Genomic DNA, 144,179 nt, shown 5'->3' with positions numbered 1-144,179 from the left:
TATTACAAGCATCACCCTTCTACCACAGATGCCCAGAGAGCATCCACTCCCCACAACACCATCGACTGCAGCATAGTTTGTTTGAAAAAGAATCAAAATAGTGCAAAGATATTTCTAAAAGATGCTCTACTAGATGGGATTTCTTCACCTGTCTTCTCCTGTTATCATTTTACACAATTGAAAATAACATTCATTTTTTAAAATTAAATTTGCTGTTTCAGTGTTGAACAATTGATCATCTAAAATATTCTCAGTGAAGCTCCTGAACGTGTAAGTATAGTGTGCGGAATGTGGAATAGCAGAGAATGTTGTGATCTTCAGCTGGGTGTTTGACTCCCTTTAGTGGACAATCACAAGTTTAGCACAGAAATTCTGAAAATATCCATAAAATCCTCAGTTTTATTGTTTTTTTTAATACAATTACCTGACAAGAGTGGATACGTTCGCCTTGCGCTGTTATTTAATTCCGTCTCATAGGTTTTGTTGATAAATCCTACTTCTGATTTACTGACAGGCCTTTAGAGATAACCAAGATAGTGAGCAAGTGTGATTATGCTGTCTCCTGGTACCTATGAGAGGGGAAGCAAGGGGGGCAGGGAGGGGGCAGAAGAGGGAAAATGAAGACCATTATAATAACCAACAGCATTCTCTGAATTAAATCCGCAGCAGCTACAAATTAAAAATGTTTTTTGTTATTGCCTCCTACTGCCATCTGTTGTGGAGATAAAGACGTTAGAATTGCCGTTCAAGCTTCTGTAATGTAGAATGGAGTTTCTAAACAGGCCTGTTTTTACAACACTATTAAACGGTATCACAATCTATAGAGAACTAACTCTCACTGTGACACTCAAAATTAGTTGATTGGCAGTAGTGTAGTGAACAGTCAGAAAAGACACCAACAGGAGGGGGTAGGGGCATGTATAAAAACACACAAAAGAGGAGTAGAGCAGGCAACAGGAGCATGGGGGTGGGTAGGCACATTTGGATCAACACAGGGTGAGGAGATGTTTTTATTTGGGTGAAGAAGCATATGATGGGATAATAACAAGGAACATATGATTGGGCTGTATGGTGGGATGTTAGGGAGAGAACTGGACAAGAGAGAAACTCCCATAGATAACAAAAAAGTAAAATGTAGTTTTCTAAAAGTGAACAGTGGAAGGATACAAGTCAGCCAAACAAAGATTGGTAAAGAGGATGTGATGTACAGGGTGGCAAATACAAGATGGGCCAACAAGGACAAGGAAAGCCATCCAGTAAGACAGAGGCAACCCAGAGAGGCAATAAAGTCAACCAACAGTAAGCAATGGGAGGACTTTAAGCCCCTATAAATTCTTGGTAAGCCCACAATATTTCTTTAGCAACCAGACAGCTTGTGCTGTCTGGTAGGCTGAACCTAATAGTGAAGGGGAGTGAGCAATGCGTGCCTTTTGGCTGAGCCAATATGCAATTTAAGCTTATTTTAAATGATATTTCAATTTTAAACGCATAAAAGGATTTTGTTGAACAATCGTCTCCTGCATAGCACCAAATAGTTCCAATAATTAAATTACATTCTAAAAGCAAGTGGTTACAAAGATAAATATGATATTTGCAAACTCACCTAATTTAAGGTAGAGGGCCTCATATCTTCAGTTCATTAGTTTCATCCTCTTATGTCAAAAATCCCAAAACACCTAATCTTTCAAAATGATGGACATGACAATGACAATTTTACTAAACAAAAAATATATCTAAAATAGAATCAATGGTCATTATTCTTATGTTTGCTGTTTAATTAACTCTTTAACTCTTTGATGCTGTAGATTGTGTTACAATGTTTCCATTACCTATGGTCAGAGCCACTGATATTATGCAATTCTGCGACTGCTGCTTTTTCCCGCAAAATTATGGTTTGTTGCATTTGCCACATAATCCATCATCTGAAGAATATCTGCAGGTTTTCTAGAAAAACTGATTTCTAGCTGAAATGGATCAATAGTTACTAAAAATGTGGTGAAATGGGTTTGTGCACAGTAGGAGACCCTTTGCAGAGGTAAGCTGGTCATCTTTCAGTAGCTTCTTTCTGTATTTGGTTATTTAACTGTGTAGGAATGCAGATTAATAGTTGCTGGGGGTAGTCACATTCAGCTAGTAATATTACCACAATCACTAATAGGTCCAGTCAAGTCTCAATGAATGAGACAGGTATGTGTTAAGCATTTTATATCTCCAAAACAGTAAATAAGTAAAAGACACAACACAAAAAAAATCTAACACCAATTTATACGAGTAGAGAGTATGACAAAAATCCAACGCTGGGAACCGAAGGTATGAATTTTTAAATAATAAATTAAAAATTGTTCATTCTATTCACTCTCGGCTATCTGGTTGTGCTGGACTGGGAGAAAGCCAAAGTTTTAGTGTCACCACAATGGAGCACGGGTCTGATAGGATGAGTGCTAGGTCCTGGTCAGAAGTTTACCTTCTCACTTTTGTTCGATTTTTTTCTTACGTCGGCAGGCTTCTCGGCAGGTAATCGGGCTTCTCGGATCCAAAATTTGAGTCAACGATGAGAAGTCTTTGTTCTTGATGGCGAGGAGCTCTGGAGTTTTCAGCGGGACAAACCAGAGTGATCAGGCAGATTCATGAGTCGATGATGGTGCCTTGATTCTCAATCTCAACATTGATCCGGTCTCCCGGAGCTTTTCAGTAAAACTTTGTATAAAGTTTCCAAAAATTCATATTTTAGTCCTTGCTGGTTCCTCTGGGGAGAGAAGTCTCAAATAGCTCCAGCTAGTACTCCATCTCCCACAATGCACCTGCACAGTCGAGGAAAAATCCTGTTGCAACTGTTCAGCTGAAGTTATTCTCTCTTTGGCCTTGCAGGCGACTTCTTCCACTTCTGTAGTACCTCTTGCTGATCAGGGAGGCCACTCCTTTCCCTTTGAGTCCAGCACAGGTCTTTCTTTGTGAAGCCTTGCATGTGCATCAGGAGCAGTCCGTTTGAGTGCAAACTTTCTGTGGTGCAGTCCAAGGGTCAAGCAGGGCAGTCCTTCTTTGGTTGTTCTAGGTAGTGTTCTGATTGTAGCGCCGTTCCCAGCCTAGATACTTGCCAATAACAATGCCACACGTGGAGCTTGGCATTGCATGTCTTTATTCATCTGCGTGTAACTGCAAATTCAACATTCTAAACCTTCCTTTAGTTTACTTAGCTCTAACACTTATGTCTCAGTTCTACGGAGCCCATCAGGAGCCAAAAGTGTTCCATCATTGCTTACTCCCACTACACTACATCTCTTCCTCTGTTAAATAAAAAATTACATGTTTTTGGTTTTTGGAAATATACATACAATCATAGCTCTTCGATGAGTCTTCACAGCGCTCTGATCACACGTCCTGATTGTGTCTTCAGAAACTGGGGACATTCTGTAAAAGTGTCTGTGGTCTGTATCGGTGATATAGGAAAAGCAGTCAGTTGGTTTTCATTTGTCCTTTTAGACCCAGTTTCTATATTGACATCAGTGCCGGACAAGCGATAGCTACATGTCAAAAATTGCAAGGAATCTCATGCAATGGACATCCCAGGACGTTGGGCAGTCACCATGTGTGCTTTGCTGGTCACAATAATAAATGCCTCAGCATTGAAGGGAGCATCAGATTTTTGTTGTCTTTCATTTTCGTTTTCTCCTGAAAGTAAAATCTTTTGCAAGTCAGCGCTTATCTGCATAGGCCTTCTTTTTTCTTTCACGAGCCAAGTCTTTTATGTGGGTTCCTTCTTTAGTACTTGATCTTCTGTTGGTCCACTGAGGTACCTTGGTCATCATGGCTCTCTCAAACATCAAGGTTCTATGGCTTTCATATGTGGTCAAGTGAGAGGTCGAACAGTAAGCTCAAAGAGTAGAATTCAAGACAGTTTTAATGCCAAGCTTTTCTAGTACAGTACGCTAAACTTCTTTCCTACTCATGAATGTTCGACAAGGCAATTGGCCTGTGTGCAAAAGAGTTGTGCTCTTCTGCTGCTTCACTTTAGGATGACTGAGAAAGGCTCGGTAATCTTGATCATTAAAAAGTGGGTTGTTGTCAGATGTTTACATCGTAGGAAAAACCCATGTCACAAAGATGCTGTCTAATCTCTCAATGATCCTTTCTTGATTTATAGAGGAGAGACCATCTATCGGTGGAAAATTGGAGTGTTCATTGACAATCACCATCAGGTGATGTCCATTGTCAAGAGGATTAAAGAAGTCAACGGAAATACTTTCCCATACATGCTTTGGCAACTCTGATATGTTTAAGGTGTGTGGAGTGGTTTTCAATGAAAGGCAGCTGCATAGATGTCAGGTCATCAATTCTCTTTCAACTCTCTCATTGTGATGAGAGAGCTTGTTTTGGTGCAATGTTTCCACCATGACTTTCATGGGGAACTTCAACTATCCATTGTCACAGCCTCTCTGGAATAACAATTCTCGAACCACTCAGTATAATGCCTTCTTGAGCAATGGACAGTTCATCTTTCACATTCTTAAACTTCTAGTATTCACTGTCACAAGTAAAAGGTTGAGTGTACTGTCTCCAAGACTGATGGGTATTAATGTCATTCAACTTTAACATGTCACTAGCTTGACTCGTGGCAGTGACAATTTGTTACAACTAAATGGCAGCTGGTGTGCTTGATTTCACAATGAAATATATGTAGGCTTCCGTCATCTTGGAAGGGGTACCATGAAAGTTTAGAAGCACTCTTGAGAAGTAGTCAGCAGGGTTTTGATATTTCCATGGATTTTGCATGATTAGTTAGTTGCATTTTTGTAATTGTAAACCCCAACGTTAAATACAAGGAGGCATCTTGGCCTTTGGATGTCCAAAGATGTTTAACAATGCTTGATGATCCATTACAAGGGTAAAAGGATTTCCATAAAAGAATATGTGGTAATGTTTACAAGCCCACATCACTGCTAAACTTTCTTTCTCAAGTTGTCAATAAGCGCATTCAGTTTGTGAAAAACTTCTGCTAGCACATGCCTCAATATATCTTCGTGTAACGCCCTGAACGTCTCAGGATCGTTTAACAGACACGACAATGAGGACGCAACCACTTGTGAAGGGTTAGTTCTTTTAATGAAGGCAAATAAAATACAAAGAACAAACAAAAGTTATAGTCACTGGAATCCTCCAGGCTAAGTACGTTACCAGCCCACAGCACGGATGGTCCTAACCGTCCTCTGCATATACGCCGATCCCGGCGTATGCCAACAGAGGGCAGAAATGAAATGGCCGACAATGCCAATCGGTAGGCTGTGAGGGGCACGAAGAGTGTTGGGGAGAATCGAGGAGTCAGGGAAACACCCAGCCGGGGTCTCTACCTGAAGGGAGCAGCCGCTCAACCTCTTCCTCAGACTGCACCGGGACGCGGAGTCACCTCCTGGTGATGCGTCACCGATACCCCAATCACAAGCAAGAAGACTGAACCGAGAGCAGCCGCTCGATCGATCCTGTGGACTTCCGAGTCTGTAACGCGGCAAACACCTCCTGGTGTGCGTTACAGCTGGCAGTCCCTGTGTCTCTGGTCGGGCTGGGAGTTACGACTCCAACCAGCAAAAGCGCCACTGCGCTTGGACTCAGCCGAGTCAAAAAGCGAAGCTCAATGGTTGACCGGTAGAGCTTCCGGGTCCTTCACAGGTGACGATGGGGCAAGACACGGCCCAGGGAGTAACGACTCGACCTACCTCCGTTCTTGCCTTACTGGAGCACCACTCCGGAACACTGCTCTTCACGAAGCAGGTACGTTGGTGTAAACACAATATCCGACAGCCTTGTACCTCCCGGTTCCTCCCTTTATAGGGCGTGTTTTCCTTGAGTTATGTAACAGCTCTCCTGTTTACATAAGGGCGTGTTTCCCTTGAGTTATGTAACAGCTCTCCTGTTTACATAAGGGCGTGTTTCCCTTGAGTTATGTAACAGCTCTCCTGTTTACATAAGGGCGTGTTTCCCTTGAGTTATGTAACAGCTCTCCTGTTTACATAAGGGCGTGTTTCCCTTGTATGACAGGAATTCTTGACAGTACATCCTCCCTCTCAGCGGCTCCCCACGGGTCCTGCGCTGGCAGGAAAACGCCGATGGAACAAGGAGACCAAGCGCGGAGCATGAACCCCTTCAGCCGGTTCCCATGAATGCTCCTCCGGGCCATAGCCTTTCCACGCAACCAGGTACCACAGCTTCCCCCTGCGCCATTTGGACGCCCGTATGCCCGACACTTCATACTCCACCTCCGACTCCACGCATACCGGCCTAGGTGTCCCAGACGGCTTGGAGGGTGCTGGTTTGAGCAATGATACATGAAAGACAGGGTGTATCCGCAATGACTGGGGCAAGCACACCTTCACGTTCACGGGACCCATACACTTGGTAATTCGATAGGGGCCCATGTACTTGGGATGGAACACACTGTTCTTTCGAAACCTCATGTTTCTTGTGGATATCCAGACGTAGTCTCCAGTGCGGTACAGTGGCCCAGGCCTTCTCTTCCTATCTGCCGCAGCCTTGTATCTTCTCTTGGCCTCTATTAGGACAGCCCTTGAGCGCATCAACGTGTCTTTTATGTGTGCCACCCTGTCCGCTGTGGCGGGAATCCTGTCCTCTCTGAACGGATGTAGAAATGGCAAGAACCTGGGATGTTGGCCATAGTTGCTATAGAACGGAGATGACTGTGTGGAGCTGTGAGTGGCGTTGTTATAGGCTATCTCTGCAACCCATAGCAAGTCGACCCATTCTTCCCTGCCCTGGTCCACAAAACATCGCAGATACTGTTTGAGCGTTTGGTTCAGGCGCTCGGTTTGGCCGTCCGTTTGAGGGTGGTAGCTGGTGGACAGGGCGGTCTTAACATGCAGCGCAGTGCACCAAGTCTTCCAGAATTGCGCAGTAAACTGCGACCCCCGGTCCGACACGATCACCCCAGGTAATCCATGCAGTCGTACCACATTCTTTAGGAGTAGTGACGCCAATTCCCCGGCCGTAGGGACTCTCTTGCAGGGGATGAAGTGCCCCATTTTCGTCAAGTAATCCACCACCACCAGTATTGCCGTCATCCCCTGGTCTACCGGTAGGCCCACCACGAAGTCCAGTGATATGCTATCCCATGGTCTATCCGGGGTCGGAAGTGGATGTAAGAGCCCTTGGGTTCGGCCATGGTCGGCCTTCATGGTAGCACACGTAGGACACTCCTGTCCCCACCTCCTGACATCCACTCTCATGGTTGGCCACCAGAAATGCCGTCCCATGCTAGCCACCGTTTTTTCAAAGCCCAAATGACCTGCGCATGGAGAGTCATGGCACCAGATGAATGCTTGTTTCCTTAGCCTAGGCGTGGGTATCAATAGGCACCTGCCCTTCAGGGGTATCCCGTCCTTCAGCTGCCATTCTCTGTGACTGAGGAGCCACCTCCGCCATGCGAATGACCTGATCCCTCTCTTTATTCCCCTCAGGAAAGTATCCGGTTGGATAACCCCCAATACCATCCTCGGGGAAATGATGGAACGCTCGGTTGCAGGCAATGGTTCCTTAACTGCAGATTGACGGGACAGGACGTCCGCCTTCCGGTTTTCCGTCCCCGGCCGATATGTGATGCGGAAGTTGAACCCCGCAAAGAAGATCATCCACCGCAGCTGCCTGGGAGAAAGGTGTCTAGTGGCCGTCATGAACTGTAGGTTCCGATGGTCCGTGTACACCGATACCACATGTCTTGCCCCCATCAACCAATGCCTCCATTCGGTGAAGGCGTCCTTGGTTGCGAGAAGCTCCTTCTCCGCAATATGGTAGTTGCGTTCGGCGTCGTTGAGTTTGCGGGACATGTACGCAACGGGATGAAGCACCCCTGTGTCGTGGTTGCGTTGGGACAAGATAGCCCCCAGCGCCACATCCGACGCGTCCGCTTCCACCACGTAGGGGAGATCCGGATCGGGGTGAGCCAACACCGGCGCCTTACCAAAGGCGCTTTTCAGGGCCTCAAAGGCTTTGTTCGCTTCAGGGGACCAGACAAACTCCTTGGACTTCCTCAGTAGCTGTGTGATTGGGGCCACCACTCCTGAAAATCCATCTATAAACCGCCTGTAAAAGTTGGCGAAGCCAATGAAACTTTGGACGTCCTTCACGCTTTGGGGCACCGGCCATTCTTTCACCGCCTTGATCTTTCGTTCTGCCATCTCCTGTCCCTCTGGACTCAGCATCACTCCGAGGAATTCCACGGATGTGACGTGGAAGTCACACTTGCTGAGTTTACAAAACAGCATGTTTTCCCTCAGCTTTTGGAGCACAGCTTTGACGTGGTGTACGTGCTCCTCCACACTGGACGAATAGATGAGGATGTCGTCGATATATACGACCACGTAGATATCCAACTCCTCTCTGAATACCTCATTCAAAAAGTACTGAAAGGCTGCCGGGGCGTTGCACAGACCGAACGGCATGACGAGGTACTCAAAAAGGCCGAACCTGGTCTTAAAGGCGGTCTTCCACTCGTCTCCGTCCCTCATGCGCACCAGATGGTATGCCCCTTTCAAATCCAACTTGGTGTAGATACGAGCTTTCTTGACCTGTTCCAGAAGTACACTGATGAGAGGCAAGGGGTACCGATTTTTTATGGTTATCGCATTCAATGCCCTAAAGTCCACACAGGCTCTCAGCTCCCCATTAGCCTTCGGGATGAAGAAGAGTGGCGAGGCGGCCGGAGACTTGGACGGGCGGATGAATCCTAGCTTGAGGAGTTTATCCAGGTACCCCCGGAGATGCACGTTTTCAGGCTCCGTCAGGGCATACAGCCTGCCGCTGGGAACGCTGGCCCCTGGCACCAGGTCGATCTGGCAGTCAAACTGTCTATGTGGTGGTAGCACTTCCGCCTTCACCTCATCAAATACATCCTCAAAACTGTGATAAGCCTGGGGGAGAGCCACATCTTTTTCTGCCGCTGTAGCCACCGTCTGACTCCCGCTCTCATCTGCGTCAAGGGATTCCGTTCTTATTCCACAATGCAGGATGCAATACGGTGACGTCATTTCGATGCGATGTGTTGGCCAATCCACAAAGGGGTTGTGTTTCTGTAGCCACGGCAATCCCAATATGACGCCATATTGGGGCGCTCGGATGATGTTAAAATCGATTTGTTCCAAATGGTTCCTCCCATATCTCATCGGAAGGACCCCCGTGTGCTGTCCGATGGGCCCCGTCACCAATCGCCTTCCGTCTACCGCATAGACGTCTTCGGGTACTGCTTTGGGAAGAAGCACTAGCCCTAGCCTGCATGCCTCGTTGTGGTCCATAAACATGCCAGTGGCCCCTGAATCCACCATGGCCACAACGGGTATCCACTGGTCATGCACTCCCACGTGCACCGTGATAAACAGGTGTCGTTGTCCCTTAGTGACCGAGTTGGAAAGTGAAGGGATGGATGAGTGACTCCGAGATGCCCCTTCTCTGGTCTTGGAGTCCTCTAGTTTTCCGCCGGTATGTCCACCACGGCTGTTACTGACCGGTTGGCCCGATAACGTGACGTCTTCGGTTTGGCAGGGCATTCACGTACGTAGTGGCCTTTTTTGCCACAATATAGGCACAATCCTTGTTTACGGCGTGACTCTTTCTCCGTGGCTGTGAGGCTCGCTCGTATTGCGCTGATGTCCATGGGTTCTCCCTTGGATGCGGTGGAAGTTTCAGGACTTCCCACCGTCACATAGGATGGAAGGGATTTTCCTTTTCTTTCACTTAGCCTATGTTCCAGCCGTAATACCAGGTTGATAAGGCCCTCACATGTCTTGGGTTGAGGGTCAATATGAGCCACGGCGTCCTTGAGCTCATCGCACAGCCCTTGATGGAAGAGCGCCGTCTGTTTAGCAACAGGCCACTTGGTTTCCGCAACCAGCCTTCGGAACGCGTTGAGATACTGCACCAGGTCGTTGGATACCTGTCTCAACTCAAGCATTTCACGGTCCGCCGTGTACGAGTCAGCCCTTCTGTCGAATACCTTCAGGAATTCCTCGTGAAAAGCACCCCAATCACATAAGAGGGGGTCGTCCCTGCTCACCAGAGGTACGGCCCATTGTGCCGCGTTTCCAGCCAAATAGGATATAAGGAAAGCCACACGAGCCTGACTCGTGGGGAACGCCTTTGGTTTGCACGATAAATGTAGCGCCACTTGTGTGAGGAATACCTGCACTGTGTTAGGATCCCCACTGTACCTCTCTGGTGTTGCCAAGGGGATGGCTACCGGCATTTCCACTACTACCGCAGGGGTCTGGTTCGTGAGGGAGGTGCTGGGCGTGAGCGGGTCCAATTGGATAGCATCCAGTCTGGCTTTTACATCGGCTGTTTCTTGCCTAGAGGCAGCCACTTCAACTTGCATGGCCGCTAAAGCCGCCAGCACATCATCAAGTGTTGCCATGTCTGTTATCGACCGGGAGACAGTTAGTGTTATTAAGGTCGGATATTTTGTAACGCCCTGAACGTCTCAGGATCGTTTAACAGACACGACAATGAGGACGCAACCACTTGTGAAGGGTTAGTTCTTTTAATGAAGGCAAATAAAATACAAAGAACAAACAAAAGTTATAGTCACTGGAATCCTCCAGGCTAAGTACGTTACCAGCCCACAGCACGGATGGTCCTAACCGTCCTCTGCATATACGCCGATCCCGGCGTATGCCAACAGAGGGCAGAAATGAAATGGCCGACAATGCCAATCGGTAGGCTGTGAGGGGCACGAAGAGTGTTGGGGAGAATCGAGGAGTCAGGGAAACACCCAGCCGGGGTCTCTACCTGAAGGGAGCAGCCGCTCAACCTCTTCCTCAGACTGCACCGGGACGCGGAGTCACCTCCTGGTGATGCGTCACCGATACCCCAATCACAAGCAAGAAGACTGAACCGAGAGCAGCCGCTCGATCGATCCTGTGGACTTCCGAGTCTGTAACGCGGCAAACACCTCCTGGTGTGCGTTACAGCTGGCAGTCCCTGTGTCTCTGGTCGGGCTGGGAGTTACGACTCCAACCAGCAAAAGCGCCACTGCGCTTGGACTCAGCCGAGTCAAAAAGCGAAGCTCAATGGTTGACCGGTAGAGCTTCCGGGTCCTTCACAGGTGACGATGGGGCAAGACACGGCCCAGGGAGTAACGACTCGACCTACCTCCGTTCTTGCCTTACTGGAGCACCACTCCGGAACACTGCTCTTCACGAAGCAGGTACGTTGGTGTAAACACAATATCCGACAGCCTTGTACCTCCCGGTTCCTCCCTTTATAGGGCGTGTTTTCCTTGAGTTATGTAACAGCTCTCCTGTTTACATAAGGGCGTGTTTCCCTTGAGTTATGTAACAGCTCTCCTGTTTACATAAGGGCGTGTTTCCCTTGAGTTATGTAACAGCTCTCCTGTTTACATAAGGGCGTGTTTCCCTTGAGTTATGTAACAGCTCTCCTGTTTACATAAGGGCGTGTTTCCCTTGTATGACAGGAATTCTTGACACTTCGTTCATTTGGGTGTCCGCTGTGCGGTGAAAGGATTGTGCATTTCCTGGCTGGTTTAGCATTAACAACAGCCTTTGAATGACTCTTTGGCTCAAACTATGCCATTTCAGTAGCATTCTCGATAGCATGTTTGATTGTCTACAAGCTTTTCTTGCATTAATGTGACAAGTCGCACAACAGAGTACTTACAGTGGCAAGTCTTTATGTATCTAGAAAAGTAACTGGCCGCGCCAGGGAATGAACATAACATGGAAACATGTTGCGGGGGGACTGGCAGCTGGAAGCACATGCACTTTAGCAGGATCTGGTGTCATAACCCCATCAGAAATGATACGTCCAAAGAATCTTAGCTTTGTCTTATGAAACTCACATTTCTCAGCATTCAAAGGTAAACCTGCATCAGAAAGTAAACTGTACACTTGTGTGAGAGCTTTATCATGTTCCTTATGTGTAGCTCTGAAAACCAATGTGTCATCACTATAATTGAAATCATTTCTGACAGGCTGTATGATACGTCCAATGACATATTGAAAAAGCTCTGAAGCTGAGGACACAGCGAAACTTAGTATTATATATAAGAACAGACCAGTGTGTGTAGAAAATGCTGTAATGTATCTTCAATTCTCCTCGAGTTCCAACTGATGATGTATTTTATTCAAATCAAGACGAGAGAAGACATTTCCACAATTCAATTGTGTTATTATATTGGCAATGTACAGACCTGGATGTCATTCTCTTTCAATTTCCTTGTTTGCTTCACGTATGTGAACACAGATGCGTACAGCTGTTTCACTGTCATTTTTTAATTACTACTACTATGGGAAAAATCCATGGCGTTGGACCTGTGAAATGCTCAATTTTATCATGTTTGAGTAATGATTCAAGTTCTTTTTCAACAACATCCCGTAAATGAAATGCAAATTGTCTGTGTCTTTGATCAACAGGACGGACGTGCTCATTAATGCGTGTTTGTACTTTTACAGTCTTCAGTTTTCCTAACCCATGAAACAACGAAGAGAATTGAATTACTATTTTGTGATGAGAATTCAGGTTATAGTTCACTGAGATCAATCCCATATCAACAGCTATGCTACAGCTGTGTAAACAGGCACTTGACACCGTACCTTGAAGTACATGATAAGGTCTTTGTACTTTTGTTTTCTTGTCTTTCATCATTACTACAAATGAACCTTGATTTTTTAATGGTGTCAATGCAGCCCATGTATACACTTTAGCTTTCAACAGACTAAGTTGTGTCAATGGAGACAGTTAATTGTATTTGTCCTCAGACATAAAGTTTATCGATGTATCATTGTCAATAATAAAAGGTATTGTACATCTGTTTAAGTGTAATCTTCGGGCAACGTTTGAATGACTTTTGTGCTTTTTCATGTCTTCTTGTCTTTGATTTGCATTTTTCTTCACATGGTGCTAGTCCAACATGAGCACGTTTTTCTGATGTAAACATCAGCGTTGCACAACCATCTTTTTCACTTTCTGCAAGGATCTCAGTCCTTTGAGATTTATTATCCCTCAGGGTCCAGATGATGCAATAAGGGGTCCACCTCTTAACATCCCCAACTCCAACTAAAAGTTACAGAGTATTAGGGCAATCAAGTGAGGGAAGGGTAGGATGGGAACAGCAAGTAGGAGAACCTATAAAACAAAGAGCAATAAACATGAAATAGCAGCACATGCAACACTACACTTATATGATCTCGCTAGTTTGCCTACCTGAACAGCAGACTCAGCTTTCACACCTCCACCCGCCAGCTCCGCTCCGGCAGCCTATCACTCGCCACCGTCCCCCGCATCCAACGAACAACCTCCGGTGGCAGATCCTTCTCCTACCTCGCCGCCAAGACCTGGAACACCCTACCTCCCCAGCTACGGCAGACCAAAGACTTACTCGCCTTCAGAAGACTCCTCAAGACCTGGCTTTTCGAGAAGTAGCGCAACACTCCCCCCTCTCAGCGCCTTGAGACCCTCACGGGTAAGTAGTGCGCTCTAAAATATCTTGATTGATTGATGGGTAGATAATTCTATAAGGCACAAGAAACAGCAGGTTAAACCACATCTCCTTATAATCTGACAACACCAGCACCCTCCATTAATAGGAACCTACATACATATCGGTTCTCTAAATTATACCTGGGAAATTAATGATATTTTTCAACAGAGAGACATGGAACCCATATCCAAAGTCATAATCTGAAGGTGTCCTATCAACCTGCAAGAATAACCCCGCAAGTCTCATAGGAGAGGTCAATGCGACACTGCATGAACTGAAGTCAAAAGTAAACAATATTAGAGCTGTTCTCTCCAAAGTCAAAAGAAAAAGTACATCTAGGCCATTCTAATTCTACCTCTTTGGAAGTCTGAAAGGAAACACGAAGAGCAGTTAACCTCACCGAAGTCCGGACTGTGGAAGCAAAATCACACTCTACAAATGCCGGGTGTTTGGTCGGCTTCTCTGTGTTCCGCGGGAATCTGGATCTCCTCTGCGGAAACGCCCCAAGCACACCAGGAAAGACAAACTTGCTTCGTACTCAGCTGAGCACAGCGAAGACTTGCCACGAATCAGCGAGTCGGGGCGATGTCTCCCAGGTTCAAATACACAAAGCAAATATACGGAGCTCCCTCCATTCAAACACTCTCTGAGCTGAGAGACAAATGCTCAAAATCCAAAATTCCACATGCTAATGAGCGCGTGTCGCGTCACCATATAGACGCTGGTTCCACCTCATCAGGCTTTCTGGGAACCGTAGTTTTAACATTCAGGTAGGCGCTAACCAGCGCGACTTCTGACACTTTCACTTGCTAGTGATACTGAAGAACTTTTTGATGATGATTTAGCTGATGATCAACTTCCTTTGGAGTTGATTTGCTTAAACTGGTGTTGTCACTTGGCCTTGTGGGCATGTGTCGAATGAAAATCTGGAATGTTTGGGTGGCAATTTTGTCTTTCCGCCATAATGCACTTACTTTTTGCTTCACTGTGCAAACTGTTACAAAATTGCTCCCATTCCCATAGCCTTTGCAAATCTGAACAACAGGCATTTAGCTTCATTTGGAAGCGAAAATTCCAACCTGAAGCACAACTTCTCTTTCCCTGGTGATATCACTCTGTGTCCTTCAGACTTGTGCTTTTGCCTGCATTTTGTGTGCATGACTGACTGACTCAGGGCACTTCCGGCCTCCTTGTCAATAGCTTGTTGATCAGCACGTTCTTCAGCTCTGACAGTCATGAGAACTTGCTCCAGACTAAGAGTTTCTCTCAGTATTCCTCCTCTGAATGAATCTGACAGGCATTCGTCAATAACTCTGAAAAGTGTAGCTTTTTAATAATTAAATTAATTGAACTAACAGTGTTTGATGAGCGCATCTGTTTCACAACAAATTTGTCAATGGATTCACCAACTTAGGGGCCTATTACGATAGCGGGCGGACACCGTGTCGGGTCACGGGACCGACCGCCCATGTCGCGGCGGTCCCGCCATGTACATTAGGATGCGCCCGGCACACTGTCAGGCGCATACTGCATTTCTAACATTGCGGCGGATGGTGCTGTCAGCAGCACCCGCCGCAATGCCAGAAATGCATGTCATGCATTTGCATGCACGACATTACAGGCACCACGCTGTGCTTGCCACCTTGTGCATGCAAATGCAGGGGGATACCAGAAGTACCCCTCATGTGCACCCCCCACCCCCCCAAACACCCTGGGGGCCCTCAACGGGCCCCCAGAGGCAAAGACCGCATACCTTTCCATGGCGGCGTTGCCACCATTGAAAGGCTGATCTCCGCCAATATCCTAATATGGATTGCGGTGTCTTGCAGACACCGCCACCATATTAAACATGTTTTCCGCCCGGTCGACTCGTCAACTGGTGGAAAAGCGGCAGGCGGTCTTTCCGTTCGCCGCAGACCCCCCAGCCATCCTAATATGGAGGGGGGTCTTTGAAGTGTGGATGGCTGGCAGGTCACCCCCGCCGGGCCAGCGGTGACTACTGCCGGCCCGGTGGGGGCGAACCACCCGCCATCCTAATGGGCCCCTAATTGTTGTTTTTGCCTGAAAACGTATCTTTCGTGATGTGCATTTGGCATTGGATTGAACTTTTCTTAATGACTTCTATCACACCTTCACCAGCAAGATTCTTAAGGTATTTGACAATCTTTTTGTTATATGTTTCTCCTAGTGCATCAACAAAATCATCAAATGCCTCAATCCAAGCAGTCCATATATCAGCAATATTTTGCTTTTTGGCAGTATCGAATGGTGGTGGTGGTTTCAGTAGGGCAGTGGAATTGTAACCATTTTTGAGATTGGCTTACACTGAGAGTGGACTTCTCTCTGACACTGTCTGCTGTTCACTAGGACCCACTTCATCCGTGCCATCTCTAAGGCCCTGTGCTGTACTGGCCTCTGGGTCATCTTGAACAGTCCGTGAAACCTTGACCTCCCTCTTTGTCTCCATTGGAGTCCTTCACTTTTCGGGAGACCTTTGGAGTTGTACTGAGACGCCAATCAGCAGCTTTGGTAACGTGCTGCATCGTACATGGATGATTCTGCTAGCACTTCCTCCTAGCCCACCTCACTTAACTCTGTGGTATGATGACTGTCAAATAATGCATACCGTGCATAAACATGTAGAAAACATCGGGCCACTGAGTGCCCATTTATTAGAACAAGACTAGGAGAACCTAGGAATGACCTTGTTAAACAAATTTCCAATAATCCCTGCACGCCAATTGACCCATGGCGCCAGAAATGAACCATGGTACAATATACAGCTGCGCGACCTGAAAAGGAAAATTGCAAAGGAGGTAAGAACCAAGGCCGTAGCCGCAGGAATGGGAATAGCTACGGACAACAGTAAGATCACAGAAATGTGAAAGGAATATAAGGCAGGGAGGCAAAAAAGGTCCATATTGAAAGTCTTTGGGAGGAATTGCTCTGGGCAAGTAAATTGCCAAATAGCAGTGAATTTTGGGGGATAATAAATAACCTAACAAAAGGAATAGGAACGCACCAAAATGCGGGAATAGGCGAGTCAGCATGGACACAACACATCGAAAAATTGTATAATGACACACAAAATAGTACACACACGCAGGCAAAAACAGGCTTGAATATACCAGAGGATGCAAAGCAAAATGGAATTTCGAATAGCCCCCCAAAACAGAGTAAATACAAATTGGAAGGGGACCTACTGAAACTCAATACCAACAACTTAAATACCCTAATAACAACTAAACAACTAAAAGCAGTGATAAAAACAAATGAAAACTGAAGGTGCAGCAGGGCCAAACGGTCTCCCAAATACACTTTTTAAGCAAGAACATGAATTTTGGGCCAATTACCTCACGCCAATTTTTAACCATCTATATCGCGAAAATAAGACGCCAAATTCCTGGAGAGGGAACCTATTTCATCCAATTTATAAAAACGGAAGTAGTACCAAACCTGGAAATTACAGGCTCATCGCCTTGACTGACGTTGAGGCAAAACTTTTCGCATCATGTATTTTACAACAACTACAGGTGTGGACAGTGGAAATGAGTATAATCCCGAAATACATGAACAGGTTTTAGGCATGGAATGGGCACCATCATGAACTTGGCAGCAACGGACTATTTGCATGTTATATCAACCTAAAATCAGCCTTCGACAGAGTGCAGGAGATTGCCTTTGGGTGAAATTGAAAGCATGGGAATTACCACAAAAAGTAATTGACATCATAATAGCCCTATATAGCGAAATCTGGGCTAGGGTGAAGCTTGGAGAAGGCAGCAGAATATCTTCTAAGATAAACACAAACAACGTACTGAAACAGAGCTGCGTCCTATCACCGAGTTTATTTAATCTATAGCTCGCCGATCTAAACAACCACCTGTTAAAAGTAAATGACCACCCTCCCACATTGGCAAATGAGCCAATTCAGTTCCTGGAATACGCGGATGATATAGTGGTTGTGAGTCAAACCCCAATTGGGTTACAAAGAGTTATCAATAACTTGATAGATTACTTCGATCGGCTAGGGTTGCAATTAAATAAGAAGAAAACAAAGGTGGTGCGTCTAGCAGGCTCCAGGCCAGGTAAATATAAATGGCACTCAAAGGGCGAACAAATAGAGGAAAGGAGCTCATATAAATACCTGGGCATCAAATTGGGCCGATGCATGTCCTTTGTGGATCAGAAAACAGATATAAAAGCAAAAGCCAATTCATTAATTTTTGCCTACAATCAGCTGCAAAAGAAACTGCGCTGCCCTTCCTATAGTCACCTCCCGAAAGTAATGGCAGCACAACTACTTCCAACACTGGCATATGGCGTCGAAATATGGCACGGTCATGAAATTGATATTCTAAATGAGCTGCAGACAAAAGTATACAAAGCAGTTCTTAATCGACCCAAAGCCAGCACAGATACGCTTGGGAATTCGGCCGTCAGAACCAGGATTACCAAAGAAAAGCTACCTTCACGAAATTGTGTTGGAAATTTCGATCCTCTGAATCTGGATCGTTGAACAACTTATGCTGGGCAGAAATAAAGGCCCAGTTCGATCAGAAATCACCAAATACATGGGGTGAATACTTGAGTGCAGCCCTGGCAGCATTAGACATTCAGGAGGTTTGGGACGGTAAGATGAAAAGATCAGCATTCAATAGAGTGTGTAACGCCACTGCAAGGAAACTGTCTTTTTCTGAAGAGAAAACAAGATTGATTAAACGTCGACATGCCTGGTTGGTAATAAATTCATATACAAAGCCCGAACCGCAAACTTATTTAGCAGCACATTTTTGACTTACATTAAAAAAAGAGGTTTATGCTGTACAGACTAGGAGATCATAACTCAAAGGACTTGTTACCAACCTAGAAAGGCAAACATCAAGACGAAAACTGTCAATTATGTGGATACCACACAGAATCAATATGCCATCTGATGTGCGTCTGCCCCACTGTAAAAGACGAAAGAAGGAAGCTCCTAAATGAATTAAACATCCGCACCTGCGGGCAGGCTGTAACTTGCTGGATGGGGGGCTCATCAAACATTTTAATTTGCCACAGGGTAAAGTTCTTCACATGGATCGACAACCTTCTCCTAAAAGCGGACATGAAATAAATAAACAAGGTCGAAAACAGGACTGAAAACTTTATAAAAATTGTAAAAACTTCAATAATGAATTACACTCCTGGAAATATCATTCTTTTAATTTTGACAGTTTTTAAATTATTTAATGTGTGCTTTATGGTTTTGAAATACCAAATAAAGGCCTTTTTTGACTGACTGTCTTTAATCAGTTCTGGGAAGCAGATGACCATTTCATTTATCTGAATTCCTTTGCTTGTGGGTGTCTCTTTGTACAGTCTGATACCTGGTTGATATCTGCCTCACAGCGCTACTGATCACAGCTTTATCTTGCAATATGCCGTTGCTGTTTGCTGCTCTTTCAAAACCTGGTTGTATCTGTCATTAACGCATCACTCTGTATGATGTAAAACTTTAGGGTGCGTAATTGCCATGGTACCTCTCTTTACCGCCTTAGCAGCAGGTTCTTGGACAACAATGTGTATACTTCTCAGTGAAGCTTTCATTATCTTCAAATACTTCACACTGGCTGGAGTTGTACTTTGACCCCACATACACAAAACGTTGATTCTGAACTTTGACTAAGGCACACGTGGCATGCAGGAGCAGTTATCCGGGCCACGGCAAACTCTCTGGGAGAGCACTGTCTATCTTCAGGTTACTTATTCCCTCTCTCGTCGCCAGTTATAGAGTCCTCTCCTTGCCCGGGTACTTCCCAATGACTATGCCACACATGGAGCTTGGTATTACACATCTTTATTTGTCTGTGTGTAACTGCAACCTCAACATTCTAAACCCGTATTCACTTGGCTACACTTTAACATTTACGTCACAATGATGTGGAGTCCATCGGGAATCAAAAGGGTTCCGTAATTGCTAAATCACACAATACTACCCTGAGGAGCTCCTACAGCTCCCCCATATTTATCCATCATTCTGAACTGGCAAGAGGGAGGGACACCCCAGACAAAAGAGGTAAAGTAACCATCCTCTGCTATGATCCATTTCTTGTCATGTGTGGCATAGTTGTGGCACAACATGCACTGTTCTCACAAAAATAAAAATGGAGAAAATCTCTCCTTTGTGTGTGTGTCTCTGTGTTACCCGACCCAATAGGTGGCTAACAACTCACTACACTCCCCTTCCAGCCCCTCTCCTATTCTAACTAGTGGATCTCCCATCTGGCTGGGGCTCATGGAAGTTGGGACTGGCCTGGGTTTTATGAAGTCTGCTCTCCTGCCTTTGAAGTCCAGCTGATCTCCCAGCCCGTTTGTTCTCCCTGGCATCTCCAGGAGACAAATCCCCAGGCCTCTTCACACCTACTCAGGAAGCACCTTGGCTCAGGCTACATGTCGCCACAGAGAATGGCAAGTGTTCTAATCATTCAATGTGTAATAGCGTGTATGCAGCATTTTTCATGGACATAAATCTCTGTTTATCACCCAACCTGGCCATACCCAGCCCTAAATGTAGCCCAAGCCCTGATGTTTTGTTAGAACTCACCTTATCCAATTACTAATTTATACATAGCCTAGGTATAAAATATCTGTTGTACATTTAATGAATTTGGTGAATAGGGTGTTGTGTGGGACTCAGTCTAGACTCTGGCTAAGACTCAGGAGGGAGTAGAATAAGAGCAGGACCATTGGAATGTATGACATGTCATTAGCTGCCCCAAAACATGTTGCCCTCCAGGTTTGCTTCTTTAATGTTGCAGGATATGTGTATGTGTGTGTGTGTGTGTGTGTGTGTGTTTGTGTGTGTGTATATATATATATATTCACTGAAAAAAACACGACTTTCAGGGACGTTATAGTTAGTTAGAAATGTACTAGTACAAAACCAGAAAAATTCGGCCGTTATAGTTAGTTCAGCTAACTATAGCTCACGCCCCTGCAATGCACTGCTGATGACGTCACATATTACATCATTCATTACATGGTCAGTGACATCACTGATGAAATCACTGATTATATCTCAAATGACATCACTGATGACATCACTGATGACATCATCCAGTGACTGTGTGTTTCTGAAACGTTTAAGTATGCCATGACGGGTTTCGATCCCTCCTGGATCTTGATCACATGACAGCGCTCACGGACATTTTTTGTCTTTTTAAAGTGACAGTGCATATTATCTATTTCCGATATCCCCGTTTTTTGTCATGAACATAGAAGACATACTTAATACAATTTTTTCTCACATCATATTGCTTCATTCAAAATTAGTCATTAACATTTGTTATTATGATCATAGCATATTGTTTGCACAATTTATATCAATAAATTTGTCTCATTTAGGCACAAATAAATAAACATATAAAAATGAATGTTTTAAATATCTCAATAAATACGCTATAAATATTGTATAAATATTAAAATATTAGAATATTGGACCAATAAGAGAATAAATATATTTATAAATAAGATATATATCTGAAATTTTTATGTAAGCAAGAGAAATGGTTTTGGCTGTCTTCATTTATTCTCCCCAGTGTGTAACTTAATGTGCAAAGTGTAGTGCTTGTAAATTGTGCTTATCAATTAAAATCAGCAGTTTGCTATGTGAATTCACACTAATTAAAAAACCGTATTATTTCTGGTTGGGGTTAGGCGGCAGCCTGATACGAAATTATCCAATGATGTTTTTTTAAATGTTTTTTTTAATCTATTATACCTATGTATTTAGCTCAGCTGGCCCAAGTGGCCTTATTCTCATCAAATATCCAACTTTTTTATGTATGTACGTATATATATATATATATTCACTTAAAAAACCATAGGTTTCACACATGTTATAGTTAGCTGGACATTTCACTCGTAAAAAACCATTGAAATTCCCCCGTTATAGTTAGTTCAGATAACTATAACTTGCGCGCCCGCAATCCACTGCTGATGACGTCATATATTACATCACTCATGACATGGTCAGTGGCATCACTCATGACATCACTGATGACATCATCCTTGTGATAGAGTGGCGGTCGTGCGAGTTATAGTTATCTGAACTAACTATAATGGGGGAATTTCAATGGTTTTTTACGAGTGAAATGACCAGCTAACTATAACATGTGTGAAACCTATGGTTTTTTAAGTGAATTTGCAAGGTTTTTTAAATGCTAATTCCTAACTATAACGTGTGTGAAACCTATGGTTTTTTAAGTGAATTTGTAAGGTTTTTTAAATGCTAAGTTATGTATGTATTATTATATTTTTTGTATATTTATTTTACAATAAACTACCTATGTATATAGTTATAGATTGACTGTATCCTGTAATATGGAATGGCTTGTTTCAAATATATATATATATGTTTTTTAAGGTTTTTCACCGTGCGCGCACGGTGCGCGCACCCCGCGATTTAAAAAAAAAAAAAAAAAAAAATGTTTTTTTCATCCTTCTTGTTCCTTCAGGGACCCCCTGACCGAGGCTAGGGGGTCAGGAACTCTCTACCCTGCCCCCTTTTCACGTTCTCCACCTTTCTTTTTCACTATCACACAACCAAAACACAGAAAATGGCGGCCGACACTTCCTGATTTCGACCGATTCGAACGTTGACTGACATGTAACCACCAATCAGAATTATGTTCATGCATGTTAGGGTGCGCGCACGGTGCGCGCACGGTGCTTGCCTATAGATATTTATGTGCTTTTAACTGCAATTTTCTCAGGAACTACTGAACAGATTGACACCATATATGCAAAAGGCACATGCCTGACCTAAGGACTACCTCTCTGCCAAATTTCAAGTAATTCTGTTCGGGCTGTACCTTCGACTAAAGGTCCTATGGGAAAATGCATGGGGAAAACGCGTTTTGGGACCCCCCTTTTTTCTCAGCCCCAGCTTGACGAATCACCCCCGAGACTTTCAGGGTAGGAGCTGAGCGGAGCGCCCCATTAGTTTTGAAAATTTCGCGAGGATTCGTCAACCGGCGCCAATGTTATTCAAAATAGAATTTTCAGATTTCCTATGGAAACATGGACCTAACTATAACTATCTACTGGCGACCTGCCAGTAGATAATATATATATATATATTTTTAAGCAAAGCGGGATTGGTGGAGTATTTGTCAAGCGGTCGGCGCTTGATTACTGGCACGCCTCTTGGTCTGGTGCTCCGCGAATGCCGACAACTTTCTGGTTTGAGCGTAAGAAGATACGCATCGCGGCGCCCCCCCAGCAGCAGCACTAGTGTTGGTACACTGGGGAAAGAGCGGCAGATTTTCTGCTGACATGAAGATCTGAGAGGCCAAATCACCATCTTCGTGACGCAAAGAGGGAGAATGCAGCCTGACAGCTGACGAGGTCAGAGCATCATCGTATGCTGGGTACGCAGTCACTGAACTATGTCCCCGGATTCAGTATGCACTTCTCCCACTAGCAACATGATTTGGTCCACATCATACTACACACAAGGATTTTCGATATGCCGTGAGTCAAAGGATACAAAATACAACAGACGGAGTGAATAATACCTTGAACCCGCAGTCCTCTTTCTTTGACCACGAACATCCTCCAATAGGAGTCAATGTGATTAACTTTAAAATCCCTGTTGGCGTTTCCCTGTCACACATAGCTGGCATTGAGGAAGGCAACCAAGCCGAAACGCGTCTGCCAGGTGTCACAGCAGTGGCGAACTTTTTAATCAAGCATGATGTGCCAAGATGATGAAAATAAAGCCTCCCAGAATCATACCTGAGCATGTGTCAGCCCGTTTTTAAGCAAAGCGGGATTGGTGGAATATATATATATATATATATATATATATTTATATATATATATTATCTACTGGCGGTCGCCAGTAGATAGTTATAGTTACAACCTAGTTTCCATAGGAAATCTCAAAATTCTATATCCCACACAATAAAAATATCGTCAATGTATCTCAAAAACAATTTAACGTTTTCATTCATGCATTTTTTGTGTGTGACGTTGAGAACCAGCTCCTCCCACCATCCCATATGCAAACAAGCATAGCTTGGCGAGAAGCTGGTCCCCATCGCCACGCCTCGCATTTGTTGATAAACAGTTTTATCAAATAAAAAGATATTGTTATTTAAACAAAATTGAGTCAAATCGCTTAACATGTTGCAATGTGCAGTCAATTTCATGTTTCCTTTTCCCAGAAAATGTTCTAGTGCTCTAATACCATCACGATGTTTGATACTGGTATATAATGATACTACATCGAGAGACATTAGGTGGTAATCTTTCTTCCATTCAAAATTCTGTATTTTTACCAGCAAATCACTTGTGTCTCTAATATATGTAGGTAGAGCTTTAACTAGATCTTGTAGGAAGAAATCGATGTATTTGCTTGCATTTTCCAGGAGGCTATTCTGTGCAGATATAATTGGACGTCCCGGAGGATTAACATTGTCTTTATGGATTTTTGATATAAAATATATGTTGGGAGTAGTTGGATTTTCCTTTCTCATGAATTTGTATTCTTCTGAGGTTATAATTCCCGCACTTTTCCAGGCCAGTAATTTTCCGTAAAAATCATCTTTGATGATTTTTACTGCCCACATATTGCTGATCTTGTAGCATGTTCTATCATTAAGTTGAAGTGCTGCTTCTGCCATATATTTTTTCCTGTCCCACAACACAATGTTGCCTCCCTTGTCTGCATTTCTCACAATAATGTCTTTGTTGTTTTGTATCTTAGCGATTAGTTGTTTGTATCTTCGATCCTTAGGATTCCATTTTTGTTTTATATTTTGGATTTTGTAATTGAGATCCTTTATTTCATTGACTACTTGTTCGTTGAAAATGTCTATACTGTCTCTGGGCATAATTGGATTGAAAGTGGATTTATTTTTGAATGGTGTGGATTTTCTGGTTGGGTTGCATTCTGCTGTTGGTGTATATATATATGCCAAGATGTATTGAAGAATGAGTGGATTTATAAGTGTCTAAATATAATTTAGTAGGTGTGTGACTGTATGTATAAGCGAGTGATTACATGTGTGTTAGTGAATGCATGGGTTAGTGACTATACTGTGTAAATGTCTGTATCAGTTTGTCAGTTGGTTTGTAAGCGGTTGCATTGGTTGGTGAGTAGCTACATGAGTGTCTATATGGGTTATTGATTGGTTGTCTGAATATCTGTCAGGGTGCCTGAGTGTCTGTGTGGGTGGGTGAGGGATGTGTGACTGTGCATAGATGTGTGAGTGGGTCATTCACTGGGTGTATGGGTTCAAGAGTGTGTCTGTGAGGGACTGGATGGGTGGGTGAGTGTGTGTTTGGCTGTGTTGGTGAGTGAATGGATGTCTCAGTAGTACATATGTGAGTATCTACATATGTGAAAGGCAGTTTATATGAGTTTTGAAGTATATAAATGACTATATGTACGAGTGAGTGATTGTGATAGTGGCTGAATGGATGAGTGTCTGCTTGTATCAGTGATTGTTTAGGAGAGTAAGTATGTGTTAACGTATGCATGAATAAGTGAGGTGGTGTTTGTATAACTATAGGTGAGTAAATGGTAGTCTGGTTGATTCTTTGCATGACTGACTATGTGTATGAGTAACTCTATGGGTGAGTGGCAGTGTGGGAGTGTCTGTATATGTGTATGAGTGCATATGATAGTGCTGTATTGATAAGTGACTGCATGTATGAGTGACTGTATGAGTCAATAAGTGGATGTGTGTGTAGACCTAGGAATCAGTGAGTGGGTATGTAGTAACTGGTATTGGTGGGTCTATGGTTTCGAAAATGGTAGTTTGTATTTTAGAGTGGGTGTATTAGGGTGTGAGGAGTTGCATCAGATTATCACGTGGATGATGTCATCAGTGATGTCATTTGAGATGCCATCAGTGATGTCACTGACGATGTCATGAATGATGTAATATGTGACGTCATCAGCAGTGCATTGCGGGGGCGCGAGTTATAGTTAGCTGAACTAACTATAATGGCTGAATTTCACTAGGTTTTGTACATGTGAAATGTCGAACTAACTATAACGTCCCTGAAACCTGTTGTTTTTTCAGTGAATTTTAAAGGTTTTTTAAATGCTAATTTCCAACTATGCCTACAGAGGTAGGACATGTGCAGAAAGAGGAAGAAAGGTGCAGAAAGAAGCAAGAGAAATGCAGAAAGAGGCAACAGAAGTCGAGAAACACAAAGAAAGGTGCAGAAAGAAGTAAGAGATATGCAGAAAGAACCAACAGAGGTGCAGAAAGAGGCCTTGTTGCAAAGCCATCCTGTGCCCCCAACTTTTTGCAGACTGGTAATGGTGGTAACTGACTCTGACTAACCAGGTCCGGAGCCAGTGCTATGCTAAAAGACACTTAGAATACAGTGAAAACACCTACATACACTAGGGTACACTGTTGGTTGGGGTACCCCTGTGTTTGGCATGACATCCCCTGTAAGGCCCTAGTATATAATATGGCAGGGGGATTGAAACTACCTCTAAGTCAGAGAAGCAGAAAGATGCTTTTTTAAGTAGTAGTCATGTTTGCAGAGTGGTGGAGAAAGGGTGCTGGTCCTCCGACCAGCGCTCATGAATTCCACTGCGTAGAACTTACAGGAAGTACCAGGAGGGCTTCTTGGCCCCTAAAGTCCTCCAGGAGAAAATTGGACTTCATCCCAATCCCGTAGTCTGCCAGGAGGTGCGTTTGCAAAGTGGTCGAGAAAAAGTGACATGGCCTCTGAAGACGGCTGGAGGTAACAAGAGGGGTAGTTGGCTCCCAAGGACATCCCTGGGGGCCAACTACCCCTCCTATTACCTCCAGTAGGTCCTACACAGCAGGATTGCTAAGTTATTAAAACAGGCTACACCCCCTTTGCCCACCACTGTGCAAACGCGCTACCTGGTGCGCTCTTGGATGGGGACTGAAGTCCCCGTCACTGCTGGGGGTCCTTTAGGGGCCAACTAGCCTACGTCTTACCTCCAGTAAGCCCCACACAGTGGGATTGCTGAGAGGTGGACACAGGCCATGCCCCCTTTCTCCACTACTCTGCAGGCACACCTCCTGGTGCACTGCTGCTTGGAGGATGAAGTCCACTTGTGTCCTGAGGTCCTCAGGACACAAGAGGACCTCATCGCCCCACCAGCAGTGCACCAGAAGCTGCTTTTGCAGAGTGGTGTAAAAAAGGGGGGTGGCCTCAGACACCTCTTTGCAACGCAGCTTTGTGGCACTTACTGGAGGTACCTGGTGGGCTAATTGGCCCCCACGGACCCTCAGGATTGAAGGGAACTTAATTTCCCAATTTACAACGCGCCAGGGGTTGAATTTGCACACTTGGTATATCAGGCCCCGCCCCTCCCTGCACCACGGTGCAAACGCGCCCCTGGCGCGTTGTAAATTGAGGGATTAAGTCCTCTTGAATCCTGTGGGTCCCTGGGGGCCAACTAGCCCACCAGGTACCTCCAGTAAGCGCCACAGAGCTGTAAAAGGGGGCATGGCCTCGGACCACCTCTCCGCAACGCAGCTCTGTGACCCATACTGGAGGTACCTGGTGGGCTAGTTGGCCGCCAGGGACCCTCAGTATTCCCTCGAATCTCCCCGAAACTTTCAAGACAGGAGCTGACCAGACCGCCCCACCAGTTTTGAAAATTTTGCGAAGATTCATCAAACGGCGCCAAAGATATTGGCAAAAGAAAAAGCGCTTTTTGAATAGAAACGAGGTCCAAACTATAACTACCTACTGGTGACTGCCTTATAAATTGTGCAGCATAACTGTAATGCACCTTATATTTCAATGACAATATATATTTATATTTTGTAGTTCAGATATTTTTTAAACAACAAATTAACTGTGTGGTGACTTTCAGCCCATTAATTATTTTTAATGTTCCTCCATTTTAGAATAAAATCTATTTTTGAATATGCCAGCTGTCATTGATTAATTCATAGCACATATTGCACTATATCATCTATGTATGGGGAAAAGAGAGCAATATTACTTTCTGACTGTATAAAAAAGTGTTTCAGTTAAGCCCAACAAATCATGTTCTTTTCTTCTTTTCTTGGATCTAACTGGAGGACATGACCCAAAGCTGTGCCTCCAGACGATGGAGGTCAATGAATATTTCTGCATGGTGGTCATGGAGGAGGTAGAGAAGAAGGTCACTGCCTCTGCCTTGGGTCACCTGCTGTAGGGATGTAGGCCATTCCATCGCCACCATTGCAGGAAACTGAGGTCCCAAGCCACTCCCCAACCGCAGATGCCATCCTCTAGTAACTAATCAAAAGTAAAGGATGAAGGCAAGGCGACCTGGTGACTGGAGTAACCCAGTGGGGCATTTTAGGGAGGCTGGTTGCCATTAAGTTCATTTTTTAGGGAGGGGTAGGCTGTCCCAGGCAGAGAGGATGGGAAGGACAGTTGGGGTGGGTTTTTATGGAGAGGACATGAGCGTGTTGCAGGAGGTGAGGGTGGGAGTTTTCAAAATTTTGCTAAAAAAAAGCAAGCTCTTTTCCTTCAATATGTGCCTCTTTATTTTATTTACATTTACTACTAGGCTTGACTGGTTAGTGTAGCACCACTGCTAATTAAATAGGAAGCATCACCAACGTACTGATGACAAAGTTTGAGCCATGCATCTGGCCCATCATAAAGCAATTAACTTAAATGTGTTATTTCTTTATTTGCTGTCTTTGCTCTCTCCCTACCTGATCTCCCTTGCATCATTAGGCATCTTACTTACCTTATCACCTCCAGTCTTCTCCTCTGCAATCAGTGGTGAGAAACTGACCATGCATGCTCCCCTTTTAACATCTTGATCAGGCTGAGCGGCACCCATCCTTCCAATAGTAATAGTTATATACTTACTGCTCTTGCCCTAAACTTTGTAACTGTTGAACGCTAATGGCATCAGTCAAAATCCTGTTATTCAGTGTATAAAACATAAATCATACAGAGACAATAAAAATACTTCAAAACCAACAATGCAATACATTAAAAGAAACCAAAATACATGACATATAACATTAGGCATAAAAAAACTGATCCAAATATTCATATTAGAACTAAGAGCAATTTATTTTTAACCGCCATTTGACAGCCTCTCTAGGGAAGCCAGAGAAAGAAAAACAGATGTCCTCTGTAGATAGTAATTTTATAAACAGTAAAGTGGGTCTTGATAGGGCAAATGTAAACTTCATAACAGTGGAGCAATTAATCTGGACCATAAAGGATAATACAGTTTGTAGTCCAAACAATAAAAAGCATTGACTGTTGTTCAATCTGTTTTATTTTCAAACGATGCAGGAGCAATAGTATTCTTCAAAAGAAGCTGAATTCAATGATGACATAAGATGATGCAGTCAAAACAATTGATCCCAATGTATTTTGGGGACTACAAAAGCCCTTAGGGGAATCTGTAAACAACAATGCCAAAAATAGTCGTATGTATGAGTTATAAATAAATAAAACAACTGAGTAACAGTTAATGCTTTTTATTGTTAGGACTATGAAGTGTGTTCATTTATTCATTTTCATGTTTATGGTTGCAAGTTGTGATCAACTGTGACAAATATGTCCCACATTTTGTTGTTTACATTGTTCACACTTTTACAGTGATTTGTGGTTGTGCACCCAGCGTCTAGGACACTTATCCTAGTTCTCTTTTCCATTGCCGTTGCCATTTTCCTGCCTTACCATTTAGAACCCGCAGCCTGTCTCTGGGTCGCATGACTCGATGCAGTTGACAGTTGGGCTTTGTGTATTTCTCCTAGACAGCCACACACAATGGAGAGCCTATGTGTGCCTGGGTGGAACATCACTGGCAGGATGAGAGGGAGGAGCTAGGCACGGCCCTGCTTACACTTGAATAGGCTGCATTCTGCCTCCACACAAAGGACTGTATACCATGTGTAGTTAGTCTGGAGCCCTGGTAAAGCAGGCAGGGAACATGTGAACATCAAAGAGAAGCCTCTAGAAGTTTAGCCCCCACTTCAAAGGCAGAACTGGGCTTACATATTGGACGCAGACACCAACTCTTCAGTATACTGCTGGACCTGTGGATACTCTGCCAGGAAGAACGACTGCTGTGCTGCTAAAAGAACTGCCACTCTGCTGTGCTGAAGGACTGATGCCCTGCTGTGCTGACCTGATGGCTTCTTGCCCGGGTGAGAAGGTCTGGGCATGCATCTCTTGAACCCAGAACCCCAGAGTCCTATGTCTCAATCCTCAAATATAGTGTTTGCCCATCTTAATGAGAGGGTGACAGAATTGTGATCACTAACGCCTTGCTCTTAAACCCAAAAAATCTTGTATAAGTGGCACAAGGGAGGAGGAAATAAAAATGAGATAGACTCAATAAAAGTGGGGAGATGATCTAAAGGATAACCTTCAGAACTTCTGAACGTGAAATACATAATAAATTCATTCAAAAAATGAGATGAGAAACTCTTCTATCATGGAGTGCTCCATATGGAAAACACCCAACTGATCCACCTTCCTCTAGACCATAAGGATGCTAGTGAGGTCTACCAACACAGAGCCAACACACAGCTATCCCTCCTTCCTGTTCTTAGAACTTATTATCATAGCAAAGTCAATGTAGGAAATTTGGTAACTGGCTGGATGGTGTGAAATAGCAATCACAATTCTAATCAGGGAGAGACGCAAGCAACCCACAAGTTAACTTGTTCTCAACCCTCTGGTAGCTTGACCAAAAAGCAGTCAGGATTAACATGGATGCAATCTGTAAATTATGTATGCAGCACTGCAAACAGTAATAGAGTGAAAACACAACATGAGGAAAATCCCCCACCAATTTAGAAAAATAGAGTAAACTTTAATACATTATTTGAGACCAAAATGACACAAATCCAATCAGTAGAACCAGTGATATATAAGTTTAAAGACTTAAATGAAAATAGTGCCTAAGAGCACAAAATGTGGTTATTTGATCACACCAGACTGGGACAAAGTCACAAGTTCAGGCAGACTGCGATGGAGTTGGGTCCACTAAACAAAGTACCTACAATCCTGCTTGCAGAGTGTTGCGAGATGTTGCGTCAAGGATGCGCCATGCAGGGTGGTCCCAATGAGCTGCAGGTAGTAATGTGAGGTTCTGCCCTGAGGATGTGTCATGCACCGATGGTTCTGATGAAGTTGTCAATGAGGCTTGCAATGTGAGGTCCTACACCGTCGTTAAGGATGATGTTGATAAAGGTCTGCGATGCGAAGTACTGCATTGGGACTGGGTCACACAGCAGCAGATCCGATGCAGAGCTGCGAAGAGATGCATCGTGCTGCATCAGTTCTGCCCAAGAGACCAATTCTGGGCTGGCAGAGAACCTTAAGTCCCCTTCCAAGGGTCCAGGACTGGGTTGGCACCACTTGGCAGGGTAGACTCACAGGTGCAAGGTAATTGGAGCCATTTATATCCCCAAGGCTCTTATCAGGATGTCAGCTAACTAGCCTTTGGAGGCATTCTGTTAGCGCTTGGTTCTAGATGCCGGTCCAGTCCTTTTCACTCAGGCAGCTGGGCCTGAATGAAGAGTTGGGTCTGAGAGTCCAATATTTATACCTGGTTCCCTCTTTGAAGTAGGAGAAGAATCTGGAGGTTTCCACCTCAGAGGTGCTTGGAATTTCCTGCGTACCTGCCCTGGCCCCAACTGTTAGGGGGACACAAAATGCTAGTGTGAAACCCTCAGTGAGTGTGCTGAGGCATAGACTTTGTGATGTGTAAGTGTGGTAGGTGACAACTCCGCCCTCCTATTAAGTCAGAGAGTCCTACAAAACCTATTCTCCCTCTGTCTCACAGCCTTGGAGCAATAATTATAGACCAACTGCCAGATATACCTAGTCATGTGACCCAGGATACAGGCTACATGCACCATGCACCAAATGGTTGGTACAAGAAAATGCCAGCTTTCTAAAAGTAAAGCAAAATAATGGTCAACACAAACAACCCTTGTGCGCTTGGATAATAAACTAAGGAGATGAAGTTGCCAACAAGGGAGTCATTCAAAAATTATTATTTTAAATTACTATGTCTTAAACGTAGTGACAAATAATGTAATCGAATGGGATATCTCAAATAAATTCAAACTTTTTTTTTTATAAAAGCAAAACACTTTCAGTGAGCGGGTGTATCAAAAAAGAGTAACTAGTTTTATATTCCAAAAACTTAAAATGGGGGTACAGAAATAACAACAGTCATATCAACAAACATACGACAACAGAGAACATACATTTTGTATATACAAAAAAATCCTGGTTCTCAATGTATAAAATCCATCTTCATTAAATCAAGCCATTGAGTGTCCAATGCATAGGATTCAGAACTCAAATCAAATCAATTGACAGTAGCTAAAAACATAGAGGAACGAATTAGGCATCGAAGTTTCGGTCTCCATTGTATCCAATCAGTGAGGCCATCTTCAGGACAAAAGAGAGTAGTATGTAAATTCTTAACCCCTCTAAAACAATAATAACATTAAACATATTTCTTAATCTCTAATTTTAATACTCAGTTCATCAAACACCCAAGGAAAGTGAAAATAATATTTTATCAATAGACATAGAAGAGTAGAGAATTAAAAAAAATAGAGGTTAGAGAGAATTATATTCTTCTATTAGCTGTGTAAACTTATAGACTTGTGAAATGACATACAGCACTAAGTCCCAAACCTTAAGAGCTTTGTGAATAACTTACTGGTTGAATAATTTAGAAGAAAATTCTAATTCTCAGAATTAGCATCTTCGGTTAGTTCATAGGGTTGAGCCTTTATCAAATAGACTGTGAATACATATCATATATCAGAAGTCTCATTCTTTAGAAAAGAGTGTGACATTTACATAACTTGTAGTACTTACAATAGACATAAATCAATCGCCCTCTCGATGTAGAGAGGAAGAATAAGCACCATAAGAAAAATATATCCAACAACATTTTATTACAAGAATCTGTAAGAAGATGCAAATTGATAAAAGATATATTTAATGTTCATACATTTCTGAAAAAGCACAAAAAAATAATCGTGCGTTGATTATAGGTTATTAAAATCGCTAAGATTTGATCACTGATCTGGAACATCCGCTAATGGGGGAGTCAATATATAGCCTTGGAAAAGTACATCTTTCGTGTGTGCTTCTATTAAAAATAAAAACAACCATAATCAAGACAGTGACAACACAACATGGTCTGTGAAGGTTTATAAAATATGGTCATGACATTAGCGTTAGTCATGAAGATAACAACGTTATTCCATCTAGCCGGGTATGTACTAAAAGCCCATGCTATCTCTCGCAGACAAAGATAGTGAGAGCCTAAGAGATAGATGTAACAGCGACAGCTGTTGTCTGCCCACTTTAAACAAGGCATGACATTAACATGTCTCTCAGAGCTGTCCATTTGATCTGTAAGCGTTTGTGCCCTGGTTAAAAATTGTCAAGACGGGGAAATAGCATTTCAGCCCAATGTGTGATACAGAGACATGGTATTAAACCAACTAAGATAATGCCTTTATCAAATTCATTAAGATTTGAAAATGGATGTCTATTTCAAATGACGGAGCATCCTAGTCAGGCCTGATAGTCGAAAGAACAAAATATTGTATATAATTCAATCTGTAAAAGTATTCTCACAGTAAATTAGAAAAAACAAAGAGAAGATCTTCTCATTTAAAGATCATCTCATGTAGTAACCGAGATAACAACAAGAGTTGTAAAACAAACTCACTTGTTTTAGAAATGCTGCGGCATCCATTGTACAGTCATAGTGAGAGTTCTAAGCAAATTAGAAAGCCACTGCGGTCTCAGCTTCTGGTGTATTTTAATAATACGCAAATGAGAAAATTTGTCACTCATTTTGGACCGGAATGCGATTCTTTGATACTACATGAATGAAGAACAAAAAGAACTAAGTTTAGTGAGTTAACTGACTATTACAGAGCAAGTTTTATTGTAAATCAAATGAGGTGTTTGTTAAGCGTGACTACTCACCCGTAAGGGTCTTAAGGCGCTGGGGGTGTGGGGGGGGAGTTCGCAGGTTCCAGTCCATCAAGGAGGGGGTCTGTTGAAGAGCCAGGTTTTGAGGTTTCTTGCGAAGCTGGGGAGCGATGTTATCTGTCTGAGGTGGAGCGGAAGGTCGTTCCAGGCTCTGGCCGCGCGGAATGAGAAGGAGCGGCCTCCCGATCTGGTCTTTCTGGTGCGGGGGACCACGGCATAGGAGAGCTGGGCTGATCGTAGGGTCCTTTGGGGTGCGTGGAATTTGAGTCGGCTATTCCAGTATGCTGGTCTGGTGTCGTGGAGGGCCTTGTGAGCGTGGGTTAGCATCTTGAAGGTGACTCTAGCTTCGATGGGGAGCCAGTGGAGTGTGCGCAGGTGATGGGTGATGTGGCAGTGTCTTGGCAGGTTGAGGACCAGTCTTGCCGCGGTGTTTTGGATGTTCTGTAGCTTGCGGGTGAGGTTTTTGTGTATTCCAGCATAGAGTGTGTTGCCGTAGTCGAGCCTGCTGGTGACCAGGGCGTGAGTGACGGTCTTTCTGTGTTCGAGGGGGATCCATTTGAAGGTCTTACGTAGGAGGTGGAGGGTGTGGAAGCAGGAGGACGAGACAGAGTTGATCTGGGGTCCATTTTGCGCTCTGAGTCCAGGATGTTACCCAGGTTGCATGCGTGTCCGTGGGGGTGGGCGGGCTTCCGAGGGCGGGGAGCCACCAGGTGTTGTTCTAGGCATCTGGGTTTGGGCCCATGATGAGTACTTGTAAAGGTATGTGGTCCATATTGTCTAAATGAGAAGATGAATATACATGACCAGTGGGTTGTATAATGGGGCAATGTGTCCACGATACATCTAGAAACTGTGTCAGCCATGTTGGATAAGGTTATGTTTATTTAATCCTGTTAAGTAAAGAACAGGACATTATGGGCCATATGTTGGAAGCTAAATACCGGTCGGTAACGGCCGAAATTCGGTAAATATCCCGTTACCGACCGGTATTTAGCTAGTTGAGATGTAGGGGGCATCATTTCAGTATTCGGTAATTTACCGAATCGGTAATATTACCGAATCGGTAAAAATACCGAATCCTGAAATGATATGTAGGAAACACTCTAATGAGTGATGAGTAGGAATTAGAATTCGTTATTTACCACCAAATACAGGTTGGTGATAAATAACGAATATCTTGCAAAACGCAATATTTTGCAGATGTAAGAGTGCCATGTGGCAGACATACATGCCCTTAGGGCATGTATGTGCGCCACATGTGCACACATGCAAGAATCAGGGGTGCAACAGGGTGTCAATGTGACACCCTGCCACCCTTGTATTTGCTCCCCCCATTACCGAATCGGTATTTACCGAATCAGTAATGGTGACTGGCTTCCCATTGATTCCTATGGGCCTTCAGGCCCATAGGAATCAATGGGAAGGTATGCCCCATTACCGAATCGGTAAATACCGATTCATATTTACTGAATTTTTCCGATTCTGTAAAATTTACCGAATCATTACCTACATCACATTTACCGATTCATAAATACCGAATCGGTAAAATTCGGTATTTATGAATCGGTAAATATGATGCTACCTACATATGGCCCTTGATGAGTTATGTAGTTTATACAAAAAGATGTCAATATCTGGATGTATGATGAGAATTATTTATCTAAAAAAACAAAAGTTCTTAACTAATGAGCTGCTTTGCCTAATAATGTGTCTTTGTCACATCAGTGGTGACTAATATTGAACGGTGGTCATTTTTTGATTTATTACTGAAAAAATGTTGTAATTGAATTTCAAAAGTCAAAACATCTATAGACCCGTCGTGATGTCAAGGAAAATTAATACTAGCGAGGGCCATAGAGTCAAGTGTATATAAATGAGACTGAACATATAATGGAAGCTAGGGGGCCCGTTTGTCGCACAAACCACGTGTGCTCTCTTGGTTTTACAATGCACTAATCAGGTGTTGTCCAAATCAACAATGGTTCGCCACCAATTTGAACCTTAAATTATATAATATTTTTTAACACACAATTGAGAGGCAACTTTAAGACAAAATAATATATAACAGCCAAATGCTATTTATATTCGTGAAAGGATGAGTCGAGAGGTGTTGTCCTTGATTAGTGTTGTTCTTTATTCAAATTTCATTATGTTGGTAAGTGATAAAGACTTCGCTCAGCAAACGCGTTTCGCCTAGTTACAAGCTTTTTCAGGGCATTTAAACAAAATGCAGAAAGGACCAATCTCTTTCATAACCACTCCCAAATGAGTTGTCCATTGCAAAGGCTTAGTCCTTATTTATTGGTTCTTTGTGGCAAATAGTAGCTTTACACAGTTGTTTTATTTTGGTATTTTCCAATTTCTTTCATTATTTAGTAGGTCTTTTAACCTCTCACCATGTTCGATCAGGAGGAATCGATGTATGCAGTTCTGGCGTCTTACTGGTAAGATTCAAACATACACGTCCAACTTTCCCATTAATAAGGGCTTTAAATATTACAATTCTTCAGACAACAAACTCGACATTCCTACCTGCTCCCAATCGAAAGTTATCACTTTTACATGTAATTAATTTACCAATGTTATCCTTTGAGAAAGGCCGGCCTTGCAGTAGTGAAAAATGAATTTAAGAGTTTTCCCTACCACGGTATAAAAAGGAAGGTTTAGGTCTGGCCAAAGGTTTATTTTGCACAGTCAAAATGTCAGTTTAGAACTGCACACAAAGGTTGCACTGGCAGGTCTGAGAAACTATTAGAGGGCTACTTAAGTGGGTGGCACAATCAATGCTGTGAAACCACAAGTAGCATTTAATTTACAGGCCCTGTTCACCTGTAGTGCTACTTTAGAAGGGACTTACAAGTAAATTAAATGTTCCAATTGAGTGTAAGCCAATGTTAACATGTTTTAGGGGGAGCACAAGCTCTTTAGCACTGGTTAGCAGTGGTAAAGGGCACAGAGTCCTGAGGGCTGCAAAAACAAAGTCAACCAAATGAAGAATTGAATGCAAAAATTTGGGGGAAACCACACTAAGCATGCAGGTTCAACAGCCCTTAAAACATATTTCCTTGTCTGAGTAGAAATATTGATGTTTCCTACCTCTCTAAAACTGCCCAAAACCTTGAAGCATGGATTTGCAAATGGCCTTCTTAATGGTGCTGATGGGCGGACTACTGCTATCAGGGAAGAGTGAACAAGAAAAACAAGTTCTCCTTTCTCTGAATGATGCTGGTGAGCCAGCCAATGGATTCTCATTCTGCAGCACGGGCAACTAGATGAAAAGAAAACACTAAGAGGCTCATTTACAATATTTTAATGCACTGCAGTTCAACAAGCCTTTCTGCTGCGCTGCCATGCTTCAAAATAATGGGACAAGAATGCACTGTATCTACAAGATATGGCACATTCCTGTTCCTCTCCTCTGTGCCGGCGCGCAAACAGCAGCCATGCGCCAGCGCAGACAGCCTTGGATCATTTTAAAAGGGTGCCTGCACTGTGGGGATGATTCTTTTGTTGAGGTAAGGTACAACTTCCTGCACAAAAACAGTCCTTAAAGGCATTTTCCTCTTTTTTTGTGCTGCAGAATGGAGTACACATGGAAAGAGGAAAAAACGAAGAGAAATAAAAGTATTTCTGCTCGTTGCACCTCCTCTGGGGAGGCATAGGATTCTGTCACACTCCCAGGTTTACAAAATGTTGTAAATCTGGGAATGTGTCAAGTTCCATGGATGTTGCATGGGAACACCCACACCACAACCAATGCAACTCGGGAAACATCCATTACAATGCAGGCACTACAACAAAAAGCCTTTACCACGCAGCCAATACAAAGCAAGGTCCTTTACAACACATGCTATTACAACGCATGCCATCACAACACATATGCCTCATTGACCAGCACATTCCTTAAGGTAGGCACCCGGTGGTGTTAGAATAGAAATTTACGTTGTAATAGTACATGCGTTGTAATAGCATGAGTTGTAATGTCATACATTTATGGAATGGCCCTTTAACGCAGAGTTATGTATAAAAAGGGAAACATATTTACATGGCAAAAAAAAGTGAGGCAGGGTGACTTTAGATGGCCTTGTAAATATGGGGAAGCCCATTGTGCTGCTGTTGCGTTATCAAAAGTAACTTAACGGCAGTGCAATGGGCTTGTAAATAAGCCCCTCAGTGTGTGGAAAATCCAAGACAAAGACCATAGTGATAAAATAACAACTAGCAAAATAGTGTAGATTCAGTTACTAAAGTCAGGATAATGAAGTGCTCAGGAAGAAAGTGACTCAGGAAAATTTTACTTGTGAAGAATCCATGAGGTACAGAGTTTGGTAAAAACGATGGGGTAGATTTACAAGTCCCTTGCGCCACTTTTGCGTAATTTTTAACATGGGAAAAATGACGCAAAAGTGGCGCAAGGGGCTTGTAAATCTGCCCCTAAGTGCCCACTACCTATTCTCTGACAATCATTTTTGCAATGTATTCTCTGCACTATGATTTCCCTTCTTGCCTGTGTTAGGACATACGAGGGAAAGCGTGGGCACATTTGCAATTTTTGATAACCTCCTCCTTCAGTAAAAATCTGTGAAGCTTTAACCAAATCTGCCTCACCAAGTGTGAGATGCTTTGGTGGAAATTAGCAGCACAACAGACCCCCCCCCAACTAGGGAAAACCGGAATTACATCTGCAATATAAGACGAGTCTCCTCCATGTCATTGTTAGGTTCCCATTACCAGCGGCCTCTTGATTCACTCAGGGCGAGTAATTCCTCATTTCCTACCGTGCAGTGAATCTATAATAGAACTCCTTTTAATTGCATCTTTCAATGTAACCTACTGAAAATGCTGAAGTGTCATACATTTTTATTCGCCTTTTACCTGCATTGTGGCTCTCTTCTTTTGTTACATTATATCCGTTTAGCATCTAGGTAACACGGAATGTGGCAGCGGAGGAATAGTTGATTTTTAGGTCGAGGACTACCGGTCTGCCGAAGGCAGAACCGGAAGTCGAGATTTAATGTTTCCTAGAGTGGCTCCTTAGCCCGCCTCTCTTTTTGCCTCTCCTCCATTGGCTGGCTTCCTAAACGGAGGCCCGCCATTGGAGGAGAGAGCCGTCCCTCCAAATAGGCTCCGTCTTTTTCAGATTCGGGGGCGTGTTCCTTGCTGTTCTTTCCACTTTTTAGCCACGCCCTTTTAGAACAGCAGGAACACGCCCCCGAATCCGAAAAAGTTTCGGAGCTTCCATCCGCCATTTTTTTGCTGTCCTCCGGCCGTGAGGATCTTCTTGCTGTTGTGCGTATAGGTAAGGCATTTTGACTGTTTGTTCGTCCTTGCTCTTTTTTTTTCCATTCGCCTTTAGCAAAGTCAGCCGTGTGTTCTCCACTCGCCCCTCCCTTCACTTTCCGCCTCCGGCCATTCATTACCAGTCCTTCAGTGTCCAAGCGCGCACTCCTCGCCCTGCCTCCATTCACCTCTTTTTCTTTCCGACTCTAGTCTCACCCCAGGACGCTTCCTTCTCGCCGTTCCCTTTCATGCCTTTACCTTCTTTCCTTTCATGTCTTTACTTTCTTCATGCCCCTCTAGTTTTCTTTCCTTCTTTACCCCTCCTTTCACGCTGTCGTCGTCTCCCGATCTTTCCATCTCTCCTTCGTTCTCTTCCTTCAGCTCCCCCTCGCCCGCTCACTAGTGTTTCTCGCCGCTTTCCGTTTTCCGGTCTGAGGACTCCAATTCTATGGGAAGGTGAGGGTCCGCCGATAGAAGCAGGCAATGAGGGTTTGAGAACAGCGAAGAGCCTCCGAGGGCCTGAAATCGCCGATCCCAGGGGAGAGTCTGAGGTTCCAACCGGGAAAATGCACGCGTCCCTCAGTGGGCGGAATTTAGGATCAGCCAATTTCAACCATTGTCTGATAATGTAATCATATTAAAGCAACACAGATTACAACTCTGTGACAGAGGCAGCGCCATGAAAGGTGCAGCACCTGGGCAGGTGGCGAAGCGCTGCTCGGCGCGGGGAACGGGACAAGTAATGAACCCTCTTCACACTCACCTGGGGGGAGGGGAGGTCTGCCTACCTATACTCGGAGCTCTTAGTGGGTTGAAAAAACGGGGGGGATGGTGAGTCTCAAAGGGGGGTAACCTATGTGATAAAGTGCGCAGTTTAAACATGTAAGCTAAAAATCTCAGCTGCCTGACAAGAATTTCGCTGCCTCTTTTTGTGTAACTCTTTATTGCTTAATTACTTACAATCATTACAAACAAGCGTCGACGTTGCAGCATGAAAAGCATTGAGATAAATTTGCATATAACATATTAAAACCGGACATTTAAAACCTAAAGTGAGTCAGCCTGCCTGCTCACCTATGGTGTTGCTAAGCGCGCTAGGGCTATGTGCGCTATATGCAAGAGACAGTTGGCCATACTGTACCGTACCGCTCCTCGAAGGGAGAGGCTTTCTAAAGTGCCACATGCCGGTCGTTAAATATTTAATAAACGTTACGTGGATGTATGATATGCAATATTTTAAACAGATCAGTAAAAACCACAGAGAATGCCGCCCTAGTCACGTATGATTTAATAAGCGTGCGGTGCGTGCTAAGAGTAGAATGCACTGGTACGCGAAATAGGGCCATATGTCACAGTGCCTCTTTCTGTAATTGCATCCAGATGTATAATAGAACAGGCGTGCACTTGAACCGGCCTGCACATATTAAAACAAGCCCAGACTGTTGGCTTTATCAATGGTTGTTAGCTGCAGAAGATGACTGAGCAACAACAATGACTTTGTGGTAACTTATTGTGAACGTGCTTCAGTTCTGTATTTATGAAACTGTGAAATAACTATACCACGTGATTAGAAACGTTATATCAAATTCTTTGTAATATACTTGTATTTATTGACGCTTGAAAAAATGTCTCGCAGCTGATAATACTTGGCGGCAGCTGCCCGTGCAGCAGTTTTATCACTGCAGACCTGCTACATTTAGAGTCTGAGCTCTGCCCTTCACCCCTCCTGCCCGGCGGCGGAGCCCCACTGACCGCACTTTCAGGCAACGACCAGGTGATGAATCATGAATGTATCTTATGATCAGCTCAGCTACTTCGAGGCTGTATGCACCACAAAGGAGTCCCTCCAAAGGTAGTGGCCAGAAGTGAACATCTTTTTTTCACGTCCACGGTGAGGGGGTCACAACATCACTCTATGCTTGTATATCACTACCTTGCAACATCCCTCTCCCTCACTACCTCACTCTCACTACCTCACTCTCTCACTACCTCACTACCTCACTCTTTCACTACCTCACTCTCTATCTACCTCACTCTCTATCTCACTACCTCACTCTCTATCTACCTCACTCTCTCTCACTACCTCACTCTCTTTCAATACCTCACTCTTTCTCTATCTCACTACCTCACTCTCTCTCTGCTAATTCAATAGGTATCACATATGCAAAAAAAAAAGCTAATGACAATGCCATTTATTTAGCGATACAAAAATGATAAAAAAATAATGAGCAATACCAATAGCTCTACCTATAATATTGCCGAGACCATTGCATTGTAAATGCTTGTTATTTCTATGCAGAGTATTGTGATCAAACAACCATGCCCGTTTAATTTTTCATAAAACTCAAAGTCATAGAGACAGATTTAAATCCATTCAACATTGGCTAATTGTTCAGAAATCCGCTACCTGCAACCCAATACTTTGCATGCTAATGATCAGAGATTGCAGATTTGTGCGCACTGTGTACCTGCTGCAATGTTATCCGTTAAAAAGATTTTATGGTGCCAGTAAATAAAAAGCCTAGAACGACACACACTTCAGTGCTTCATAAAACTTTTATCGATATAGCAGTATATGTCGTTCTGGACTTTTGATTTGCTAAATAAAATTTAATTGCACAGCTGCGTCATCTCTGCGCTCAGCTCCACTATTCTGAGACTAAAGCTGATAACGCTTGTGTACTACCTTGTAGGGCCCTCAGAGCCAATGTGTCGATTGTGGAGCTGAGGAACCAGGTTCGAGTCTAGGCGTCAGCTCAACATCCTAGGATTCTGGGCAAATCACGTAATCTCTGTGTGCCTACCAAAAAAAAAACATAGGGGCATATTCTCAAGAACGTGTGATAACTACCGCAAAATTAGCTTAACGCAACTCTCCACATCGCAGTCTATCGTGGAAAAATAACGCTGTGTTAACGTGGTATTCCCAAAACGGCGGTACCATGCGATAGTCTCACGATAATGCGTCAAATGACCGAGTTAAAATAAACACGATGCCGCAAAAACGCAAAACACGAATGCGAAAATAGTAGCGATGATGCCAATTGTGATACAAAAATCTGCAAAAACCAGCCACAGGCCTGCAATTCCCATGCGTCATCCGGGAAAATGAACTATAAAAGTAGAAAAAAACATACAAACAAAAGCCAACCAACAGCGAAGCACAATGGAGATAGCCGGAGCAAGTACATAGGACAACCAGAACCCCACAAGCCCCCCGGAGGACCAGCCTGCAACCTCGGGGTCAGGGAAGGGCAAGGACAAGAAGAGTAGGAAGAAGTGGTTCAGTCCGCAGGAAAACAGGATCCTGATAACGAAGGTAATAGAACACCATCAACTACTGTACGTCACCTCCACTGTGTCACTGGCAACTAAAAATGGAATATAGCAGACAATCGTGGACAAGGTGAATGCAGTCAGAGTGCTGAAGAGGACAATGGAAGAGGTCAAGAGGCGCTGGAATGATGTGAAGCGCAAAACCAAGCAGAAACTCGCAAACAACCGGAAGGCAGCAATGCAGGCTGGAGGTGGGAGTCCAGCGCCACAGGATGAGCTGGATGAGACGGAGGAAATGGTGTCCACAGTCATCAGTGGGGAGACGGTTGCAGGAGTTATGGGCCCAGACACTGCTCAACATGACCGGACACAACAGCAACAGGGTGAGTAACGACCAGGGACTGGGGGGACGGGGGGAGATGGGCACAATGTCACACATGCACAATTAAGCATAGTACATCTGCGGACAAACCACGCCCCAGACCCCCAACTCCCACCAAGAGACTAATGCACCCAAATATGCAACATCTCAGCACTGTAGAAGCACAGAAGTCAGAGGCACACTGCATGTAAGGTATAAGGTGTAGCTAAATCAGAACTGCAGGGGCGACTTCCCCAAAATGCGGCACACACACATTACATTACATGCTGAGCAGCGCATCAACATTGACAACGATGTGGTACAAACCGCAACACGTCCACAACAGAACACAGGACACAACTGGTGCCGCTTGTGTGTAGAAACTGGCCAGTCACATTTGGCAGTGCAGGGAAATGTGAGTTGACAATGTACAAGTACAAACACACATCTGTGATGTTGTCAGAATGTCCACTGTCCCGCATCAAATAGGCAGCTACCCCCAAACAGTCACAATGTACACTGTCATGCAGTCTGAATGTAAACATGTACAATGGGTCAACATATATGTGAACACAATGCTAAACTGCCCTTCACATTGCAGGGTAAATCCAACACCTCCTGCAGGGCAGGCCGAACCTCTCTTCTCTGATGACGAATTGGACCACCACACATTTGACTCTGACGCCCTCCAACAGCTCGTGGATAGCCTCCGCAGCCCACTTCCAGAAGCAGGGCAGCCCATCTGCTATGAGGAAAACCCACCCCCTGCACATAACACACAGCAGGCAGCACCCACCACCATGGCTGCCTCCCAGGACCCCCCGACAAACACATGGCCTTCCAATGTCATGTGTTGGGGTGCCAGGAGAAGCTGGCTGGTGGTTCAACCGCATGGCAGCCAAACTAGTCCTGACTCTGAGACAAGAATGACTGTCTAGTCTCCGCTGGAGAAACTGGTTTGTGCTGCTCGTTACTGCCAGGACTGCCTGGATTCCTACCCCAGCCTTTTGATCTTCCATCACGCCTCGCGCCCCCCGCTGCGCGGGCGCCGCTCGAGGGACCGGGACTTCGCTGTTCACTGCCTGGGTCATTGTGGATGCCCTGTTGATGCCCTGACTCTACGCTCCACGCTGTTGGCCCCCCTGTGCTGTGCTGTGCTCTGCTGTGGTGAGGGGACGTTGCTGGATGCTTGTTTCACGGTGAGCGACCGGCGTAACCGGGACTGCGAGGACCAGGGTGCTGTGCGGGAAGCTGATCATCCGCACCTGGTCCTCTTCCCGACTCCTCCCCCAACACCTTCATCAGGCGGTGCAGCCCTTGCATTACGGGCTCCGCTGGAGAAACTGGTTTGTGCTGCTCGTTACTGCCAGGACTGCCTGGATTCCTACCCCAGCCTTTTGATCTTCCATCGCGCCTCGCGGCCCCCGCTGCGCGGGCGCCGCTCGAGGGACCGGGACTTCGCTGTTCACTGCCTGGGTCATTGTGGATGCCCTGTTGATGCCCTGACTCTACGCTCCACGCTGTTGGCCCCCCTGTGCTGTGCTGTGCTCTGCTGTGGTGAGGGGACGTTGCTGGATGCTTGTTTCACGGTGAGCGACCGGCGTAACCGGGACTGCGAGGACCAGGGTGCTGTGCGGGAAGCTGATCATCCGCACCTGGTCCTCTTCCCGACTCCTCCCCCAACACCGTTTCCTTTCCCTTTATAAACATAATTTTGCCCTCACGCGCTAGCGGGACGCGCGCGGGTCTTAGCACGGGGCTAAGACCGGGCAAAGAGCGGGCCGTTTGAGGCCGTTCGAGACTGGAGACACTGGGCTGGGCCACCCCCCCTGCAACTCGGCCTTCTTAGTGAGAGAGATATATATATCAGAACTTGCAGAAAGAATGCCTAGGGCTAAGGGTACCGCTACCAATACTACTCTGGCTGGAACTCTGGACAATTTCATTGTTAGGACAGCCAACATTTTAGAACGTGAAATTGACTTAACAGAGCGTCGTCTCTCGTTGGACTCGCTTACTGCCAAACGTTCTTCTCTAGGGACTATTGCCACAGTTGTTTCACCTGCGCCTTATAATACTATTTCCGGCACAAATAATGGTACGATTAGCGAGGGGGGTAGTATTGACTTAACTATGGACCCTAGCTTGGAAAGGATAAGGGCTAATACTGCTAGAAATACCAACAGATCTGACATCTCGTCTGATGCTGTGAATGTCCAATCTGACGGTGTTTCGACTCGAGCTCAATCACATGCCATCTCCGATGTCACCTCCCCCCTTCCTGCTTCAACCCTAGGGGCCAAACCAAAACAAAAGGCTGCCCCGCGTGGTAAAAAGGGGAATAAATCTATACCGAACAAATCCAAAAACGATAAACTCCCGTCTAATCTTTCTCTGGGGACTAACGAACAAACTCTGTCTGAAGTAACCCCAAACAAATCCACGCAAATAGATGAGGGTTTTCTCTCAAAAATAAGGGAAATTTTTGATAACTCTACCCGACCGTTTTTAGATAGGCTCATCAAGATAGAAGAGCGCCTTAAAAAAATAGAACAAACTGCTCTAACAAATCTTGAAATTAATCAACTAATGAAGATAGATTTACATAGAGAGCATAACAAATCCCCCGCACCAGCTAATATTGCAAGTAACTCTACAGAGAAAACCTCTCCTCTCCTGACTATTCCTCACTTGGCTCTGCCATTAGATACATCCCGGAGAACCGGTGAGGTTATTGCTTGCACTGAAAAATCTACCAGCATTAGTGCCACTAAAGATCAACTTATAGCAGAAATACCTCAGCAGAAATCCCCAGATGCTAATATAATAGTTACTAACGACACGGTACAGAATAATAATGCGAAAGCTAGTAGAAGGGTTTTGCCCAATGAAAACGTACATAACCTACCCATTCTAGATCTTCCACCAGAATCCGACCCATATGTTATTGTATTGACGGGTGTACCTTGTATTGGAGCTAATGTTACTGAGTCATATCACGAGCTAAAGAACAAAACAATGCATTGGCTCAATAACAACCGACCACTCCCTCCTGGCACCCACGCAAAGATTCTGTTTGTGCGGAGAGTTAGTTGGGTGGGCAGAAGAAATAAAGATACAACAGGGGACTGTATTGTGATCAATTTTAGCAACCCTCATGCGGTTAAACATATCCAACAGACACGATCCTCCTTACATTTTACCAGCATTACCCCTTTTCCAATTGCTTATTTCTATCCTCCCCAAGCTAATAACAACTGGTGGGTTCAGGTTGGGCGAGGTAAAGCTAACGGCAACTCTGAAAGAGGCGGGATGGCTATAACCGACCAGGACTGGTTGGAGTCTTTTTCATGCGCAAATAGGTACAGTTGCCTAGATGCGGTTGATTGACTGCCCCCAAATGACCCCCCAGCCTCAGAACTTGTAGGGAAGGCTGTAAATAAGGATGAGTTAAAATCATTTGATCCACAGACAGCACAATTGATAGTCCCCCCTCGGGTTAATCCTGATACTACTTTTAGCAACTTTATGACGGTAGAGACTCCGTATTATCCCTTAAGTCCAAACAGTGGTCCGGTTGTCAATGTTGTTTCTTGTGAAATTTCTATTCCTCCTTCCTTGCAAGAGGCTGACACATGCTCTGACCTCACCCTTTTGTCCTGGAATATTGCAGGTCTGTCCTCCAGACTAGGAGACACAAATTGTATCACTTTTTTGAAAACGTTTTCGTTCATTTGCCTCCAGGAATGTTGGACGGTTGATCCCATTCATATGATGGGCTACCGAACTTATCACACCCCTGCAATACCCACCACTAGAGGGAGAAACAAAGGGGGTCTATGCACTTATGTTTCCAACTGTGTAAAAGACATAAAAATCTCCTTTGCACCAGTCTCTGCTTTTTACCAAATTTTGCACATCACGCTTGGGGGAAAGTTACATATAGATCTGATAAATTTTTATAACAACATACCGAAAGATCTGTGGGCCTCAACACTTAAGGAACTAACTGAATCCTTAAAAAACTTGGACGACAAGGATTCCTCTGATACCTGTGTTATTTGGACTGGCGATTTTAATCACACGTTATGTCCACTCAGTGATCAAAACATATGTGACCTGGGGGAAAGGGAGGGCGTTCCTTCTGCACATTTTTCCCACACCCCTTTAGGAAAAAATCTAAACAACATACTCTTCTCCTTGGATTTGGGTTTTGCTAACGAACTTTGTTCTCCATCAGTCCCATTCAGCCCCACTTTTATAGGCAGAGGATGTAACTCCATCATTGATTTCCTGCTTATATCTAAACGCTATTCTGACTATATTTGCTCGTTTGAATTACACGAGGTAGCAATGAGTGATCATCTACCCCTCAGTTTGTCCCTGGCCATTCCGAAGGCTAAAAGCAACACCGATTCCACGGTTCAGAATCTATACAACCATAGATTGCCGCTTGCCAGGAGGAATGGTTATACCTTAAAATGGGACATAGTAGAACCAGCGGCCTTTCTCTGTACTTTAATCCGCTCCAGGGTAGATGAATTCAATACTTGTCTAATTGAGAGCGCCGATCCTTCAAAAGTGACCGATGCTTTCCTTAGTATCTCTGCGGAAATTGGGAATCTACTTACAAAACCTCTTCATCATGGGGCTAACAAAACCAAGAGGTGGTTTGACAGAGAGTTTAGTAGGACTCACGCCTACTTATTGACCCAACTAAAGAGAGACCCCAGAGTAATGGTGGATGTCAGATCGGCCAGATCCGCTTATCAAAAGGCAGTTAAAAAAAGGAAGAAACAAATTAAACAGGATGCGTGGCTTACCCTCCGAGAAGCCTGTCAATCTAAAAACAATACTGCCTTTTGGAAAGCAGTGAACGCTCCTTTTTTTACTAATAATGAAACAGACTCTATTGAAATAGCAATCACTGAAGAGACTTGGGTGACTTACTTTCGGGAACTCTATCAAGAAGACCCCACGGTAGTCACAGAAGGGGGGAAAAATTTAAGATTACAGGATAGATTGCACTTTCCAATTAACGTTGCCTTCTCTATTGACGAAGTTCTGATAGCCATTGATAAGAGCCCAGCGGGAAAGGCTCCGGGCCCGGACGGAATACCCGTGGATATATATAAGGCAAACAATAAGTTATGGGCTCCTCTTTTAACCAATGTTCTTAACAGCTTTACTAAAGTGGGTTTCCCACGGACTTGGCAGGAAGCCATCGTGGTCCCCATTTTTAAGAAAGGAGATCGTAACACACCGAAGTGTTATAGACCGATCTCCTTACTTGATTCTCTCATGAAGATCGCGGGGAGAGTCATACTTAATAAACTGCAAACATGGGCCGACGAAAAAGGTATTCTCTCCCAGTTCCAATATGGTTTTAGGGAAGGTTTGGGAACTATTGAGCAAGGATTGAATCTAGCTCTGCTAGTAGCCAAATATGTTGAGGCAAAAAACGAAAATATATTCCTCACATTTGTGGACTTAAGCTCGGCTTTTGACTGCATCAACCACAACAAACTCTGGCTAACCATGCAGGACATGGGTGTGGACCCAAACCTTCTAATTTTTATCAGAGAATTATATCGAGATGCGGGTGCTAGGGTCCGTTTCGGAGATAAGGGGGAGTGCTCTTCCAAATTCCTTATAGGAAAGGGCGTGAGACAAGGCTGCATTTTAGCTCCTTTTTTGTTTAACCTATATATTAACTAAGTCGCATCTCACCTCCTGGAAGATAAGCAGGACTATCCAAAAATCGGCAACTCCCACATCCCCATTCTTTTATATGCAGACGATGCTGTAATTATGGCCCGGACTCAAATCGGCCTACAAAGATCGATTAGCAAATTCTCAGAGTACATGGGCAATAGGGGTTTAATGATCAATATCAGCAAAACTTTTACTATGTGCTGCACAAAAAAGAAGAACCTTCGCTGCAATTCTTTTTTATCCGACACAAAACTTGCGATTGTCAATACCTTCTCCTATCTGGGTATTAATTTTGATAAAAAGGGCACTTGGCTAGCAGCAAGGGAATCAAGAAAATTAGCCTTCTCACGAGCTATAGGAGCGGTCAAACATTTCTCTAATAAGGTAGGGGGTCGTCCTGTATCAGTGCTGTTGGACATTTATAGAGCCAAATGTGTATCCACCGCACTGTATGGTGCAGGAATTTGGGGTATAGGAAACGCCTCGACCATCCAGATCTGTCAAAATGTTTTTCTTCGTTTTTTACTGGCAGTACCTGTGTCCACTTGCTCTTACGTTTGTCATCAAGAGCTGGGCGTACCTTATATCTCTGACCTCATTAACCTAGAGCCCATTCTGTTGTGGCACAAAGTTTGGTCGGCCACCGAGACGGGCTTGAACAGGGATATAATCAAGGACTGTCTTGGCTTAGATGGGTCTCCAAAAATCTCCTGGTTTAAATATCTAAAAAGTTTCTTTGTTGAGATGGGCCATCCGGAATTCTTTGATTCCCCAGACACCATGGCAGAACTGTCAAGAAAAAAACTTAAGAAATTATGCCTGGTCTATCTGTCAGAGAAACGCTGGTTGGTAGAGAAATGTAAGAGCTCCGTTATGGCTAACCATTTACTTATTCAGAAGCAAGGCATACAGCCATACTTGAATCTTGTCCCTAGCTGCTATTCTCGAATGCTTTTAACCCGATTTAGGGTTGATGCCTTTTTTAGATTAGTGACTTTTCCTGTGATGAATTGTTGGTCTAAGGAACTTACTCCCTGTCCCTGTGACGAGGTTTCCGTTCAATCGTCTCTGCATTGTATCCTTTTTTGCAAATATTACTCAGAACCTAGGAAAAGGTTGCTCCGACCCGTTTTAAAAAAACTAGGGCTGAGGCAATGTAGAGTGGCTTTGGTTAAACTGCAATTGCTGGATGATGAATTCCTCATTTTCTCTGTTTCAACATTTCTTAAAACCATTATAAGATTAAGATCTCCATGAATTAGGATATGTTTTTAATTGTTATTAATTTGTACTGTTTCTTGTAAAAAATGAACTATTTTATATGTATGCTTTTATGGTTTTTCTTTTAAAAATCGAATAAAGCTGTTTTGACTGACTGACTGACTGTCTAGTCAGAGTAGCTCCAGCGATCTCGCCCAGGAGTTGGGACACATGCGGAGGATCATGGAGAACATGGAGCGGATGCAGGCAGAAAGAGCGTCTGCCACGGCTGCACACCAGCGAGAGGTAGCTGGGTCCCTCAATGTCATAAAGACCCTCCTCGTGGCATTGCCACCACAAGGCCTGGTGCTGATGCATGCTGCTGCTGAGGAAATATGAATTTTGTGATCAGTTATGTCCCCTATCGTAGACCCCAACGGCTCCATGTACATGCTATACGTACATGTATGTTCCCTCCTGCTCCAGTTTTGAAGACGCAAATATATGTGCGTCCACCGTCAACATGTCCTTTTTCAGATCCACCATGAATGGGTCAGATATTCCTTTTTAAGTATGAAAGGCCACCGACTTTATGTGGTTCACTTTCCACATTTTACAGATTCAGGCGAGTAGGCCCGAATTCTGTCACCAAGCCTTTTCCTGCCTTCTGCCTCTGAAAGCTCCAGTCTGAGCCTGCATCTGTGACCATGAACTTTGTCTTACTCCCTGCGCGGCTAACGGTGCCTGATCCAGCCCGTAGCCTGCCAAAAAACTGTATTTCACCTTCAAGATTATCTCCTCCGCCCCTCATCCGATGCATTCCTGTCTAGCAGTTTAGGTAAACATTCCTCCAGCTACCGTGCAAAGGGGCCAGGCCTCGCTGTCCTCATGCAAGTAATTCATAGCCCTGTTACCATGGAATATTCCTACCCCCTCGCATCTAGTGTAGACACTTAGACGCTTGTACACGCACTAACAGTCAGTATAGTCAGTATAGAATAAGATTCTATCCTAAGAGACCTCTCTTTTTGGATAACACAGTTCTTTAAACATAGGATATTAGATATGATTTGGGATTAGGTTGACATAACCCCAGACTTTTGTCTCCACATGTAGAGCTAAATGTCAAGTCCTTTTCTCCCTCTAGTTGCACGTCAATCACACGTCATGCGGCGCGCGCGCATCTCTGCCAAGTATTTTTGCTGACATTGCGAAATTCTTTCATGGAACCACCCATTTGTGACATCATACCTAATGACGTTCTTTAGTTACGCCTAGTTACACCCATTTTAGTTACGCATGTATGTCTTTATCTCTGTTATCAACTGTTACGCCTCCTGCATCTGTTTCACTGTAATGCCTCTTCTATAAAAATGATTACCTGTCAATAATGTATTGTCCTTCACTTCCTGAACCTTCGTGGTGATGGAATATGGAGCCCACAATTCGAATTGTTATTGGAATAAAGCCCGTTCCGAATCTCTAATACCACGGATTCTGCCTCTTATTTTACTGAGCTATTCTTATTAATTTTCCGCATCAAATTAAGTACCGGTAATTAAATTATTTACCACATATATGGCGCCCGAACAGGGACACTTTCTCATCTCACACGCCGGAGGTGCGTTGCAGGCCCGGTCTCCTGCCACAGCTGGACGGACAACAACGCGTACCCACAGGATTTCCTGTATCTCCCTCCTGCCGAGCGGGGGTAACTGAGGCTGCGATCAACACCCAGACGAGGCGGTGAGAAGTGCGAAGTATACCGACCAGAGCCTAGCTGAGAGAGCAAGATCCGAGGTATACAGAGGCCCACCAGGTTCCGAAGTTTCGAGTCGAGTCCAGTCCGGTCCAAGTCCAGTTCAGTTCAGTTCCGAGGCCTTCCGTTCCGAGCTACCCGGTGAGTACCATTGCCGGGGAGGCGTTCTGACGTGCACATAGGTTGTGCCGGTCAAGACGGGTTTGGGTACACAAATCCGGTCTGCACTGTCTCAGCAGTGTATCTGTACTGTTTAGCAGTATATCTAGTATGTCTAGTATATAATTCAGAATTACCTAGTTAGTGCCGAGTATTATGCTTAGTGACTAGTTCCCTAAATGGCCATCATTGTTGTTCATTAAATGTTAAATGTTAAATGTTTTAAATACGTTCTGCATATTGTGGTGTGAATGACTGTTCATTATTGTGTTTTGTTGTATTAAACGTGTTCAAAATTAGGTATCAGATCAGTTCTCAATATGCCGCTCTTTTCGAAATTAAGACAGATCAAAACTAGAAAAGGGGTACTCGAAGAAGCTGTTCCCATTCCTCCTAGGGACACTCCAGGGTACTTCATGTATCATAAACATGGCCTAGACGCCATATTATTTCTTGATTTATGGGTAGACTACACCAAGGAATTACCAGAAAGTCAGAGGTGGCCCGCAGCTGGGACCTGGGATGCAGATTGCATCATGAAAGTAGAGGAAGAATTATGGAAAAAGAAAGCTAGACAATCACAGAAAGATGCCATTGAATTATGGCGTAAAGAATCATATAGACGTACAGAAAAAGCACTCAGACAGGAAGAGAAAAGTAAGGAGAATTCAAATAAAGTCCGAGAAAATCTATTAATTGAAGAAGGTACCCGAGTAAAATCAGAACAAGTAGACAGACAAAGAAATGCCCTTATGAATGGTATGTATCCTCTTTTGGCCGAAGGGTTACCTAAGGCTACTCCGGAGATACCAAAAGACTTGCCACCTCCATTGTTTCCGATAAAAGCACATCCCAAAGGGCATCCCAGAACCGCAGAAGATGTTTTCCTTTCCTCTTATTTAGACGACGCAGCTCCCGAGTATGCTAATACTGCACCACATAGACCGCCTGCCGAGGGGGTTCAACGCCAAGACCCTCCGTCTGTACCTCCGCAACAACAAACTCCGACACAAGTTCCGGCAAGCACATCTGTTTCTACAGCTGTACCCACACCTATGGTTGCTATATCACGTTCAACGAATCCTTTCACATCCAGCACCCCAGGCGGTGCTACAGGAGGTACAACTAACATTTTTTCCACGCCACCCAGAGTAAATAAACTTTCCTTTCAAGAATTAGCCCACCAACGTACGCCCAAACTAGTAACTCCCGACATGCTTAAGGAACTTCTAGTAGATTGTAGATATGACCCTGTGCCCGGCAAAGAGGACGAAATGCTGCTGGCATCATTACGTATCCGACGAGCTGCAATATATTTAGGGAGGCTACCAGGAATGATTACACATTTAGAAAATATATATCACTTTGTCCAGTCAGGGCGAGATTCTGAGAGTATTAATAGAGCCATGGAGTACCAGAAAGTGGAGATACAGGGGGAACTGTTACGTTTCCTCATAAATTGTGTGATCAGAAATCGAGACCGACCAGGGGTAAATCCGGAAGAAATGCGAATTCTTACCACATGGAGTCGGAATATATCAGAGGGGAGACATGATAAACTATTAAGTATAGTAGCTATGTGCCGAAAGATCCGCAAAGAAGTAGAACGAATACACGAAGAAAGATTAGCGGTAGACCAGCCTGAACAAAACGAGGAGGAGGAAGAATTAGAACTGCCCACAGGACAGTTAGAAACCATGGCCTATGTAGGTAGAGGAAGATCTTGTAATAATACTAGATGCTTTACTGATCCGATACGTCCGATACGTCCAGATAATAACAGAAATTTCCAAACCCCTATAATAAATATAAGGTCCCCCGAACATTCGTTCCAAGCCGCTGACAAATTACTCCGAGAACGAAGGGGTTATCATATACTCGATTCTATGGACGAACAAGAATTAGCCAGGTCAGCCGTTCACTGGGTTGACAGTCCCGGAAAATATAGTGATGATACACTAGCGCACACGTTTTTGAACCTCACCCCAGATGAACAGCGTTTAGCTGGTATCTACATGATTCAACAACTCCTTATATTATATAAAAGCCAACACTCCGATCCTGGTCCCTTACCTGATATATTGACTGAATTACTCACGAATAAATGGAGAGGTTCAGGTACTGAGTTAATTAGAGAAATACTAGAATCCAGAAAGCAGTACATTCTTTTTGTATGTCCCGAACATGTCTCACTGCCCATCAAGGAAAGAACGACGTATTATATGGATAGACAGAATCCCTTACGCGAAGTGCACCCGATAAAAGGTGATGACAATCAGTTTAAACGTGTGTTTGTATACACACCCATATCTAAAATGGAACTATTAGAAATGAAGAAAGTGGTACCCAGTCATGACAAAGACCCAGCGGGTTTCCACCGTGAAATTAAAGACATGTTGCTCATGGGAGAGTATACCTATCCCGACATTATGAAAATATTAAAGGTATTAATGCCTGCGGGCATTTACGAAAAACTCAAAGAAAAGGATTGGGAGGTGGGAGACCAAAAGATAGATTGGACAGCATTAGAAAACGAAGAAACAGCTCGAGGTCCAGGTTTAGGGCTTGGGGAAAAGACCAAAATACTACCAGGTTTATTAGTACAGGTACTGCCACGTTTATTAACTACGAAAAAGGAAGACTGGGGTGCAATCTCAGCCTGTAAACAAAAGCAAGATGAAGACACTAGTGATTTCTATGCCCGATTCGAAAAATGTTTTGGTATAAATAGTGGAATAAAAGCAAGTAGCGAATCGTATCCACATCTGTTTGTGACAAAATTAGTTGAAAATTCCTTGCTCCAAGTTAAGAATAGAGTATTGAAATTCGAGAGTACCTGGCAAGGTAACACTCCGTCACAAATGTTACAAATGCTACAGTACCATCACAATAGAATTAGAGAGGAACAAGAACATGAACAAAGACGTATGAAAGACACGAAAATGAAAATGCTAGTTTCCCAGACAGTTCCAGCTGACGGTCATAAAAAGGGTATGACACAGTCCAGTGTTTCAGCAGGTTCTGTAAAAGGGACATGCAACTATTGTAAACAGCCAGGTCATTATGTACACGATTGTCCAGTTTTTAAACATAATATCGCCATAGGTAATACAAAAGAAAGACCACGACCACTTAGACAGGACCAGAACGAACAAGGAGCCCCGCAGCATGCACAGTCCATGCCAGCTCCGCAACAGTCTATGCCAGCTCCACCACCGCAGCCTCTTGCTGCCACACAAACAACGACACGACAGATGTACCAGACCGCACAGTATGACTATCCTGATTATCAACGATACTCATGAAACAGCCTAGAGAGGGAAGTTGGCTTACCCCTTATCGAGGTCCCTGTAGATCAAGAAGGACCTTATGTACACAGTGAACTATTAGGCCAAGATAGAAAATTTTTGCTTGATACAGGGGCAAGCCGAACAACCATAAAACGTAGTGAAGTTCCAGGGGCACCCCTCTCAGGCTCACAGAATATTTCCCTTGGTTTTTCAGGAAAACCTATCATTAACGAAGTATCACAGCCTCTTCCACTTACGATTGGTCCCTTGACACGAACTACAGATTTATTGCTTACTAAATCATGTCCAGAAAACCTGTTAGGTATAAAAACATTGAAAGCTCTAGGAGCTATAATATGTTGTTCTCCGGAAGGAGTAAGATTGGTTTTACGCGATTTCAAAGGGCACTATGTGTCCCGAGACATGGATCACCGACTGCAGACTTTACCCACACATTTATGGGCACAAGGCCCTACAGATGTTTGTTGCATGAACATTACACCATATCGAGTCACACTAAAGACAGGAGTGGTACTACCACGAATGCGACAATACAAGTTACCCCCAGATGCTGTAGTGGCTTTACTGCAAATCATTGACGAGCTTATTACCCAAGGAGTGGTTGTGGAAACCGACTCCAATGTATGTAATTCCCCGATAATTCCGATTCTTAAACGAACTGATCCAAAAGCCCCGCCAGTATATCGATTGGTTATTGATCTGCGCGAATTAAATAAATGTATTGTACCACAATACCCCGTAGTCCCAGACATTTCTTCATTACTGACAGCCATTGATTCCGAAGCAACATTCTTTACTGTAATTGATCTCAAGAATGCCTTTTTCAGCGTCCCAATAGATCCGGAAAGCCAATACTTGTTCGGATTTAGTTTAAATGGACGAAGCTTTAAATTCACACGCGCACCTCAAGGATTCACAGAAAGCCCCAGCATCTATAGCCAAGCACTGAAACGAGAACTTGACAGTATCCACATGCCAGTGAACACTGCCCTGCTTCAATATGTCGATGATCTGCTGATCACCGCTAGAAGCGAACATGAATGTGAAAAAGCATCACTGACGGTTTTAAAATTTTTGGCCGAAAAGGGGCACAAGGTGTCCCCTTCTAAGCTGCAATTCTGTGTCCAGCGAGTTGTTTACCTTGGGCACTCGCTGTCCAAGGAGGGAAGGCAGCTTACACCCGATCGCATCCAGTTAATTGCTAACATGCCAATACCCAAGACACAAAAGGAGGTACGGGCTTTTATAGGCCTCACTTCATATTGTAGGCAGTGGATCCCTCAGTATGCATTTCTAGCAAAACCACTCATTCAGTTGACAACACAGGAGGCAGCCACATCGACTGTCCTCCCTTGGACTCAGGAACATACACAAGCTTTTGAAAGCCTAAAGAAAGCTTTATGTCAAGCACCTGTTTTAGCAACACCATGTTACAATAAACATTTTACGCTCTTTGTTACAGAACGCGAAGGTACTGCCTTGTCAGTACTCACACAGGAACAAGCAGGATCACACAAACCATGTGCTTATTTTTCTAGTACATTAGATCCCGTAGCTCAGGCTCTGCCTACGTGCCTGAAATCAGTGGCAGCAACAGCTTTAGCAATCAGACAAAGCGATGCCATAGTGTTAGGACATCCATTGACAGTACAAGTACCACACGCAGTAGAGGTTCTTGTGAACCGAACGCAAACACAACACATGACTGTAGCAAGACTCACCGGTTACGAATTAACATTGTTTCAGCCACACATAGAAATCAGACGTTGTAGTACATTGAATCCTGCCACACTTTTGCCAGTAAATGGAACAGACCCACTAGCACATGATTGTATTGAAGTTATTACTATCACGACGAAACCCAGACAAGACTTGACAGACGTCCCATTGTCAGATCCAGACCTGACGTTGTATGTAGATGGTTCATGTATGAGAACAAGTACAGGAGAGCTAGTGGCCGCGTATGCAGTCACAACAGACACTGAAGTCATTGAAACATATTGCATAAATACCTTGTCAGCTCAAGCAGCAGAGCTCATCGCTCTGACACAAGCCTGTATTCAAGCCACAAATAAGAAAGTCAACATATACACTGATTCACGTTATGCATTCGGAGTTGTACATGACTTCGGCGTGCTGTGGCGAGAGAGAGGTTATTTAACTTCTCACGGTGCCCACATTCAGCACGGACCCCTCATTCATGCCTTATTAGATGCAATACATCTACCCACTGCAATATCAATTATGAAATGTAAAGCTCATACGAAAGTTACTGATATCATTTCCCAAGGCAATGATCTAGCTGACAGAACAGCTAAACAGACTGCTCAAACTCACACATCTGACATGACAAAGACAATAGTTCCGACACCAACACATTGCATGACGGTTAAGGATCCCGCTCTTGACGTAATTGACATACAGACACATGCTACACCAGATGAAATAAAGAAATGGACTGAATTAGGAGGGATCCAAACGGATCAAGGATGGATGATGAAGGAAAAATCTGTATGGTTCCTTCCTGACTCTATGGTTCAAGTTATCATTAATACAATACATAGTCCAGCGCACCTAGGGGAAAAAGCTATGCTAGACAGCATTCAACACATTTGGTTCAACAAACATTTACGAGCAGCAGCTAAACAAAAAGTTCGTACCTGTATGATCTGTTGTCAGTTTAACCCAGGTAAAAGCATTCCCGTAGAACAGGGTGGATTTCAGCCTCCTGATCACCCTTTTGAAGTCCTCCAGATGGATTATATCCAGATGGAACGATGTCGAGGATTCAAATATGTTCTTGTAGTTGTCTGTGCTCTTTCCCGTTGGACAGAAGCATACCCGGTTTCAGATTACACTGCCCCGACTACTGCCAAACAGTTGGTTCGAGAATTCTTCCCACGGTACGGTTTACCACGTGTTGTCTACTCAGATAACGGCCAGCCGTTCTCATCCGAACTAATGAAACACGTTTCACTTTTGTTAGGCTATCAATGGAAATTTCACTGTGTCCGACACCCCGAGGCAGCAGGTCTCGTGGAACGACATAATCAAACTCTGAAAATTAGATTGTCCAAAATATGTAGGGAGAAAGGTGTCGATTGGGTAGTAGCCTTACCAGTTGCACTCTTTTACATGAGAATGGTAGCGCACTCTCGAACAGGGCTATCCCCTTATGAGGTGATCTTTGGCAGACCACCAAATATGTGGGGGACGCCTATACCACGCAAAATAACTGATGTTGACTGTAATATGCTGACAGATTACCTGGCTTCCTTGATGTCTGCACTACAATCTTGTCGTTCACAGGTAGCTGCAGCCTTTCCCGACAACACCGAGGTGAAACCCCATGACGTAGTTCCCGGGGACCTGGTGTTAGTGCGGAATTTTGATCGGAAGACTCAGCTGGATCCTTAGTGGAAATCGCCTCAACTTGTACTACTCACCACGAGGACAGCCGTGAAGATCGAAGGTCGCAAAGGATGGTTACATTCAAGTCATATCAAGAAATTTCATGGACTACCGTCTAATGTAAACGTTACACCTCGCGTGTCTTCACCGATTGACTCAAAGCTTCCTTTGGTTGAACAAAGCGATAAGGAACTATACAAACTAAAATTACGGTCTAATAAGTCAGACAATTTGATTGTTTAAGTCCTCTCCAAGGTGAATCGGTCGAATTTGTCTCTGACATGTATCCCCTAGACCTGAATAGAGAAAGAAACCGAAAGATGCAGTTGAAAAAGCATGCGTACTGTAAATCACTGCGTAGTCATTGCACAGTGACGTTATTAATTTTGTTTTTCTTAAGTCTTTTAATAATCGCTGCAAGTATATTGTTGCACATATATTATCCTATTTCTAAACATGTTTACAATGTTACTGCTGAACATTCTTTTAGTGAATTACCCCCGCATGAGTTGTCCTATAGATTTGCGCTGCGCAATAACACTTTTATTAGTATGTTACATCATTCCCATCAGACTAGCAATGCTACAAATTGTTGGATATGTGGCCGACTCCCTCCTTATCAGAACTATAAGGGAATTCTGCCTCTCTTTCCATATCCGTTCACACACAATGGCTCCTGTGGAGCATGGTTTAGTTTGATTAATTCCCTAGATTCGAATTCCGCAGTTTATCAAGACAACTGGGTATGGGGAAACCTGAACTTAGTTTTGCTTAAAGTCTGCTACCCTAACAAGGAGGGACTTCCCAAAAGAACAGGAACTGATCTAGAAAATGAAGTATACGGATTAGGTAATTTCACGCTTAATCTCATGATCCTGAATGTTGAATCCGAAGCTGCACCAATTTTGCCCGCTATGTCAGTATTTCCAGTTAAAGGTGAATTGTGTGTAAGAAAGAATGGTTCCATACATATGGGCCATAGTAGATGCACCACTGTAATAGAATTCAGTGATCAAGGCAAGTCTACATTTAGAGCTTCTCGCCATTCCTACTTCGTATGTGGTCAGACTGCATATATACGTTTGCCTCTAGATTGGGATGGTACCTGTTACATCGGATTCCATTTGCCACCTGTTTTCCTAGCTCCTCCTGATTATCACAGAAATACTCATTTAGTACACAATAGAGAACGGAGAGATCTCCCAATCGTCGATTACACTGAAACAGCATGGGAAAAATACACAGATTTCAATAAAGGTTTCTTTCCTTATATAGGTACAGTCACTAATAGTAAGCTGATACGTAGATTAACCAGAACCCTTGAAGCAGTAGTGAACGAAACTATTTCCGCCTTAGGCAATTTAACAGAAGAGCAGTCTGCTATGCGGATTGTTGTGCTTCAAAATCGTCTTGTCCTTGACGTCATCCTGGCCGATAGGGGCGGAGCTTGTAGGGTCATCGGATCAAGTTGTTGCATTTTCATACCAGAAAATTCGCCGTCAGTATACAAAGCCATAACTCGCCTTCATAAGATTGTAAGCCAGATACACCAGAATCCAGGCACCTGGACTTGGTCCGGTTGGTTCTGGGGCGTGTTGTCGGCCTGGGGATGGAGAATGCTCTCCTTCCTAGGTATTGGCTTTCTCATACTATTCAGTTGCTGCTTATGTCTACAATGTGGGCCAGCGATTTGTGGTCTGTGTGCCACCTCGTGTATCCCACATCCAAGTTTTCGTTCGAGATCCCGGAAGAAGAAAGAAGAACAAATGATGTTATATGAACAGATCGATGGATTGATGAAGATCGATATCTCCTAAGGGCCCGAAGGGGACAAGGAGGGAATGAGGAAATATGAATTTTGTGATCAGTTATGTCCCCTATCGTAGACCCCAACGGCTCCATGTACATGCTATACGTACATGTATGTTCCCTCCTGCTCCAGTTTTGAAGACGCAAATATATGTGCGTCCACCGTCAACATGTCCTCTTTCAGATCCACCATGAATGGGTCAGATATTCCTTTTTAAGTATGAAAGGCCACCGACTTTATGTGGTTCACTTTCCACATTTTACAGATTCAGGCGAGTAGGCCCGAATTCTGTCACCAAGCCTTTTCCTGCCTTCTGCCTCTGAAAGCTCCAGTCTGAGCCTGCATCTGTGACCATGAACTTTGTCTTACTCCCTGCGCGGCTAACGGTGCCTGATCCAGCCCGTAGCCTGCCAAAAAACTGTATTTCACCTTCAAGATTATCTCCTCCGCCCCTCATCCGATGCATTCCTGTCTAGCAGTTTAGGTAAACATTCCTCCAGCTACCGTGCAAAGGGGCCAGGCCTCGCTGTCCTCATGCAAGTAATTCATAGCCCTGTTACCATGGAATATTCCTACCCCCTCGCATCTAGTGTAGACACTTAGACGCTTGTACACGCACTAACAGTCAGTATAGTCAGTATAGAATAAGATTCTATCCTAAGAGACCTCTCTTTTTGGATAACACAGTTCTTTAAACATAGGATATTAGATATGATTTGGGATTAGGTTGACATAACCCCAGACTTTTGTCTCCACATGTAGAGCTAAATGTCAAGTCCTTTTCTCCCTCTAGTTGCACGTCAATCACACGTCATGCGGCGCGCGCGCATCTCTGCCAAGTATTTTTGCTGACATTGCGAAATTCTTTCATGGAACCACCCATTTGTGACATCATACCTAATGACGTTCTTTAGTTACGCCTAGTTACACCCATTTTAGTTACGCATGTATGTCTTTATCTCTGTTATCAACTGTTACGCCTCCTGCATCTGTTTCACTGTAATGCCTCTTCTATAAAAATGATTACCTGTCAATAATGTATTGTCCTTCACTTCCTGAACCTTCGTGGTGATGGAATATGGAGCCCACAATTCGAATTGTTATTGGAATAAAGCCCGTTCCGAATCTCTAATACCACGGATTCTGCCTCTTATTTTACTGAGCTATTCTTATTAATTTTCCGCATCAAATTAAGTACCGGTAATTAAATTATTTACCACACTGCTACCACTCCATCCACATCTCCGGCCCCTGATGTGTCAGTGCCACACAGTGCGGCAGACATTCCACCTCCGGCCCCTGAGGTGTCACTGACACACAGTGTTTGAGAGAGAACATCACCACCCACATGTGAGGCACATGCAACAGCAGAGGACGAAGATGCGGATGAATCTGCCTTTGTGGTCAGAAGGACACAGTAGCATTCATCTCCGCCACATGGCCTGTTTCTGCTTGGTTCTGCCCTCTGCATCATCACCTTCCACTGTCCCCCGATGTACTCTGCGACACTCACCTTGGACCTCGACATGGACTGCCATATTCTGTTTGGTCACCAATGACACAGCTATCAGACTGCGGACTGAACTCCTCCTCTTCTGATGTACTTCTCATTCCCTGAAGGACTCTGGCTGGCCCTCCATGGGCCAACAATATAAAGTGGGGTTTGCATGGCCCTGTACTGCTCCAGCTTCAACACACCACTGAATGTGCAATAAACATTCATATTCACACAGATGTGTCATGTCTATGATCTTTCAAATATGGAAGTATGGATGAATGTAGGGTCAGTTATTCCACCTTACGTCCATGTTGCTCATGTTGTGGGACTTGAGTCACAGGGTGACACATTGCCAATTGCGGTCTGGGTGGCGCTGACACTACAACGGAGACACACACATTAGTTACTTCCTTGTCCAGCCCAGGACGGAACCACACCCAGAGCACCGGGGTCATTGTTCACACCCTTACGCTGGCCTGGCATATGCCAGGTCAGCCCACTCCGCTTACGCTCACAGGGGGAGACAACAACGCTACATGTCCTATGTCTTCCCTGTAGGGATCTGCTGCTCACAGGTCTAGTTGTCAGCATGCCACAGCCACTCCCTCATGGCTGGTTTACACCCACACCACACCCACCCAGCACAGTAGTCACAAGACATGTGACCCTGCCAATAAAAAGGCCCTGGCGCACGTGCTGGATGCCATTACCACTCTCTAACTGGATGTGTCTGTGTGGTTATCATTTATGCATGGGGGCCTAGGGCCCTGCCACCTCACAAGGCATGATGGCGTCCGCACCACGAGACTCAATCATAAGAGGGCCATGGCTTGCCATACACAGACTTGGTGGCACCGGATACACTGCGGCAGGCACAGGCACACCGCCACAGGACAGTGTCTTTTGGTGCACTGAGGTAGGGGCACCTAAAGTGCTGAGTGGGTGTGCAGCCTTCGATGATGCACCGTTCCGGCGGTTCGGACTGGTAAGGATTATTGTGAGCGCTGCTGGACCGCAGTGTAGGCCTGAGCCAGCGGGCAGTGCGGGCCTACCGCCACGTGGTGTTGCCTCGCGGTTCACAGAGTTAGTGGCACCTTAAGAGCTGAGCGGGGGTGCAGCCTGCGATGATGCCATGTGCATGGATACGATCTCTGCCATTGCGAAATCAAGACCCAGTATCAAGTGTGTGACCTGGTGGCCCGCGGTGCAGGGCTGCATGATGTGGAAGGTGCCATGGTCGCGGGGCCCGGGCTTGGAGCTCCCACCGGCACGTGGTGGACCCTCGTAGAAGGTGAGCAGTGAGTCCTGGTTGCGCAGGGGCGGGCACTCACCGCTGGGCGGTGGGAGGGGCTGGGGTGCAGCAGCCTGTGTGCACAGGGGCGGGCAAGCGATGATGGCATGTGCAACTGTATGGACTATACCATACATGTCTTTGGAAACTGTTTCAGATAAGGGACCTGGGGGACTGCAGTGTATACCAGCACGTGGTTGGAGACACACCGGTGGCAGCAGGTGAGCAGTAAGGCCTGGGTCTGTAGTGTCGGCACTCTCTCTCTCTTTTTCTCTCTCCTTCTCTCTCCCTTTCTCTCTCCCTCTCTCTCTCTTTCTCTCCCCCTCTCTCTCTCTTTCTCTCTCCTTCTCTCTCTCTCTTTCTCTCTTTCTCTCTCCCTCTCTCTCGCCCTCTCTTTCTCTCTCCCTCTCCCTCTCTCTCTATCTCCCTCTCTTTATCGCTATTTCCCTTTCACTCTCTCTCTCTGTACTTTGATGAGGGCATGACACACCTTATCTAGATTTTTGTCTTGCAGGCTGTGACTTACAGAATGTCCTGAGAAGACCCACCATGACTCTTCAGAATTGTTGTTTTGGGTTTATTCTGTAGTAAACGAATTAATTGGATATTCTAAGATGAATGTATGATTCTCCTTTTTCTGACCACACATGTATGTGTGTTTGTTGTGATTGTTTGACTTCAGGCGAATTGTTTGGTTCATGATTTTGTACAGTTGATGTGCAATTTCTTTGTCCACAGGGGTGGGTGTGCCCGGGATAGGGCTCAGGGGTGGGGGGGTCCTGGGGGTGGTGGCGGTGGGTTTTGTTGCCCTACTGGGGCTCCGGGCTGCATGTTCAGTTGCTCCAGGGCATCTGTTGTTCTTCATTTGTGGCTCTGGGCTGTGCTTCCTTGTCTGGTGCCGGTTGTCGTCCGACTCTACACCAGGTAAGAGCAGGTGTTAAAATCCTGCAGCTAACACGCCTTATCGCATGTTTTGTGATATTTTCACCGATCTGGCTGGTCGTTGTGAATGTTGCAAAGTGGTGTTGTCGCGGCTTTTTGCACGGGAATGCGAACGCCTACTCTGCATATCATTAGCGTTAGTTGCCGGGGTCATCTGTGGCGATGTTTTTTGCGACTGCTATCTCAGGTACACTGGTGATATGGGCTGTTAGCACCAGCTTGTGAAAGGGGCGATGAATTTATTGCGACTTTGGATGCGAAAAAGTGCCGATAACTCGGCGATAGATCCTTGAGAATGTGCCCCACAAATAAATAGGGAGCATGCTCTTCACTGCGGATTGGCTGCTGTTTGCCTGCATCAAGGAGAACTATCCCACGCTTTTGTACCTTTCGTGGTCCTGCGCAGCGGTGGCCAGAGAACTGCCCTCACACGGGGGCCAAGATTTATGAAAGGTTAGCGTGACAACTCGAACGACACAAACAAGTGCATTGCGATGAGAAGTTATAGCAATTGGAGATATAGTGAGCCACCCAGGCCTTGAGGGATGACCCCTCCCCCGAGCATTCAGGCAACCCTCATGGCCCGGCGTGATTCATACCAGACCATAGAGTGTGTATCAAATTTGTTCACTGCACCACACGCCATACCTGCGCTCCTCCACGTAGCACACGACAGGAGCGTTGTCAACTTTTGTGAGCAAATTATTTTTTTGCTTTGAATGATGCCACAAATGTAGTACTAAAAGACATTGCATTGCAAACCCCCCTGCTAAACTACATAAAGCGGGTGTGAAGGGACAGGAACAGCGGAAATGCTCATTGGATCTCATGCTAACCAACTACGCAAAGCAGCTGGGTCTGGCATTACATGAAATCCAAGCGGCTATTGAAAAAAGGGACAACTAATGGGCAAATGTGATGGTAGGCAAGATTGCAAAATATTCCCATGTATCTTATTTATAATGCTCACAAAAGTTACCCATGTTACGAAGGTCACATTACTCAACCTTATGAGCAGGACCACTGGAATTATGTGGCAGTGGAGGACCTAATTCTGCTATATGGCATGGGTGACACAATTACATTTAATGATAGTCTTAATTCATTATTTTGTTAATTGTGCACATGGTAACACTCTCTGGGTAAATATTTCACATCACTAGTACTACTTTAATACCCAAAAAAAGAAATGCGGAATGAGGATAAAGTTTGAGTCCAGCACTATTAGAGGGTGCAAATATTTCTAATCTTTTAAAAAAAAATTATAATGTCCTCCCTTTATTTTCTCTGTTTGCATGGTAATAGATTATTGGTAAGAATTTGCTCTGATGTGTACACTAATGCTAGGGGTACATTTTCAGGAAAGAAAAAAACAACCCAGCTAGGTGTTTGAACTCTTCAGTAACAGTTATTCAAGACCGTATGGCACCAAGAACATTGTGCTAACCTGAGACAGAAAACCCAGTGTATTGCAACCACCTCACCATAACGCACTGAGCATTATTTGAGTGAGATGCATTATAGGTGACAATTAATCCTCTGAGATGGCTAAAGGATAGTTAGTGGATCCCAAACCTTCTTTCATCATGGAAAGTAACACTCAATAACACTAGGAGAATATATTTTCAAGACTTATTTAAAAATCGAAATCCTATCCTTGTACAATATGAATAGTAACGATTATAAACACAAGCAAAACTGTGGCAATGACACTTATCAGGGGGTAAATCATAAAATATGTTGTAACATTGTGATGATATCATAAAGTGTCTTCACATTGACATCTTCTTCAGCCCCACCGTCTCTTGGCTAAGTAAGTGACACTTTGCACCAAAAGCAGCCTACTTAGAGTTTCAGAGATGGTCCCACACCATTCAAAGACTCTGCATCTGCTATTCCTGGCTGTGTCTGCATGCAGGCTTACATGCAGGCAGATAAGCCTGCAGTGAGAAGGCTGAAAGTGCCTTCCAGTACTCTTCAGCAAAGGAAAGTATTTTCAGCTCTATATGACTGACCATCTCAAGTACAGGGTACAAGAATTCTCTCTAACTTTGCTCTCTGTTTTAGTTATATTTAGTATCTGAACATTGTTGAACATATTAAGAATAAACATTTAGCAAGAAAGCCTTAGCAAACTTTTACTTACTTACATTCTGCAAAACCTCACCTATTGTTTTTAAACAATAAATGAGAAGTAAATTCATCAGCATCCATGAAACCCTATTAATTTTTTTCAAACAATTACTGGAAAAGAAGATTAAATTTGCACAGACAAACATAAATATATTCAAGTGGGTTTAATTATAACATTGCAACAAATAACAACATAAATAAATATGAGTTTACATTTGAAACCTTTACCTAAATTAACAGCACATATAAGTCAAGAAAGAGGAGAAAATATGTGATAATTATAACATTTCAGAATTTGGGAATCCAAATAGGCTTTTTTCCAAGTAAAACACTGTAGGTAATATGTACAAGCCCCTATCGCCACAGGAACGTCACTTTTTGTGACGTTCCCGTGGCGATAGGTGCCTTGCCTAATGTACAAGTTAGCATTAAGCCACTTAACGTGGCTTAGCGCTGTCTTGTATATAAGGCACCCTTTCACGCTATGTTTAGAGTGAAAGGGGCGTCCAGTGGGTGTTGTGGTGGGCGTTCCACCGCAACACCCATTGTATTTGATGCTGCCCCCTATGTACAATGGTGGCGTACATAGGAGGCAGTGCCAAATTAAAGACCAGGAAAACCCTGGTCTTAAGGTGGCGATACGAGGAGAAATGCCTCATTTCTCCTCGTTTTTGCTTTTTCCATGTGTGCTGCCTTGTGCAGCACACATGGAAAAAGCAAAATGTCATGGTTTGTTTATGTACAGGAAGGTGTCCCTCCCTGTACATAAACAAACCTTTTTAAAAATGCCATTTTATAACTTTCATGTGTGCTGTATGAAGCAGCACACATGTAAGTTACAAAATGGCATTTTAGGATTGGTTATGTGCAGGAAGGGACACCTTCCTACACATAACCAATCCTCCCCTGCACACAGACAACCTTGCACTCTGGTGCAAGGGTGCCTGCGGTAATGCTGTTATGAAACTTAGCGCCATTGCAGAGGGAAATGCAAGGCTGCACCACATCCTTGTAAATATGGTGCAGCCTTGCGTTTCCAATGTGGCGGAGCGTGTCGTTAAGCACAGGAGGCTAACGACACGCTCCGCCACTTCGTTGTACATATGGCCCTCAGGGTCTGATTCACAAAGTCAACTTACACTTTTGGAGTAAATTTACATTTGCATTTGGTGGAAAGCTCAAAGGTAATAGCTTACTCAAAAGTTTAAATTACTTAAAATGTACACCCCCTTCAATTTTGTGGAGACATGTACATAACGATTTTGGAGTAAATTTTCACTTGAATTTTGTGAATAGCCAAAGGTAATAAGACCTACTCAAAAATGTAAATTACTCAAAAGTGTACGTTACGTTTGTGAATCAGGCACTGTGTGCTTAATTTGAGCTGGTGGTTGCAGGTGGGGCCCACTGGCACTCTAATGTTGTGGACCGGGACTTGTTTTTAAAATGTTTACTTTGACCTAGAACAAAAGAGAGAAAAATTCAAAGGGGGTAAGAAGGAGTAAGAGAAACACAGAAAAACGGGGACAAAGTTAGAGAGCAGGGTTGAAAAAGAAAACACAAGACTGTGATAAAAAGATAGGGATAGTATATTGTAATATATTGGTGAATTAAAGATGCATGAGGTGAAATAAAGACAAGACAGTCATGGTGTTTAGCAACCCTGCTATTCGGTATCAGTGCCAGTTGGGCTTTTTGAAACAATTAGGCCTAACACTACTTTAACAAATTAAGGACTGAAAACATTAATCCCTGAGCCTTAGCCTTAGTTTTCAAAGGCAACAGCTATTGGTGTGATACCTATTTCATATTTGAGGCCAAGTATCACTGTTATACCTGCACCTCAAGTAATCCTACTATTGAACTGGTTCCTGATTAGATAGCAAGCCAAAAATCACGAATTAACACATTTGGCAAAGATTATATGATATTACTATTGGCAGAATTGCCAAGGTCTTGAATTCACTAGCTATTAAGGTGGATAATATAAAAAGACAGTAGCTCTAGATAATTGTGTAGGTCATTTCCAGAGACAAGTTACTGTGTTGCCTGGACCATAACCATGTCATTTATAATTATTTTCTCATGCTCCTCCAGCAAGGCTCGCCACCAGCTGTGTATATGTACTCCTGATTCCAGTACTGGCACCTGTAGTTGTAAGTCCTCTTCTAATGAGTCCAATTGTGGCATAATGTTCAACAATATAAATAATTAAAATTCAAATCCCTTTTTTATGTAAGCTCAACCTTATAATAATAAGGGCAAAATGTTACCTACTATAAGTTTCATGTTTTGCTATTAGGTTGGCATTCATCCAAAGTTTGAATTGGATTTCAGTATGGGTAGTGACTCATACCAGTCAAGTTAAATTGTTTTATCTGAGAGAAAGTAATAAGGGCATAATGGCTAATGTTTCATGTCTTATTTCAAGTTGCATGCTCAACTGTATAGAAACAGTCATAGACTTGTAGAGATACGATCAATCTTGGTCTCTAGTAGGACATCAAGTTGTTTGACATTAAAGAGACTATGGGCAAAAAGCTGATCTATGCCTCTATTGAGTAAAGAAAGAGTATTCAGTCTGGAATTATCCAATACATCTTAACAACATGGACTTGGAAATATAGCTGCCCAACAAAAGAGTGACTGGACCACTACTGAACACCTACAGGTGGTTTCAGTAGGTGGAATGGGCTCCGGGAGTTAAATCTGAGAGCGAGTAGTGTGACGCCTATTTCCACTCATCCTCAAAACTCAACGGAATCTCACTGAGTTTTTTTGTAACTCTATGGAATTCCTTTTGAGTGAACATTAGCGACTTCCACCCAGGCCTATGCAAAAATAAACGAGAATATGCACTGTTGATATTTAGCAAAACCATTATTTGACAGCTTCAACCACAGACTCCTGTGAAAAAGTGTGAGTCCTGGCACGTATTGTTTTGCTCCTGAATCCATGTTTTCTTTGCAATGCGGGTAGCTCTGGATTTTGGGCCCTAACACAGCTGTGATAAAGGTAAACCTGCCAGACATTTACAAAAACTAGACACAAGTGGGTGTAGCGGGGTGTGTGTGTTTTGTGTGGTTTTTACAAGGTTTTTGAACCCAAAAGCCATTGAAAACCTCAAATTGTGCCTATATACGAACATTTTCCTCTTATTTTAGTGATGGAAAGGTAAATAATTTGAGGGGTGCCACACATTTTCTACCTCTTAGTATTCACCCAAGGCTTATGATAAATATGGTACCTTACTTTTGTTGGTGGGTCTAGCTTCCTCAACAGGAGAGGGTACAAAACACATGGACACATCAACTTTTTTCACTGACAACTGACCATTGGTTGGCAATTTGGGTAGCTGTGGATTTTGGGCCCTTAGTAGGCTAGCACCGAGGGAAACATAACAAAGTGCAACATTTCTGAAAACTAGACAACCATGGGAGTTCAGGGAGGTGTGACTTGTGTGGCTCTCACTAGGTTTCTTTACCCAGAAGCCCTTGCAAACCCCAAATGTTGGCTAAAACACATATATTCCTCACATTTCTATAATGGAAAGGTCTGGAATAACCAGACAGCCACAAATTGTATACCACTCAGCATTCCCCCAAGTCTCATGTTAAAGATGGTATCTCACTTTTGTCGGACGGGCCTAGCACCAACAAAGGGAGTAAGCCTAAAACGAAACATGTACACATCAACCTTTTTTTTACTGCAATCCAACACTGTTTTTGCAGTTTGGGTAGCTGTGGATTGTGTGCCTTAACCCAGTCAGCACCTAGGAAAACCTATGTGCACATTTCTGAAAACTAGACAAAGGGAGAATTGTCCATGGTGACCTGACTTGTATGGCTCCCACTGGAATTGTTTTACCCAAACGCCATTGCAATCGTCAAATTGCGCCCATATACAAAATATTTCCCCATATTTTAGTGAAGAAAAGTTCCATAATTTGTGGGGTGCCACAAAATTCCAACCACTTAGTATACCCTCAATTCCTCTGATAAATATGATACCTCACTTGTGTGGGTCGGCCTAGTGGCTGCGACAGGAGAGGGTACAAAACACATGGACACATCAACTTTTTCCATGGACAAATGATTATTATTTTGCAGTGTGTATAGTGGTGAATTTTAGCACCTTGGTAGTCTAGCACTGAGGGAAACCTACCAAAGCTCCACATTTCTGAAAACTAGACACCCAGGGGTATGAAGAGGGGTGTGACTTGAGTGTCTCGCTCCAAGTTTTTTTTACCCAAAGTCCTTCTGTGATGGAACGATCTGGAATAGGCAGGGAGCCACATATTTTATACCACTCAGCGTTCCCACAAGTCTCATGATAAATATGGGTACCTCAATTGTGTGGGTGGGTCACAACAGAAAAAAGCCCAAAGCACAAAATGGGCACATCAACTTGTTTCACCGAAGGCGAGGGCCTTTAACAAGGGAGCAAGCTTTTAAAGGCCCGTAGAGCCCACTAGGAGGGCTCTAAGGCTATTAGAACATTCTGCCCTTAGAGGGTAGGATGTTCTAATTAGTAAAAACAAAGGCCACTCGGGCCCGAGGGGGTTTAAATCCCCTCGAGCTCTGAGAGGGTTTTGTTCACAGCAGCAGCTGTGAAAGTAAAACAATATTAGAATGTTGCTCTCCGGGCTTCCACCTACCAGTTGAAGCCCAGAGCACTCGATTGTCTACAATGGAGGGCTTATCATTCCAATGTTCTAATATTTCATATGCATTGGCTCCCTAAATGACAAATCTCATAATGTCATCTTCATGAATGATGCTGAACTCTTTAGATATTGCTTCAACAAAGTGTTGGCCATAGCTCTCGACTTAACTGTAATTTCCAAATATCAACCTTGAAGCATTTGGTCTATGAACAAGAACGCTTCAACCATAATCTTAATGAGTCAAACTGAGAAAACAGCACTTTAATACCTGGACCTTGTAAAGAAATGGCTGAATTTAATCTAATAGCTGTTGTTGAGTTCAGAATCATCTTAGTTCTAACATTACTCACAAACAATAACACTGACATAGACTGTAACAGTTTGTATGAGGTTAAGTTACTGCCACGCATGAACGCTTGACAGAACCATAAACAATGAAAATGATAAAGCTTCATAATGTCACTTTAACGAGTTTCTTGACAAACATCTCATGAATAATCTAGTCACTATTCAAAATCTCCAGATTCTCTCCTTTCAGGTGTAGTGCCCACAGAAAATGGTGAGCTCTGAATATCCACCTACTACATTTTGCAGAATCGTAACAACTTGATAACTATATACCCATTGCCACTTATCATGATCCTCATAGATAGTATAACCACAAATTAATTATAGCAACCTTGATTTGCATGGAGTTCACTGTACTGATCTTGATCCATGAATGGGATTAGTGGCAAAAGGCCTTTCAAACAAAATTTGCATTGATACATTTTAGGTAATGACATGCTCAACATGTGTAATGTGTTGACCAGATCAGAGTGACTTTCAAGAAAAAGCATCTAAATGGTAACTTGATTAACGTCGTATCATCACATTTTTGGTTTTAGATACACCTTTTTAATTAAGATTCAACCTCATTATATAGTAAGGAAATAATAAAAAAAATATTTTCACTTACCCCTCAACTGCTGAGTTTTTTTGGCCAGTGCTGAGCCCTTTTTGACAATTTGGTGTACTTCTCTCTTAGGCCGCTATAACTTTTTTCACATAAGGTTTCCACACCATATTTGCGTCCATTTTCTCAATTTCAGGGGATTTTAAAGGTAACAATGGTTTGGGGATTTCCTTGTAGATAACTGAAAAAATATCTAAAATATAGCTACATTTAGTTTTTTACGGAGGAAAATTGCAAAAAAGTGTATTTTTATTACATTAATAATGGCATTAGCGAAAACTTTGCTGTGCTAAAATTACTATCTTCCCAGCTTTCAATAACATGCAACTCAGTTAAAAAAAATGTTTTACCACAATGTTGCCATTTTTCTAGATGGTAGCCCATTTTCCCCAATGTTTCTGATTTCATCCTACTTCCAACATGTGTCGGAAGCAGGTGTGTAAACCAGCGGCTGATGCCGGAAAGCTACACATTTTTGGAAAGTAGACAAAATTCTGATTTCAGCAGTAGATCCCTCAAGCTTCTCCCAAATAAACTAACTATTTATACAAAACATTGTAAATAAGTAGCAAAAAACAGACATTTATGACAGCATTTTCTACTGTAACTTCTTGTCACGGTGGCAGATTTATAAAAGCGGTATACTGTACACCCACCAGACACTTCTGGTTGCGGGGTTATATAGGGTTTGTAGGTTCTCCAAAAACCAGAGGTACTCATAGCCAACAAATGAGCTGCACCTGACAATGGTTTTTCATTGTGTACAGAGTACATCATAATTCATATTGTAAAACGTTTAGTGAACAAACATTGGCAAAGCCAATAGGTTTTTGCCTATGTGAGGATCTCTTGTCTTTGCAAATGTTTTTTTTAACCATGTTGTACATAAGGCTGAAAGTAAAAAACAGCGCTATGACATGGTCAATGCTTGCAGCATTATTTATCGCCTAATTTCTTTACGTTTTGCCACAATGCACAGTTGCTGTGCTGGTGTGCAACATGGGTAAAAAAAACATTGGCAAAGATAAAAAGCTCTTGCATATGCAAGAGTTATGTGACTTCATTAATGTTTTATTTGTTGCGGGACGGGAGGTGTAACATGTGAGATAGTACATTTGTTTTTGATTTGTATGTGATGTGCGTAGTTATGTTTTTTAATTTAGATTTGTGTAATTTGTGACATCATCACTTTATAATTTATATGTGTTTTTTGTGTGATATACCGTAGTGTCTTAATGTGATGTGTGTTTTTTTATATTTTGTGCTAAGTGTATATGTTGTGTCATACTTTTCTTTTTGATTATTTTTTGCAATTTTATGTAGTGCAAACTCGACCTAAAGGTATTGCGTTCTTTACATGAGCACTGTTACATTACACAAGGTCACATTTCTCATATTTTAGTCATGTGTGTGAGTCTTGTTTGGTGGTGTGATGTGCATGAATGTGCATAAAGTGTTGGTGAAAAAATGGTATGTGTGTAGTCTGTGATTAGTGAAAACCTATTAGGTATGCATATTCCTGGAAGCAAATTTTTTTGTGATTCGGAAGTGTGGTGGAAACATTGATTTTAATACGATCAATAAAATCAATACACTGCAAGATGCCATTTCCACACATTATCATTTGTCTGATGTATAGTTTTATCAGTAAATGTAACTGTAGGTACAAATGTAATGGTCATCTCAATTGAAAATGTGTTGTTTATAATGGCAGTGCGCTACCACACCATGCATACTCCACTTTATGCCTTTCCACTCTATGCCACTTCACTCTATGCTAAACCACTCCATGGCACTCTACTCTATTAAACTCCATTCTACAACACCACGCCAATCCACTCAATTCTACGAAACTCCACTCTCAGAAGCTCCACTCAGTGACACGACACTTTACACAATTCTTTGTATGCCACTCCATGCCATTTTACCCCACTCTGCTACACTCCACTCTATGACACTCCATTCTACTCCACTCTACTCCACTCTATGCTACTCCATTCTAAAACACTCTGTTCCACTTTACTCCACTCTACACCACTCCACTGTACAACACTCTATGCAACTTCACTCTAAGTCACTCTGTGCCACTCTGCTCTACTGCATTCTATGCCTCTTCACCCTATGCCACTCCACTGTATGCGCCTCTACTCTACAGCACTTTACTCCACTGTACACCACTCCATGCCACTCCACTCCAAGCTCCTCCACTCTACAACACTTTACTCCACTTTACACCACTCCATCCACTCCCCTTAATGCCACTCCACTCTACTCTACACCACTTTACTCCACACTACTCCATACTACTTTGCTCTACAACACTTTACTCTTCACCACTCCACTCTATGACACTCCACTCTACAACACTATGCTCCACTCTGTGGCACTCTACTCCACTCTATGACACTCTTTTGCACTCTATGCCCCTCTACAACACTCTATGCTCCTCCACTCTACGTCACTTTACTCCACTAAACTCTACACCACTCTACTCCACTCTGCTCCAATCTACACCACTCCACTTTATGCCACTCCACTCTATTCTAAGACACTTCACTCCACTCTACGACACTTTACTCTTTATCACTCCACTCTATGACACTCCACTCTACAACAATATGCTCAACTCTATGACACTGCACTCCATGCTACGACACTCCACTGCACTCTATACCACTCTACAACACTCTATGCTTCCCCACTCTACGTCACTCTACTCCACTCAACTCTACAACACTCTACCCCACTCTGCTCCACTCTGCACCACTCTACTACACTCTACTCCACAACACTCCATGACAATCCACTCCATGACAATCCACTCAATGACATTCCACTCCACGACACTCAATTCCATGACACTCTGCGACACTCTGCTCCACTCTATGGCACCCTACTCTACGAGACACTGCTCCACCCTATGCAATTCTCTCTATGGCACTCCACGCCACTTTGACTCAAGCCTACGACAATTCACTAAAATGACACTCCACTCCACCCCATAACACTCTACGCCATTCCACACAATGGCACTTTACTCCACTCAATGGCACTATGCCACACTACAGTACTCCTCCCTATGCCACCCCACTGAATGCCACTCCATTTGTCTCTTTAGATTGTAGGGTTGCACTATAATCATGGGTAGTTCGCGCCCACATATAATCCTTTATGGTGCTAACATTGGGTCATTAGATCTTGTACTGTAATAACGTGAAAAGAGAAGTGTTAGATGTATGACAGTTTAAATGTGAAGAAATCAGCATTGCAATTACATGTGGCTAGTCGAAAACCTTAATGTGTAGAATTGTACATCTGGCTAGCAAATGTTTTCGTAATTAATGTGCTTATGTAATGCGTTGATTTAAACATGCACAGTAATAATATTCCTTTATATGTGGGCCTTATAAAATTATGTTCCATTTCTTTTGTTGGCAGATTTCTGTAGGCCTGAATTGTATTTACCCCTGGAAGCTCTCATAGTAGACTCTGTAGTGAAGTTCATGTGCATGTGGAATTTGTTCTTTCTTACATTTCTGTTGCAGGTGGAGAAATTCATCCTTGTTAGTTAGAATAATGTCTTTGTTTTATGAGTAAGACTTAGGGAGGAGAAGATACATTGAACTGCGATGCTGATAATGAGGGACAGTGTTCTTTCTCATCGGAGAGAGAGCCTGGGAATCAAGGTCTTCGAGCCAAGGCCTGTAAGCATCGCTGCCTTATGGAAAGTTACCTACAAGGAGGTGGCTTGGTTGGATGGGGTAATGCCGCAATATATTCTGGGACACTACCTGTAGCTCTTGTATTGAAGTTAGGGATAGAGTCTGGGGACTTCTGCTTTGCCTTGAGAGAGAGAGCATATTAGAACTAGCTCAGTAGCTTTATGCTACTTGACCCATGCAAAGTGAACGGACTTCTTAGGAAGCCTTCCCATGCTGACACCTTTACGGAACTTGCCTGGGAAATGCTAAATTGGGATGTCACGTGAGTGGTAGTGTAGGGATAGACTAATGCTTTTCACCTACGAACCTCCAATGATGGGTAATTTGGCCGTGGGAACCATCACATTCTGTATCCTGGTTCTGGAATTGATTACTCTGTGCATGCTGCACGTCTCAATATCACTCATAGATTTGGCTTTGTATTAGTTCCAATGTATTTTTACACCCTCGTTTTGAGGTGCTTGCATGTTTAATTGTTCTTGGCTTTGTAATGAACTAACTAAACTTTGGATCGAGAGTCTGTGATTCTTTGGAGTCCAAGCTCATTGGAACAGTAATGAGTAATTGGCTAACAATATACCTCCTATCCACACTTGCATGTAGACAAAAAGAGAAATCGGCCTAGGGTTCCAGAGTAAATCTAGAACATGGAACCTGACCCCTTCAGTTTGTAGCAGTGTAGGATGGCTGCCTAATGAAGTGAGGGGAGAATCTAGAAAAGTCTAGAACAGATTTAGTCCCATAGAGCCCCAAAATAGAGCCCAATGATCAAGAGCGGAGAACGACGGACTTTGGCGGAGCCTGACGGATATTGATGGTGCGGCGAGAACAGCAGTGAACAGAAGATTGAGCATCAGTAGGGATGCGTCGTGTGCTAGATTGCGGTAATGATTTGATTATGTGACATCTTGTGGAGTTGTTGCGAAAGTCGAGTGAATGTGGTTTTGGACCAGACGCGGTCCTAGAGACTTGTTTTGGTTATCTGGCTCCAAAAGTAGCCAAAGATCCGGGGACATATTTTGTGGTCTAGAAAACACCAATTTGTTGTAGTTATCTGACTGCTGGTTTGAAGGGATGTCATGAGGCGTCATCGACAACCCACCTCAGACAGGGAACTTTGTGTGACTGGACTTGTTAGGATCGTGCGTGAAGCCTTGTGTACAGGGGTGGACTATATCAATTGAGGCGACCAGTGCAGGATGAGGGTCGCTGAGTGTGGATGCTTTTGAGTGATTGAATTCTTTCAATCTTTTAAAAAGGCAGACAATTACTTGTTTTGAGGATTGCGTGAGTGAATGGTACAGTGAAATTGTGAAGGAGGATGAACCGCTGCGAGGAGAAAAGAGTGATTTCAGAGTGTGCTACACTGTGATAGGTCGGTTGGTGTAATGCCATGCTGGAATTGGCTGGTAATCATCGGGTAGTTGAAGGGGGAAAATCTTGTCGTTGAAGGGAAAATTCGAATTAGCCAAGAGATGTTTTAAAGTATTATGTGATCTCTGCAAGGGCATCAAATCCATACTATAGTTTGGCTTCACAATTGGCACAAAATCACTGAAAAAGAGGGGGATTTGGCCTTTCCACGGCCTGGTTCATTTCGATTAGAGGTGCTATATCAGTTGAGGGGAGTGATGTCTTTGTTATGGCCTCCACCTAGACCTACACAGTTTGAGGCATTAAATGCCTGGATGCAAGCAGCTCAGGCAAGGAACACGGAAAGATGTCAGGGGAAGATGAGGAAGGCAATGAAAGCATATCAGGAAGCACAATGGGATGTGCAGTTGAAGAGGTGGACAGTGGACACCATTGAGGGAGAGAGATTGTATCAGTTACTGGAGAAAGAGGGGATGCTCAGATTAGGAATGGAGATGGAGATGATGGGAGTGATACCGATGACAGTCTGTTAGTCAGAGTCTTAACAGAGTGCCCTCCACCATATAACCCACATTCAGAAGTGGGAAGGCGAGACCTGGCGAATGCAGCAAATATGGAAAGAATGGTAATGCCTCAGACAGGCCCTAGCGCAGGAGTAGTGGGGAAGATTTCAACAGGAGCAGAAAGGACAGGGATACCAGTACTTGGAGGAGTAGAGTCAAGTGGAGTCATTGCTGCTATGCGGTTACCAGAAGCCCTTACGGTACCCGTCACCATCGGACCTGTAGTCTCTATGTATGATCCAAGTTTAGTGGAAAATGTTAGTCAACAGCAGCCAGGATTGGGAGAAAGGGCCAACTCAGGGAAGAATGTGACAATGAATGGAAATGGATCATTGTTGGGGCTTGTAGAAGCTAGTACCCCATTGCCAGCAACTACAGACCCTTCGAGGTTACGTGTCTAGTACTATACGATCTGTGTCATTTGTGAATTCAAATTAAAGATTTTAGAATGTGGGAAGCTCTAGTTAGAGGTGCTATGGGAAGGATACCAGAGATAGGGGCAGATCAGGGAGCTCCTGGAGATCAGCATGTCTTGCAGACCCCAGCATCAGTATATCGGCAGAGGAATCTGAGCAGTGAAGGAGAAGGACAGAGTAGCATGTCGAGCCACGGCACGATCAAGGCTGCAGTAAGTTCAAAATTGCTAGACGTAGTGAGATTGAAAGTGGAAATGGATGAAATAATAAGTGGAAATTTGCCTTTAGAGAGGATAGAACTGTATGAACAGGATGAATTATTTTTCGTGGCAAAGGATGTCACTTACAAGGCAAGGCGAGTTCATAGGAAACTCACAGAATTGGCCCAAAAATATGACGTATATTTGTCCAAAATGAAAATGTTGCAGGTAAATCCCAGGTTAAATTCTAGTGATCAAGAACTAGAAGAAAAAAGAGTCACAGGTTTGAAAACGCATGTTATGGAACTGGTCATAGGGACACGCGCATGGAGCATGCGTGACAAACGGGAGAAAATATGGTCAAAGAATGTTAGGAAGGTGATGGGAGGAACGCTGCCTCCGGGAGGGGGCATAGCAGGTAATGTATTTCTAGATCCTCATCTTCACCTTGTTGCATAGGTGTTCATTTGGCTTCTCATGCACCTGCACATATTTTAACCATCTCTTGTACTATCATTACTCACACACCATGTGTATTGCTTATGACCTCACCCTTAATTTGACAGATGTAATTACAAATGTCATAGGTAATCTTAAAGAAGATATTAAATATCATATTGCTCAGCGAAATAGTCTAAGGGTCCCATTCACATTTTCTAGTACTTTCTGTAGTACTAACATAGTACTAAAAACAATACAAAATGCTATTCACAAACTAATTTGCAGAATTTACTCACAAGATTGTCCTATCTTTTCCTTTGTGGAAGGAAATGTGGGAGGGACAGAGGGGAGTTGCTAGAAATTGAGAAAATTTACTACTAAGGAGATTAGAGAGGAGCAAGAAGCGTTTTAAGCAGGGATATACAGCTATCCAAAAATGAGTAAGCCCATTTCTATTCACAAACTGCACTTTAAAAGTTACTACAGACAAAAATGGACCCAAAACAGTAGCAAATTACTGCAGCTCAAAGCTGAAGTAAGTCCAGCACCACACATGGCTAACCACTGATACTGCAGTATCCTTCCATGGAACACAATGGAGGTATAGATTTAAAATAAATTCTCACATGAAATAATGTAAATATTTAAAATTGTTAAAAATATGCATAAATATAGCTTCATGTTCTAAGTGTAAAAATAATACATATTTATTATTTAGTTACACAATATTCTAACAACATTCTTGAATTTCAAAATTAATGTCAGATGAAATTTTAAATAAAATATAATTAAATTACTTATAATTAATTCTATAAATGACTTTTAATAAATATTAATGAATAAGAAAACCACAGTAATTCCTTGATATATATTACATCATTCTGAAAATGTTGTGCATGCCACATTCGTATGGGTTATTACATGGTCTGAGATTTACTTGGCTTGCAGACCATTAGAACTTTGCTTTTCTGAGCGTTGACACAGTTACCAGTCATGATCTCAGACTTACCAGCCAGAGGTGAGAATACGCCTACATGTATACAATGAGCAGATAAGAAGAACATTAGAAAGGTGTGAGGGGGGTGAGAAAAATCTTGGAAATTGCAAATGGGAACCAAGAAGACAATTTTTCATAATACTTTACGGAATGCAATTTATTGTACACCTTTAATCTGGGCCTTGGACAAAACATTTTTACGTTTCTGCATTATTGATTACGTTTTGAATAAAAATGTAAAACATATAATTGAATTACATCACACGTTGGGTGCACCTGGTACGTGTGCCATTCAAAAATTTGAAATGAATAAATAGCGGTTAGGAGCTATGTTAGTGTTTAAATAAATAATTATTCGTACAAAATATTATGTCCGAATTCAGTTAATCAAATTTGGGTTTCCTAGGACGGCAATGCAATTTACCACCCCCCCCCCCCACAAGAATAATGATCAGCCAAGTGAAGTATTTGAACACAAAGAAATACACACATGCCTACTGCAGCTCTACTAAAGTCCCAGATGCAGAAAGTCACTTATATTTTATACAATATATGAGTAAGTCACACATCACACACAGGATTAATCGCTGTATTGCAAAATATGCACACAAATACCCACAATTACATTGTTTTCTCTACCTGATTAGTTATTAAAAAAAAGGACTGGAAATGTCAAGTATAAGAAATCATAACACAACTGGGCCATGTTATGAGTGTGGCACATTTTCCTGGATTGTGCTGGGCGCACCTTATTATGGGGAATGCGCTGCCCCCAGGGCAGCCGCGAACTCGTACATTCATGTGAGAAATTTAGCGGCTGCTTTAAAACCACTCTGTGTTTTCACAGTGCAGATGGCAACCTCCCTGCACTTTGGGGGATCAGAGATCCCCTTGCAGGTGGGTGCAGTCAGTGACTGCAACCGCCTGCAAGGCGATGGACCCCACCAGAGGGCTTCAATCGGGGGACACATTGACAGTGCACCAAAGTTTAGGTTGAGCACTGTCAGTGCGCCCCCTGAGAGCTTCTTTGCCTCTGGGCCGCACCTGTACTGAGGTGCGGGAGCAGAGGCAAAGGGAGTCCCTCATTTGCATGGGGCATGCCCTCATGCAAATGAGGGAATGCCCTCTGAAGATAGCGCTGGCGCTTCAAGTGCGTCAGCGCTATCGATTTTACAAGAGAGGCCTCACAAGTGTCTGTTGAACCTTCTGTAATAACAAAGTGCAACAGGAGCAAGCAAAGCAGGTGCAAATGCCTGTTGCATCCCTGGGGCACCTGTATAATATGGCCTCAGGTGGCATAAATCTATTTTGACCAGAATAGGCCCATTGTGGAATGCAAAACGTCAGTGCACCAATACAGTAATATACCAATTCACATCACTGATATGAAATGTCTAATATCATATGGTAGTGGTCATTGCAGCTGCAAATGATAACACAAGTGTGTGATTTTTTCTTTTAAAGGGCGATGCTTACACCTTACCCCCATAATGGCAATCACAGTGGCACATATTATTATCAAAGACGGAGTATGCCATCATTGCTGAAGGGACCCACATAACACAGGCATTAATATTAGTTAAAGGGGTATAACTTCAGTCTAATGAAGGACTCGTTAGGCGCATCATTTTCACTGTTGAATCTCCTATTCAAAGCAACAGTGCCACTCAAGTAGGTTGACTGCACTGGTTAGCCATATGCCAGGCCTTGCTGACATCCCCCAGTCCACACTTCCCTTAGTCATGCTCAATGTGGGCTAGGTGCCCATGGTGGATTGAGCGCAAGCACCTAGCCCTTGGACAGGCCCCACAGCCAAACTCCGATGCGCGCTGCCTTTGAGAGCAGAAATGACTTGGCTGGCAGTGGTGGTTTGATTGGAGGGCCTGGCCGAAGACCAGGTCCTGCTGCCAACCCACCCTCCCACACAGCTGGACGCAGTGCACAGTGGGGGCTGGCTTCCCACAGCAGGTTGGACACCAGAAACTGTTGGATGGAATACATAAAAAAAAAACTAACACCTCTTAGAATACATATAAAAGCAAACCTGAAGTTATGGTTAGCTTTTGTTAATACACCTAAACCTAGCTTAAAAAAATCAAAATTCATTGCAAAATCCCAGCTCAAGGGAAGATAGCTTTGCAAATTGAAACAGAAAAACCAATGAAATTCACAACGTATGTACAGTACCAAAATCCATAATTCGCACAGCAGACATGCAAGCCATAACTTGGACTCCAAATGAAATGCACAATATTTATACCAATATGTAAGAAATCCTAAACGCTCAAAATTAACAATATATACTAAAACCGATAAATTATGCTGCGTTCTTAGGGGCCCATTCACATAGGTAATTTACACTTGTGAGCAATTTACATATGTCATTTACTCTTAGACTTTTGAGGAGGCCTCGGTGGAATTTCTATTTTTTTTTTTTTTTTAAATAGACTTTATTCGGATTTCAACAAACCATCCATAAAAGCACAAAGACAAACATTTTAAAATACACATTAAATACTACAATTTTGGGCCGTTGCTTGTTACATATAAGAATATAATTTATAAAAAACAGCAATGAAAACACAAATAACCTACTGGCTGGGCTGTGCAAAAGAGGCCATCGTACAACAGTATATAAGATTATACATAGAAAATTAGCTCATAGATTTATGATGGTAAAACTAATATAATATATTGAATTTCAGCAAAACATGCTTTAAAGTGCAAAGTGAATGTCTAAGCAGAGCTAATCAATTTTCAACGACCTGCGTGAGCATACAATGGCTTTAAGAAAGCTACTAACTCTAAAAATTAATTCATCAGATCCTAGCATTAAAAAGTGTCTATAGGCAAGGTTATGGTTAGACAAGTCATATTTCTTACAATATGGTATTAGATAATGTCTTGTAAATTTCATATAAAAACCACAGCCGAAAATGAAATGGGGCATACTCTGGGTTCCACCGCGGTCACAAGGACAATGTAGTTTTTCCGGGTTTTTAATATAACCCAGTGGAAAGCAGATGAGGTTTATAATGCTCCTATCCCTGAATCTAAATAATAAGATTCTGGTCCATCTACCCAGTTTTTTACATAGATAGGGCTGGGGGGACATCAGGGATTCAATGTGAGATTCCTGGATTGGTAAATAATCAATTGTGGATTGTTTCACAGAAACTGCTCTTTCCCTTTCATTGTGAAAATGCTGATAGAGTGCTCTTCTCACCAAGTTTTTATGGGAGCCGTCAATCCTATCCGGGTATATGAAGAGGTGACCGTAGTTGACACTCACAAGGCTCCTTTCTACCGCATTAATCCATGGGATTAGAGCTACATTATCACTTTTCAAACAATCTAAGATAATCTCACGAGTCAGAGAAGCTGCCGGGTTTTGCCATATCCTTAGCCAAAATAATGCAGGTCTCGCTCTGATAAAATCCTCAACATATTGTAATTTTAATTCATTGTGACATACAAAGGTCGGTGCACTAATAACTCCCCCCAGGATTTTTCGACAGAATCTGTTCTCTTCGCTCTGTATTGCTTTACAGTTCGAAAACCCCCAGACTTCTGCACCATATGTGCCAGTTGGGAGACATTGGGTTCGGTAAATTTGTAGTAAGCTAAGAACCACATCAGCCTGGCGTGGTTGGCGTAGGGAGGTGATGGAATTAATCGATTTTGAAAGTTTATTTCTCCCCATCGCCACGTGTGGTTGCCACGAACCGCTATTAGAGAATAACAGACCCAGATAGGGGAAAGTGCAGGTGCTTTTTAGGATGTTTGGACCTATCACAATCTTGGGGATTTTATAATTTTTAGGGCCGCAAGTCATTATAAAGGATTTGTTGAAATTAGTGCACAACCCTAGATCGGACATATAATTAACAAATCCCGATATTAGAATACGCAGAGCATTCGGGGTGCGGCCCATAAGGACCGCGTCATCCGCGTAAAGTAGTGCCGGGATAGGTTTCTTATTGATAATTGGAACGTCCTTTGTCAAATTGCATAGGGAATGAGTTAATTCATTGATGTATAAAATAAAAAGCAAGGGGGCCAAGACACAGCCCTGTCTCACCCCCTTGCCGATTAAGATCTCATTTGAAACCTCACCATCATTATTTAGTCGAACTCGAGCTTTCAGGTTGCGGTGAAGATTGGGCAGAAAGTGGACTAGAGGTTCGTCTAAGCCATAATTTAAAAGAATGGACCACAAGCGGGAGCGATTAACGAAATCAAACGCTGAACTAAGGTCCATAAAGCCAAAATACAGAGGAGATCGTTTAGCTCTCGTGTATTTGGCCATTATGAGGTTAAGGTTTAAACATTGTTCCACCGTGCCAAGCTTGCTCCGAAAGCCAAGCTGACAACGGTGGATAATAGAGTTTTCGTCTGCCCAGGTACTTATTTTGTCGAATAAGACCCTGCCAAGGACCTTCAGGGTGTTGTCGATCAAAGATATTGGACGATAACACCCCGGGTCCAACCTATTTCCCTTTTTAAAGATGGGAACAATGGTACTACAAGACCATGTGGGAGGGATGGATTCCTTACTTAAGTTATTAAAAAGATTACAAAGTAGGGGGGCCCAAAACCATGTATTTGATTTTATCTGGTCGATGGACAGACCATCCGGGCCGGGGGCCTTGTTGCCAGCACTATTCGCGATGGCTTCCTCCACCTCCTCTAATGTAATGACTACGGTGTCGTCTGGGAAATTATCCTCGGTTGAATTCCCAGCTGTAGCATAGAGATTTGAGAAATGGCTGACCCATGAATCTCCTGTGATATTACAATTTATCGGGGTGATGTTACTTCCCAGGGCTCTCAGACTTTTTACTTCTTTCCAGAAACCAGTAGTATCTTTTAGGGCAGTTGTTTTAGTGAGATTATCCCAATGGCTTATTAAGAGCTCTTCAGTTCTGGTTTTTAAAACCTGTTTATATTTAAAGCGTAATGAACTGACAAGGGAAACATCTCGGGGTTTAGCTTCCAAAGCTTTCCTAAGTTCTCTATTGGCCCTTGAACAATTGGTGTCAAACCATCTATGATTATTTGTATTGTGTTCTATTACCGGTCTGGAAATAGCCCTTTTTATTACTACACATAGATCACAAAAGGATCTAGTAATATCAGGGCCACCAAATGTTAGGCAGTTGGAAATCAGCAGGGGATTATTCTTAATTACATTAGTTAAAATCTCTCGATTATTAATCCCTCTCCAGATAATCCTTAGTCTGTCTGTGGATACAATAATATTTTGAACTCCAACCTCATATGGGCCTACAGGCTTTTTAATAGATTTAAGATAAATTACTAATGGTAGATGGTCACTATATGGGCTGCTGACAACCTCAGACTTAATTAACACTTCACTAAGGGGGGAAGAGGTAAACATATAGTCAATCGTGGTTGAGGAACCACGGCCGATGTACGTGGGGGCCGGTACCTTTCCCTCGTCGATTCCGAAATGGCCCATAACATCATCTAGGTCTCTACTGTATAAAAGATCCAATAGTTCAGAGCCTCGTCTACAGGGCGGAGATGTAGTATAAATATGAGCATTAAAGTCCCCGCCAACACAAATGCCATCGAATAGACCATATTTTTCACCATCCGCAACATCATCGATAAACTTAAACAGTTCTAAAAAGGTGGGGTTAGGATGGTTGACAAAATCATTATTATAAAAATTTATAAAACAAATCTTTAACCTTGCAACATATTTTACGGCTACCAGATTTTTACTAACCACATTTAGAGGTTCAATTTTCGTGTCCTTAGAAATTTTTGCCCAGATAGATAGACCGCCACTTGAACGTCCCAGAGCAGGAGTTGGTACAATAAGATTGTGGCAAAAGAAACCCTCCAATAGTTGGGTAGATGTACACCATGTTTCTTGTAACATTACCACATCAAAGTTACTTATCCAGGTAACCCATTCTTTGATTTTCATCTTACCTGGAAGCCCTGCAATATTCCAACTAATGACACTTAGGGTGTCAGTTGATAGGGTAGTAGTGGAAGAAGTAGGAGTAATGGGACGATCTGAACAGGCTACATGTGGAAGGACTAATCTATCTGGACAAAGTTTATGGATACGTGTAGGATTGACCGTATCCATGGGCACTATGCTAACAACCTTATCCAGTATAATAGGAGGTGTTGGTGGTTGTCAGTCTAAACTTCCTAAGTCCGATAAGGCAGAGAATCTGTTAGCTATAGGGATGGTGTTAGAGACTGTCTGAATTGGTCTGTGGGGGGGCCTATAAAAATAGCCCAAAGGGTGAAGGCTTATTGCGGTGAATGTACTGACATGGGTGTTTTGTGTGTCCATAAAATATTTTACAAAGTTCGGATGTCTAAAGTTAATCACTATACAGTCCCCGCTAATATTTTTCTGTTGTGGCCCCACCCAACTTACCCTACGAGTTAATATAATCTCATTTGATATGTTCCATCTTGCCCCTTTATGTTTTGTCAGCCAGTTAATGCATTTATTGTGAAGTTGTACCCATGACTCACTTTGGCCTTCTTTTAGAGCGGGTACGCCTGCTAGCACTAAAACATATGGGCAAGATTCTGGAGGTAAGTTGAGGGGCTGCCCTAAATTATTAGTAGGTTTGTTTCTTGCTGATGTGCCTCCACCAGTGCTTATGCCATCCGAGGTAATACCTGTCCTGTCTGTTGAGGAGGCTAGCGGGGTCTTGGCATCCGAAATTGAGGTACCAGTCATTACTATTCCTTCTAAACCAGTGGGGTCGTGATCAAGGCCCGTAGACAATGTAGGTAAAATGTTAGCTGAAATACTGTTAGATAAAGCAATTTTATCAACAGTTGGGCCTTGCGTATTTACGCGGCTGGAATCGGCAGCGACATTCTGGCCCCCCTCCCTCAAATCATTACATAGGGTTTCCAATTTACTCATAATTTTGTCACCTCGAACAACATCTAAGCTAATAGTTCCTTTCCTTTTAATTTCCTCTTTTTTAACAAGGTTTTCGATTTTGTCCAGTCTCTTAAAAACAGTATTAAATTGTTTGACTATTTGAATTTCAACTTGTTTAAAAATGGTATCGACAATTGTTTCTATCAGGTTGCCATTAAATTTAAATAAAGAATTTTGATCGGTGGACTCAGTCTGGGTACTGACTGTATTAACGCTACTCTCCTTGGATAACATAGAGACCCCACAGATACTTTTGTCCACAGTTGGGGACTCTAGTCTTCGTGTGAGAGTGGTAGGTCTCTCAGATCCTTCATCCGATGGAGATGAGGAAAGTAGTAAGTCCTCAGTGGCACTTGATATAACTATTTCACAATCTTTAGCTTTATCTTTGTTCCACATACTCTGTGGCGTTGGTTGATTTCTGCATCGGCCTGGTTGTTTCCTTTTGTTTACTATGCATTTCACTGGGCCTCTCTTGCGTTTCTCCCTTGCAAGTTTGTTGGAGCATGACGTTTTATCTGGTACTGGCTCCGCTAGACAGTCTGTTACAACAATAGTCTGCAGGCTTGATTTTCCAGCGGTCAAACTTAAGGTGTCGACATTGCTAATTGGTTTGATAACTGTTACTATAGGGGAGAGGGGGAGGTCCAGGTTAGATGAGGCCTTAGGAGATTGTGAACATAGCACAGTGGTAGTAGTGGTGGGGAATCCAAAAGACATTCTGCGTTCGGTGTCAGCGATCTCATTGGCGACCATAGTGAGAGCATTGGCCAACAGTGAGTCTATTGATGTGGTCGAATCAACAGGAGCAGCAGTGACAGCGCAAGTAGTTTTCGTTGTGCGTTTACCCATGCTTTAGAATGATTACCTGTTTGGTATGTAGAAACAAGGGGGGTGGCCCAGCCCGGCCTCTTCCGTCCCCTGACAGCCACAGACGGCCCGCCCTCTGCCCGGGCTCAGCCCGGCGCCGCCCGCGCGCGGTCCCGCGACGCGGGGGATGACGCCGCTTTTATGCGCCTCGGGGCGCGAGATTGTGAACAGCTGGTTCAGAGGCTGCCGGTAGTTGTAGTCTCCCCCTCCTCACGGCGGCCGCAGGGTGTACTACTGCAGCGGCGGGAGGGAGAGCAGGACGGCAAGTAAAGCGGCCCCCCAGTGGAGGCTCCACGTAGTGTCATGCAGGGACTCCTTCGCCGGGACGCGACTAGTTCCTGCACCTCCTCAAAGAACAGCGATGCTGTGGGTGCCGCATCTGCTCCTAGCTGAGCGCCCGGACAGCAGCCATGTTTACATGCGTACGGGACCCAGGCCATACAAAGCACCGCAGCGTGCGTGCTGAGGCCAATATTAGTCGATCGTCATGAACTCCGACATGCAGCGTGAGAAGCGTCTAGCACTCCCGCCTTCGTACCGCAATACAACCCAGCATTGCCCCAATTTTGTCCAGCCGCCGGTTGGCTCCCAAGGAATTTCTATTATGTCTGAGTAATCTGAGTAATTTCAGTAATTCCGCATTACTCTTTGAGCAGAATTACCAATAATTATGCGACTACTCTTGCATACTAATCTGGGGGAAAAGTACAGTAAGAGCACATTTAGCAAATGAAAGTGACTCCCCGTGCTCACTATTCATGTTCTACTACATTTAGCACTATTTCATAGTGCAAAAATGCATCATTGTGTCATTTTGGGATGCAAGGGTGCATTTTCTACTAAATGCCAGGAGTAAGATGGGGAAAAATTCAACCCCAAGAGCACATTTAACAAGCACAAGAAGCTGCTAGCACTCACTATTCATGTTCTGTTTCATTTTGCACTATTTCTTACCGCATAATACATCCTTGCGTCAATTTTGGATGCAAGCGGGCATTTTTGCTCTTAGAAGTAGCGTTAAATGCATGATTACTCTTCCTGCTTAATTTGCGTACTCTTGCCGAGTTATTAAGTAATTTGGCTACACAGAATTGCACAAGTTACACCCACCCCTACTTTTGAGTAACTTTAGTATTTTGGACCATTCACAAAATCCAAATGTAAAGTTACTCAAAAGTGAAGTCTTACACTGAAAAAGGGGGTGGAGTCAAATTTATGCATCTAAGTTACTACTGCAAAAACTAAACTGGAGTAGGTCCAGCACCACACAAGGCCAACTACTGATACTGCAATACCCTTCCATTCTCAGACACTGGCAATTACACTGGGTTGCATCCCAGGCCATCGTTTTGCTCACCATGCCACCTCAGATTAGACCCAGATGTGTACAAATGATGGACTGGGATGTGGCCCGAGTAATTACCCGAGGCTGAGATGAATTCAAGAATTCTATTCAGCACTGTTTTTCATTCTTCATTGAGACGGCCTGAGTGCAACTGGCATTTCCAGATGTGGGTCTCGTGCTCACTGTGCCTCTGGAACAACGCTGCGCCCAACAGACGAGGTCAAACTAGGCCAAAACCTGTCTTGGGTTGCTGGCGTTCCAGAAGACATGACATGGCAGTTTGGGGGGGTCTGTTCCTACTGGAGCAGGACTATGGCTGATTTTTATATGGCAGAATCTGATCTAAGGTGGCATGATAGGCAATAAAAGGATGGCCTGAATAATTACCAGTGATTGAGATTACTTCAAGTATGCAATCCATCACTTTTTTAATTTCCATTGTGATGCAATTTTATGCATGTAATTAAAAGCTTGAAGCTATTACAGAATTTCCTTCCCAGCTGAGATTTATCACATATTGAATACTTGTTTAACTATTTGCCTAAAACGTCCTCAATGTATTATTGTCAATTCCAAGGGCCTCATGTAGGTAGCTAAATACCGGTCGGTAACGGCCGAAATTCGGTAAATATCCCGTTACTGACCGGTATTTAGCTATTTGAGATGTAGGAGGCATATTTCAGGATTTGGTAAATTACCGAATCGGTAAAATACCGATTCGGTAAATACCGAAACTTGAAATCATATGTAGGGAGCATTCTAAAGAGTGAAAATTAGTATTAAGAATTCGTTATTTACCACCAAATACAGGTTGGTGATAAATAACGAATACCTTGGAAAAAGTAATATTTTGCAGATTTAAGAGTGCCATGTGGCAGATATACATGCCCTTAGGGCATGTATGTGCGCCACATGTGCACACATGCAAGATTCAGGGGTGCAACAGGGTGTCAATGTGACACCCTGCCACCCTTGAATATGCTCCCCCCATTACCGAATCGGTATTTACCGAATCGGTAATGAGGCATACCTTCCCATTGATTCCTATGGGCCTCCAGGCCCATAGGTATCAATGGGAAGGTACGCCTCATTACCGAATCGGTAAATACCGATTCATGATTACCGAATTTTTCCGATTCGGTAAAATTTACCGAATTATTACCTACATCACATTTACCGATTCATAAATACCGAATCGGTAAAATTCGATATTTATGAATCGGTAAATGTGATGCTACCTACATATGGCCCCAAGTATTTTGCATTTGACCTGGTTATTTGTATCTACACGGTGTCCTCATGATTCATTTGTTGTTTTCTCTCTTTTGTCGTAATTTTGGCTACTATCTAATTGTTAAGCACTCTGATACCCATGGGTCATGTTCTTGCTATAAAAACTCTCAATAAATAGCAAACACCCTCCTCTGACTCAGTGCAATGTCTAATGGCATAGAATAGCTCCTTAAGCAAGTGTGTGTTATTGATATAGTCTTCTGGGTAGAGTTAACTTCATGTTGGAGAAATGGCAAATTAACAAAATACCTTTTCCATAAAATAGTATAATAGTATGTTTTTGTGGAAAAAGAAGATGTAGTCATGAGAAAGTTAAGAAGGGAACGGAGGAAGGTGTAGAGGATGGGTTAAAGTTGATGGGGTATGGGACATAGTAAAAGTAAAATTGGAAAGGAAGGTAAGGTAAGAGGATGCAAGGTTCATGGACATTAAAGAAAGGGGGGCTATGAGAATAAGCGTGAGTAAAAGAGGGAATGGGGACGTGAGTAAGGAGGGAACTTTAAAAAGGTAGCAGGAAGGGTGAAACTTCCTTTAACAAAGTAAAAACAAAAGAAAGAAAGAAACATTTATTTAATAATGATTTTAATCAAGTTGGTTTTGTCAAAGTAGTAAAAACCATTGTTAAGGAAAAAAGGTCAAAAAAGGCTTGCTGGAAAAAATCGTTAAAAACACTTTTTTTAAGTATGCTGTCATCAGGAACACATACAAATATATTTCTGTAATGTACTGGCAGGTCTCTTCAGTCATTGCTCCACCACAAACTTAATGCAGTTTGGTGATTTTCCAAAACTTTCAAGACTTTTTTGCTATATTGTGAAGCCGATAGGCACATTTAAATCTTCATTGAAAAACCTGTACACGGCTTTCTTGTTCTGTAAAGGGTGAATCAGCGATAGGATGGAGAAATATAATGTCACCACTTAATTTGAGCCTGTGGTTTCCAGTGCTGGGCACAGACACTAAGGGCCCAATTGCCATGTTTGACAGACCGGAGTCTGTCCGACCTTGCTCTGGAAATGGGAACGAACTACCTCCTTTTGTCGGTTCCAACCCAGCTATTGGTTCGGTCGCAATCCTATACTTTGCTATGGGAGCATGCATTCCGAATGGGATGCATGCTCTCATAGCAAAGTGAAGAGAGTGAAGAGGTGCAGTTCATCCCTGCACCCCATGGCACCTCAAGGTACCCGCCACTGGGTGCAGAGATCAACAGAGGGGCACCATAGGTGCTCCCTAGGCCACCATTCAGCTGCCTTGCACCCATGGGGCCCTGCTGGAGGCTCGCAAAGACATTTTCCCAATGCCTTTCTGTGTCAGAAAGGCCGGCAAAGCAAGACAGTGGGAAACTGCCATCGTAATCCCTCGACCAGAAAGAGCCGGCCGAGGGATTGCTGAAGGCCTTCCGAATGGTGGAGAGGCTAACCGAGCCCATCGTAAGCCATTCGGAACTCCTGTTTGGAATAATTACCTAACAACTCCATTAAAATGGGTCGGTCGGAAATTATTCCAAACAGGAGATTACGATGTGGTAAGAATGGTTCCAACCGATGGTCGGATACATTTCTTACTGCATCGAATTCGGGCCCTTTGTTGTCAACATCGGCACTTATGATAGATGCCTGTCTAATTTAGAGATGAGCCCAACAACAGTTGTTTCTTAGTTTAATATACATTTAGAACGACTAATACCTGCTGCCCAAGCCAATCCTATAGCTTTGGGGCAAGGAATATTCTGAGTTGTCATACTTGTAGGCCTGTCGAGGGTCTTGGAAATATTTTTTACAAATTAAGCACTCAATAAATTCATTCATAGTGTTCGCTGAGTAAGTGAAGAATAACTCAGGCACTGCAGTGTGCTTGAGAATAATGAAGTATACAGTCACATTGTTTTGAACCAAATGAGGTGATCATTCTCCGAAGAAGCAACAAATACCCTCTAGAGGCTAACATATTGGCTTTTTAAATTTAAATGCATTTTTTTCTGTTGCCCTTGCTCTTCCTTGCCACATGTGTGCCCAGATCTCTGTACTGGGGTGAATGTATGACATGGTTCTGCATTCTGTCCCTCAACTGTTGTTTTTGCATTTGTCACCCCGAGTGGGACGGGTATGCCCAGACGTGGGTCCCGTGCTCTCCATGCCACTGGAATCAAGCTATCCTGGCTGAAGAGGGGTGAAACCCTGAAACCGGTCCAAGGATGCTTGTTTCCAGTCCAGGGAGGACCTGGCTTGGCAGTTCGGGCTGGACTGTTCCCATGAGGCACAGGGTCAAGACTGATTTGCATATGGCTGGGTTAAAACTGGAATGGCATGGTGAGCAAAAAAACAATGTATTTAGGCCCAGATCTTCGTTCTGGGGTGAATGTATGACATTGTTCTGCATTCTGTCCATCAACTGTTGTTTTTGAATTCTGTGAGTTATGCACGTCACCACAAGCCCTACATAGGGGTGTTACCTAGAAGAATCTTGTGTGTCATAATTTAGTGTTCGCACTGTTGGAGTTCAGGCCCTTTATGACATTCCTGCAGAGACTTTCTCCAGAATGCTTAAGAACACTTTGAGAGGTTTAGACCTCTATGTTTACTTTGATTCTTTACTAAGTGTGGCTTAGAGTAGCGCTTATTCTCTGACCAATGGAAGACTCTTGACCGAGCTTCTGAAATGCTGATATCTTCCCTACTTATTTTTTCCCATGCCAGGATCTGATTTCCTTTATAGAGATTCCTCATTTTGAGACTCTTTACATTGTTAGAGCCATCTTTTTAGCTGGAACTCTACAATAGATGATTTAGATTCATCCATGCATAGATAACAATCCCGTCCGTTTCTGATGTTGCAGACTGCAACATCAGGCGAAAATCTTACACTGGACATTGGAACAGGTTACATTGCAACATTGCTGAGTAGACCTTTTAGTTGATACTCTGGCTCCTCATATTCTTTTCTCAATGGCTTCTTCTCAGGCTGTTTCCCCTATGGCGAGTAGAGAAACGTATCTATTATCAACTAACAATGCATGTGAATACCTGCAGGAATTGTCACATTAGTAGAAAAATGGAAATCAAATTCATGCAGCATGGTGAAATACAGGCCTAGTCAGGACAAGTTAGCATTAACTCAATGGTGCACATTTTAATATATGTGTGCACAATTAAACACAAATGCATATAAGTTCCTAGTGCATTATTTTCACATTTCATGTAACATACAGTGAATCTTTAAAATAATCATGTGTAAGTATGGCTATTAACTAAATTTAAATATTAATACACACTTTGCATAGCTGTTTATCATTTTATGTGAAATCACATTCTGCATATATGAGGATGGTTTCTATGTAGTTTGTTAATCCTTAAATGTTATTCAAGGTATCAAAGAACACATTATGAAAGTCAAATTTCATCTATATAATAAGTACATTATCTACTAAGTATAGACGGTTTATTTCATTAAAACATCAATTAATATATCAGTCAATTATGGAAGAACACACAATATGAGCTTCCTCTAATCCTACAGTGAATGCACTTTTTAATAATGGTTTCAAGTGCAATATTTACAATAATCCATTAAACCACACAGTGAAGCAGATGAATTATTGGAAGCCATCAAGAGGGGGAATCTATCATGAGAGTAAAGATAACAGTCTGCAATAGCAGTACATTGAAATGACCTAGATTTGAGGCAGAATTCAGTGACATGGGCTCTTCTCTCTTCTTCATTCCGTTCTTCCTTTTTAGTTTTCTTTTTTCACTTTCTTAAGGGCATCCCCAGAGCGCTTTAAAAGGGAGTAATAACAGTCCATGTGGAAGCAGGGGGGGGGGGGTTCTCCAAGGGCGGTGTACAGGGTTGAGTGAGGTGGGGATCTCAGGTTGGGGAGCATTGAGTAAAAAAAAGAGAAAATCCTCAGCTAGCATGCTTTAAGGTGTGTCAAAACTCTAAGGATAGTCATGGGGCAATGGGGAAAGATGTACATGAGTACTCATCCAAATACTTACCTGGAACGTTAAAGGGCGTGTACAAAAGGGAGGCTAGAAAATATCTTGTAATATTTAAGGGACTCGCCAATGCATATAATCATTCTGCAGGAAACCCACCTGACCAGTGTGGAATTTTTAGAATTGTTTATGACTGAAAAATAGGCTCAACAAATTCTTTGCACAGATCAGAGCTCTAGTACCAGGGATGGTGATTTTTGGTAAATCAACAGGTGACTGCATCTATTTCAGGTATTGCCACAGATAAATCAGGAAAGTGGATCATTACCAAACTCCGAATATATGATAGGAACTTCACACCTGTGGGATATTATGGTCCGAATTCCGATAACATTAAGCCACTTAAGATGACTTTCCTCAATCTTTTAGACTTCACATACCCTATTATAATGGCTGCTGATTTTAATGTGCTTTCAAGAAAGAATGGCTGGAGAAAATACAACAGGCTATTAACTCCTTTGTTTGGGCATATAAAGGGGTGGGGATATCATGGAAGATGCTTCACAGAAGGAGGGCTAAGGGGCTTGAAATGCAGTATTATGTTTGGGCTTTCCAGATGAAGAAAGCTAGGATGCTCTTTAATACTCGACTGTTCAGAGATAGGGTCCCTGTTTAAAGCTATGAGTTAAAGGGGCTAATAGGCATTTCTTGTTCAAATTCAGAGACATTAAGTACTTCAAAAAAGTGAGATTAAAAAGTGTTACAAGCTCTGGCCAGGATGTGGTCTCTTATCAGAAGCACTATGGATTTGCAAAATTACAATAATCTAGCTCCTATCTGGGGCTCCCTGGGCACCCCAGAGTGTCTAAAAGATAAATTAGCACTACCAATTAGGTCAGCAGAGAGATAATCTTGGAGTCACCCTCATGTGACTGTCAGCTGCTCCCACTGAATGAGCTCCGTGCGGCTATGGAGGGAAATTTCTCCAGGTTCAAGTACCTCCAGCTAAAACGTTGGACTCAGAACTTGGGATTTGAAATGGGATCCATAAACCATTTGGAAGACAACAGTTGGAAAAAAACCAGGGAAGAAGGAAGTATCAGTATGGTATTTGGAGCCATTGGAGACTCTGGATGGTGATTTTAACTTGTTGGACACGTTCTGGGTAGAATACTTGCGATTTTTTTTTTATTTATTTATTTATTTATTTTTTTTTTTTCCAAGTTCAAACACGTTTATTGAAATAAGAGATGTTCAAATATTACATATTACAAAGAGAAAAATAAAAGAAACAAAAAGAAAAACAGTTGAATACAGAAAAAATAGCTAGCTAAATAATGACAATATCCTAATATAAGTTATACAATAAAATATCACAGAATAAGAGAGAATATAAGCAAAAACTGGCAATTGGTGCGAGGTACATCATTTAAAAAGGAGTATTAGAAATACAATATAGTCAATAGCAAAGTTGAAGAAAATAAAAACATAAAAGAAGTACCTTATTAAGAAAGAACATGAAGTCATGGAGGTTTAGAAACTTCTTGCTGGCGCGGGAGTAAAGACAGAGAGGCACGAGCACTTACGTCAAAAAATACTGTAACTGGGTTCCATAGTTCTCTTCGTTTAACAGCTAAAGTTAAGGGATAAACAAAAGTAGTGTCCAGTCTATGATTGTAGCAAACAGCATACCACAGTGCTTTGTAAGATAATTTGGTAAAATCCTTCCAGTTTTTGGTGATTTGTTGAAATGCTACCGCTATTAGTAAATCAATTATTCTAATATTACTGGTGCAATGTTCCCAGATGGGAGATAAACTCCCTAAGAAAATGTGAGATATAGAGAAAGGGTGAGTGGAAGAGAAAATCTTGGTAATTTGAAACCAGACCTGCCTCCAAAATTTAAGGACAAGGTGACAACCAAAAAGCATGTGAAAAAGGTCTGCATGTGGTAGGGAACAGGACCAACACTTATCTGAAGTATCTGGGAAGTGACTGCTGAGGGTGAGAGGTGAAAACAATAAACGATTGTAAATAAAAAATAATGTTTGGGTGGTATTTGCCGCCCTAGAGGACTTACGAATTTTAAACCACAGTTTGTCCCATAACATAACAGACCATGAAGTTTCAAAATCCTGTTCCCAATGTTCTTCTGTGTTGGTTTTGACACGGGGATGTGGCGAAGTATGGAAAAAGGCGTATATTTTGGAAGCTTTAGAGTGCGCAAGAAGCAAAGAGTGCAGGGAAGGTGTAGCAGGAGAAGTGAGAGTTAATGGGGATGATGCAGCTAGATGAGCTTCATAGGTTTGCTGTAAGGCGCGGGTCAAGATCGAATATTTGGTTTTGAAAGCAGGAGGAAGATTAAAAGAATTTGCAGCTGAATCGAAGGGGATAATTCGAGTATGATGGAATAATTGCCTCACCCAAATAAGACCCCGGGATCGCCAAGATTTCCAAAAGATTGGCTTGTTGTTGACTAAAATGGATTCATTATGCCAAATAGGTTGATCAAAAAAGGATAAACTGGGTAGGTAAGGAAAGATTTTGGAAGTGTGCTTAAGGATGGGGGTGGAGATGGATTGAGGTCTGCGGGAGAACATAAGATACTCTTTGAAGGAAAAGGGAAAAATGAAAGATTGCTCCAGGGTTAACCAGAGAGGAGATGTTGGTGAGATGTCCTCAAGCCAGTGAGAAACTTGATGCAACAGGAAAGATTTATGATATAAGGAAAAGTTAGGGAAATTTACCCCTCCCTCCTTTTTAGGACGCATCAGCTTAGCCAAAGACATACGAGATTTTTTATGACCCCATAAAAAGGAAGAGAGAATAGAATTTATCTTTTTGAAATATTTCAAGGGAATAGGAAGTGGGATATTAGAGATTGTGAATAAAACAATTGGAGAAAGCATCATTTTGATGGTATCCAACCGTCCCCACCACGATAAGTAGAGAGGATGCCATTTGCTAGTAAGAGTAGTTAATTTATGTATGCAGTCCTCCATAGACTTAGTAATTGTACCCGAAAGAGAGGAATGGAAGAGGAGGCCTAGATATTTAATAGAGGTAGGGCTCCAAGTAAAACCTGAAGGAGAAAAGTCATCATTAAAAGTTCTTGTAGTAAGCGGTAAGATCTCGCACTTATCTTTATTTAGCTTATAACCCGAAACTAAAGCAAAGGAGTGGACTTCATCAAGAAAGGCAGGGACGGAGGTGACTGGCTGAGACACAAATAACAAAACGTCATCAGCATAAGCTGCCATTTTAATGGTGGAGTCACGAAAAGTGAAGCCACGAATCTTATCGTTCTGACGAATTCGCAAAAGAAAAGGTTCTAGGGCAAGGTTAAACAGAAAGGGAGAGAGTGGGCAACCCTGCCGAACCCCTCTCCCCAACGAAAAATAAGAGGACAAGCCTCCATTCGCCGAAATAGCAGCTCTAGGACGAGAATAAAGAAGGGAAATCAAGGAAGATATTTTTGGTCCAAAACCAAACCACTTAAGGGTAGCAAATAGATAGGGCCATTCAACACGGTCAAAAGCTTTTTCCGCATCCAAAGCGATGGCTGCAAGGGAGTGAGGGCAATGTGAAGCTTTAGAGAGAACATCGAAAAATAGTCTGGTGTTATCTGATAACAGCCTGCCTTTAACAAAGCCAGATTGTTCTTTCCCTAAGAGCTCAGGTAATATAGATTCTAACCGCATAGCCAATACCTTAGAGAAAATTTTGTAATCAATGTTTACCAGAGATATAGGGCGGTAGTTTTTACAATGCTGTGAATCTTTACCTGGCTTTGGAATAATACAAATAAGAGCATCGGAGAACGAAACAGAAGCCGAGCCAGTTTGTAGGAAGGTGGAGAGGAGCAGGTGCAATTTAGGAATTAGCAAATTTGAAAAGCAGGAAAAGAATTCAACAGTAAAGCCATCCGGCCCCGGCGCCTTACCCTGTTTGAGAGTATGAAGGGCTTGAAGAAGATCCCTATGAGTAAGGTCAGACTCCAAAGACGAAAGGTCTGGGGGGGTATCAAAAGGATACGACATGGCAGACAAAAAGTGAGAAATGGATTGTTCAGACGAAGATGCTTCAGAGGTATATAACCTTTTGTAAAAAAACAAGAATTCTTGTAAGATGTCCTCATTTTTATGTTTCAGCAGACCGTCCTGACCAAAAACAGAGTCAATGTTAACTTTGTTATGCTTGACCTTTAAATAATTAGCCAGAAGCTTACCAGCCTTGTTCTGCCCGCCATAAAATTTGGCGCTAGATTTTAAGAGAAAATTAGATGCATTGAATGTAGAGTCTTTATTAAATTGGAGTTTAGCAGAGACAAGATCATTTAAACAGCCTTTTGAATTAGAAGTGTAATATAAGTGCTCTAAATGTTTAATTTTGGAAAGTAGAGCAGTAGTATCTTTTTGGGCTTTCCTCCGTTTACGGGAAACATACGTAATGATAAAGTCCCTGGCCGACGCCTTAAAGGCATCCCAGACTACAGGGAATGGAACCTCATCTGTGTGGTTGAGTAAGAAATATTCATGGAAGAAAGATGTGAAAGAAGATATAAATTCCGCATCCAGAAGAAGAGCATTATTGAAACGCCATTTTTTAAAGGGACTAGGATTTTGCAACCCATCTAATGTAATGGAAACTGGAGCATGATCTGATATTAGAATGGAACCAATGTCAGAAGAAATGAGGGACTGAGTGAGGTGATGTGAAAGAAAAAAATAATCTAGTCTAGATTGAGTGTGATGAGGGGGTGAGAAGAAAGAGTATTCTCGGGAAGTGGGGTTACAAAGTCACCAGGCGTCAGCAAACTTGAATTGTGCAATAAGATGAGTAAAAGCCTTTTGTGACTTATGAGGAATGTAGGTGGTAGCTGAGTGCCGATCCAAAAAAGGGTCACACACTTCATTACAGTCCCCTACTAGAATAAAGTTGTCAACATAGTGCTGAGTAATTAGCGGAGCTAAAGAGGACCAAAAAGAGGGGTCCCCACAAGTGGGGGCGTATACATTTAAGATAGAAAGGGAAACATTGTCAAGAGTAAAGTTGACCAACACCCATCTACCTGAGGTGTCAGCAAAATGCGTTACTGAATGAATTGGGAGAGATTTTCTAAATAAAAACATAACGCCATTACGTTTACCATCACCCGGAGAAAAATATACTTCACCCACCCATCCCCTTTTCAATTTGACAGATTCCACCATTGATAAATGTGATTCCTGTAAACAAGCTATATCTGCATTAAGTGTGTTCAGATGGGATAACACCCTCTGCCTTTTAATTGGTGAATGCAAACCTCTAACATTCCAAGAAAGTAATTTTAAAGGCATGAAGCAATATTAAAAGAAGAGTATACCAACATACCAGTAAAAGGAGAAGTATAAAGATAAACAAAGAAGATGATATGAGATGCATTTATATAAGATAATAAAAGATAACAAAGAGAAAGGAAATTAGTATCAGGAGAGACATCAATGTGAAAACCAGTAATAAGACAAGAAAAGAATGGGAAAATAAGCGTACATAGAAGAAGCATAAATAAGATCAGGAACAAAGAGAGATGGAGAAATTTGATCAAGATAAAGAAAAAAAAGGGAACTAGCGAGCATAAAGAAAAAAAAAGAAAAATGACAAGAAGAACAATAAAATAGAAGGAGGGTAATAAACTTACATGTTGTCGGAGAGTGACAAAAGGGGAGGAGGGTGAAGGCCACATAGAGCAATGACGAGCCATAAGCTCCCAAGGGAAGGCAGGGAGGGAGATCAACCGCAACGAACTCCAAGGACACAAGGGTAAATGGTGACTTGAGGGAGGAAATCTGTAGTAAGGGGGGGGAGAGAAAGAGGAGAACATTAGATGCGAAGTACATATACAATTAACAGGAGAGCAAAAACCACAAATTGAGAAGACTGTATAAACAACAGTCATAACAGATCAATCAAGAAAAAAAGGCAAACAATCATTAATACAGTACAGAAAAAATGTAACCAAATATTAAGAACTAGACGGTGCAGCAGTATCCATGCTGGTAGCGCTATGGGAATACAGAAAACTCTTCAATTTCAGCGGATCGTCATAAGTGGTAGTCTTGTTGTTGAAAGTCACCTTGAATAGGCAAGGATGAAAAAGCCCATATCTCGCTCCCATAGAGCGGAGCTGCGGACGGAGTGAAAGGAAGTCCTTACGCCGATCAGCAGTAGATTTTGCATAATCCTGTGAAAAGAAAAGCCGACTACCAGACCATGTGAGTCGAGGAAGTGCCCTGGCAGCAGATAAAACGGTGAGTAGATCAGTGTATTCCAAAAAATAGAGTATAACACCTCGCGGCTTCTTAGCATTAGTAGACGAGAAACTGGTTGGAGGAGGACCTAACCGATGAGCCCTTTGGATGTTCAAACTAGTAGTATCCGGCAACTGAAGAACTTTCGGCAGAAAGGATTTAAAAAATGCTAAGGCATCAGAACCCTCTGAATTTTCCGCCAGGCCATAAATGCGAAGGTTATTCCTCCTACCTCTGTTTTCCAAATTCTCAATTTGTTTGTGGAGTGCAGACACTTGAGCACACAATGGGTCAACCTTAGCAACTGAGGAAGTAAGATCGTCAACATGGTGTTCCAAATGGGTAACACGACCATCGATACTCGACCATTTATCAGAAAGTAGCTGAAGAGTAGACTTGGTTTCCTCAAGGGTAGATTTAGTTTCATCAATAAAAGGACGTAAAGCCCTGATTTCCTCCAAAAGTATATCCATTGTCACTGATGAGTTTTGCTTGGGAGGAGACGGAGGATCTTTCTTTAGCCTTTTGGTTGAAGCTTTAGTGACGCCACTCGTGTGAGGAGCAGAGAGTAAAGAAGGGCTTTTTACCGATGGATCAGAGGGGTCATCCATCTCTAAGCACCTATATCTAGATCCTGTTTGAAGAAGAAATTTACGAGGAGTTGGAGAAGGCTTGCGCAGCTCCTTGTACAGTCTTCCCATAGATGCTAGAACAAAAGCAAAAGTAGTAGCCACAAGATGAGGAAACAGTGAACAGCAGCACCGAGTGACGTAGGTATTCAGAGGTGTGATCAAGTTAGTACTGCAACAGAACGTTTGGAAGAGCCAGGACAAAATAGCTTGTAAATGAGGCAACAATCAGCATATAGCACAGTCAGAAAACTTTGCACAGCTGCCAGGTGACGGAGAGTAATGTTAAACAAGAGGCAACATTAAGATGGCATTTATATGGACACGTGATGACTCCATACATCTTCATGAGGTAAACGAGCAAAAGTCAAATTGTGGTTAGATAGAAAACGTGGTTCATGTCTGGTAAGCAATAGGGAGATAGTTCGCAAAATAATGACCAAACATAATACAGCGCCACTGTGAAAAAGAAGGAAGAGCCAGGCATGAGATGAAAATTGCTTAAAAAGAAAAACAGTCAAAGAAAAGAGCCAGAACTCCGCCCAAACAGGGAGAAAACAGAGCCAAAACTCTGCTCAAACAGGAAAAAAAAACACATCGAGGCGTGCAGCAGGTTATTTGAGTGATGAATGGTCAGGATAGTCCACCGTTACCTTCAATAGGCAGGAAACGCCATGTTTGGAGCGCCGTACACGCCGATGCAGGAGTTCTCCTCAAGGACGATACAAAATGGCGGACGCGGTGACTGAAACCGGCGTCTCACATTCGTCTACAGAATTGAAGAGAAGGAGATGAAAATAAGGCGCCAAAGTCACCCCATCAATGCCACAGCTATTCCGAAGAGTAAATCCACGGTTTCCCTGAATGCCAAACAAGTTGGGAGCCTCGTTGCGGTAACTCCGTACCACGCCACCCGGAGAGCTACGGAAACGCCGCCATTGTCTGCGGGCGCTAGCCACGCCCCCCAACTACAAGATTTATGCACACATTATACAGCACTGTAAACCCTGCCTTTTTAGAAGGAATATTCCCTTTTACCTAAACAGTGCTTCTGGGACACCATACAGGAACTCGAAAATGGGGAAAGGGGTTGATGCTAAGTGGATGTAATATGTGGTAGAGAAGGCAACGGATATTCATATTTTCATGGAGTGTCTAGGGATTTTGGGAAGAAGTGGGTAAGACCATCTTGATCATTTTGGGAATAAATGTTAAGGTAACTCTCACTCTGATCATTTTGGGGTAGCAGAGGGGCATGTGATTTTGAGTGGTGACAAGAGCAAGCTACTTTTCCTTATGGTTCTACTGGCTCAAAGGGAAATATGTAGAAAGTGGGTGGTTGAGCTGGCTTCCCTTTGTACAGATTGTCTTAGCGCAGTCTCCTATATATTTAAATTGGATGTTGTAGGGGGTGTCTCTAAGTGGAAAAGGTTTTGGCTTCCTTGATGGAGTGGTTGGGCTGACATCATGATTAATCTGGTAGTAATGCAAGGAACAGAGATCTGGCCAATGATTATAGCTATGCTGTTTCTTTTCGGGTTAAAAAACTCTTCTCTTGCGATGGATTAACCCAGAAGACAATACATGCCTCACTGGCCCAAGTCTTTGCCATACAAAAGGGTATGAAGCTGAAAAATAGGGGGAGTGATTGGAGTCTGAGTTGACTGAGGACAAGAGAAAAAAAGAAGAAGCTAAATGCACATTCATGTCATGTATCTGTTGAGTATTTGTGATGTATTTGTGACTTATAAAGGGTGGGCAATTTTGCACTGCACCAGGTTCCCAAGTAGTCCATCTGTAAAAGTGCAACTGGCACAGTTTTGTAGTAACACTTCTAGATAGGTTTGTGAATTACAAATGTTGTAAATGGGCACCCAGACGGATATGCATATTTACAACAATGGGCCTGATTTAGGTCTCGGTGGACGGGTTTACTCCCCCACAGCGGTGACGGATATCCCGTCCACCTTAATATAAATTCCACGTTGTGGTGTAGTAACCCATCCGCCAACCTCTAAATCAGGCCCTATGTTTTCAAAAATTGGGCCCTGAAGCTCCAGAGATGTAAGTGCATAATTGCAGCCTGACTGAACTATCATTACTTTTACCGTCCGTCCGGGTTGATACCACTATAATTTGTTTCCGTAAGAATCCAAGCTTTTTGATAAAAGGTTCAGCACCTACTAAAGTAAGAAAAAAAACTCCTGCAATAAACCCTTGTTCGTGCTGGCCATGGCATTTCGTTATATAACACCTGTACTCCTTAGGGAAAAAGACCTGGGCACCTGAAGGAAAAATGCATTGTTTCATGTAAGAGTTACATGACCTACTTGACACAAATCAGTAATGATATGGGAAGAATGAACAATTATTACACAGTAACAAAAGATAAAAGGAAGGTACAGTTTCTCATACTTATATAAGTGATCAGAAGAAAGGGTTGGTTTTATAATGAGATATATGTAGCAACATTATAGTCAGTGAGCTATGCATTCAAATGTTGTACTTATTGTTTACATGATAGATACAAACAGTTTTTATGTGTATTTAAGAAAGACTGTATATTACGGCTGGTGTGAAAAATATTTGCAGAAGCATTTTTAATGGTGAGATAAGCATTATTATTATGCACGACAATCTCCCGACATAAATAAGAAATTCTGTTCGTGTATTTTACATGGGTAAAGCACGGACAGTACAGTAAGTTAGTACAGTAGACAAATTAACGCGTAAAGGAGACATTTACAAGGTTTAGAGGTTGCATAAATAAATCTTGCTGGGAGAATCTGTCCAGTTCACGTGAAGAGTTCGGAAGTTGAAAATACTGCTTGAGAAAGAGGAGGCATACATACTGGAGGAAAACGTGTAAAAATGTGTTTAGGTGATACCGATTTGATCAATTGTAAAAAATTTTTAGAATGTTTTGAAGACTAGGAACGAGCGAACATTTCTGATGTTATCAGTCAGTGCTTTCTAGATTGTGTTTGTCTATTTTTTAACGCCAGGTGTGTGCCAAGGGCAGGTATTCTGCTTCTGGAAGGACTGATTCCGTCTCATAACTTTAATATCAGTGTAAGTATCCAGGTGTTTTTAGGTGAAGCACTTTATATGGTACTGGGGCTTTTTCGAATGAGCGTTTGGCCTCTATGATAGGCCTGGGCTAAATTTCCGTTCCGCTCGCGGAAATTGCGATAGTTTGACATTTTCGCGTTCCGCGGAGAGCGCGAAAATGTCAAAATTTCCGCCATTTTGCAGCTTAGCGATAATTTGTTTCTTGCTCGCGCTGTAAAATAATACATTCTCGCGCTCGCGATCGCCTTACCTGAATCCCCGCGTTCGCCGACAAGTTTTCCCGATCTGGTCGCGTTCTCCACGAGATGTTGGATTGTTGGTAGCCATTTGCGCTGTCTCGCGACAGTTCGCGCCCGCAGTAATGTCATTGGTCGCGCGATCACGTCTTTCTTCTCGCGATCATGCACCGCGAGAAGAGTGAAAACAAGATGGCCGCGCCCGCATGGGTAAGTTGGCGAGCCGCGACCACGCAGAAAATACCGCGAACGCGCGGGGAAAAAACTTCTGCATCTTCGCGATATTTCCGCGTGTTTGCGGAGATTTTTAATATTTTTGCGATAATTTGCGAAAGTCACTGTCGCAAATTCCGCCCACCCCTACTCTATGAGCAGCCATTTGAAACGAGTATAGAAGCAGAGGCGATGTGTCAGGTTCCTGGTGTTTGTTGAGAAGCAAGCTTCTGCAAGAAGAAGATCTTTTAGTAGAGATATGCAGGTCTTAGGTAGTTCAGTGAGCAGGATCCCTCCATGGTCCAGGTGAGCTGTGACTATTAGCTGGAAGCTCAGTTTTCAAGTCACGTACGGACAGCGTGTGTGAGATATTTGGGGAAATTAAAGGCAAAAAACATTTGAGTTACACCTTTCCTCTATGAAGCTGATCTAAACTGTTTCTCAACCAATCAATTTTTAGCAAAAGGCCAGAGAAGTTCATAGAGAGCTAAGTACATTACACCTGCTATCAAACAAAATGCACAAATTGATTGCATAAAAACATATGCTTCCTAGAGAAAAAAACACTAATAAAAAGTCCTCCGCTATTGCCAAAAGAGTAATCCCTCCACGAAGTATATCCCTGTAAATATCTGCAAAGACAACATGACTAATCCTTTTCGTGTCTTCAATATTGCGAATTATATTTTACAATTAAGAAGATAATTCCCACCGCCTCTTAAATTGATGTAAGCCGAGTTATGCAGCGCTCCCTCTTCAAAAATGGAAATTGTCCCTGCGTTTTTGCAAGGTACATGCCTAGCTGATTACTTAGGCTCTGCCTGCAAGTTAATTTTTTACCGACAAAGCCCTTAAACTTGAAATGTATGGTGTATTAATAGAAATCTAGCCAGACATGTAATGAATATAAACAGAAAAGGTGTTGATAGGGATCAAGCATAATTCATATTTCTAAAATCAAAATGAAGTAGCAAATAATAGAAAAGAAAAAGACCCTGCTACCCCTAAAGAATAATGCACACTTTCTGCCAGGTGGCTAGTACTTGAGAGTATTCTGGAGCCATCAGGAAATCTTTCAGATAAAGCTCATAATAAGTGTTTAGTCTCAGCAGCATATGCAAGAGGTATTCACTTAATTTCGAGAATTTAAAACATAGAAAAAAATAATAAAATGCCTCACAATCTGCTTTAAACAATGCAGTAACATTTTCCATGCCGATGAAAGTACCCCCACCCCTCTTAAAATTGTTATGCTCAAAGTTAATTGATTCTGATATCTGTTGACCTACAACAGGCACTTTAGGTGTGCTTCTTTTTGAGTGTCTTAGCACAAGAACAATTTCTGGATCTTACATGAGAACAGATTATGTTTGACTCTTGAAGAGGAAGTTATATGTGTTGATATGTGGACAAACTGAATTTTAACATTTGCCTGTTATTAAAATTAGCCATGTCTCTTTTGAAGGCAGTAATTTCTAGTTCTGCTGTGCATGGGTATATTTAATAAAAGTAGTAGATAACATTGACGGGTGCAGCCACAAAGCCCTTATTACAAACGATATACCACTAAACTGTGGACGGGTTATGTAAACTGAAGCGCCTACACCAAGGAAGATGGCAAAAAGGGCAGAATAGTCTCGCACCCACCATCTCATTGTTTTTGGTACTCCACATGAGTTTCTGACACAAGTAGGTTTTCTTGTGAGATACCGGTAGAGTGAAGTCCCCGCCAGGAGTATGAACTCCTTGGTCTCATCTGCTGGGGTACTGGCTACACAACATCTTGTCGATTTTGGGGAATCCTGTTTGGGATCTCTACTCACGCTTCTTAAAAGTAGACCAGTAAACAAGTGATCTACATTTCAGTGGTGTCCCCCCTTCGTCTATGGGTTCTGTAATGCTAATTTGTCATTCCCAGCCAGTGGACACTGAGTCTGTTGACACATTAGAATGGGGCTTGCCCTTCTGTGAATTCACCATCTCCACATGTCTCAACCAACTGTAATACACAGTGGAGGCTACTGCCAGCAGGGGTTTCTGCAATGTGTAATGTGTATGTAGCACTACCACCAGATGGCAAAGCATGCTGATTATGTAGTGAGGGCTCTGAACAAAGAGGGACATGGACATTGCATGTGGTAAATCACATGCTGCTCAAATATAACTGGTTTACCTGTTTTGTTTCAAGTTTTGCTAACTCAATAAGGATTTCAATTCTCTGCGTTGAGGTTATTAAAGATATTATATTTGTGTATCAAAGTTCTCCTTCTATTTTGCTGTTATATTTATGTATCACTATGTATTTTATCCGAGTGTGATTTAAATAAACCTAGTTGAGATTATGGCAATTTGCAAAAATCAACCATGCTAATGCACTATTCATTGAGCCCCAGAAGACAAGTCTTGCTTTGCTGAAAGTCTAACTGGTCTATGCTGACTGGCTCATTTCCCAAACTAAGAAATCCAAAATCTCTGGTCACAGTTGTAGCGTAGATATTGATTATTGTTTACACAACATATACGTTTGATGTGACACTAAAAAAAATAACATGTACCTTGCACACGTGATGAAAAACATTGCAGAAACAGAGAAAACGTTGAATTATCAGCACCGTAAAAGCACGTTTGTTTTGCTGGAAACAGTAGGATTAATATATTAAAATAAAAATAATAAAAAGATGTTCTGGACACTAATGAGAAGTTTAGCATTTCTATTGATTTCAATGACAAACTCGACATGGTGCAAATCAATTTTAAAATAGGCTGCGTGCTTGAAACTTTCAGTATAAATGCCTAACATCATAAAGTGCATCTATTATTGAAAATAATTTGTTTTAATTATTATTTTAGAATTAGTTTATATGTTGCTGTTTTTGAAATTCGTGTCAGTAGGCCATATTTTGCATCATTCAAATTTAATATTTACTGACAAATCTATTATTGTTTCTGAATTTAAAACCTTTGATTTACTTTCTTATAGATTGAATAGTTAATAATCAGTGGATTCACTAATTATTAATCAATTGATTCACTAAAAGAAGATGGTTTGAGTGCACTGAAATGCTCTTGTTTAGGCTGAATTATTTAATGACCTAGTAATATGAACTTTGACATGTTTCTTTCAAATGTTGCTGAAACTGTTCCTGCCTAATGTTACAGTTTGACTATGAATGAGGCCATATCGCTTGTGTGTGTGAATTGGTGGGAACCGATCCTTGGACTGTACCCATGTAGGAGCTACAAATACATTTTTTCTGTTTGTAACTAACCTGTGAGGATTTTAAAGACTATGATTTCTCATGACTAGCTTGGGAAACAATGCTGGAGTAGCAAATGATACCTGACAAACAGAAGATGATTGCACAGATACATGTGCACAAACATAGACAAACACACTGAGAGACGCAGATCGAAGAGCTCTATTACTTTTGGCGACTTGGGGTGCTTTTGCAGCTTCTCGTGTAATTGCTAGTCGGTTTAGACCCCTTTCCTTGACGACAACCCAATTCTTTTCCAGTGAACTCTTTGGGACTGATTTGGTGAGATTCTGAATCCGAACATTCCCGCTTTCTGTTCCTTCCCTGCGTTTATGGACATTTCCCTTAAGGACTTTAGCTTTATCCTTTGACCCTTTCCTGAAAGAGGTTTTCTGTCCTTTTTAAAACCTTCCTCTTGACACTATTGGTAGTGGGAATCTATAATGCTTAAACTATCCTCTTTGAAATCCTTTGACTACATGTGTGGTTTTATACTAGGTGTTATTGGCATTCTAACTGAGCTGATTAAAATGCTACTTGCATGCACTGATTTTAGATCATTAATACAAGAACAACATTTTCTAAATTGCTGTGCGTGTTAGTGTGTCCTGATGTTGTTTCTTTGAACTGTGTCATTAGTTTGTTTCTAAATACGTAATGGAGTTGGTCGTAGATTGTGTTTAGGATATCATGTCCTGTGGCTTTTGACTTGTAAGTTGGCCAATAATTAATGGTCCTTATTATGTGGCTAACTGTACTTTGGGCATTCTTAAGTCTCAACCCCTCCTCACTACAACCTAGAAAGATTCATCAGAGGACCAATGCCTCTATGAGTATCTGAGTTTCACAAAAGATAGTTTGAATGGCCCGGTGGAAAAGTTGAAGTAGAGTAAAAGGTTTCTGCTGGAACTAAGTTTACACAAAACAGCCCTTGTAACCGTGAGTCCTGTCAGCATAAAACCACAATCTAGGGTGCTGAAAAATAACATTGAAGTTGTGTCACATAAAAGGGGAAAATCCTGTCCAGAGAATGTTTACTTATACTTCGTTTATTGTTAATAAAGTGCTGCTTTGCTCTTTGAATAGGGTGGCATAGTGCTTTGCATTTAGGTTGAAATATATGATGTCCTTCAAAGGAGAAAGATAGAACATGGAATAATATTACAGGTGAGATAATATTAATTGCTGAAGTAGTCACAATCGTATATTTGAGGTCATCCTGGTGAGTATATTAGATGAAAATCAGTATAAAACTGTTAATGTCTTTCATGTCTGTTAGCAAGGGTTTGAAGACAGCAGGTGGTTAGTAGATGTCTCTTTAGACTTGTTTTCAACTCAGTAATGGAGACAGCAATGTATGTTTGTGCTGCTGTAGCCTGAAAAGTTGCTGTAGGCAGGACAGTGCACCAGGCCCTCTGGACCAGTGGGCTATCAAACCGCCAAGGGTTTCTGGAGCACCAGCGTTCCAAGTGCCCTCCGCAACCATCAACCAGCCAAAGGCCTGTTGAGGCCTAACCATCACCTGGAAGGCCCGGACTATAACCAGGCAGGAGGTAAGTTGTGGCTCGAGCGTGGCAGTAGTAGTTGCTGCAAGCTGAGTGTGAGCTAGGTCTCCCATGGAGGTGGCCCAGCTAGGACTGGGTGCGGCTTGTGTGTGGCCCGTTGAGCTCCCCGCTCGGGTCCAGCCCTCACTCCTAGGCTCAAGGCCCCAGCCATCACTCATCTGGTCATTGGGCTTGCTAGTTGGCCCTAGGCAGGCATCTTTTGGTGCATTTGGGCAGCCACCCAAGCCGGACTACTGTGCTATACTATATTATACAGCAGTTGATATATTTCCATCACAGCTGCAGGCTTATTATATTGCCCCTTTCAAGACTGGCCCTGTTGACCGTAGGCTCCTATAGGATGCCTTAGATCATAGGAGCGCACCGTGTCACACTCTAGTAACTACCCACAAATTATACGCTACCCCGGCTAACTGGTATAGGGGGAGACAGTTGCATCAAGCTGAGGATAAAGTGGACAGAGGTAGTGCCCCAAACTGTCCTGGAGCAATCCCGGAATGACACTGCGAACAGTGTCAATTCCGAAACAAAGAAATCCATGAGTGCGAGAGGCAGGGGAAGGGAGACAACTCTGCCAAAAAGGGGAAGCAGAGCAAAAGCACTTAGAGCATCCAGCCTGACTGCTATCATCACAAGGTGGTTTCCACTGTATGTTATAAAAACCAACAGATAAAGACCAGTAAAGATGAGATCCGGGAAAATATGAGGCAAGGTACAAGCCTCTACCAAAAGGAAGCAGGAGAGAGAGACCACATCAGGAGACCTAACTGCAAAAAGGAGGCCAAAAAATAAAACAAGTGAGGCAGATATATGCCACTCTTCTGCTTTGGTGAATAGCAGCGCCATATATGACTCCCACAAAGAGCTAGATGCCATCCTCAAGGCAGCAGTCAGTTCCCCCTGTATCGGCAGTTTGAGGACGTCAGCCCATAGAGAAGGGCAAAGAATCAGTGGACCAGTCTAAAACATCAAAAATAAGAGATTGTTTTCCCGTTAACAGGTAAACATGATGGCACGCCACAATCAACTGTGAATGGCAAGTTCCTACTGAAGAGGTTTTAGCTTAGAGTGTGGAAGCTACTCCCATATCCCCCATCACCTAACATAAGGATATAACAAAATGTACAACTACATAGCTGGTCAGTCAGTCTCAACGAGGTGGAGCGCGTCGGTATGGCATCAGTGGTACCGGAGGGACCACCAGAACAGGAAGGAGAGCTCAAGCTTTACTCATTCCCTGAATTTAAGCTAAACAACATCGAGCATCCTAAACTGCAGGAGGGGGCAAACAAGGGTATTCAGGGAGCTGCTGCAGAGGGAGAGTAGTTTGCTGGACGGGGGAATATTTGGAGCATACGGAACTTCTCAACATGACCATACATTGTGGTCTGAGAAATTACAAGTTAAAGAGCTTCAGGAGGAAGAAACTCAAACCCAGTCTATAAGACACCAGGGACCCCAGGAACCTCATGTACTGGCAGGAAATGGGGTACCAATGGGCAAAACCAACTGGCATCAAGAGACCCTTTCGGCTCTGGTGATCAACTTGGATGTCAGATCAACTCGAGAGGCCCCCAAGACGTTTTAAACCGCTCAACTGTCCTAAAGCTGATCAAGGCCCTACCGGGCCTGGAGTATGTTAAGTCACAAGACATTTCATTCATCAAGTTTATGCCAGCAAGATGGCGACAATATACGGACCCCACCATGGTTACCATTTTCCACTCCAGTGCTTCCGCCCTGATCCTGGAGAAGAGAAAGCATATAAAAACCTGGGGTATTGAAGTAATAGCCCACCAAGGGGATAGATACCCCTCATGTTCTCCTAGTAGGGCCACCTTTAGATGAGCAAGTGGTGTCCATTTCATCAGTACTAAGAGGAGCAAGTGGTGGGCTCTCCTTCTTGGCTCATCATAAAAGTGTCCCGGACCTTACAAATGTGATAGTTAAAGTAACCAAAGAAGTGGACTCAGGCCTGCAGCGAAGATTGGAAACAAACTACATGCACCAAAACACCTGGGGTTGGTTACCCTTAGCCCTGACCTAAGTTGGGAGTAGTCAGGATTGAGTGGAGTGCTGCCACCCGCAATCGATCAGGGTTGTCTGCCAATCTGCTCCTGGAATATCTGCAGACTAAATCCATGGATCCAGTGTTCGCACGATATCTGGGATCATTTGATGTATTAATCTTTCAGGAAACCAGAGCTCAAGATAACATTCCCCTTATTGACTATAAAGAATATATAAAACCGGCTGAAAAAAGTAGCATCTTTGGAAGAGCGAAAGGCAGCCTGGCAATTTTCATCAACACTTACCTAGCGGGTAAAACCACAGAACTGTACGTGGATGATCCAAATATGTTAGCATTGAAAATGGATGGTTGGGACAATAATTCTGAAGAAATAATCATTCTTGTAAACCTATACATCAACCCAAAGAAAAGAGCAGTATCATCTTGAAGAATGGCAGCCCAACTAGCCCAAATAAGACATAGTTATCATAAGTCTCAACCTATTCCATTAGCCAATGTAGGAAAATACAGACAAAGTTGGACCTCTCTTTGAGCAAGCAATGGCATTAAAAAAAAAAGGAGGGATAAGGTTGGAGAAGAACTAATAAAGGCCTGCGAGCTAAAGGTCCTAGTTGTCTTGAATGGCCAGAAGCCAGGTGAAAACCCACCCATCTGGACAAGAGTCTGGGGCAACGCAGTCCCCATTTTAGATTACACACTCATCTCACTGTCCCTATACAATCAGGTATGTGATAACAGCATAGTCCACCATGTGGAGAGTGACAACAATCCCCAGGTGATTACGGTAAATACATTCATGAGCAAACACAAAGCAGTTTGTATGCTACAGGGGGAAATTGGCACAGAAAACCTGAAACGTCTGAAGTGGTCCTCAAGCACAGTTAACTGCATAGCAGAAGAGGCAGTCACAAGCCTGCATGATCTAGCTCCCACTGGCCCTAATCCGATAGTGGCATAGGAAACACTCTACGACAACCTGACCAAAACCCACAAAGAGGACAGTTGGCATAAGGTTCATTGTAAATCCATAACTATGTCACTCCACATTCGAAAAATAAAAAATAAAACAAGCAAAACTTTCAACAATTAGTTCAAAATCCTGGAGATACAGAATTATTAAAACAATTCTGCAACGAGAGACGCCTCTTAAAAAAAGAGATCTGGGTGTATAAACAATCCAAATAAGAAACACAACGGCCCAGCTGCTACATGCCACTAAAATAAATGATTCAAGAAGATTCTGGAACCTAATAAACAGAAGCGAGAAAGGTCCTGCAGCTCCAAATATTAGTGAGATGGAGTGGGTCCAATATCTGAAAAAACACTTTAAGGGAAGTTTGTTTGAATCAACTAGTCTCCACTGGCCCAATAAAGATAGCCTGGCACCACAGGGAATTACTTCGGTAGAGGTAGAGAAAGTCATCAAAAAGTCACGGGCGATTGTGCCCCCCTGCCCTAATGGGCTTCACCAGGCTCTGTTTAAGCACTTTACATCACGGTGGGCAGTTATCTGGTGTCAATGTTTGATTACTTGCTGGCAAATTATGTCATCCCTGATAGCTGGAGGGGCTCTGTAATCCATACCATTTTTAAAGGAGGTCTGGCATGTTCACCTAGCAATTACCGGCTAATTGCTCTCATGCATATAGAGCTCAAATACTTTTCCACGCTACTTTTACATTATTTGGAATCTTGGTCATATGATATTGGGAGACTACCTTTAAATCAAACATGCTTTTTAAGGGGTCCAGGCACTATAACTAATCTCATGAGCTTGTAAACACAGCGAAGGCAACCGGCACATCACTGTACATGAGTTGTGTTAACTTTAAGGGAGCCTTTGACTGTGTGCCACGTAACATGCTATGGGCTAAGCTCCAGCGATAAGGAATCCCACCCAACATCTTATGAGCTATTATGTTAGTAAATTTGGATACATGGGTTAAGATACAAATTGGAGATGGTACACATCTATCAAAGAAAGTGCAAACAATAACGGGCCTAAAATAAGGCTGTGTGTTAGACTCCCTTCTTTTTAATTTGTGTTTGGCGGATCTTTCAACAGAGTTAGATGGGTAAAAATCTCAAGCACTGAGCATTGGTGGTCAACACTTGTCTCACATTCATTATGCTATTGATTTACTGTTGTTTGTTAACACTCGAATAGACCTCCAAAGACTACTCATTTACCTTGGTACATACACAGAAAAGAATGGGCCGGAAGTAAATTTTTTAAAAGCAAACGTGATGGCCTGTAATCGGGGCACCAACAAAAATTGAAGATGACATCTTAATGGAAACAAAATTGACGAGGCTACCATCTACGTATATTTAGGAGTCAAAATCGATGCAAATGGTACGTGGGGAAAGTGCAGGCCATCAATTATGGATTTTCATCATTGGCTTGATCCATCCAAGGTCATGACGTGAAACCTATGGGAGCAGTAATGAAAGCTAAATTGATGCCAACCCTTGTGTATGGATCAGAGATAGTGCTAGGCCCTGAGGCTCCACTACTCGATAAATTATTGCTAAGATCCTACAAAAAAACCTTCCAACTACCCAGGTCAACCTCACCTGCGCAACTCCGGTTGGATTTTTCACTAGCAAAACAGTAATCAGCCAGGCCGGCAGCATTTGTAAAGCTTTGTCACAAATTGCGTGCAGTGGGCGATAACATCTTGACTAATTAAGTTTGGTCTGAAATCAATCTAAAATGGGGGAATGGCGCCCACAAGAAATATCTTTAAAACAGTATCCAGATGCTAGAACTGGGCAACTTATGGAAGTCCAAAATATCAGGGAAAACCTTCAAGAAAATGGCAAACAAGTTAACCAAACTGCAAAACTGGACTGCAGACAAGGAAAGGTTGACCAAACGTCATCATGGGTGACCGGTGTTGAATTCATATTCAATGTTACAAGAATCATCACCGCTTGCAGCACCTTACCATCTGAAGGTTAAACAGTCATTCCTGGCCCTTAGAGTTGGTGGGATACCCACATTAGACTTCCTGCCAAAATGGAGGAAAGACGGGCTAAGTGAAGACCAGAACTGCTGACTATGCCATCAGGGGATAGAGACTCTGCTCCATATTATAACTATCGTCCCAGTTCTGGTCAACCAGCGAAGAAGCCTATTGAGACGAGAGTTCCTTGACCGGGGAATCAGGTCGTGCTGGACCACACTGGTGGAGTCAATGGAACCAAGCAATACAATGTTGAACATTAGATTAGTCAAGTTCCTGGCTATTTTTTAAAACCTGATAAGTGCATAGGTAGGGTGTTAGGTGAAGATGGAGGAGGCGGTGAAGAGATTGGTAAGCTCCTAGTAGGCCCTAGGGTCTGTTGGTAGGGGTTGCCAGAGAATTTGATATAAAGTTCTGCCAATCCCAGCAAGTTATGTAAACTTTCATGAGCAAGTAAAATGTACACGCAAGGACAGGTTGCTAGGGAAAACGACAGTAGCTGTTCCCTATCCAATCATACTAAGGCAACATTTGCTTAAACCAGCAGTTATGTCCTGCACATCGGCACTTTAACAGCACATAGTCTTGTACACTGGCACTTTATCAGTAGAATTACCACTGACCACTTAGTAAAGTACATATATTTTACACGCTCTGTGGACTTGCATATAGGCACTTTAGCCACTCAAAGTCTCGGATAATGGTATCCATCAGCAGATTCAAAACTGGCCACATATCGTAAAGGACACACACTAACCAATCAGGGAAAAAGGTCGGTTTGCGACCAATCACCCTTGAGTCGTTGGGATGGCTGGTTCACCCAACTGCCTTTTATCATTTCTACATGACATTTTTATTCATGAATTTATGAAGGGCTGCAAATAATGAGAATGTTTACCAATTAGATGTGCAATGGTTGCAGCTGATGTATAATAAGTTTTATACTTCTTTTTAAATGTTTCGTGCTGTTTGATTTCAGTTGTGTTTATCGCTTTGATTGACTAATAAAGTATTTTGTGATTTATTCACTATATAGACTGTGGCTAGACTGTGGCTTAGATTCTGAAAACGGAAAGCAGCGCAGCCCCCAAAGAGGCTGTGCTGCATTGCATGACAAGGAGAGTGCCGGAGAGCACCATATTTACAGAGACATGGCACTCTCCACCCCTCTCCCTAGCAACAGCACTGAGTTTAGCTCCTGTACACCAGGCACACACCTGAGCGCCATAGTGCTAGGGTGCATGCTTAAATCAAGCATAGGTTTTATTACAGGAAGGGTACCCTTCCTGTACAAAATAATATGCCTTTATACACTTCAACGCTTTTCCTACTTTGTGTGTGTGCTACACAGTGCAGTACACATGCAAAGTCGAAAAATATAGGAGAAATAAAAATATTTGATGATGATGATGAATGTGACTTATATTGCGTACGGCTACTCCACAGAGTGTCCCTGTGCATTTGCACAGGTCAGACAGAAAAAAAGAACAGGCCAGTTCCGTTGTTTAATCCTGATTAGAAAGTCATTTTTTCAGCCTTTTTAAAAATTCTGCTGGGAGACCTATAGCGTGAGGTTCCAGAGGGAACTTCTTTTAAGGTCTGCCTTACAGTGGCATAAATATTTGCAGCTGAACCCTGTCTACTTATGTTAGTAGATAGGGTTTAGCGTCCATGGCGCATGGGAACACCCATAAACCACCCATGTGACGTCAACTTGACGCAAAGTACTGCGTAACAGTGTTTTTCATGCTGCTTTGTGTTACTTTTCTTTACAAACCAACCGTAATAACAATTAGCATTAGTTTGCTAATCTCCCAAAAAGTTTTAGTATTGGGTTAGTGTTAAAAAAGTAACGCTAACCCAACGCTAAACCTTAGTTAATCTGGGCCTGTATTTATATAAGCAATTTCGGCAGCGCAAATTAGTCGAGCCGTACCTGTTTTGTTTCTTTTTATTTTAGTGGCATCCCAATGACGCTCAAAGGCTATTAAAGTCAATGAGAAAGCATGGGAGAGTTCTCCAGGGAAAATGTTGGGGACAAAAGGTTGGGGATAGACCTGGGCGGAGTTCGTAGAGTTCAGCTACACGGAACACCGCAAAGTGACCAAAAAACTCCATGGCGCTACGTGGAGTTCTGCAAGTAGCGGAGATTCATGCTGATTTTTAGCACCGAGTGTTTGTCTCGTAATGGAAAATCAACACAAACTGAACCATGCGCAGCGCAAGAGGGTGCTGCTTCTTCCTGTCACTCGAATAGATGTTGTACTTGAGCGGCAGCTTTCTCAACGCAAAAGAAAGGTTCCTCAACATAAACGCTTGCGACTATCCACTGCCGCCCGTGTTAAGAAATGCCACTGGGAGGTGGTCTAGCGTTGGATTTATCTCACTCGCACTCACCAACTTAACATTAGCAAGCAAAAGGGAGGAAAAAGCTCTGCTCCACGTGCACTGCAGAGCACAGAGTGCAGAAAACTCCACAAACTACGCAAACAGAGTGGATCTCACCACCCATGCCTAGTTGGGGAGGATTGGGAGGAGAGCATTAAGGCAAAATAATGGAAAAAAAAGTTCTCATGAGTCTCATCCAACACTGATAGCTTATCATATCGCTGTTCCTTCTAACTGCATTATGGGTTGCACATGGGTTTTAGACTTAAGAGCAAGGTAGTGTCAGTGCCAGTCCTTCCTGGAATGTAAATGGGCTTCGCAGAAAAAGGCAACTGTAGTATCGGGGTAAGACTAGGAATGACAGAGACAGAGTTTCTTGATAGGAAATATATTTCGTAGTTTATTTTCATAGAAAGTCCAAACGTAGCACCCATGGCCTAAGGAGAACCATAGCGGAGGAAAGTCAGGTGAAGAATGCCTACCTCCTGCTCACCAAGTTCTAATAGAGAAGCAGAACACTGACAATAAGAAAGGACACAATAATTAAAGGAGCAATGCATTAATAACCGTAAAGGAGCAATGCATTAATAACAGTTTATCTGAACACAAGAATACGGATCCTACATCATATCCCTCCTCACAACAAAACTTAAGACAAAACATAAGCATCAAAACAAACAAGTAATCTTGAAACGCTCTTAGTGGAATGCACCTGTAGAGCTTGTAATGAGGAAGCTTCATCACATATATCATCAATGCAGAAATTACATGTATGAGGACTATTGGAATCAATTACAGAGCAATGAGAACTCGAACCACACAAAGGTAAACTTGATTGTGTCTTGGCCCCATGAATAGAACCAACAGAACTAGTAGACTAAAAAAGGATGGAGTCTTGATCGTCACACGGTACCAATGTTATATTATAGATCTGAGCCTGTGCCTCAGAAATAGGCACTAGTCTGCTCTTTTTCCACAAACCGTTATCCTGCAATAACATGGCTCCCCTTCCAGTCCGTTCAGTTTTACATGGGGCAGTAAAAATGGATTCTCCTTTCCTTACTTTCATAGGTTTTCTTATAAGGACCCAAGAGCCCATAGCAAAATCCCGGTCTCAAACATGTTTAGTGGTGTCAAAATACTCTTTATGTCTTTTCTGTGTTAAATGTTCTTTGTTATTCATGAGAGCTATATGTTTTCTTTCTTTGTTTGTAAAGTTAGTCTGCACTTCTAACCAAGAGGGTAAGGTCTTAGATCTTCTTCTTCTCCCCCTTAGTAATTCGAAAGGAGTGTAACCAGTGGTCAGATGCGGAGTAGTGTGGAAGGCATTTACTTTTTCTTAAAGAAATAGCTTAACATCTATACCATAAGAGAGAGCCGTCTGAATACCTTCTTTTAAGAACCAGTTAGCTCTCTCTACCAGTCCATTAGCTGAAGGGCTGTATAATGCAACTTAAAGATGTTTCACATCACAATCTATGAGAAACTTTCTCATGGATTACAAAACAAAGTGAGTGCCATTGTTTGTTATAAGTTCTCTGGGGTGCCCTAAAACATCCTTCAGAAAACTGAAAACAGACTGGATAGAAGCCGACTTGACAAATGAAAAATAAATCTATTTGGAGTAATAGTCAATAACTACAATCAAAAATCTATTGCAGGTAGGTAGTAGATTAAAAGGTCCTGCGAAGTCCAACACAACTTTCATCCATGGTTTCTCAGGTAAAGGAGCAGGGTGAAGGAGACTTTGTATGGTTTTCCAATGTTTGTCGGAAACAACAGCATGGGGACACACATCTGCAAAAGATTAAACCTGTTCATTTATAGAAGGCTACCAGTAGTTCTCTTTTAGCTTCTTGCAAGTAGCAGTGATGCCCAAATGTCCCTCATGTACACTTCGAATTAGATTTTGCCTTAAAGATGAAGAAGGAACATATTTTCCTTTTCTAATACAAAGATCATTCTCAACAGTCAATTCAGAAGTTATTTGGGCAAATGGCTTCAATTCATTAGGAAGATTGTGAATGGGAGACCACCCTTTTATGTTATACTCTACGACCTTTTTCAGAATGACATCTTAAGAGTCAGCCTCTACCCAACCCCTCTCTGAAATAACTCCATCACTTGAGGATGCTGCATCATTAGCAGCTACTACACATTCATAGTCTTCTTCAGCATTATCATTAGAGGGCAAAGGTTAGGGGGAAAGGCAATCTGCTCAGAAATTTCTACTGCCTTGTATATACTTGATAGTGAAATCATATTCCTGGAGTTTAGATAATACATGCACAAGCCGAGCAGATACCTTTCCTAGCCCATCAGCTTGTGAGATGAATTAGGGGTTTATGGTCAGTAAAAATTACAAAAGGACTGCCCTAAAGTTAGGTTTTAAATTCCTGGATGACCCAGACACAAGCGAATGCCTCCCTCTCTATGGTACTGTAATGTGTTTCTGCATTAGACAGGCTTTTAGAAGCAAAAGCTACAGTAATATGTTTCCCATTTACTTTTTGTCCAAATACTGCTCCAATACCTTTCATGCTGGCATCTACAGCAACGTAACACTCATGACCAGGTATGAAAGGGCTTAATGTAGGAGCTTTAACAACAAGTTCTTTGATACTGGTGAAAGGATTATTCATTTCTTAAGTCCAATAAAATTCAACACCTTTCTTGAGTAAATTCCTTAAAGGTTGAATGGTAGAAGCATAGTCAGGCACAAAGTGGGCATATTATTTGCACAGACCTAGGAAAGACCTCAAATCATCCTTATCTGAAGGTGGAGGTGCCATGACAAATGCTTCAATGTTACAAAACTTAGGCTTAATGCCATCGGGGGTTATTGTGTGACCTAGATAATCAATTTGTTTGACAAGAAACTTGCATTTCTCAGGCTATGGTAATTCCTCTGGCATTCAAGATGTCAAATATATCTGCAAAATCCTCAAATATTGTTTTTTGGTTTCAGTGAAGACAAGAATTTCGTCTTGAAGTGCTTGAATATTTTCGACATCTTTAAACAAAACATCCATGACTTTTTTAAATGAACTGGCAGCGGAAGCGAGGCCAAAAGGTAAGCTTAAGTACTTATATGCCCCATACAACATAATAAATGTGGTTAGTTCTTGAGATTCAGTACTTAAGGCTATCTGATGGTACGCGGAGTGCAAATTAATGGTGTAAAAATATTTTGCCTGACCAATGTTGGCCAGCATTTCTTGAATGCGGGGCAGAGGGTGACAATCCACAATAATTTTGCGGTTTGAAGACCTCAAATGGACACAAAGGCGAAGGTCACCACTCTTTTTCTTAGCAAAAACAATGGGTGAAACCCACTCAGAGGAATCAGTTTGCCAAATTATTCCAGCTTTTGTTAACTTCTCTAGAATGTTCTTCAAGTCAGAACGAACATTGATTGGGACTGGTCTGACTTTGTGAGTAACTGGTAGTGTGTTTAATCTAATCATGTGTTCAAAACCATTTGTGATTCCAATTCTCTCATTAGCAACACTGGGATACTTAGACTTAAGTGTGGAAAGAACATCATTCTCCTTGAGCTCAAGTTCAGGTTCATTGTTGATGGAGAGTGAAGGCAGGTCTCCCAAAACTATGGGTATCTTGTGGCCATGTCTAACATTCCTAAATTGGATAAATTCTTCAATCCCACTAGATCTCTATCCTTCACAGCAACTTAAACTTTGGTACAAATGCTTCTACCCAGAATTTGTAAAGGGGCATAAAAGAAACCCAAGAGATCTATATCTTTATCTCCAAAAGCTTTGGAAGATATGCCGGGAATTTCTAACTTAAATGAGTCAGGCCACAATGGGTAGAATGTAGTATCAGCCAACATTGAGCTCCAAAGTCAGCCATGATCTCAAGAGATTTACCATCAATAACAGCTTGACATAATGGGTGCTCTATTTCAATTATGTCCCGAGGCTCTTCAATTGTCATAAGAATATTTGAAAATTTGTGTGAACACTCATGCATGTTATAGATATTCCTGGAAGTGTTGGGAGGAGACTGTACATCCACATTGTGAATTCTGACATTGTCACCAGTGCGCTGAGACCTACAAACTGCTTGAAAATGGACCATTTTTCTGCACTTCAAACATTTTTTTCCAATAGCAGGACATGAAGGGTTACCAATGTGGGTTTTGGAGTCACAACGGTAACAGATAGGATGTCTATCACTTTCTCCACTTGTCCTAATAGCAGAAATGGTACTGTGATCAGCAGTGTCAGCTATGTAAGACAACAGCGAATGACTTTCCTGACTAGTCAATGCTTGATGTAATGTAATGTCATTTAAAGAGCACCTGCTTACACCCGGCGGTGTGTCCCCGTGCTAAAAACAAAACTTCCAGGGTCACGGAAGAGATCAAAAGACAGCCTTGAGAGTTATGGAATAGTCCCAAATAGCCACGTTTTTAGTTCTTTGCGGAAAGTTTGTTCAGTCAAACATGCTTTCAGCGAAATCGGTATAGCATTCTAAGCTTCAGCAGCTAAATATCTGAAAGAGTGAGCACCCATTCTGGCTTGCCGGATTCTGGGAACCTTAGACTGTAGAGTTCCACAAGATAGTAGGGTACGTGATGGGCAATAGGGCCTGTTTAGAGATCTCAGGTAACTGGGTCCACTGTTCCACCAAATTTTGTGGCAATAACACATTGCTTTGAACTTGATTCCTTTTGCTACTGGAAGCCAGTGTAAGGTCATCTGCTTTCGAGACTGGGGATCTTCTGGGGAGACCGAGTCCCAGGCGAGCTGCTGCGTTTTGAATGTGTTGAAATCTCGCAGGTAACATTATAACCTTTCACCTATGTCTTCCCTACATTACATACATAACGGTTCTTGGGGACTGACCTTTTACCCAGATATGACACTGCATTCAGAACGCGGGTTTTCCCTAGTTCGATTCTCTACATTATGAATGAGGCTTGTTGGAAGCACAGCAGGACTAATAGCAGGATTACCATCTCCTGCATAAAATCTCTGTATAAAGTTCAGGCCCAACGTCATCCTTTAGGCCGACACAGTAACACAGCAAGGTAGGACCCCTGGGGAGACCTATGGGTATGTATACATCACATCCTGCTTAGAAAGACAGAGGAGACCGAGACTTCCCGACTGACACACTGACCAGAGACGCTGAGGTTCCTGCATGCAGACTTTCCAGCTCGCAGTGGTCTAACATCCCTCGCGGGGTGTTCAACTCGAGACCAGGACGGGGTCCTATATTCTCTCATTCTCAGGTAATGGGGTAGACTAGATCCTAGAGTGATTCTTGGCATAACACCTACACTGATGCTAGGTACATTTAGGTACATCTAGTTAGGGAGGCATCGTAGGAGTACGCAATTTTTATCATCTGTTTTATATACTTGTATGCATTCATGATAATTGCAAAACGGTAGAACTATACCATCCATTTACTTTCTTAGTGCTTCTAATCATATATCTCTGCTGCTGTCTAATGGTTGTTGCAGCTCATCTATTCTACACTATAATAACAACTATTCAATGAATTCTTATTGAAAACGCCCAGCCTGTTTATTCTGTGTATCTCTCTGAGACAAACTAAGTGAGGACGAGTGACTGAGCGAAAGGTAGTATATCGTTTCCATGATTCTGAGGGATCAGGGTTGTCATGTTCTGAGGTTGCCAAGAACTATTCCCTCCCCGATAAGAGGACATTCTAGTGGCACTTTGAGCTAGCTGATACAGACAGGCTAACTTATCTGGTGGGGGTGCACAGAATCAGTCTGCCACAGATCCCACAGTTTATGTTATCCAAACGAGCAGATCCTGTAGAGAGTATATAGGAACTACACAACATGGCGCCACCAATGTTGGTTGGGTACTTATTTAAAAGTAGAATCTGATTAGTTCCGTCGTCCTATTCTCAGAGACCCCTACTCACAAAAACACTAGAGACATCTGGAGTGGGTTGGCACAAACTCCGCCACAGCTGAGTAGGCTAAAAAATCCTATTTATTGGCTGTTGGTTAAGCAAGCCTGAAGGACATTGTTCCTAAAATTGTGCAAAACACCTTATCTTAGTTCCCTTGAAAAGTTATTTTGTGTTCCAAACGCAATGACTAACAAAAACATAGAATTAGACCCACGGCAACAAGCACGGCCTCTCTCGGAAGACACAGATGCAATACAAATTGCACCAAACTTTAGAAATACAGTACAATGAAACTGCTAGAGCATGGTTTAACACCTAGGGGTGGCATAGTAGTATTCGTGATTGAGGCACACAAATCATACAGAACACAGGCATTTTATTTGTGGGTTACATTCCCAACAGCAAATGCAATAACACAAACATTTCAATCCTACACAGAAAGAGATGCACCAGCAGAATATTGTCCGTTCAAGGACATTGAGGTTCCGCTCACGTACCAGGAACACTTATACTGGTTTAAAGATGCCTTACCCCATATAAGAAGAAGAGTAAGACTCGGCCTGCTCAGAAGAGAAGGGGCAACATGGCCAATATTAGCGGCCTACACACAACATCCGGACATTGAAACAATGCCACCAGGAGAATTACTCACACAACACAAAGAATTGATAAAAATATACAGAAACTTAACGCAATTTGTCATGAGGAAATTTACAGTCCAACCTGCAATGGTTGCAATAAATGGGACTGAAACTAAGAGTAGCTCAGAAAATAACACAGCTAGAGGCAGTAATTCTTAATAATACCCTGTATGAAAAACACAGAATGCTAACAATCTGCTTGCCCATGGGGATAACACAAGTAGAGGATTGTACCACTTGGAGTACATCTTTGCTGCCATATATACCAGAACTCATAGTATCCCGTCATTAGCAGTAGTACCTGATGTATTGAGACAAATACAAAACGAGTACGGAGCAGAGCCTGGTCTGAACTTAGGGATGAAGTTACTAGGTAACTATGCCCAGGTATCAGCCATAATATTAGCTAATATTAAAGGGGAAGCAGCTTCAGTGGCTATCTGCCAACGCCTAAGAGAGTTCAGTCTTTTGGAACAACAACATGAACTACAGAAAATAATTGAAACTGCGTATGCAGAATTAGGCAGTTTGGGTCGGAAAGCTTTAAAACCACAACTGATGGGCAGTCCTGAAAAGGACACTTCCAAAGAGATACCTGCTTCTACAAAGAAGAAGTGGGACAATAAAAAACAACAAAACTTTAAATGAAACAGATCTCAATCCAGAGGTGGATCTCCTCTACAGGAGCCCTCCGAAAAGAGGTATAACCTTAGGAATAGGGATAATATTAGAAAACCTGACAGGTATCAGGATGCTGATACATGTTCCTCTCGTTCCTTTCAGGGGTCATCGAAAAACTCCAAAAAGGAAGGACGGTCAGACAGACAAGAAGAGCGTACAAAGTCCAAAGACAAGCAGCACGCTCTAGATTACACTTCTAAAAAAGAAGAGAAACCAAAGCAAAAGCCACAGTTCAAAAAGAAGAAGTTTGCAGGTCTGAAGATCAGACATGCCCAGAATTCTGAGGACTCGATTACTGAATGGGGAATGGGCTCTGATGATACTAGACAGTGCGGCAAAAGTAACAATAGCACACCAGAACCTGATGGAATTTCTGGTGACAGCGGACTTGAATGATTATATCACGGTAGAAACACCCGATACTATGGTAAGTGTCCCACATAAAGTATATGAAATAACGCTCCAGGTGGAGGGGGACAAATGTAGAACAGTGAAAGGTCTCTTTTTGGGAGAACCTGACGTTTGGCTATGACATTTTGTTAGCTAAATGAGATTGGCTGCCAGCATTCATCATGGATTGCCCTAAAGGAAAGATGGTAATTTTTCCAGCATTCTCAGATCATATACCCACACCCCTAAAACACACATATGCGCAGGAGTGGACGGTAGCACAAGCACCGGCATTATTTAAAAACCATGTTGGATGGAATGAGGATTCAACCCACCACATAATTCCTTTTAAAAAACACTCCAACTGCACAAAGGTAGTATCCAATAAAGCAAGAAGCTAAAAAACAGGTCAGGGAGATCTTCAATCAACTTGAATCCAAAGGGGTGATTGAAACTTGCACCTCTCAAATGAATAATCATTTGTTTCCGGTCATGAAACCTGACAATTCATATCATTTAGCTTTAGATTAGAGACATTTAAACACTTGCACTAAGACATTTGCTGTTCAAAATGCACACTGTCGCATTAACGAATAACAGTATGCGGAAAAAATATAAAACAACACTTGATATCTCAAATGGATTTCTCTGCCAAAATATAGCACCTGAAAGTAGGTATCTAATAGCCTTCTCAGTGCTAGGGACCCAGTATCCAGTTTGTTGACTCCCCTAAGGGTATAAGAACAGCCCGGGGTTGTTTTTGGCCAGAGTAACTGAGTTACTTCAAAATTTGGATGAAGAGACATTGTCCTTTGTGGATGATTTTTATCTAATGGACGATGGCCTAGAGGAACACTTGAGCAGAGAGAATACCATTCTTCGGGGATTTGAGTCTGAGGGCTACAAATTCAACTTTAAAAAATCAAAAATTGCCCACCTCAGTGTCTTTTTTTTTAGGATATGACCTTTCAAGTGAAGGGAAAAGCCTGGAAGCTAATTTTTTAGAAAAACGCACGCTGCTCCAACCTCCAAAATCTTTAAAAAATTTACAATCAATACTGGGATTCCTAAACTTTGGTAGAACATACATTTTGGATTACGCAGACAGAGTAAAACCTTTCTACGATTTAGTAAAACCTGATTTTTCAGTAAGACAATGGACACAGGAACACACTGATATCCTTCGTTCCCTACAAGCTGACATGATAGCTTCCAAACATTTGCAGACACACGTAAACGTACGCAACCTGGTGATCTGTATAGTTGCGGGTCAATCTGGGTACACATCTGACATATAATGGGGCAATATAAAAATAATGAATGGGGGGCCAACGCTCGCCCCACGCAACCCTGGAGACCACCACCTCCCCGGGACTGATTTACTGAAATGCTGGGTGGCCACATGGCCCCCGCAGTCCCAGTGACTGCCACCTCCCTGGGGCTGATTTACTGAAATGCGGAGGGACACGTGCCCCCCCAGGCAGCCCCAGTGACCGCCACTTCCCCAGAGCTAACATAATGAAAATGCAGGGGGCACGTGCCACCCTACTGCCCGGGGGACCGCCACCTTCCTGGGAATAAATTGAATTATAATGCATGGAGGGCCTCCAGCCCCCCTGCACAGCGCCGGGGAACGCCCCCTCCCTGGGGCTCTGCAGAAGGTGAGAGGGGGCTGCACGGCCCTGCTCCAGGGGCCCATATTGGCTCTGGGGACCACCACCCCTCCAGGGCCGGTTCCAGCAGTGTCCCAGGGTGCCCACCCCAGGACACTGCTGTGTGCTATGGGATGGCGGGGGCAGTGCTGGTTTTTTCAGTGAATATATAGTGAGAAAAAAAAATATATATATACACACATATATGGTATATGTAGTGAATATATATAAACACATATACATACATACACACACACACACATATATATATATATTCACAGGAGAGAAAAAAAGATTACAGTAACATAATAGTTAGGTTCAAGTTTCACTCATACAAAACCTGTGAAATTCAGCTGTTATAGTTAGTGAGCTAACTATAACTCACACCCCCACAATGCAGTGCTTACGATCCCACTTAGTAGATCATTCATGACATGGTCTGTGACATCCCTAATGACTTCGCAAATGGCACCGCTGATTGCATCATCCAGTGTCTGTGAGTGTTTTTAAAAAGCTCATGAGTGTTAAATAAATTTACCAAGATGTATTGGTGGATCAGTGGGTGTAGGAGTGTCTGTTTGGATGATTCAGTGAGTGCGTGACTGACTGTATAAGTGTGTGATTAGGTGTCTCTGTATATGTATGGGTAAGTGACTGATTTTGTGAATGTCTGTATCTGTCTGTCAGTTAGTGTCTAAGTGGCTGTATGGGTGTGTGAGTGGTTACGTGAGTTTCTGTATGGATGAGTGATTGGTTGTCTGAGTACATCTATTGGTGTCTGAGTGTCTGTGTAGGTGGGTGAGGGTGTGTGTGACTGCCTGTATGGATGAATGTGTGGGTGAGTCAGTGCCTGTATGGGTTAGTGAGTGCATGTGTGAGGAGCTGTGTTTATTTATAATGTTTTATATAGCGCAAACTTGACCCAGAAGAGTGTCAGAGTGCTTTACAAATGGTTCAATAGGTAGAAAACAGACAGCCAAAAAACATAAAAGATGGCACTATCCGTTGCAAGTTGAGAGTAGGACAGTGAGTTAGAAAAAGGGCATAGAAGGTGATTGCAAACCCTGGTTGGAGAACTACGTCATATCAGTATCCAGAGAAATGAGAAAGTGGATGTATCAGTGATTGAGTGTGTTCATGGCTGTGTCGGTGAGTGAGTGCATGTGTCAGTGGTATATGGGTAAGTAACTGGGTATGTGAAAGGCAGCTTAGATGAGTTATGGGGTGTGTGAGTGACTGTATGGGTAAGCAAGTGAATTTTGAGAGTGGCTGTATGGGTGAGTATGTGCTTGTGTCACTGACTTCATAGGTGAATGAGTATGTGTTAGTATCTGTATGAGTAAGTGAGTGAGTGTGTGTGTAACTGTATGGGTGAGCAGGTGGCTGTATGATTGACTGTATGGGTGAGTGAGTAGGTGTGTGAGTAACTCTATAAATTATTGACTCAGGGTATGAGTGGCTGTATGGGTGTATGATTGAATATGTCAGAGGCTGTATTAGTGAGCGAGTGGGTGTATGAGTGGCTATATGGGTGAGTGAGAGGATGTGTATGCTGATCTATAAATCAGTGAGTGACTGTTTAAGTACCGTTATGGGTGTGTGAATGGGTTTGAGAATGGTAGTGTGAAAGTTAGAGGGGATATATGAAAGGCCATATGAGGGTATAAGTGTGTGCATCAGAGATTCTATGGATGATGTCATCAGTGATGTAATCAGTGATATCATTTGAGATGTCATCAGTGATCTCATCAGTGATGCCACTAACCAAGTCTTGAGTGATGTAATATGTGAGGGTCATAATGAAGAACCAGGGCCTTATAGGCCTGGCGGCGCAGGGTACGCCTTAATCTCCTGAGTTCACCTGCTTTGTTGAACAGAGACACAGGACACTCTGTTGAGCGTAGAAGATCAGGTGTATTAGCTGCAGCTAAGTACAGTTGTCCCAGAAGTACATTCAGTATGTTCTTAGGAGTCTGCCACTTTACTCCATGGCGCACAATCTTTTATAGCACATAGATTCACTAAGAACACTCCCAATGCATACATGGTTTATCCAATGAGAAGAGTTTGAAAACAAGGTATAACCAATAAGAAAAGTTTGAAAACAAGATATCAAGTAACCCAAATAAAACCTCTTTTCCAACTGTTTTTGTCACCCCTCCCCACAAGTTAATCAGTGGTAGTGTCTACAACTCAACTTGCAGGTGGCAGGACATATTTGTATGCTTTGGAGGACAGTTGTGAAATGAGAGAATACAAGTAGAGAATAGCGAAGGCCAGAAGATAAGATAAAGTCAGGAAAGAATGGTGCGAACCAACAGACTGTCGAGACAGGGTTTAGTCAAACCAGATGAGGATTAGTGGACTCAGCCAGTCCCTGACATTAGTTTCGTAAACAGAGGCAGGAGGTTATTTTGACACATCTCAGTAAGATCAGCAGAAAAAACTTTGTATATTGTGCTGCCTGAGTGAGGGCAACAAAATGGCGACAGAATACAGAATGGAGTTAAAACTGAATTAACTCAATTAGCAGTGCATTGCATACCTGTGACAGCTGAATTTCACTGTTTTTGTATGAGTAAAACCTGAGCCTAACTATAATGTCCCTGTAACCTTTGTTTTTTCTATGAATTTCTAAGGGTTTTTTAAATGCTAATTCCTAACTATAACGTCCCTGTAACCCAGGGGAGAGGATGTAACCTAATGTGTAGAGCGGTACCCCAAAAAGCTGGGAAACCAGGTTTGAGTTTTGACAAGGGACACACAACATCCTCTGATTCAGAGCAAATCACTTAATCTCCCTGTGCCTAACAAAATGAATGCGTTTGTCTGTAATGCAACTGATGCTCATGTAAAGCACTCTGATACCTTTGGGTCAAGTTTGCGCTATATAAAACTCTCAAAAACAAAACCTTTGTCTTTTTTCAGTGATTTTCTATGCTTTTTAGGGCAAGTCTAGGCAACGCGCATGCGCTGTCTGCAAGACCTGCTTTATTTATGATAGGGAGTGTAACCCCACTTGCTGCTTTCCATGGTTTACTCCAGCATTGCTCTTCTTTGGTGGCTCCTCATTGGTTCCAACTGCTGATACATCACTTGCATTTGGAGCTCAGGAGCAATGCTCAACTATACATTATTGCTCCTTAATTAGTGGTTGTCTACTTTATTGCAGGTACTATTTCTTCCACACACCTCCCATTCCCTACACCCTCATCACTTCTTATTTTGTTTTGCTTCATCTGTGCATCTTTCCTTGCCATCATTAGGGCACCTGTTTATTTTTCTTTTAATCACTTCAAATGTAAAGGATTTATTTTTACATTTATTACCCGCATCTATATTGCAAGTATTGACATTTAGATGTGGGTGCATCCTATTCATATATGGTTTGAGTCTTGGTGCGCACTTAGGATTCAAAAACTTGCCCGTTATGCTATCTTTCTGGTGGGCCTCCCATGTTTGCAATAGAACTGCTTCCCAGTATAATTGTTTCACTCTTGACAGTTGAGTCAGAGGAGTTCCATAGGTCACTCAAGCCTATTCTATGTAGAAGTTAGTTACACAGAAACAGACTTGAACCCTGTTCCCGGCCTCAAGGTCTGCCGCTCCAGCACTTATGCCATCTCCTCTCCCCTCAACAGCACCCTTTAAAATGGCTGACACTCCTTTGGAATGCACAATTATAATGCATTCCCCTTATGTATTCCAAAGCAGAGCCAGTCATCTTGTTCTGATGATACTGCCAATTCGTAGTCCTGTAACTAAGGTTAGTATTGGCCTTTTTAATGACACACAATTTGCCAATCACGGAAGGATGGAAGACTGAGTTGGCCGTTTTTGATTCGATGTTTTGACTCGCAAATAACCCACGTCAGCGGCGAGCGCTTAACTCTTTGACCCATCTTGTGGGGTTTTTGGGGTTAGAGAAAAGCTGAATAAATGGGACATATGAGCTGGTCGAAAAGGAAAAATAATTTTGGCAGTGCGAATAGTCACACCTTGCAATAGGCTCCGCCAAGATGCAGCGCCAGCAGTTTCTGCCAATGTTTATAAGGTCAAGTACAAAAACTTCTTAGAGAGGCACAGCATTTATTTAAATTATTATCTATAAAATTGTATTTTTTTAAACTTGTTTTTATTGGGTTTTTCATTGTAACACACAGCAGTTAATGCAGAATTACAGTACAGTTGTCAACATATCTGCAATCCCCGTTAATCAGTGGTCCCACTGTTCATTGTCACCTTAATCCAGTAAGGCTTATGCATACAGCCTCCAAATTAGTTCCCCCTTGCCATGTACAATTATAACGAGCAACAGTCCAGTAGGGGTTCATCAATGAATATCTATTAATGTGCATGGCCCTTTTTTGTTTGTTAATGCTACAAGAACGGACTGAAATCTGGACTGTTTTCATTCTGTTCTTTGTTATCTAATTTTACACTAGACAAGGGATATATCATGTACACTTAACATATAAAAACCTTTGGATAACTTCCTGCACTCTTTGAACTCTACAGTAGATGTGGAATGGACTGAGCACAAAATTGAGAAATTTGTTTAACTGGTTGCTGGTGCAAGGAAGAGTCAGTCAACTCTCTGAAATTCTCCCCTGTCTGTAGATAGCCGGAGTGCAGCAGGTGCAGTCACACCAGTGCCCAGGGTTGTGAGGGGGCCACTGCACCCCAATGTGTCTGCTTTTGACTACCAAACTGGGGCTGAAGACCCTTTTCATGGTGTGCATTGGAGCCCATCGAACCCTTGTTGCTGCCACTCATTTCTCCACAGGCCTCTTCACTCAAGAGAGTGAATCTTCGTCTCCTGGTGGCTGCATATGAAAGTCTCTCTCCTACTGGTCGGAGGTAAATGGTGGCATCCCTCTGCCTGCTGGTGTCTGTTCTGCAGGCGCCTCAGCCTTGGCGGCTTATGCCCTTCAATCTTCACATTGGTTGGGTCCTCAACCCTCCTAACAAAGTCGACTCTGATTGTTGAATATAAATGTCTCTTGCCTGCTCGGTGTCCCAGTCCCCCCACCCCCTCACCATCATCTGCTCATGTCTGTTCTGTGGAGGCCTACCTTGGCACACCATGGATACTGCGGACGGCTTAGTGCATGTGACACATGCATTGTGCCCTGCTCAGTGTCTGCCTCCATGGCATATTCACAGAACAATGCTTGAGCGTGTGCCTCAGACAAGGCTCTTTGGGTGAATACTGCAGCAGGGAGCCACTTATATGTTTAGTATAGAGCCACATGCTCCTACACTACTTCATGGCTTGGATACCTCCATAATGCATTGTCACCCAACATGCTTATGACTGGCCACAACCCCAAGTGCTAAGCAGTGCAGGCGTGATATACTAACCACAGAAGTGGCTCTATGAGGCAGTATATGGGTGGAATAATCTTCGTGTCAGAGTTCAGATAGAAATCCAGAACAAATATACCTTCTGTATAAAATCAGTGCTACGTTAATTGTGGGTCCGTCAACCCTACCTCGCTCAATGTTGTTCAACAATCACAAATACTTTGATCTGCAGCTGATATGCCTTAAACTAAGCACACCGATGGGTGGCTGCTTCAAGAAGTGTCAAAATGTGTCTCACCAGAGAAAAACATTCTGTAGCATATGAGCATTGTTTAAGACACAGTGATCATTGCTACCCATATATTAAAATACAATAAAGCAAACTTCCAGTGTTTTGTGATTCAGTGTGTCTTAGTTTGTATGGTTTTTAAACACTCTTTAAGTACTGAAAAGTCTCTCACATGCACAGCTCACGGTTGTGTCACAAATTAAGAGTCCGTGCATTCCAGCTCTCACTAGGCTCTTTGATAAACTGGGAAGCGTGGATTAACCGTTAATAAGTCAGGCACACAAGTGTTCCACTAACTTGTAACACAATACTGAGAGTTTAAAGGGTTTAAAACAGAGCAGCGCCACTCCTGGTATGTCCACAAGGGAAGGATGCATCTTGGTGTGAGACTGGTTCCAACAAGGACATCTTTGCATGCGATCCTGGAAGCCTGGAAGTTTGCACTAGTGGTAATTGGGGCAGAGTGCTCAGGGGCAGCAGAAGCACGTTTGTACGCCTGTCTCCTGTAAGAGCCCCAATTGGTGTATGGAAACCACAGCCCACAAGAGAGCCTGTTACGTGAGAGGCACAATGGAGGAGCTACACTCCATATATGGTAACTGGAAACCTGCACTACCACAGCATCCCAAGGTGACTTATGTGTGATGAGTGTACAATCGTGCACCAAGAGCACACTCATCAAGATGCCAATGAGTGCACTGCATGGGATAATAACTATGTAACACCGGTGACATAGTGACATGCCTGGACCTATGCACAAAATGAGGGTACAATGAGGAACATTCAGAGGAGACCTGGAAAAGTCAATCCTGTACACTCAACCATAGGCTCACTGACATACACATATCAATTGCACACAGTGAAAACTATCTTGTAAGTGAGTACACACACACACACTCTGCGCTTGAAAAATATATCCAGTAGTAATACTGCACAATGGACGTACTCACTGACAGGCAAAGCTGACATACGAAATATGTGTGCAGTTCAGTGCTAAATACGAGATGTGTGTTCAGGCGGTGACCTGAATACACAGAAAACGTATTACTCGACGGTGTTTGCTCAAAGTCCAACAAGCCCAGCTCCAAATTGCGGCGCTAATACACGTTTGCATTGCGCATACTACAACCAGAAAGGTCTCTTAGCGCTGAAAGCAAGTCAATGTCACTCAATTTATTATCATCAAAGGAAGAAAGAATGTGTTGGTGTTTGAACCTGTGAACCCCAGATCTCTGAAGCAGGTGCTCTGATCCACTAATGTACTTAAAGCATGTACTAAACTACATTTCATGAAATACCCCGAACTGCAAAATATGAGAAGTGGCTGAACTAATTTTTATTTTGGCAGATCCGCTGTTATGTGTTACCCAGAGTAGATTACAATCAATGGCAAAACTCTGGTGAGTAAATACAGTTTCGATCTAAATGAGTGGTACTAGCTCTCTTTCTTCCGTGCATGCATGGAAGTGGCCCGAGGTGTGAGGGTGGATTTCTGAACCTGGTATTTTGTGTCAGCATGAGGCATGTAGGGGGGCAAGCCCTAAGAATGCTTGCCTTCACAAGTGAGCATTACGTGCCTGTGATGCAGGCTCAGAGGCACTCAGCAGGTGCACTGTACTCGGTAGGTGCCCCGATTTGCGCATGCTCCAAGTACACGGCTTGGAATCCGGCAGATTTGATGAAATCAGACACTTTGGGGCCTATTAGGATGGCGGGCGTACTTTAGTCCGCCCGCCACCCTAGCGGTGCAGGGACCGGCTGCCAGTGGTGCGGCGGTCCCGCACGGGCAATTAGCATGCCACCGCGGCATTCTCTATTCCCAGCAGTGTGGCGGGCGGTGCTCACACCACCGCCTGCCACAATGCTGGGAATGCACGTTGTGCATTGTCGTGCACAAGGTGACAGGCACCGCGTGGTGCCAGCCACCTTGTCCGCGACAATGTAGGGGGGTAACATAAGTACCCCCCATGTGCACCCCCCAATACCCTGGGGGCCCGCAACGGGGCCCCGTAAGCAAAATTCGCATGGCTTTCCATGGCGGGGTCTGCCCCATGGAAAGCCCTGCACCGCTGCATATGCTAATATGGATGGTGGTGTCTAGCAGACACCCCCACCATATCCAGCCCCTTTTCCGCCCGGTTGACTAGTCGACTGGCGGAAAACAGGTGGACGGTCTTTCCGTCCGCCAGAGTCCCACCGCCATACTAATGGGGGGGAAATGGATGGCAGGCGGGGTATGATGTAGGGCGGATCACCACAGCCATGCGGACGGTGGCAATCCGCCCTGCATCCTAATAGACCCCTTGATGTCCAAGTTGGGCAGCTTCTTTAAAGGAACCATTAGCAGCCATTGGATGCAAATATCCTTCATTAAAAACAATTAAAAAGTCATACAACGTTTTGCAATTTTTTTAAAATGCCAATGTTTGTGCCTATATTTTCCAAACTTCCTAGCAACGCTGTAAGCACAGAAAGCATGAATCAAAAGCCATTTCTGTGCGACGTTGTGTGAGCTTTCTCTAACTGTATGCTTTGGGCGTATGTTGTAATAAAATATAGCAGATGTTTATCTTCTGAGGTACACACATTGACTTGACTTAAGATATTTTCACATTTATATATTTTATGTATGTAAGATGACAACAAATCGAGCATAGTCTGGGGAGGTAAACGCACAGAAGCGGGCCTGGGGATGCTTGTCGGCGCTTAAGAAACCATTCAATGAATAAAAAAGTACAATTCGACATACATATATAAATACACTATAGTAACACACTAAACACATGCATTATATGCAATACGGGTGCAGTATAGACAATACTTAAAATCTTCAACATTAACACAGCTCATGGTAGAATCGGATAACATAAAATAACATTGCATAAACCAACATGGCATACTACGACATAACATAAAATAGGGCAAATAAGGTATGCTAACTGCTTAAAAAAGCATTCCATAACATAAGATGCGATTAGATAGCATAATTTGTCTTTTCTTTAAGACCCAAAGACACAGATCTGGAGCTTAGCTCCTAACTATTTGGTTTTTTTCATCACCAGAAAGGCAAAGCTAGCCACACAGTTCCAAGTCATACAAGTAAACTCCACACATTTCCAATGCACACCACATCATTTGACACCAAACCACATAATTCAACTCAACAACACAGTTATACAACACACCACATATATCCAATACACACCACTGAATTCCATCCAAAGCATGCCACAAACTTTAACAGCCCACCACAGAATTAAACTGCACTACATACCACTCCACAACAAAAAATACTATTCCATATAATTGCACTCCATAACACACAAACCCACTCAACATAATTCCAGAACACTCAATACCACATAATTTGTATCCACATATTTCCACTGCACATCATGATAAATAATTCCACCACACAAATCCACTCCATACCACACAATTCCAAGCCACACATTTCCACAACTAACAATTCCAACACAACCCACACAATTTCACTACACACCACATACATACACTCCATAACAAATGGGTTAGAGACATTGTCATTTTCAACACCAATAGCTCTAACTCACACAAATGTGAGACCTATTTCATTTCCAATGTTTGTTTAAGTTGTAGTCATGTTTGCAGAGTGGTGGAGAAAAGAGGCTGGGTCTCTGACCAGCTCTCATGAATCCTGCTATGTAGGACTTATAGGAGGTTCCAGGAGGGCTTCTTGGCCCCCAATGTCCCTCAGGAGTAAACTGGACTTTTCCCCCCAACCAGTAGTGCACCAGGAGGCATGTTTGCAGAGTGGTGAAGAAAGGGGGCGTGGGGTCCGATGGCCTCTTAGCAATCCTCATGTGTGGGACTTACTGGAGGTAACAGGGGTAGTTGAGCCCCAAGGATGTCCTGTTACCTCCAGTAAGTCCCACACAGCAGGATTGCAGAGAGGTTGTTGGAGGCCAACCCCCTTTCTCCACTATGCTGCAAAAGCACCTCCTGGTGCACTACTAGTTGGAGGATGAAGTCCCCTTGGCTCTTGAGGGTCATTGGGGACCAACTACTCCTCCTGTTACCTCCAAAAAGACTCACACAGCTGGAGTGCTGAGAGGTTGTCAGAGACCACACCCTCTTTCTCCACCACTCTGCAAACTCACCTCCTAACGCACTACTGGTTGGGAGAAGAAGTCCATTTTAGTCCTGAGGCCCTAGGGAATAAAGTGGAATTCCTTCCCCAACCAGCAGCATGCCAGGAGGCACATTTGCAGAATGGTGGAGAAAGGGGGAGTGACCTCCAAGTCCTCTCAGCAATCCCGCTGTCTGCGACTTACTGGAGGTAACAGTAAGGGTTTCCGGATCCCAAGGGCCCTCAGCATCTAAGTGGACTTCATCCCCCGACCACCACTGCACCCTGAGGTGCGTTTGCAGAGTGGTGGTGAAGGAGGCGTGGCCTCCGGCGACTTGCCAGCGTTTTTATTATTATTTTAAGGAAGGGGGGGCTGCATTGCCCCCCTACCCTGTGCTATTTGTTTATCCTGGGAACCCTATCCCCTGGGGGCCAGGCCTTTTTATTTTTTTCTATTTATTTATATGAAGGGTGGGGGCCAAGTGGCTCCCTCCCAGGCCAAATTATGGCCCTGGGACCCCATCCCCCAGGGCCTGCCACTTTTTATCTATATTTTTTAAAGAGGGAGGGGGGCTGCACACCCCCCCTCCCGGGCTGATGGTGGTCCCCAGGGTTTAATTAACCCAGAGGAGGGTGGCCCCATGCGCCCCTCCTTTATTTTTAGCATTACCCTAGGATTTGGCCCACCCAGAGGCATTTTTAAAAGGCACTCCAGAGCCCACACGTCTTTTTTTTTTTTTAATTGTCAGCCGGATCTGCTGATCAAGGCAAACAAATGTTTTTAAATGCTTTTTTGGTTCTGGAGGGTCTCAGTGGGACCCCCTCCCCCCGACACTCCAAAGAGCCATAAGGGGCGTGATTCAACCCTGCCCCCTTTTATTTTTTTATTTTTTCATTTTTGTGGGACTCACTTCAACCAAGACCCAAAATGGCTGCCAACACTTCCTGGTTGAAGTGTTGGCAGCCAATCAAATTTCAAAAGGGTTTCAGTAGGCTGTGGGCTCCCAGATATCTATATTTTTTATCTTAAATATCTCTGAAACTGCTGAACATATTTACAACAAATTACAAAAAGCACCCTTTCTGGACCAACAACTAGCTTTCTGCCAAATGCGGTGTAACTCCATTAAGCAATAGACATAACATGGGAAAAATGCATTTTGGGACCCTCTTTTTCTCGGCCTCTCGCTTGACAGATCACACACAGCACCTCAACCAAAAAGGGAAAGTTTTGTGACAATAACGTCAAGATCTGTCAAGCGGCACCAAAGTTATTGGCAAAACAAAAAAGTTTTTCCTACGGAATCTTTGGTCCTATCTATAACAACACTGGAGACCTATTTAGAGTGAGAGATATATTATATACACATACAAAGTATCATTACTCATGAGCCGTGCTGAACAGGTTCAAACTCATCCTTCCCTTGCTCTTCCTGCCTACATCTTCCCCCCACCCGAGTGCAGGGAAAATTACCAGACCATGCTCGGGAAATAATGTGCGAGTCATGCAAAGCTTGGGACCCCACATCAATGCTTATCTTTACTCTATTTATCGCCGAAGCTTTCCTAATAAAAAGATTTGATTAAACTGCATTTCAAGTGTGCCTTGAAAATATGATTGGCATTGTTCTATGTTGCTCCAATTCTGAATTAAAAAAAAATCGACGGTACTACTCACTATTACTTGTTTTATTGCTTGGATTGATATAATAATGTGTTTACCATTTAAAATTCTGTAAGCACTGCAAGCCTAAATCTTAGTTGATTTTGATCTTTATTGGGAAACGCATGGAATAGCACTATATAAGGCACTTCCTACAAGTAATTGTTCCTCTACCAGTGTATCAAAACTCCTCTTAACATAATTTAGTTTATTTTCCTTAAAAACTCTGGTAGAGCTTAATTAAATTCAGTTTACAATAAGAACAATTCACAGTCAATTAAAACACATCAGTTTACCTTTCTGTATTAAAGAGCAATCTGCAAAACTGACAATTAATAAAAGATTTGTCTGCCTCCACCTATGCACTTCAGAGTTGTGGAGTGGCGCAACTTCAAATATCATTTTCTCTTTTCACTCAATATTGGTAGGCCCTTGAAGCAAGATATTAATGTGTTTTTCACATCCGGCTGTGCATTCCACTTTTAAAATCCAATAAAGAAAAATGCTCTTTTCAAGAATAGCTAAGGGTCGACTCCTGGTGGCCAGCCTCACTGGGAACCGCGCCGACACCCACCTGCCACGAACGCAAACTGCGGTTCATCTTGGACTCTTCTCTGTCAATGACCCAACAAGTCAACGCAGTCTCCTCCTCCTGCTTCAAAACCCTAGCAAGATCTACAGATGGATCCCCACCGAAACCAGAAGGACGGTCACCCAGGCCCTTGTCACTAGCAGGCTGGACTACGGCAACGCCCTCTACGTGGGAACCGCGGCCAAACTCCAGAAGAGACTCCAATGCATACAAAACGCCTCTGCACACCTCATCCTCGACATCCCCCGCCATAGCCACATCATAGCCCACCTGAGAGACCTGCACTGGATTCCCGTCAACAAGACGATCACCTTCAAGCTCCTCACCCACGCTCACAAAGCACTCCACGACGCTGGACCAGCATACCTCAACAAGCGAGTCACCTTCTACACCCCCAACCGCCAGCTCCGCTCAGCTGACCTCACCCTCGCCACCATCCCATGCATCCACCATACAACCACCAGCGGCAGATCCTTCTCCCACCTCGCCGCCAAGACATGGAACACCCTCCCCACCCATCTTCGACAGACCCAGGACCTACCGACCTTCAGAAGACTCCTCAAGAACTGGCTGTTCGATCAGTAGCTGCTCCCCCCCCCCCAGCGTGAGTAGCGCACTCTACAAATGTCTGATTGATTGATTGATTGATTAGTACGGGGTGCTAGGCTAACCAGCAAAGCACTGACATTTTTGGAAGTTGTATATTTTTGCTTGAAATTGTGCAAAATTCCATGAAGTACATAAAAACGTAGCAAAAATTACACCGTAATTTCTTAATATCATTTGGCCGTATAGTGTGTGATTTTTCTTTGAGGAAATGGTCATCTTGCATAAAAAAAATCTAGCATAAAACAGATGTAAGACTGATTAGAACGTAAAATGTCTCTCTACAAGATATTTTCTTTGCTAACTGCTCTTCCCTTGTAAAACCCTTTCACTCAAAGGGATCACTCCAAAATCGTTATGCTAAATATTTATTCAAAATTTTGTGAAATTTCTCTCTGTAAAATGAAGGAATTTCGCCGGTTTTGCAGGCTCAAATAATATTTGGACCCGGCTTTAGGATAATAGTCTTTCTACCAGCTGTTGGAACTGATAAGTGACTCTTCTGCACGTCCTATATCAGCATGGTAATTGACACAGGACTATATATGATTATTCTGTAACAGTAAAAGGAATTTTCGAGAAATAGTAAGAAAAATACTAATGATGAAGGCCATTGAGACAATGAGCAGCTAATATTGAAAGCTTTACAAGTACCTAGGGCAAACGAAAGGTCAGTCACTCTGAGTGCACAGACAGACAGACAGATAGACGGATAGACGGATAGATAGATAGATAGATAGATAGATAGATAGATAGATAGATAGATAGATAGATAGATAGATAGATAGATAGATAGATAGATAGATAGATAGATAGATAGATAGATAGATAGATAGATAGATAAATAAGCTGGAGTCAAACCCTTCCAATGTCAGACGCCTCGAGCACATTACAAGCACCTGCAATTGCTCCCTGCTATTATTTGTGACTTAGAAAACTGTTGTTGGGTTAAAGTGCAACTTTCAAGTTAACGTAAGGATTACTCTGATCTCACCTGGTATACTTAAGAAAACCATACCAATAGCTAAATTGATTCCTTCATCTGGGCATTTGCTAAGAACATGTCTGCTAGTTAGGCTTGCAAATTATGGGCAGAAAAAAAAGCCAGGACGACTCACGGGCGCTAATTGTGCAACTGAGCATAACACATAACTCTCCGAAATTCATTCAAATTTACCATTCACTTGCTTTGCGAGCACCTTACATGCTCCCAAAGGAAAGCCTACCGCTGTATTAGCTAAACGCTCTGAAGGCTAATTAAAAATCTTTATAAAATGCTTCCACGCCCTTGCATCCATCCAGATTTTCTCCCTGCCTTGTCATTTTTAATACTTTTATGTTAAAATTCTAAACCTTACCAAACACCATTATGGAGGAAAACAGCATACCAAAAAGTACAAGGAAAAGCTGAACCTACTGAGCCATTGTAGATCGTGAAACTAAAGGGTTTATTTCATTCTAATACATCATTCAGTGCTTTGGTGGCCATCTTTAGATACTTTATCACACTTCAACAGCCCCATTACAAGTCCGAATATTCAGGATTCTAAAAAGTGGTGAAGCCAAAATTTCCTGACTCCCGTAACTTCTCACAAATACACACTATGTTCCTCGAATGATTCTTGCCACAGGCCACACAATCTGCAGCTGGTGTCCTTCCTGCCACTTAATTTCCCTTTCCAGTAGGCTTTCAGCGGGATCAACGCAAATCTAATCTGCATCAATTACAACTCCTGAGCCTTGGCCAATTATTGTTTTAAGTATGGGGTAAGGACATTGGGACATATACATTTGCTGCCCATTTGCCATGACATTTTCTACTGAACTTGTTGTTCTCATCTGCCAATATCACCTTTGCTTGTTTCATCAAAGTTCTCTCCAATTGAAGATTTTAGCTAACATGGATCATTTTGTAGTAACCTTAATCATTACCATGTGTCAGATCACAAGGCGATGATGGCGTTTGACAGTGTCCGTGAAATTCTCCACTTACACCAACTTTTTACGCGGCCTTCCTCGATCCATATTATCGAATGCGGTAGTAAAGTCAATATCTGCGTAATACAATGATTTACCCCTGGTCGCCATCGTATCGTCAATCAATATGGTCAAGCACAGTGGGTTATCCTTGATGTTATAGTCGTTTTGTAACAAAGTGCATGGTTAGTCACAACAGTGAAATTGATAAGTGATGGATATGTAATTTTGTGTGCTGCATCTTGTGTAAGCACACAGTATGACTGTCAATGAGCTTAGAAACCTAGAAAGCTGAAAAACAGGACCTTGAACCAAATGTCTATAGCAACACGTGTTAGCAGGGGCATGGTGAACTCTATTAGCTAGAGTGGAGGGCTAGCGCTCTCCTGCCGTCAAATTCTGGTCAGTGGTAAATGAACAGTGCGCTAATTAACAGGAGTGAAAAGGCAGCACAGAAATCACTGGCGACCCTTCCTGGGCAACGCCTGCAGCAAGTGCTGCAGTTGTTGAAGGCAGGGTGCAACTTGGTGGTACTTTATGCCTTCCACCTAAATCACACAAACCTCTAGGCAAGGAATGAGCTCAGGAAGAGAGGAGACAGCACATTGTTTTCTTTTTTCTGTTTCTCTTGAGGCACACCAAAGAGTTGCTGCTTGCACTGTTGTCGAAAATAATGCCTTCTTTAGCATGCTTTTGTTCGAAGGAGTGTTATTGTTTGCCTATTAGCAGTAGATGCTTGCATTTTAATCTGAAAGACCATCTCCACCCTCTTACTGACTCACTGTTTTAATCAGTGATTGCCAACACGAACAAAGGCAGAAAGTCAGGAACTACATTTTATTTTACTTTTCACTTGTCTGCCAAGTGTTAGTATGACATTTGATACCAACAGCCATTCCTGGCTTTTAGGTGAACAACATTGTGCTGTATGGGACTTGTGTTTTTAAAGTTTGGGTTTATTAAAATACTTAACAGTGATATAATAAAATATAAGACCTATAGCAAAGTCTTAGAGACAGAACATGATAGTAATACAGAAAATTGACTATATAAATACGTTGGGGAATATTGGAATATCAGTCAACTGCTGTGAGTCCAATAAAAATAAAGTTACAGTTTTAAGGACTATGGGGAAGGGAGAGGGGTTTTGTAGAGGCATGTTATTAGAGAATACGTGGAGTATAACAACCTGTAGACATATCGTAAAGGAAAAGATCATACAAATATTATATTACGGCATGAATCAGAGACAGCAAAATATATTACATATTATTTAGGGTGAGTTTCACACTCCATCAGAAACAAATATTTCCCTACTTGCTAGAAAAACTGGAATGATTAAAAAAAACTCATAACTGTTGTCCACAAGATATCTGATTTGATTTGATTTACAATATTGTAAAGCACTTAATAGGCATCTTGGCGCTGCTTCTTACCAAAAAATATAAAAAAACTACAGATTACTAGGCGTTCTGTTACTAATTATTAGAAAGACAGGTTTTCACAGATTTTCTAAAAGGAAGCAAATTAGGACAGTGTTTTATGTTTGAAGTGAGTGTGTTCCAAAGTTTGGCTGTTCCTGCAATTAACCTTCTTCCGCCCCAGTGCGCTTTCTTCATTCTGCGGACCACCAAGAGCTTACCAGTAGAAGACAATAGCTTTCTTGAAGGAGAACACCACTAAAAGCGATCTTTCAGATAATCTGGCCAATGTTATGCAGCACCTCAAAGGCTAGACAGAGAGATTTAAATTTTATCCTTTTGTCGACTGGGAGCCAATGTGGTTTAATGAAGCCATGGGACACAGATTGGTACTTGGGAATGTCCAAAAGTATGCATGCTGAAGCATTTTGTAGCCACTGCAGCTTCTGCAAATATTTTTTTAATATTAACATTTAGGGGATTTCCGTTGTTTGATTCGGACAAGGGTAATGCAGTCACAAGTGTCTTCTAGAGGTCTAGTGGTCTGAAAGGACGGATTCTTCTTAATCATCTTTAAAATGACAAAGGCTGCTGAGGCCAGGGCATAAATCTGATTTTGAAAGTTAGCTTATTGTCAAAGGTGATGCCTAAGTTCCTTACCTTTTCCACGGGAGATGGAAGGTCGCCCAAAACCATTGGCCACCAACAGAGTGACCAGAAGGAGGTGTCAGTGCTTAAGAGGAGAATCTCGGTTTTCCTAGAATTTAGTTTGAAGCAATTGATCCTCATCCAATCATTTCCCTGAGCCATACACTTGCTAAAACGGTCTGCTTTTTCTTGTAGATCGCTAGATGCTGAAACAAATAGCTGAGTATCAACAACATAAGAGACGAGTGAAAAGCCAAAGGATTTGAGAAATCTGGCCAGTGGAGTAACATCAATATTAAAGAGGGTAAGGCTTAACGAGGAGCCCTGGGGTACCCCACATGGCAGCCTAAATTGATCTGAAGAGTGTGCTCCCATCGCTACATGCTGTACTCTGTCAGATAAGAATGATTCAAGCAGTTTGAGAGCCATGCCCTTTATCCCTAGTTCAAATAGACGGTTGACCAAAATATTATGGTTCACAGTATCGAAGACCGCCGACACTTCCAATAGGATCAGGCCAGCCTTCTCTCTTGTGTCCAGGATGTATCTTACTTCTTCGGAGGCCATAACTAGAGCAGTCTCTGTGCTGTGTGATTCTTGAAAACCATATTGGGTTAATTCAAGAACTTTGTTGGCATTTCTAAAAGTCGTGAGTTTTACATCTGGAGACTTTTTTAATACCTTTAAAGGAAATGGCAGCCTAGAAATGGGCCTATTACTGCTGAGTTCCAGCAGATCTAGATTGTTTTTTTTTTATTAACGGTAGATTAGAGGCCATTTTCCAATCCCCTGTGAATTGACTTGTTGTGATGATTTCATTAAATATGTTGGCCAATTGGTCACTAACAATTTCAGATGCAAGATGGACTATTCTCGGAGGATGCACGTCTTAGGTGAGCCCAACTTAGTAATCCTCACTAGTTTTTGAACCTGCTCTGTATTCAAAGGAGAGAAGGTCTCAAATATTTTGAGTGGAGAAGAAATTTCAGTAACTGCTTGAACTGCTGCTGTTTTTAGGATTATTAATGGTGAAAGTATTAAAAAAGTCCTCCACATTACCCTGAAAGAAGTTGACTGAGGAGTTACAGAAATTCTGACTTCCATTGACATTGCTAGGCTCAGGTACTTTAGCTAAGCATTTTATCATCTAAAATAGTTCTTTGATTGAATCCTTGGACTGTAGGGTTTTTGTAGAGAAATATTTACTTTTCTCTTCCATTATTAATTGTTCATCTATTATGGATTGTGAGTCGTTCTTCTATTCTGTAAGTTATAATTTGCTCTCCACTGTCATTTTTTCCTTCTACAAAGCTATTTTTGTATTCTCAGTTTTCCAGTCAACCAAGATTTGGAGGGATTTGTTCACCATTTAGACAGAGTTTTTAAGGGGGCTAATGATTCCACTGCTGTTTTGATCCATGAGGCACAAATACCGACTGTACAGTTACTGTCCCATTCGATATTAGGCTTAGAATTGAGTAGAATTGATTGTAATTCGAGAGGATCAATACTTTTCCAGACATGACCTTTAATTACAGGAAGGAGCTTATTGTGTCTCAATTGGACCTGTGGGGCGCCAATCTTAAATATCACTAGCTTGTGGTCTGTACACAAAATTGGCAACACTCCTGTAATTTTCAGAGAGAGATTATTAGTGAAGATGCCATCTAGTATATGTAGGTAGGGTGCTCAACCAGTTCTCTCAAATCAAAATTAGTCATAGCATCAACCAAAGAGGCTGTGTCACCATCTTTCAGTTCATCTAAATAGAAGTTAGAATCTCCCAGTACCGAGAAATTGGAAGAGATAATGCAGGATTCAATAAAAGCTAAAGAGAACAGTGGTCCCATACAAGTTAAATTAATGCACTATTAGAATTTAGTAATAAAAATTGGGATTGCGAATGTATCGATGAAAAAATAAGGAGTTTCATTAACATTTAAGTTCAACACAGAGATAATATACACAAAAGTGAGTGAGCAGCATGTGACAGGGTAGAGGGAAATCAGCCGATTTCCTTACCGCAGGCAAGTGACTTAAAAGGTGACTTTTCAATTTGTGAAAATGTAGGTAAACTAAAAGTCACAATCAGAATTACATCTCTTACTCCACAATTAAATACAAATTAACGTATAGAGTTGAAGATGTATGTGTCGATGACGTTTCGATCCCAGTTCAGGTATAGGATTCTCATCAGGACTAACCGATAAAACAAGTGCCTGGGAAGTTGCCTGGATAAGTATAAAGGAAAGGAAGGTATTGGGGA

The sequence above is a fragment of the Triturus cristatus genome, chromosome 1_2 (genome assembly GCF_964204655.1).
Source record: "Triturus cristatus chromosome 1_2, aTriCri1.1, whole genome shotgun sequence".
Taxonomy (NCBI): domain Eukaryota; kingdom Metazoa; phylum Chordata; class Amphibia; order Caudata; family Salamandridae; genus Triturus; species Triturus cristatus.
Note: the sequence above shows the minus strand (reverse complement) of the source record.